Source organism: Mustelus asterias, unplaced genomic scaffold (genome assembly GCF_964213995.1).
Source record: "Mustelus asterias unplaced genomic scaffold, sMusAst1.hap1.1 HAP1_SCAFFOLD_738, whole genome shotgun sequence".
In the NCBI taxonomy this organism is placed as follows: Eukaryota; Metazoa; Chordata; class Chondrichthyes; order Carcharhiniformes; family Triakidae; genus Mustelus; species Mustelus asterias.
Window position 1 is genome coordinate 357 of NW_027590687.1, and position 144,179 is coordinate 144,535.

The 144,179-nt window shown below is 43.1% G+C and overlaps 1 protein-coding gene and 1 long non-coding RNA gene across 2 annotated transcripts; both read left to right on the top strand.

Moving 5' to 3' along the window:
* The first annotated feature begins 8,313 nt into the window (after positions 1-8,313).
* On the top strand, positions 8,314-21,220 carry LOC144487334 (uncharacterized). The gene is made up of 2 exons (XR_013496394.1): positions 8,314-8,541; positions 19,920-21,220. It is a non-coding gene; the product is annotated as an uncharacterized LOC144487334 (long non-coding RNA).
* A 39,347-nt stretch (positions 21,221-60,567) lies between these two features.
* Positions 60,568-115,338, top strand: kcnk9 (potassium channel, subfamily K, member 9). The gene is made up of 2 exons (XM_078205412.1): positions 60,568-61,189; positions 113,408-115,338. The coding sequence occupies exons 1-2, from the start codon at positions 60,640-60,642 to the stop codon at positions 114,247-114,249; spliced, it is 1,392 nt and encodes a 463-aa protein (XP_078061538.1). The 5' UTR covers positions 60,568-60,639; the 3' UTR covers positions 114,250-115,338.
* Positions 115,339-144,179: the final 28,841 nt, after the last annotated feature.

Consider the following 144,179-nt stretch of genomic DNA (forward strand, 5'->3'; position numbering starts at 1 on the left):
TGTCAGCAGAAACCTAACAACTAGCTGCAAAGTGACATTGCTATTCCTTGCTAGAATGGAGATGATTGGACATTCCCTCCGTCAATCTTGGCTCCAGATATCATTCTTGTCAGTGATTGTGATGACGTTACGAACATAATTTCTGCGTAATTATCTACCAATATTTTGCTGGCGAAAACGCCCTGCTTTTATCAGGAGATATGGTTGCAGTTTTAGTCAAGAGTACTGTTTGTTGTCATTTGTAAAGACTTCTTAAATAGGTTTGGTAAACTGCATTCTGTAATGCACTGTTGAAACGGACTTTTGTTTGCAGATCTAGACATTGGGGCCGATTTTACCAAATCGGCTCAAAGTGCCGGGTGCGGCCGTAAATCAGACCTGCGCCCGGCAGCCGCACTCCAGCGCCCCCATACGCCTTTTTTCGGCACGGGTCTAGTGGGCGGGGCCTAGCGCATTTGCATCAGTCGGAGTGCCGAACTGCGCGTGCGCAGTTCGGGAAGAATCTGACACAACATGCCCGGGCGCAAAACAAAAAGCAGAAAGCGGAGAGAGCCTCTCTGCCTTTCATCCTCTGGGCGGGGGGGGAGGAGGGGGTGTGACTTATCATTCCCTGAGGGGGGGCGGGGGGGAGAAGGGGTGTGACGATCATTCCCTGGGGGGGAGGAGTGGGGGTGTGACGTCTCATTCCCTGGGGGGGGGAGAGAGGGGGTGTGACGTCTCATTCCCGGGGGGGCAGGGGGGGAGGAGAGGGGATGTGACGTCTCATTCCCTCGGTGGGGTGGGGGGGAGGAGAGGAGAGGGGGTGTGATGTCTCATTCCCTCGGGGGGGGGGAGGAGGAGAGGAGAGGGGGTGTGATGTCTCATCCTCTTGTTTGGGGGGGGGGAGGGGGGGGGCGGTTCCGCTGCCTGTCTGTGGCCGATCCCTCCTGGCACCATCGCTGGGACACTGCCAGCCACAGATTACTCTTCCCTGCAGGTGTGAGAGAGCGGGAGAGATGGCTGTGGCTGGTAGTGTACCAGTGAATGATCCGTCACACCCCCCCCCCCTCCCCTCAGTGAATGATGCGTCACACCCCCTCTCCTCTCTCCCCCCCTCCCCCCACCCCCCTCAAGAGGGTGATGTGGGCCCACCCCCTCACCTCATTTCCCCCCCCCCCCCCATCAGAGTTCCAACTGGGCCTGTCCCCCCTGCTCCGGCAGATGCCAGTGGACCTGTGTGAAGCCCGGTCACTTCAGCCGTGGCTCGAAGTCAGTGTCCAGGAACGTGCTGCAGGCTGTCGAAGGACTGAAGGTGAGCGGGAAGGATGGTGGAGGGCGACCACGAACGAGGTAGGTTAGGGGTGTGCTCTTGCAGGGGGGCCTGCCTCCCAGAGGGGTCTGATCCCGGGGAGAGGGGGGGGTGCAGTGCTACCTCCCAGAGGGGTCCGATGGGGTGGGGGGCCTGCCTCCCAGAGAGTTTCGATCCCGGGATGGGGGGGCCTGCCTCCCAGAGGGGCCCGATCCCGGTGGGGGGGGTCTGCCGGGGTGGTTAGATGGGGGTGTCCGTGAAGGGTGGGCCTCGGCGATTCCCCTGCCGAATAAAAGTACAAGTTGGACTTTTATTTATCAGGTCGGTAAAGGCGTGGACGCGAATTGGGCCGAACGCTGGTAAAGGGGGAATTGATGGTAAAGTTGGGCGTGTGCTTCATTATGCCGATTTAAATCCATTTAAATCGGCCCGCTGGCCGATTCGGGCGCGCACCGGAACGGCGCCCGAATCGGCCATTGGTAAAGACGCGATTGGCCTTGGGTCGGGTCTGGACCGCGTTTTAGGCCCAACGCCCAACTTTACCACGATTTCGTGCCCGAAAACGGGCGCGAAATTTTGGTAAAATTGGGCCCATTGTCTGCTGTAAAATGCACTTGGTTGAGAGTCCTGTCATAAGTCTTGAGTCAACAAAAAACAATACAGCACAGGAACAGGCCCTTCGGCCCTCCAAGCCCGCACCGCTCCCCGGTCCAGGATTGAATCCTGAATCCAGGATCCCCGCCCAATTTTCCAGCCTATCTACATCCTAATATCCTATCCACCGAGCTGTCCCTCACAGCTACGATGCTTTGTTCATCACAACCTATTAACTCACCCCCACCCCCCCATTCCAGACCATGTGATCTCCAGGGAGAGGCGAAAACCCAGAGTGAAAACCCCAGGGCCAATATGGGGAAAAAAAAATCTGGGAAATTCCTCTCCGACCCCCTGAGGCGATCGAAACGAGTCCAGGAGATCACACTGGCCCTGATCGGAAAATGCTTCCCAACCCTATTCATTTCCACTTCTGCTTTACGAACACCATCTGAATTCCCTGCCCCCGAGACAGGTTCCCAACTATCCGCAGTCTCGCTCTGTACTGGCACCAGCAAGATGATCATAGAATGAAGCCTTGAAACGAGAAACAAAGGACAATTAGCCCGTGCCGCTCCCTGGTCCAAACTAGACCACTCTTTTGTATCCCTCCATTCCCACTCCGCTCATATAGCTGTCTAGATAAGTCTTAAACGTTTCCAGTGTGTCCGCCTCCACCACCTTGCCCGGCAACACATTCCAGGCCCCCACGACCCTCTGTGTAAAATATGTCCTTCTGATATCTGTGTTAAACCTCCCCCCCTTCACCTTGAACCTATGACCCCTCGTGAACGTCACCACCGACCCGGGGAAAAGCTTCCCACCGTTCACCCTATCTATGCCTTTCATAATTTTATACACCTCTATTAAGTCTCCCCTCATCCTCCGTCTTTCCAAGGAGAACAACCCCAGTTTCCCCAATCTCTCCTCATAACCAAGCCCCTCCATACCAGGCAACATCCTGGTAAACCTCCTCTGTACTCTCTCCAAAGCCTCCACGTCCTTCTGGTAGTGTGGCGACCAGAACTGGACGCAGTACTCCAAATGCGGCATCTCCAACTCACTGACTGACGCAGTGGCATCAGTAGTCACTCTGTTGGTTAACTGGAGGTCAATCAATAAATTGCACGTACCCCTCCAAGCCACACACCATCCTGAATTGGATCTATATCACTGTTTCCTCACTTTCGCTGGGTCAAAATCCTGCAGTGGGTCAAGAAGGCTGCTCACCACTACCTTCTCAAGGGCAATTCAAGATGGACAGTAAATGCTGGCCCTGCCAGCAAAGCCCACATCCTGTGAAAGAATATGAAAAAATATATTTAAGTTGTCATGTCTCTCTCTTTATAAGAATTATATTGATGATATTTAGTTTCAATGAACAGTGAGTCAATCAACAGGCCACACTAAAAAAGTGCCAACTTTCAAAAAGATGAGTAACGATATTGCTACATCAAAAACAAATTGGCAGTAACTTTCCATGGCGGTCTCTCACTTATCTGCCATAGTTTTGGGGAAAGAGCTACAGAAACCCTGGGAACACAATGTAAACATGTTTCTGCATTTTTTCCATTGAAGGTTAAACAGAAAAGTGGACGGACAGCCATTGAAATGCAGCCTGATGTTTAAAGAGAAAGTGAATTACACTATTCTTTTATATATTTAGTATTGTGGTCAAGTATATATTTCAGAGTATACTGCTTGCATACATAAATAAAGCCACTTGTTGGTCCAAAGCATATGCCTCAATTTGGTAAGATTGCATTCAGTTTGTTTTTGGAAAGTGAAAAAAGAATTCAAGTGTTGTTGTCAGTACACAGACAAAGGTTCTCTGTTACGGTTCTTGTGGTTTGCCTATGTTGGGCAGAGAGATCATATAAAGCAAGGTCTGTTAGCAACAGTAACTGGTGACACTGAATCCAGGAACATGCATAGCATCAACTTTGGTTCAGTAGTAGTGCTCCCATCGCTGAGACAGAATGTTTTGAATCTAAGTTCTACTCCAGAGACCCGAGCACATAATCTGGGCAAACACTTCACTGCCATACTGATGGGTTCCTACAAGGACAGAGGTGTCATCCTCTGGATGAGAAATTATACCAAGGCCAGGTCTGCCTTCTCTGGTGGTATTAGATCCCATGGCACTATTCAAAGAGCAACAGGGCTGATCTCCTTCTGTTCTAATCAATACTTATAGGTCTCAACCAGCATCACAAAAACAGTTTGATCATTTTCTCACTGCTGTTTGTAAGATCTTGCTGTGCACAAATTCCACTGTAATGTTTCTCTATCTTAGATGGGAAGATTCAGGAAAGGGTAAATTCAGAAGCCGTCGGCGAAATGTCAAGGCTGCAGAGCTAAGTACTGATTTAGATAAAGATAAGCAGAGTGGCTTATAAAGGCATTAAAAGTGATTAAGGTGACATCAGGGAAAAAGTTAAAGCTAAAAGCACTATTTCTGAACATGAGAAATATTCGTAACAAAATGGATTAATTAATAACACAGATAGAAAATGGGTTTGATAATGTAGAAAAATGCTATAATCTATTTTTAGGACTGTGATAACAGGGTACTCAGAAAATCATTATATCATTAAGCAGAGTCTTTTAAAACCCTGGGGTGTAAACCTTCTGCTGCTGGCGATCTGTCACTTGTTTGTGCCATCAATTTCTCCATTACAGTACTTCTATCTTTCTTTAATTTTGTGGCGTGTTTGTCCTGATTCAATGGAGTGTCTGGCCTGCTGGCCACTTCCTTTGCTATAAATTCTCATGTAAAATAGTTATTGATTAATTGATTAATAAGAGGTGAAAGGTTATCGGGGGTAGGTAGGAATATGGGATGAAGATTGCAATCAGGTCAGCCATAATTTTATTGAATGGCGGAGCAGGTTCAAGGGGCCAAGTGGCCTTATTCCTGCTTCTAGTTCGTATTCAACATGTCCAATTTCCTTATTTTTATTTTGCGCTTCACAATTATCAGTTTTCAAGTCCCCATATCGCTTCAAGCCACCCTCTTCTCCCTACCGTAATTGTAGAAGTTGATTTTGATGTCTCTTGTCGGTTTCTTTTCATGCTACCTTTTGGTAGCTCTGCTTTGTCATCCTTTGAGGGGATTTAAGAAACATTTTTTCATTCAGAGGGTGGTGGGAATCTGGAATGCACTGCCTAGTATTTGGATGAGAGCTTGAAACATCATAACATTTAAGGATATGAGACAAGTGCTGGAAAATGGTATTGGTGCGACTTTAGTGGTTGTTATTATCAACACAGTAAGAAGTCTCACAACACCAGGTTAAAGTCCAACAGGTTTATTTGGTAGCAAAAGCCACTAGCTTTCGGAGCGCTGCCCCTTCGTCAGGTAAGTGTTACTGTCAATGCAGACCTGATGGGCCGAAGAGCCTTTTTTGCGCTATATGGCTCTATGGGTGGAATTTTACCATCCCACCCACCACGGGAATCGTAGTAAGCTGGGGGCGGACCATGCAAAGGTCCATTTACGTAGGGCAGGATTTTCCGGTCTTGGGGCGAGTGTGGCCGGAAAATCCCCATGACTCTAAGTTATTAATTCCTGAAGTGGAACTTAAACCTGCAGCTTTTGGCTTAGAGGCAGGCGACGACATCACTGCACCACAAGATCTCTTGGAATAGTACAGGAAGGGCAAACTATCAATGGAATTTCATGATGTCAGTGGCCAGCTGCTTAACAATTGAGCTGCTTATTTATTTTTGAATGCCAACAAGGTGATTTGTGCCAGATGATGGAAATCTCTAATTCTGATTTAGTAGCAGTCTTTTTTAACAGTGTGCTATATGGATTTGTATTGAGCTACTCTATAAGTAAAGGTATTCATTGTTTTTATTTTTATTTTATCCTAGTAATTTTTGTATTGCATGCTTCTGAAACACCCAGGATTATTACTGGGTGGAATATTCTGCAGCTGTAATGTGGGTATGCAGAAAATCTTGAACTATGATCTGGGAGCTTCAGTCTCTAAGTAAATCAATAATTAATTATGTACAAAACAATTTATTTCCCTTTGCAGTAATTTTATGTGGACATGTGTGTTCTTTAATGTGAATGATATCAGTGCAAGAGTTTCATTTTAAACTTTGACATCTAATGTAAAATGTAACATTCATAAGTGATGGACAGAAGAGGGTGCTTGTAGGTAAAGCTCCCTTGCACTTAGAAATATACCTTAAAAATCTTAGGAAACCTACAATAAGAATAAAATACTACAAGAGACAATCAGAAGTGTGGTGGAATATTCTCTACTTGTCTGGATGAGTGCAATTCCAACAACACTCAAGAAGCTTAACTCCATCCAGAACAAAGCAGCACATTTGACTGGCACCCCATTCAACATATTAAATTTCACTATGTCCACTTCCAATGCATGGTGGCAACCCTGTGTACAATCTGCAAGATGCATTGCAACCACTTGCCAAAGCTTCATTGACAGCATCTTCCAAATCCACAACCTCTATCACCTGGAAGGATTAGGGTAGCAAATGAATGGGAACACCATCACCTGCAAGTTTCCTTCTGAGCCACTCACCCTCCTAACTTGGAGCTATATCACCGTTCCTTCACTGTCATTGGATCAAAATCCTTGAACTCCCTTCTTAACAGCACTTCAGGTGTACATACAAGTATACAGTTCTAGAAGGCCTCACCACTGTCCAAATTCATGGGCAATAAACAGAGGCCCAACCAGTGATGCCCATACCCCGTGAAAGAAGAAAGCTACTGCATTGATCCTATCAGTTCATTTGAAGGTGCCTCTGTGATATTGCCAATTTTTTGTGACTTGGATTCAACTTTGTACTATGCGACCTTGGTTACCAAAAAGAATATTGAGTTTGCTAATTGTTTACATAGATTTTCATCCACCAGCCCTAGCTAGATTCAAAATCAGGTCCTAGAGGTGAATGGAACATTTCACTTGGTCTACTTCATCACCAATAACTCTAATTATTAATATTATTATTAATATATTGCTCTAGAAAAATTTCTATGGGGGGAATCCTTACCATATTTTTTTCAGTACAAATGTCAGGCTCAGACTGAAAACCGGTGTGGAGAATCAGGAAATGCGATCTCCCCGGAAAGAATCACATTTCCCGATTCTCTCTGGTGGTGGACACAGGCTGAAAATGTGTCTCCTCTAAATGTGTCATAAATGACGTGTCACTTAATTTGCACCTCCAGACTTCGTTTTAATTATGAAAGAGAAGCTATTACAGTGATAACTTCTGAAGAAAGGATTTACACAACTCTTTACCTCAGACCATAGTTGCTGGAGATAGAGCATTTTCTAAAGAATAATTGTGTATTAGCTTCTCAGCATTGACTGTGGCAAATACTGAGCCTCCTCACATATCTATTGTCCAAGACAATCCATCCAATCCACTGGGTTTATTTTCTCTTTCTAAGCCATGCTAAATAGAAGTCTTTTTCAACCTAAAAATGCTAGTTTTGTAGATCTACCTTATTCTGGCAAAATATTTAGATGATCACAAAGTGAAATTAAGTAGATGGATCTGATTGGGACTTTATCTCAGTTATACAATGTAGTCTTGATTATCCCTTCTTCAGCAATGGAGTTAGAAGTTAAGAATGTTGCAGTGATTTTGGTCTCTGTCTCTTTAAGACAGCATAGCAAAAAATGGTTACTTGGCTTGAGGGATCAAAGGGAACGGTAAGTGAGTGAGGATGGAGCCCTTCTCATGCAGAATCATCGAGCAGCCATGTAGTAAGCACGTAAGAACAGGGGCCCTGCACCAAGGCAACCATGGGCTGCAATCCCCTGTAATTGATTTCTGTTCATCAATAAATATCTTTTGTTCCTAACGAAACCTGAAGTGTCTTGACGTCATCCGAGGAGTGCCACGCTATTACAGATGTTGACAGAGGGACATCATATGGCGTGCTTATATATTCTGTTTATTTCCACTTAAGATTAAACAAATATCCATCCTGTAAAACAGCTGGCGGTGTATATTGTGGGTACATGCATAGCATATAGTTTGTGATTCATCCATTGAGCTTTAAGCATAGATCGTGAGGCACTGATATATACTATAGTCTCAGTCTGTGGATAGGTTGCTGATTTTATGATCACAGCGAAGATACTCCAGTTGAGTTCAATATCCGTGAGCTCGAAAGAGAGAGAGAGAGAGAAGAAAAGTCAATTTGTGATTCTGCTCCAGAGTGTCAACTGTATGTATGTAGTGAGAGGGAATGATGCCTCACAGTGATAGCTGCTGAATGTTGCACCAGAGGAACACTTTCAGCACCTATGAAACTGCATTCCAAGTATGCCTTCAGAATGCAGGCAAGAAAGGAGAGAATTAGAACAATAGGGACACACTCAAAGCTTCTTGAGGATTCTTTATAAATCTTGGCCTCTCTTTTTCTCTTTTTTACAGATGTTTTTGTAGCTGGGAAGCCCTGCGATTGTGATGTTGTGGTGGAATGTCAGGCTGGTGACCCGACATCCCTGGAAGTGAAGCTCACTAATCAGAGCAAGCGCACAGTCGGTCCTTTTGCCCTCACTGTCATCCCATACCAGGACTATCAAAACGGGGTGCACAACAACAACCTTGGCAATGCTGTTACTTTAATTGGATCCAATACATTCTATATAAATGCAGTAAGTAAACCATCTGGAAATAAAAATGCACTGTCTGTATTTTGTTCAGTTGCTATAAAGAATATATTTTGTTAATAACAAAATAAATTTATATAACTTAATGAAACATCCCAAGGTGTTTCACAGCTGCATTTTAAACAAAGAATGGCACCAAGCTATATAAGGAGTTAATAATAAGTCAGATGATCAAAAGCTTGGCCAAAGAGGTAGTGTCTCAGAGATGGTCAGTAAATTTTAGCAAGTAATTCCTATAGACATGACAGGATAAAGATTAACATTGTCAAGCAAAGTTTTCCACAAGAAGCAGGCCAGGGTTGTATCTCTTATCTGAGTGTCTTATCTGACATTCAGAAGGGTTGAAATTTATCTGGAGCTGTTGGGCAAATTGGGTGATGGCAGATGAACAGTTCACTTTACACTCCTCAGGATTTTGTTTCTCCATGAAAAAGAAACTCATGTAAAATGGACTATCGATCTGCTAGTGCCATTTTGATGCTGCCACTTTAGGTGGATTTCACCTCCAGAATCTCTGATACTATTTGACCAAAGGTGATAGCCTAAAACAGTTATTTTCTGCTCCACATCATTACAGAATATAACTAATCAGAGCAAGCCCACAATTGGTCCCTTTGCCCTCGCCATTATTCCATTTCCAGGACTATCAAAACAGGGTCCACAACAACGATCTTGGAAAACTTGAGAAAAGAACAATTAAAATTACCTTTTGTACAACTTGGAAAAAGTAATTGAAAATCTTCAATCTGGAATGTTGTATAGCATCAGTGAAAAGGGGTAAGCTGGTTCTGAAAGATAAAGAGGATCGAACTTTGATTAAGGCCTGGCCTTGGCCCTTAAAACAAAATACTCTTTCACAATGGTTGAATTTTTTTTTAATCCTTACTGAGGGTGCAAAAGGGTTTGTGTCAAAGTAGAGTATGGTAGCTCTGTGCCAACGTGGTTTCAGGAGGATATACCAGAGTTGTGATATAGCATTCCATATTTTGATTAAACTTTCTGTCCCCTCGTCATCTCTTGTCCAAGTGGCTACTGACAATTCTCACCCGATCAAAACGGCGGCTCTAAATTCATGGGTGCAATGCTTACCAAATTCCTATTTATTTATTTATTTTAAAAATTAATTTTTACAGGATGTGAGCATTGCTGATTGGGCCAGCATTTATTGCCCATCCCTAACTGCCCTCCATTTCTGAAGGCATTTGAGAGTCAACCACATTACGATTTCCTCAAGAATTCTAATGAATTAGTTCTGACTTTTACAAAACTACAGTAAATTACTGCCTTTCTGAAGCTTGCTTTGACAAACTCATCTACAGTTATGGCTCTTTCGCATCTTCCTTAGCTGCTCTTTCAGTTCTATTTTCATCTTTTCCTGTAAAAGCTGATTTGAATATTTCTACACCATTGCATCACGCTCAACAGAAAACTGGCTGTTTAATTTTAAAGTGTTCCCATCACTTCATGGATGATCCATTAAAATATGGGTAATTCACTTCATTTTGACCACCAGTCTTGTTTTGTTCTTCCATGTACTGGGTCTTAACTGCCCTTTCTGCTTTATGATTTTCTGAGTTGTATTCTCAACTGTATTATATCCTTACGTTTAATATACACTTATTTTTAATTAGATTTTTACTCTTAATATGCATGATATCCTTACCTTTATTTGTCAGAAAGCTGGTTTAGACTTTTTTTGCTTTTTGTTTAACTAGGTGCATTGGCCATGCTAAATTCTCCCTCAGTGTACCCGACCAGGCACCAGATTATGGCAACTAGGGGATTTTCACAGTAACTTCATTACAGTGTTAATGTAAGCCCACTTGTGACTAATAAATAAACTTTAAATGGTAGATCCCCACTCATCTAACTGGAATTAGGTCATTTCAGCTAAGTATCTTTATGTTAGATTCTTCCTTTTTCTTGCATTATATTGAGAAATTATTTTTTTAGATTACAATGAGATAAATCATTTTGAAATGCATCCTTACATCACTTGCGATTTTGATATCATAAAATCTTTGCATGCTGCTTGCTCTTCTCCTTTCTTAAACAAATATTATTTATTATAAACAACTAAAAGCTAAAGCTTTTGCCATAATAGACTAACAGAAATTTGCTATCACGAGCAAGGGTAGGAAGTTTTAGTTCAGACAGGCAGCATGGTTGGTGCAGGCTTGGAGGGTCAAAGGACCTGTTCCTGTGCTGTAATTTTCTTTGTTCTTTGTAGTTTATGAGATAAATATATATTTTTAAAAGCACACTTGGATGGTGGCAGTTCATGCACCAACTGCTTTTCCTACTGTGTCGATAGCATTTTGATGGCTGGTCATAACTTTCAACTTGTACATTAGTCTGTCGTTATCTGTCAAAATAATGGAGAGGTTAATGACACTCAATTATTTATGTGCAAATGTTACAGCAACTTCAAGCAAAGGCAGATGTGCCATTAATGCCATTAGCTGTGCAAAATTGGGCAGAATCCTAGGGTGGATTTTGTGGCAGGTGGGAACGGAGAATCTAACAGGAGGCAAAAAGTCGGAAACTGCTAGCAGAAGAACAGTTTGCAATTGTCCCAATGTCATGTTAATAGTGACTCAGTTATCAAGTGGCATGAACACCATTTGCATTTATTTACATATCATGAATACTAATTAAAGCAGCTGCTCGCCAGAATCTCCTCCTACCTTCCCATCTAGCGCCACCCAGCTGGAAATTACGTCAGTCTCAAACCCATTTAAAAATGAGTGGTGTGCACAAGTTGGACCTTAGTTCCCTTGTGACATCAAGCCTATCTGCCATAGCTCTTGTTGCATTCAATGACACACTACTGAGGCTGTAGGGTTGATGGTCTCCTGCACTTTGCCGATGTTGTCGGCAAGGGCACCACTATGCTGATGATTCCACTTTTAGACACTAACCAGTATTGTGTCTGGGGTTGGCGAGTATAGGGATCTTCAATCTTTTCCTGGTGGCTGACACCATAGTCCACAAGGACACCACTGTGCTGCAGAACTTTTACAGATTAGAATTTTGACTGGTGGTGGGGTGCAAGGGGGAGTAGGGATGATGAAGACAAGGGAAGGCACTGGGGAAGGAAATCTGTATAAGGACAGTGAGGGGGAAAGGCAAACACAAATGGGGCATTGGGGAAGGAAGACTGTGCAAGGGCAGTGGGAGTGGAAGGGCAAGGGGGCACGATGGCAGGCAGAGGAGTGAGGAGGATGATGAACAATGGAAGGCAGAAGGAAGACTAAGGGGTGGGAAGCTGGAGCCGAACACGGGGGTATGAAATGCTGACAAACAAGGCAGTCAAAGGGATAACACGTCTTTCAGTGGAAGGCAGTACACACAGATTCCAGAATAGGAGGCGAGGAATGGGATGTTGTTAGTGTGGCACCCAGGGATGGTTCGCATGAAGACTCAGAAGTTGGGGGTGCGTGGTTTGGAAGGGCTGTTGTCTTTAGTTCTCATAGCATGGGAAATGGGTACCTCTGAAGGTTGAAGGCTTTGGTTTGGGGCTTGCAGACTGCAGTCATAGAGTGCAGACACTCCTGTTGTGAAGTTTAAAGGAGTCACAGAATACAGATAATCCAGGGGCTAGGTTGACCTCGCAGTCTGAAGTCCAAGATAGGAGATAGTGCAGAAGTGCTGCATGAACAATCATTGAAAACATGGTGTACTCCAGCTGCAGGGAGGGGCAAGAGCTGTGTCTTCCACAGGAATAACGCACAGCTTGTTTGGCAGGGCTCTCTTATGGTCCTGTCCCTGGGCTTGGCAAGCTCTGTATTGGGTTGCAGAGGGAATGGTGATGCTGACTGGAGGCATCTACAACTGTAGATTGGGAAGACATAATTAAATTGGGGTTCATACAGTCTCGAGATGGGGTGGATAGAGATCCACATGAGTAATGGGCATTTTGCAGGTGATAAGCTCAACGGGGGAGGGTAGGAATGTCTAGCACAATAACAATGGATCCAGTATTACTGGAGGAGGCTGGAGAACAGCAGAAGGAAACTCTACCTTCATGTGAGGCTCAAGGCTCATCTCGGGCACACAGTGAGGGAGAGAGCGTTGAATTCTTTCCTAAAGTAGACATGCAGAAGCAGCATTTGGTAGTCATGTAGTACTGGCGTTCACTGAAGAAGAAAGTACCAGTGATTCTGTCTAGGCAGGGTATGAGGAGACTGGGAGGACTGCTGTGCTGGGCTATGGGGCTCCTTCTTGGGAAATACTCTCACTACTTGGTGCAGCAAGAGTGGACACAATTCAGGATAGTTACAAATGAAGAAGACCTCTTTGGTCAGGAAGCAACTGGAAGCCAATCCTTTCATTAGTGCTGTTAAGGGATACATCTAATTCAATGGCATAACAGCACAGTCGCATCATCGCAAAAGGTAGTCGGGAACGAGTTTCCAACTCTATTTTCAAGATAAAACAGAATATCACATAACCCTAAGGATGGATGTTATGCCTAAATGTTTCTTCACAGTGAAAAAGTTCCCTCACCCACTCAAAGACAAAGTCAAGAACGCTATTGAGCATATGTTACAGCAACAGACAAATGGTGTCTAATGATTCAGTTAGAATCTGAGTGGCCTTGTCTAAATTCACTAATTCACTAGAACGCCAGATCCACCTGATGGCATCAGTGGATGAAAGTCACATAAGAACATAAGAAATAGGAGCAGGAGTAGGCCATCTAGCCCCTCGAGCCTGCCCCGCTATTCAATAAAATCATGGCTGATCTGAAGTGGATCAGTTCCACTTACCCGCCTGATCCCTATAACCCCTAATTCCCTTACCGATCAGGAAACCATCTATCCGTGATTTAAATATATTCAACGAGGTAGCCTCCACCACTTCAGTGGGCAGAGAATTCCAGAGATTCACCACCCTCTGAGAGAAGAAGTTCCTCCTCAACTCTGTCCTAAACTGACCCCCCTTTATTTTGAGGCTGGGCCCTCTAGTTCTAGTTTCCTTTCTAAGTGGAAAGAATCTCTCCACCTCTACTCTATCCAGCCCCTTCATTATCTTATAGGTCTCTATAAGATCCCCCCTCAGCCTTCTAAATTCCAATGAGTACAAACCCAATCTGCTCAGTTTCTCCTCATAATCAACGCCCCTCATCTCCGGTATCAACCTGGTGAACCTTCTCTGCACTCCCTCCAAGGCCAATATATCCTTCCGCAAATAAGGGGACCAATACTGCACACAGTATTCCAGCTGCGGCCTCACCAATGTACAGATGCAGCAAGACACCCTGTACAGATGCAGCAAGACATCTCTGCTTTCATATTCTATCCCCCTTGCGATATAGGCCAACATCCCATTTGCCTTCTTGATCACCTGTTGCACCTGCAGACTGGGCTTTTGCGTCTCATGCACAAGGACCCCCAGGTCCCTTTGCACAGTAGCATGTTGTAATTTATTTCCATTTAGATAATAATCCAATTTGCTATTATTTCCTCCAAAGTGAATAACCTCGCATTTGTTAACGTTATACTCCATCTGCCAGATCCTCGCCCACTCACTCAGCCTGTCCAAATCTCTCTGCAGACCTTCTACGCCCTCCACACGATTCACTTTTCCACTTATCTTTGTGTCGTCTGCAAACTTTGTTACCCTACACTCAGTCCCCTCCTCCAGATCGTCTATATAAATGGTAAATAGTTGAGGCCCCAGTACCGATCCCTGCGGCACGCCACTAGTTACCATCTGCCAACCAGAAAAGCACCCATTTATTCCGACTCTCTGCTTCCTGTCAGATAGCCAATCCCCAATCCACGCTAACACCCTACCCCCAACTCCGTGTGACCCAATCTTCTTCAGCAACCTTTTGTGAGGCACCTTATCAAACGCCTTTTGGAAATCCAAAAACACCGGTTCCCCTCCGTCAACCGCACTAGTCACATCTTCATAAAAATCCAACAAGTTCGTCAAGCACGACTTTCCCCTCACCAAATTAGCACAAAGCAGCCTCTTCACAAAATTAGATACTAACAGCAGCTTTTGGTAGTTGCCTCTGGACAAAGAATCCAGATTGGTAACTGCTTTTATCACCCCATTTAGACATTATTGCTTTAACAGTTTACCAATTGAAATTGCTTCTGCATCCAAGATATTCCAAAGAACAATGTCTCCAACCCTGGAAGGCATTAAAGAAGCAATATGCCATATGGACGACGTTCTCATACAACATTCACTGAGGGAAAAACATGACAGCTGAGTGAGAGCAGTCTGTGAAGTACTATAAGAAGCAGGTTTGACATTAGACGACAAATGTGAATTTCCAAAACATATGCATTGTGGAAGCTTCAGAAATTACAGCCAACCCACAGAAATCCAAGGTGATCAGAGAGATCCCACAGCCTAAAAACATCACAGAACTACAAAGATTCCTTGGGATGGTCAACCAAATAGGCAAGTTCCTACCAAACATGGTGGAAATGAATGATTTGTCATAATTGTTATCAAGCCATTATGACAGATATTGAGGTAAGGTCAACAGTGGTGCTGAAAAGTTGACCAGTAAAACACTTTTGACAAAATCAAAAATTTCCTAATTTCACCAGAAATTAGTTCTAAATCTACTTCACTGCCCTCTGGAGTTGCCAATAATTGTAGTAGTGGATTCATCATCTACAGGCTTGGGCACAGTGTTGATACAAGTTCAAAGAAGACCAGTGTATTATGCCTCTCAATCTCTTATGGATACAGAGAAGCGGTATACAACCATTGCATGCTGGACCCAGGTGGAAGTCACTTCTATCGAGTGACATGAAAATACACTTTGTCCTCAACCTCAAGAAGAAATCAGGACTAGATCAGGGATATTGGTGGAGGCACGACCGAGACTAACCCTGTGAAGTCTGAGACTTTGGGAGGCAATGTAGTGTAAAGGCTTAACATCAGGAGCACCTGACTCTGATGTAACTACAATGCTATATTCCATGACTAAGAGATTGGGATCTGGTGGGAAGCAGAAGGACAACTCCGTGTAAAGTACTGAGATATACACATCTGTCAATAAAGAAGATTTTTTAATATGAATAACAGTACATACAGTATTACAGTAGCATTCTTAGGATAACAAACAAACCCTAAAAATCTAGACCCCAAACCCAAGGTGAAACATTTGATGCTACTCTTGGGGTAGAGTTTATGCTTTGGGTGCAATCAGAACATTGCACCTAAAATGCACTTGAAATTAGATTAATTAATCTGTTAAAATTAATCCACATCATTACAATTATAAAATCTTCTATGGGGCAATACAACCAATTTCTTATTTCATTATTTCTCTAGCTATTATGAAAGCATTCCTTGAGGTATTTAAGAGTGGCATCATTTGTAGTTTTATAGGCATAGCTTGATTGGGTTGAATCAAATCTTGAGCAAGCATTAAAGATCATGGAAAACACTAGTGTATGTAGTTTTGGATAATTTATCGGATATTTAAAATTCCCCAATGGTTTTTTATGCTGTTTGGCCAATTGTGCCATAATCTGGGTGCAAATCAAGTGAAAATAAGAAGAAAATCAGCCCCATGGTTTTATTATTTCTACTGCTTTATTTAATTAAATATGTACATATTTAATCATTGATAGTCACGGGTGAGGTGCCTGAAGATTGGAGAGTGGGAAATGTTGTGCCTTTGTTCAAAAAGGGCTGCAGGGAAAAGCCTGGGAACTACAGGCCAATGAGCCTCACATCTGTGGTGGGTAAGTTGTTGGAAGGTATTTTGAGAGACAGGATCTACAGGCATTTAGAGACGCAAGGATTGATTAGGGACAGTCAGCGTGGCTTTGTGAGTGGAAAATCATGTCTCACAAATTTGACTGAGTTTTTTGAAGGGGTAACCAAGATAGTAGATGAGGGCAGTGCAGTTGATATTGTCTACATGGACTTTAGAAAGGCCTTTGAAAAGGCACCACATGGTAGGTTGTTGCATAAGGTTGAATCTCACGGGATCCAGGGGAAATGGATACAAAATTGGCTTCTTGACAGAAGCCAGAGGGTGGTTGTAGAGGGTTGTTTTTCAAACTGGGGGCCTGTGATCAGCGGTGTGCCTCAGGGATCAGTGCTGGGTCCGCTGTTATTTGTCATTTATATTAATGATTTGGATGAGAATATAGGAGGCACGGTTAGTAAGTTTGCAGATGACACCAAGATTGGTGGCATAGTGGGCAGTGAAGAAAGTTACCTCCGATTGCAGTGGGATCTTGATCAATTGGGCCAGTGGGCTGATGGATGGCAGATGGAGTTTAATTTAGATAAATGCGAGGTGATGCATTTTGGTAGATTGAACCAGGGCAGGACTTACTCAGTTAATGGTAGGGCATTGGGGAGATTTACAGAACAAAGAGATCTAGGGGTACATGTTCATAGCTCCTTGAAAGTGGAGGCACAGGTGGACAGTGAGGTGAAAAGGGCATTCGGCATGCTTGGTTTCATCGGTCAGAACATTGAATACAGAAGTTGGAACGTCTTGTTGAAGTTGTACAAGACATTGGTAAGGTCACACTTGGAATACTGTGTACAGTTCTGTCACCCTATTATAGAAAGGATATTATTAAACTAGAAAGAGTGCAGAAGAGATTTACTAGGATGCTACCGGGACTTGATGGATTGGGTTATAAGGAGAGGCTGGATAGACTGGGACTTTTTTCTCTGGAGCGTAGAAGGCTGAGGGGTGATCTTATAGAGGTCTATAAAATAATGAGGGGCACAGATCAGCTAGGTAGTCAATATCTTTTCCCAAAGGTACGGGAGTCTAAAACTAGAGGGCATAGGTTTAAGGTGAGAGGGGAGAGATACAAAAGTGTCCAGAGGGGCAATATTTTCACACAGAGGGTGGCGAGTGTCTGGAACAAGCTGCCAGAGGTAGTAGTAGAGGCGGGTACAATTTTGTCTTTTAAAAAGCATTTAGACAGTTACATGGGTAGGGTGGGCATAGAGGGATGTGGGCAATTGGGATTAGCTTAGGGGTTTAAAAAAAAGGGTGACATGGACAAGTTGGGCCGAAGGGCTGTTTCCAAGCTGTAAACCTCTGAGTCTATGACTCTCTATGAACATATGAATTAGGAGCAGGGGTAGACCATTCGGCCTTTTGAGCCTGTTTTGCCATTCAGTAAGATCATGTGGATCCAATTGTGGCATCAACTCCAATTTCCACCTATCCCTTGTTGATTCCCTTGTTAGTCAAGAATCGATCTATCTCTGCTTTAAAAATATTCAATAACACTGCCTCCACTGCTTTCTGGGATGAGTTCCAAGACTCATGACCTTCTGAAGAAAAAAATCTTCTAATCTCTGTCTTGCGTGGGAGACCCTTTATTTTTAAACTGCCTCTCTCCAACAAGGGGAAACATCCTTTCAGCTTCCACCCTGTCAAGTCCCCTCAGGATGTTATATTTCAGTTAGATCATCTCTCAGTCTTCTAAACTCCAATGGATCCAGGCCCGCCTGCCAAACATTTCTTCATAGACTAAACCCGCCATCCCAGGTGAAAGTTGATTGAACCTTCTCTGAATTGTTTCTAATGCATTTATATCTTTTCTCAAATAAGAAGACCAAAACTGTACACGGTACTCTAGATGGAGCTCTGTATAGCTGAAGCAAAACATCACTACTTTTATATTTCATTCCCCTGGCATAAGTGCCAACATTCCATTTGACTGCCTAATCATTTGTTGGACCTGCATGCTAACTTCTTGTGATTCATGTATGATGAAGTGTTGAAAATTGTGTTGAAAAGGGTGCCAAAGTATTATTGGTGCTTCAGTCTTTCCCTTTTATTTCTCACCTTTTTCAGCCATGTTTGAAGGTTTTTTGTGACATTTTCTTTGGAAAGTGAATGTCTGCCTCTATTTGAACCATGTACAGCCATATACAGTAAATTTCCACCAGGTTGGTTATTAAGCTAGTTCTATTGCTAAGAGCCACTGAGTCCCCAGAGCCACTGCACCTAACATTTAACTCAATTAAATGTTGTCAAATAGGTTAACAAGGTATTGTCGGACTGGTATCAGATTTTAACATTTAATTTTAAGTGACAGTATGTCCTCTTTTGTTTCCAAAGTATTTCACGTGTTTTTGTTTGCAATCTTCACAAACAGGACACCCTTACATTAAAATTACATGTCTAAGAGGACATTCTTCTGACAATTGAACTTTTTTTTGGCTTCTCTCTAAAAAATAAAAGCATGGTCACATGACATTCAATGGTAATATCATAACTGAACCTCCCACTATCAACATCCTGGGGGTTACTGTTGACCAGAAACTCAACTGCTGTGGCTACAAGAGTAGGTCAGAGATGCGGAATCCTGTAGCAAGTAACTCACCTCCTGACTCCCCAAAGCCTGTCCGCCATCTGTAACACGCAAGTCAGAAGTGTAATGGAATACTCTTCCTTCGTCTCAATGTGTGCAGCTCCAACAACATTCAAGAAGCTTGACATTTTCTAGGACAAAGCAGCCTGCTTGATTGGCAACCTTTCCACAAATATTTACTCCCTCCACCAAGAACACACAGTAGCAGCAGTGTGTACCATCTACAAGATGCACTGCAGGAACTTACGAAAGCTCCTTAGACAGCACCTTCCAAACCCCTACCATTACTATTTAAATGAACAAGGGCAGTAAATATATGAGAACACCAACACCTGGAAGTACCTCTCCAAGCCACTCACCATCCTGACTTCACTGTCACTGAGTGCAAACCCTGGAACCCCCTTCCTAATAGCACACTGAGTGTACCTACACCACATGAACTGTAGCAGTTCAAGAAGCAGCCCATCACCACGTTCTCAAGGGCAATTAGAAATGGCAATGAACGTTGGTCTAGTCAGTGAAGTCCACATCCCTTGAATGAATAAGAAAAAACTAGACATCTAATATTAAAATGTAAAAATGTATTAGAAACCTTGTATTGTGGTTTAAAGTGCAACTGAAACACTCAGACAGAGAACCTCTAGATCTGCTCGACTCACTTCTTACAAATAAGTAAAAACACTCAAGTACCAAACACTGACAAATAAAGCACAGATTAATGCACAACACACAGCTTCTAAAATGTAAACCTATTTTATATTGTGCCATTTTTAAAGATTCCTGCGTAATACAGCACCAACAGGAATCGAGAGATCGATAAGATAAGTGTTAATCATTGATTTTGTGCCCTTGTGGTAAATGGCTTGCTTTATCCTATGGTGTCTGTTGGTTGGATTCACAAGAAAGATAGTTTTCAGCCCACATTCTATCTATGTAGGTCTGTCCCTGGTCTGCTAATAAAGAGTTCCTATTTTGTGCTATATGCATTTCTGCTAAATGGTATTTTATTTTTATTTTATTTTTCAGGTGAAATCCACTGAAGATTTTGTTTGCAGTGGAGCTCTCCTATTCCTGTATGCTGGTGATTATTACCTGAATATAAAATTTCATGATGACAACTCAAGCAGGGAGCTGCCCCTTTCTTGGTTCTGCTTGCCAAGTGTTCATGTGCGTGCCATGGATCCAGCTCAACACACAATGTTCTAAATTTATCTTAGAAAATAGAGGTTGTAAGATGTAGTGAGTTAGATCATGTAAATACTGACTAACTAGTCATACATGCCAACAGGATCTTACTGAATATTCTGGTTTAAGATTACGCTGACACTGTCCCAAAAATAAAATGCTTCTAGATTTTTCTGTAAAGCTTGCTTGGCCAAATTTTTAAATATCTGAGGGACTGACAATTACTTTCAGTAAAATTATTCAAGTTAGTAATAAATCTATATCATAGAGGAGACTGGTTGCACCTTTGAACAAAAGACACTTGATTAGTAGTTTCGTGTCATGTTAGATCTCTAATCAGAACCTTGTTAAAATCTAAAAGGTAAATTTACATTTTTTGGCATGGTTAAGTAAAAACTGGTGTAAAATGAAGATTAGGTGTTAAAAATGTTTCATGGATCTTGGCTGTCAGAATAATGGGGAATGGAAGGAAGGTTGACAAATAACATCAGTGTTGTGATTATGAAGGCATGTATTCTTTACAAGTCTGATATGACAATGCTGTTAAGCTCAGTCTTAATGCTTAGTTAATTCCTTATCCTCCCATTTTGAAATACGTTGTGTTCTGTTCAAATATATGGGCACAACATTTTGATGGTCTATTATTGCTGTGAGGTACCTGCAGTTGTTTGTGAGAGTAAGACAAGGTGCCCCATTCACACTGCAATGAAGTGGCCATAGCCCTTCAGAGGGGTTACTTGATAGTTATTTCCCTAAGGTGTTATAACCATTTTCAGTGATACCAATAAACAATTTAAAAAAAACTGGAAAGCCAGTTACAAACTCAGGGTTTTTTTACATTTAAAAGTTGCTACAATTTAGGTCTATCTAATCTTATGAATAATGCACCTTCATGGTTAATTTGCAGCTCAACATCTGCAATTATTATAAAGTAATTAGAATGATAACCATTATGGAATTATGCCACTATTTCAGCTGCAGTGTGAACAAGGCTATTTGTCTGTCTTTTTGCTTCAAACAAAATTCAGGAACTACTGTAACTAGCATCTCTGTACACTAACTCAACTGATATTCTCAAGATAATTTTCTTTCCTGTACCTGCAAAAAGTTGTATCTTTGGAAATAAATTTGGCTTGCATGTTCTTCTGTAATCAAAAACTTCCTTCTCAGCACTAGTTTTATACTTTTAGGTGAACATTTTGTTTCCTAGGCCAGCACTAATAGTTAAACGATTCCAAAGTTGCTCCAAATCTATAGAATATATTTTCATTCAAAAGTTTGGATGCCACATTAAGCCATAGATGGTAGATTAATTGGGTGCCTATATAATGGGAGATCACAGTTTTCAAGAAATGTATTGTTTACGGGGTATAGAAGCACAAGCATTTTTGATAAGATGAGGGAGATGATCTGAAAAATGCTTTAAAAATGTTGATAGCTTAATGTGGTTACATGATCTGTAAAAACAAAATAATGTATATTATTTAAGTATTAAAAAATGTAGCATATTTCCTTTTGACGAAAAACTCCAGGGGCAAATTTAATCTCTCACCCCTCCTCAAAAGCTAACACTCCCATCATTCTAACTTGCCTGATTTCAGGTACAGGAAAGCTGTCCACTGCATGAGTACACTTAAACAGCAAAGTCACACCTTGATATATATTGGAATGCTGAAGCCCTTTTAACCATGAGTCGACTAGAGGTTTTACAATCTTGAGTCGGCCAGCCCCACCGCCCCCACCAACCACAATCCGTCACCAGGGAACAAATTCATGGGTTTTCAGCACCTGAACCACTTGTCAGGAATCAGTGTCAACTAATGTTAATGAGGCCCGGGAGTTAAAATCATTCAACCTCGTGTTTTGAGGGAACCAGATGGTTTGTCATCTCATTCAGCTCCATAAACCCAATATCCACCCCAAATTAACATCAAGGTTTATATGACTTTCTTGTCTTAATTCCTGGCTTCTTGCAATCAGGAAGGCCACTTTCAATGTTGTTGTAAACTAGTTACTTTCAGTAATGAGAATGGTTGTTGGAAATGTTTTATGAGAACTCTTTCTTTCCTATGTGAAGATAAGCTCTTTGTCACACATCACACAGAGATCGGGAACTCCTATGAAAGATATTAAAGTTTCACATAGAATATCACAGATTAATTGGGACGCTTCTTCTACTGAGGAAACATTTGTTTTTTTTATTAGAACAATACAGATTATGAAATCACATATTTAAGTGCATAAAGCTCTGAAAGAATACAGCAAGGCAAAGTAGATTTTCAATAAGGCCATAGATTAAGTAAAAAAGTTTATTTATTAGTCACAAGTGAGGCTTACATGAACCCTGCAATGAAGTTACTGTGAAATTCCCTTGTCGCCACAGTCCGGTGCCTGTTCGGGTCAATGCACCTAACCAGTACATCTTTCAGAATGTGGGAGGAAACTGGAGCACATGGAGGAAACCCACGCAGACACGGGGAGAACGTGCGAACTCCACACAGACAGTGACCCAAGCCGGGAATCAAACCCGGATCCCTGGCACTGTGAAGCAGCAGTGCTAACCACCGTGCTACCATGCTGCCCAGATAGGAACTTAAATGCAAGATTTAGAACCAGATCTAGATTTAGGTAGAAGCTTCTTCACAGAAAGAGAATTGTTTGGATGTGGAATTCACTTCCAACATCAGTGATTGAGGCAGAAATCATGTCAAGGTTCAACATAAAATTGGATGGAATAGTGAAACAAACAGATTGAAGAGATAAGGGAACAGGGTAGTTAAATGTGACAAGAACTAATTGTTTGCATGGAGGGTAAACATCAATAATGCTTGGTTGGGCCAAATGGCCTATTCAGGTGTTATAATATTTATCTATTTCTGTGTAATGCACATCTGCATTTCTCTTCGTCAATTTTGCCAGTGATTAGCAATTGATGTGCACTAGAAAAATAGTAATGCTAATGTTGAAGACAATGGCTCAAATCATAGGATGTACCACTGGAACAAAGGTTTAAATTGTCACAGTCACTTTAGATTTTTTTTCTCTGCGATTCAAAATGAGACTCATCATCAGACCATTAAATGTTTGCACCCACTGTCAACATTAGTCTTGGGGAGTTATAAATTTAGAATGAAACCTCTGCCTAATTAACTCAGTCCCAGAAGAGCACTGTTGGGAATCTTTCATTTTCAGCATCTATAAATCCTCTCAAAATGAGATGATTAATTCACGCCAAATTCACGGAACCTGTGCTCACTACTGAGTTCAAACCATTTTACATAGGGATTTGGAGATAGAAGATGGGTCATTTTATATATAAGTAATAAAAGATTTTTAATTATACACATATTACATACAATCTTAGCAAAGACTATTTGAAAGCCCTGAACATGCAACAGTTGTAAAGGGATCTTTTTGTAAACCTGTTCACGAATTACAGAAAATAATAGAGAAACCACTGTTACCAGGATAGATTGAGTTCTGCTGAGATATTTTACATTGGAGCTTTTTGATTTCTATTAAAATCTGATCTAATTGATTGACCTTTTTGTGTTTGATCAAGTTTTCTACATAATAAGAGTGAATGTGAGCTGTGCATTGGAAACTTATCCATGGATCTGGTGTGTGCCAATTTTGACTTTAAACAGATGGAAGGTGTTGGCACCCACATTGGTTGTTCAGTTCATGGCTATGAAAAATCTTGATTATAATTGAATATAATTAATTGAAGATTGGAGTGTATGACAAGCCAGTAACTATCTAGATTTTCAGATAAAATGCGATGAACCAACAAATTCTACTGCTCTTTGTAACGGCAGGTGCATTTTCTTGGGTCAGTTTAATTTACTCTACACATACGTATGCTGTTTCTTTCTTGGTGAAGAGATGTTTAAAGTGTAAAATATTCTGTTTCTGAAGCAGGGCAGTCCTCAATTTGATGTGCACAGATTCATTGGGTGATGTATATCATTTTAATTGATTACTATTTGAGACAATATTACAGAGACGCTGTTGCAAAATCTATAAACAATGCCAACGTGCAGTAACACATCCCAAGGAGCTTTAACAGGAGAGTTATTGAACCATTTGTCACTAAGCCATGTAAGAGAGATATTAGGATAGATGACCAGAAGAAGGGGTAGGTTTTAAGCAGCACCTTAAGAAGAAAGCGGTAGAGGTGGTGGAAGATTTAGGAAAAGAATTCCAGTGTTTAGAACGGGATGGACGAACTTTTAGGCCGGAGCTAAGTATGGAAATCGTTTGACGAGCCAGTCATAAATACTAAAGAAATGATAAATTATAATCCAGATAAATGTTGGTACACTAAACATAAAACCTTTATTCTGATAATTATATCATCATAACGATGATTTGCATGCAGTAATGAAATTAAACACACCCTCCTTTTCATGCCCTATTGGCTTAATGTGAACAATGTAGTTAGTCATCTTTCTTTACAATGGCATCAAAGTCCATGCTCATTTTTCTCTCTCCAAGATGCTGCCTAATCTGCTGAGTGCTTTTAGCATTTTCTGTTCTTATTTCAAATTTCCAACAACTGCCTAGAGGTAGGGATATGATCAGCGCAACTTGTGGGCCGAAGGGCCTGTTTGTGCTGTGGCTTTCTATGTTCTATGTTCTAACTGCATTGTTTTATTTTCGTCATACAATATAAATGTTGCTTTACTGTGATCTACAAGATATTTAGTGGAGGCGGTGGCATAGTGGTAGTAAAAGTAGACTAATCTAGAGACCCAGGCTGATACTCCAAGGACACGGGTTCAAATCCCACCAAGTCATCTAGTGGAATTTAAATTCAATTGATAAAAAAATCTGGAAGTGAAAGTTAATCTATATAATATAGTGACCATAAAGCTAGCATCCCTTGTCGTAAAAACCGATCTGGCTCACCGCCATCTTTATCTGGTCTGAAGACTCCAGGCCCATGGCAATGTGGTTTACTCTTAACTCCCCTATGAAAGGCGATTAGTAAGCATTCAGTTGAAGGGCTTTCGGGGGTGGGCAACAGACATTGGACTTGCCAGCTATACCCACATCCCATGAAAGAATAAATAGAATAAATTGTGTTACAAGAACCAAAAGTCTGAGATCACGTACCAACCGACTCAAGAACAGCTTCTTCCTTGCTGCCATCAGAATTTTGAATGGATCTATCTTATATGAAGTTGATCTTTCTCTACACCCTAGCTATGACTGTAACAGTATATCCTGCATTATCTCCTTCCCCTCTCTCCTATGTACTCTCTGAACTGTATGCTTTGTCTATATTGCATAAGAAACAATACTTTTCACTGTATACCAATACATGTGACAATAAATCAAATATTCCCGAACAGAAAACTCTAACCTAAAATCACTCTCTTTACTTTCTATTATATTCATCATCCTCCTTCTTACAAATGCAAATCTTAGCTGCATTTCAGCAGGAACAGAAGATGCTCTTTCAATTGGTATTTTCAGAAGTGCATAAGCAACTAATAACTGAGATGCCAATCTGAAAATGTTAAATTGAGATTGCTTCAGTCATACATTTCTTGGGACTCCTGGCAGGTATCAGTATTTATATGTCAATATTTCAATCACTTGAAGATCAAGTTTATGCTGTGTCTACAAATCTTCCTCACTCTGGTTCTTTTGCCAATTACCTTAAATCTAAGTCCTCTTATTACTGATTCTTCTGTCAGAAACAGTTACTTCTTATATACCTTATCCATACCCTTCAAGATTTTGAACATCTCCATGAAATCTACCTATAACTTACTCTGCTCTAAGGAAAACTCCAAGAAGATCGTGCATATCGATACAGACATCAAGTTTCAACAAAGATGCAAGAAAGCAGACAAGATACCGGAAGGACTACAGATCACGAACCCACTCAGGTCAACCTATAACACAGACTACGCTGAGAGACTTTGCCATCGCACCTCTCTCTCACTCTTCAACCACCTCATACACCAACAGCGAACACAATGAGACAGCCAATGAACCGGAACAGCCGACAGAGAGATCCGTGGTGCAGCAACCAAAGAGGAAAGAGTCGAATTAGACTCCTCCGGAAGGCCGCTGACCTCGAGTCAACATGTATGCCTCTACAGCAAACGCTGCAACCTGGAAACCAAGATAGAGTCCATATTCTCAACTTGCGCTCGGGACGCAGACCAGCTGCAAAGCACTGCCAAGCAGACGAGACAATGGAACTACGCCATCTACATGCACACCAAGAACAGGAAACGTGAGAAATTTGGCATCATCACCAGCAACAACCAAGCCTACCCCTGTACCACAGTAGAAAACAGTACCACTGCAGGGAAGTCCATTGTCAACTTGTTGGACTACACACTTCAACCAGACGAAATCGAAGTTCTTAGCCGAGGGCTCAATTTCTGCCCCATCACCACCCCATCAGTGTCGCAGCGGACACAGAGGAATTCATCAGGCGAATGAGGTTGTGGGAGTTCTTCCACAAACCTCAAGAGCCAACAGCGAACATAATGAGACAGCCAATGTACCGGAACAGCCGACAGAGGGATCCGCGGTGCAGCAACCAAAGAGGAAGAGTTGAATTGGACTCCTCTGGAAGGCCACTGACCTTGAGTCGACATGTATGCTCAAGCCGTCAGGAGGTGCGTCAATGCCAGATTCACCAGCCGCACTCACAAGACAGCCCTGAACGTCACCCAAGCACAACGCAATGCCATCCGCGCTTTCAAGAACAACATTGTCATCAAACCAGCAGACATAGGAGGGGCCACTGTCATACTGAATAGAACGGATTACTGCAAAGTGTACCAGCAACTGAACAACGAGGAACACTACAGACAGTTACCCGCAGATCCGGCCAAAGAACACACGCGTCAACTCAACAGACTGATCAAGACCTTTGATCCGGATGTTCAGAGCACCCCCTGTGCTCTCATCCCACATACTCCCCATGTTGGGAGATCTCTACTGCCTCCCAAAGATGCACAAGGCCAACACACCCGGCTGTCCCATCGTATCAGGCAATGGGACCCTGTGTGAGGAGAACCTCTCTGGCTACGTTGAGGGCATCCTGAAACCCATCTTACAAAGAACCCCCAGCTTCAGTTGCAACACTACGGACTTCCTACCAAAACTCAGCATACATGGAGCAGTTGAACCAGGAGCACTCCTCGTCACAATGGATGTCTCGGCACTCTGCACCAGCATCCCCCACGATGACGGCATTGCTGCAACTGCCTCAGTACTCAACGCTGACAACTGCCAATCTTCAGATGCAATTCTACAACTCATCCGCTTCATCCTGGACCACAACGTGTCTTCATCTTCAACAACCAGTTCTTCATCCAAACACATGGAACCGCCATGGGGACCAAATTCGCACCTCAATATGCCACCATCTTTATGCACAAGTTCGAACAAGACCTCTTCAACCGATGCTATATACTAGATACATTGATGACATTTTCTTCCTTTGGACTCGTGGCGAACAATCATTGAAACAACTATCTGATGACATCAACAGGTTCCATCCCACCATCAGACTCACCATGGACTACTCCCTGGAATCGGTTGCATTCTTGGACACATGCATCTCCATCAAGGACGGTCACCTCAGCACTTCACTGTACCGCAAGCCCACGGATAACCTCACGATGCTCCACTTCTCCAGCTTCCAGCCTAAATACGTTAAAGAAGCCATCCCCTATGGACAAGCCCTCCGTGTACACAGGATCTGCTCAGATGAGGAGGACCGCAGCAGACACCCTCATAAGAACAGGATATGGTGCTCGACTCATCGATCGACAGTTCTGATGTGCCACAGCGAAAAACCGCACCAACCTCTTCAGAAGACAAACACGGGACACGGTGGACAGAGTTCCCTTTGTTGTCCAGTACTTCCCCGGAGCGGAGAAGCTATGACAACTTCTCCGGAGCCTTCAACATGTCATCAATGAAGACGACATCTCGCCAAGGCCATCCCCACAACCCCACTTCTTGCCTTCAAACAACCGCACAACCTCAAACAGACCATTGTCCGCAACAAACTACCCAGCCTTCAGGAGAACAGTGACCACGACACCACACAACCCTGTCACAGCAACCTCTGCAATACATGCTGGATCATCGACATGGATGCCATCATCTCATGTGAGAACACCATCCACCAGGTACGTGGTACATACTCTTGCGACTCGGCCAGCGTTGTCTACCTGATATGCTGCAGGAAAGGATGTCCCGAGGCATGGTACATTGGGGAGACCATGCAGATGCTACGACAACGGATGAATGAACACCACTCGACAATCACCAGGCAGGAGTGTTCCCTTCCTGTCAGGGAACACTTTAGCAGTCACGGGCATTCAGCCTCTGATCTTCGGATAAGCGTTCTCCAAGGCGGCCTTCACGACACACAACGCAGAGTCGCTGAGCAGAAACTGATAGCCAAGTTCTGCACACATGAGGGATTCATGTCACACTATCTGTAACCCCCACGACTTGCCTGGGCTTGCAAAATCTCACTAACTGTCTGGCTGGAGACAATACACACCTCTTTAATCTGTGCTTGGCTCTCTCTCCACTCACATTGTCTGTACCTTTAAGACTTAATTACCTGTAAAGACTCACATTCCAACCATTATCTTGTAAATTGAGTTTGTGTCTGTATATGCCCTGTTTGTGAACACAACTCCTCTCTCAGATGAAGAAGGAACCTGAGACTCCAAAAGCTTGTGCTGCCAAATAAACCTGTTGGACTTTAACGTGGTGCTGTGAGACTTCTTACTAAGGAAAACAACCACAGCTTTTCACATCTCCCCATTTAACTGAAGTTCCACATTCCTGGTACCGTTATAAAGATGGCTAGAGGAATTTATATTGTAAAAAATTGACAGAATATACATTCAGATGCAAGATTATTTATATATCCATTCTAGTGGGTGAGGCACTTCTCCAGTGAATGACTATGCCAATGCAAACCTGAAGGTCCCAGGTTCAAATCCTGGACTGCCAGCACCCATGACACCAGAAGTAAAAAGTGCTGGAATCAGCCCCTTAAGTGAGGGAATGAGAACAATGGAGGATACAAAAAATTTAGTTGACTTCACTTTTCATGAAGAGTATTAAAAGCTAAGTGTAAAATAAATAGAAATTTTGATATTACAGTGCATAGAGACTCTAGTCATAGAGATTTACAGCATGGAAACAGGCCCTTCAGCCCAACTTGTCCATATCGCCCAGTTTTTACCACTAAGCTAGTCCCAATTGCCTGCATTTGGCCCATATCCCTCTATACCCACCTTACACATGTAACTGTCTAAATGCTTTTTAAAAGACAAAATTGTACCTACCTCTACTACTGCCTCTGGCAGTTCATTCCAGACACTCACCACCCTCCTGAGTGAAAGAAAATGGCCCTCTGGACCCTTTTGCATCTTTCCCCTCTAAGCATATACTTAAAAAATTAAAAAGCAAATCAAAACTGCAGCAATCTAATAAGTGATATTGTTCACTTATCTTGTGTATTTTCTATTTAAACTAAGTTCCGAAGTCTTAATTTCTAACAATGGAGTTCTCAATTGTGCCTGACTCAACAAGGTATCAATAACTCATTTATGAATCAAGTAGAATTTATCAAGCCGGAGTTTCCTTATACTTAACAAAAAACAGTGAGGACAACATCTCTCGAGATCCTTTTTTCTTCTGTCCCTGAAATGACGATGTGTTGATTGGTATCTCAGAAGAATTATACCACAGAAGCCATGGTAAATTGTGTCAACAAAGACTGGGTGGCACAGTGGTTAGCAATGCTGCCTCACAGCGCCAGGGACCCAGGTTTGATTCCCGAATTGGGTCACTGTCTGTGTGGAGTCTGCACATTCCCCCCGTGTCTGCGTGGGTTTCTTCCGGGTGCTCCAGTTTCCTCCCACAGTCCAAAGACATGCTGGTTAGGTGGATTGGCCTTGCTAAATTCTCCCTCAGTGTACCGAACAGACGCCGAAGTGTGGTGAATAGGGGATTTTCACAGTAATTTCATTGCAGTGTTAATGTAAGTCTACTTGTGACTAATAAATAATAAAATAAATAAAAATTACTTTTATCCCTGGCTCTAATTGTTCCTTTTCCCTTTGGGAAATAACCAATTTCAGTGGTTGAGTGTCTTCTGGTGTCACCCCTTGCCCATAACTAGAGTCATCTCGACTGAAGACAAATATCCACCTTTTATTCTCGGGGCCCCTTGAGGTACATTCCATTATGAACAAATAATACATCCATGTAGATAACAGAGTTGTGCAAACCTTATTACATATCACCAATAATACAACCTATTATAAACAATTCACATCAACATAATTTAACTCAAATCCCATGGATACTAATGCCATTAAGAGCAACACTTCCCACCATAATGTCAGGAAAGAAATGTTTCCCACTAATATAGATGTTCTGACCTACAGATATGGTTAAGCAATTAAACCTAATGATACATGGTTTTATTTAAAGACAAGTTATCATCCTAAGTTTAAGCTGCTGAGTTCAAACCTTTTGATCATTTCTTCAAAACTAGCAAAGAAGCCCTCGATTGCACAGTGTAGTTAAAACAAGTACCAGACTTTACGATACCTTTAAAGTAATTAAATCATCAACACCAGTTCCTCGCAAATAGTGTAAATTGTTCCACTAGCAGAAATTCAAACAGAACTGTTTAAAAAGTGGTCAAGATAAAATCCATAAATGTTACTTCAAACCAACATACAACCCAAAGAATTAGTAGATTTAGATTCAAGAATTCATCGACACATCGTGGTCTGGTACAAGCATAAGTTTATTAGGAGTTCCTTCTTGCCTCCTACAAGATGTTCACAGACTGCTCTATTGTTCCCTTACATTATTATACATCAGTGTAGAGAACACCCATTCACATTCATTGGATAATTAAACACATCTTCAAAAATGGTTAACACTAATTGGTTCTGACCTCTGATCATGCCCTGTTCACGAGATAGTGGTTTCTACCAAGGTTAATTGATCACGGCTGGAGATGTGCACAATTTATCTCAGCATGTTGAAACCTTGTAACATGCCCCATCTACAAGTGAAACCTGAAACCTCAGCAGGCTCTATCCCGCGAGAAAGTGTTAATACAAATACATTGTAGAAACTGTTAGAAAAAGTATAAAGAAAAAATAAAATAAAACAGTACCTCCCCCACCCCCCCCCCCCAACCCGACCCTTTAATTCTTCTGACACTCACGAAAGAAGAATTAAGCAAGCAAGGGCATATATTACAAAATCGTTTCCATCAATCTTTGATGTCCCCAGGACTTGTGGAGCAGCATTCAATAGAAGGAAAGGTCCAACCTAGCTAGCACGCGTACTGGGCCAGATTATATATGTAAGCACCGACACAGGTGTCGATATGAGGGGAACCAATGTAACAGGGAGAAGCTGAGTGGTTTCTGAAGCATTACCAATCATTTGCTTACGATAGCATCTGATAACCAAAAAGACAAAATATAAAACTAATAAGATCACCAAGAAAAACACAATTCCTTGCACTATGGATGTTCCTCGGGAGCCCAACCATCCTGAAGCCCACCTCCATAGGGTAGATGATGGAGGTTGTTTGAGTTTCTCAATTTCCTTTTTGATATGCTCGGCCAAATCAGTGATGGATTCTGAGTTATCCAGTATATAGGTGCAACATTCCAAGCCAATTAAGGTGCACGTTCCCACCCCCCCCCCCCCACTCCCCAGCCATTAAGTCAAAGTCTAGTGCCATACAGTTCTGGAGGGCTACTGTGTGAATTGCTATCATCTCATCATTAATGTTAGTCAGAGCCGCAGATGTGTCATTGGCTACCTTCTCCAGTCATGACTACGATCGACACCGCAAACTACCGACTCCAAGTGGGGAGGATCGCCAAAAAGATCGCGCATATCGACACAGACATCAAGTTTCTACAAAGATGCAAGAAAGCAGACAAGATACCTTCTCCAGAACAGAGGCCATATTGATACTTTCCCTGGACAACTTGACTGCAACATACCAGGGAAGCAGGATTGGGAAGAAGAGCTGAGTTTCTGTGAAAGCCGTTTTCCTTGCAGGAGAGGGGAGATTTGATTTATTATTGTCACATGTATTAACATACAGTGAAAAGTATTGTTTCTTGTGCGCTATACAGACAGAGCATACCGTTCATAGAGAAGAAAACGAGAGAGTGCAGAATGTAGTGTTGCAGTCAAAGCTAGGGTGTAGAGAAAGATCAACTTAATGCAAGGCAAGTCCATTCAAAAGTCTGACAGCAGCAGGGAAGAAACTGTTCTTGAGTTGGTTGGTACATGACCTCAGATTTTTGTATCTTTTTCCCCGGTGGAAGAATGTCTGGGGTGCGTGGAGTCCTTAATTATGCTGGCTGCTTTGCCAAGGCAGTGGGAAGTGTAGACAGAGTCAATGGATGGGAGGCTGGATTGCGTGATGGATTGGGCTACATTCACGACCTTTTGTAGTTCCTTGCAGTCTTGGGCAGAGCAGGAGACATATCAAGCTGTGATACAACCAGAAAGAATGTTTCCTATGGTGCATCTGTAAAAGTTGGTGAGAGTCGTAGCTGACATGCCAAATTTCCTTAGTCTTCTGAGAAAGTAGAGGCATTGGTGGGCTTTCTTAACTATAGTGTCGGCATGGGGGGAACCAGGACAGGTTGTTGGTGATCTGAACGTCTAAAAACTTGAAGCTCTCAACCCTTTCTATTTCATCCCCGTTGATGTAGACAGGGGCATGTTCTCCTTTACGCATCCTGAAGTCGATGACAATCTCCTTAGTTTTGTTGACATTGAGGGAGAGACTATTATTGCCGCACCAGTTCACCAGATTCTCTATCTCATTCCTGTACTCTATCTCATTATTGTTTGAGATCCGACCCACTACGGTGGTGTCGTCAGCAAACTTGAAAATCGAATTGGAGGGTAATTTGGCTGCACAGTCATAGGTGTACAAGGAGTATAGTAGGAGGCTGAGAACACATCCTTATAGGGCACCGGTGTTGAGGATGATCGTGGAGGAGGTGTTGTTGCTTATCCTTACTGATTGTGGTCTGTGAGTTAGGAAGTTCAGGATCCAGTCGCAGAGGGAGGTGCCGAGGCCCAGGCCACGGCGTGTGGAGATGAGTTTCGTGGGAATAACAGTGTTGAAGGCTGAGCTATAGTCAATAAATAGGAGTCTGACATAGGTGTCCTTGTTATCTAGGTGTTCCAGGGTTGAGTGCAGGGCCAGGGAGATGGCATCTGCTGTGGACCTGTTGTGGCGGTAGGCAAACTGCAGTGGATCCAGGTAATCCGGGAAGCTGGAATTGATTCATGCCATGACTAACCTTTCGAAGCACTTCATAATGATGGATGTCAGAGCCACCGGCCGATAGTCATTAAGGCACGCTGCTTGGTTTTTCTTAGGTACCAGGATGATGGTCGTCTTCTTGAAGCAGATAGGGACCTCAGATTTTTGTAGAGGTTGAAGATGTCTGCGAAAACTTACGCCAACAGATCCGCAAACGATCTGAGTGCTCGTCCAGGTACCCCAACCGGGCCAGTCGCTTTCCGTGGGTTGACCTTCGAGAAAGCTGCTCTGACATCTGCAATAGTGACCCCAGATACAGGTTCTTCCAGGGTGGAGGGCATGCTCTTGCTGACGGGTGTAGAATGCATTGAGCTCATCAGAGAAGAGTGCGTTGGAGCCGGCGATTTTACATGCCTTCATCTTGTAGCCTGGAATGTCTTGCAGACCTTGCTATAGTTGGCGGGGGTCGGTGTGGCTATCCTGGGAGTCTAGCTTTGTCCGGTATTGTCTTTTGGTATCTTTGGGATATCTTTAGATCGTATCTGGCTTTCTTGTATAGGTCAGTGTCGCCTGACTTGAATGTCTCAGATCTGGACTTCAGCAAACAGTGAATATCCTTGTTCATCCATGGTTTCCGGTTGGGGAACACACGGATTTGCCTCTTTGGCACACAGTCTTCTACAGACTTACTAATGAAGTCAGTTATTGTAGTGGTGTACTCATTCAGAGGGGGTGAAGAAGGAGAGTGATAGATGTAAGGGATAACATAGACCAGGTAGCATGATCCACGCCATTGTGCATATACACCACAGATCCAATTGGTTCCATTGAGAGGGTTTGGTAACGAGACCAACTGTGTGTGCCATTAGGAGCACAAACTATGATGTTAACACAATAGGCAGTAGAGCTCCCCAGCATGGTGCCATTATTGCCATCACACTGGAAGCACCATGGGGCTTATGGTAGACTTTATTATGAAGTTCACGCAAGGGTGGTTCGCAGGATATATTAAAGGAAAGTTGATACTAACCTGTGTAGCAATCCATCTCAGAGGATGAGCAATTGATAGTGTCACCCAAGGGTGAGAGGGAATGGGTTCCATTATTGAAACACCATCAAGATACGTGTTCAGGGGCATTGAGTGGGAAGCCTCTTATTGGCACCCCACCTTGTCCATGGAGGGGACTGTGTGAACAGATCCACCAACATTTAGAGAGATTAAGGTTTTTAGCATAGATATAGGACATGTAAAGATAAGTGTTACCTCAGACGGTGGACTCACTAGATTCAAAAATAGTCAAATTAACAACATGAAGATGGATATAGAAAAACATGATATTGACAAACACACTGGCTTAATCATTTCAGCAACCTATTAACAGTCTCTAGACTTAGTCTCTCTCTAGCAGAGCTCTTTTGATGTGTGATGCATGGATCCAAGTTTTCTTGCCTTTGACTTTCACTGCGAAATGTGTGACAAGCAAACTTGGTAGGGACTTTCCCACTTGGCGTCAAGTGGTTTACGTTGAGGTTTCTTAATGTACACCCACTTTCCTGGAATGATGTCATGTCCACCTTCATAGCAACCTGTTGGGAAACAGAATTTACAGCTTTGGTTGGTGCTAAATAATATGTCATGATGGAATCATTCATTGTGTGACAGTTAGCCTTGCGAAGGTCAATAGTTCCTGGCAAGGACACTGGTCTACCAGTCATAACCTCAAAAGGACTCAGCCCAGTGGTTTTATTCAGGGCTACTCGAATAATATTATAGAAAGTGCTTGGGGCCATTTCAGATCCTCCTGATGGTATTTGGAAAGGCAACTCTTAACGTGTGGTTTGTCCTCTCCACTTATCCTGATGATTCTGGGTGATAAGGACAGTGCAAGTTCCAGATAATGTTCAGCAAGCAACAAACCTTCTAGCAGAAAGTCCCTGTAAAGCGTGTGTCCTGATCCGAGTCTATACTGACAGACGCCACCGAGGTATATAGTCTTTACAGAGTACCTTCGCTGTGTGTGTGGCTGTGACTTGACATGTAGGAGTTGCCTTCACCCATCTAGAGAATTTGTCCACTATAACCAAAACATCTGCATACCCTAGGCACGGTGGCAGTAAAATATAGGTGTTGGAATGGTTCCGGAAGTGCGGGTGTTTTTAACTGTGGTACCTGCACCTTGATCCCAGCATTATTCCCTTGACAGATTAAGCAGTGATCCAGCTAATGTAACATTGCTGTTTAAGAAGGGAGGGAGGCAGCAGACGGGAAGTTATAGGCCGGTTAGCCTGACTTCGGTCATTAGCAAGATATTAGAGTCCATTATTAAAGATGAGATCGCAGAGTATTGGAAGTGCATGATAAAGTAGGACTGAGTCAGCACGGCTTTGTCAAGGGGAGATCACGTCTGACAAATCTGTTAGAGTTCTTTGAGGAGGTAACAAGGAAGTGAGATAAAGGAGATCTAGTGGACGTGATTTATTTAGATTTCCAGAAGGCCTTTGACAAGGTGCCGCATAGGAGACTGTTAAATAAGTTAAGCGCCCATGGTGTTAAGGGTAAGATCCTGGCATGGATAGAGGGTTGGTTGACTGGCAGAAGGCAGAGAGTGGGGATAAAGGGTCTTTTTCAGGATGGCTGCCGATGACTAGTGGTGTGCCTTAGGGGTCAGTGCTGGGACCACAACTTTTCACAATATACAGAAATGATTTGGAGGAAGGAACTGAAGGCACTGTTGCTAAGTTTGCAGATGATACAAAGATATGTAGAGGGACAGTTGGTATTGAGGAAGCAGGGGGGCTGCAGAGGGACTTGGACAGGTTAGGAGAGTGGGCAAAGAAGTGGCAGATGGAATACAATGTGGAAAAGTGTGACGTTATGCACTTTGGAAAGAGGAATTGAGGCATAGACTATTTTCTAAATGGGAGAATGCTTAGGAAATCAGGAACACAAAGGGACTTGAGAATGATTGTTCAAGATTCTCTTAAGGTTAACATGCAGGTTCAGTCAACAGTTAGGAAGGCACATGCAATGTTAGCATTCATGTTGAGATGGCTAGAATACAAGAGCAGGGATGTACTTCTGAGGCTGCATAAGGCTCTGGTCAGACCCCATTTGGAGTATTGTGAGCAGCTTTGAACCCCATATCTAAGGAAGGATGTGCTGCCTTTTAGAGGGTCCAGAGGAGGTTCACAAAAATGATCCCTGGAATGAAGAGCTTGTCGGATGAGGAACGATTGAGGACTCTGGGTCTGTACTCGTTGGAGTTTAGAAGGATGAGGGGGGATCTTATTGAAACTTACAGGATACTGCGAGGCCTGGAGAGAGTGGATGTGGAGAGGATGTTTCCACCAGTAGGAAAAATTAGAACCAGAGGGCACAACCTCAGGCTAAAGGGACGATCCTTTAAAACAGAGATGAGGAGGAATTTCTTCAGCCAGAGACTGGTGAATCTGTGGAATTCTTTTCCACAGAAGGAGGCCAGGGCATTGAGTGTCTTTAAGACAGAGATAGATAGGTTCTTGATTAATAAGGGGGTCAAGGGTTATGGGGAAAAGGCAGGAGAATGGGGATGAGCAAAATAGCAGCCACGATTGAATGGCGGAGCAGATCCTTGCCGAATAATCTCTTGGCTTTCCCCCACATCCACCTAATATCATCCAAGGTCCATTGTCCCTTGGTGGCTCCGTACTTTTGTTCAATTTTGGCAAACATTTTTGGTAAATTAAACTGCTACAAACTCTTTTAATTGTCACATCATTTCTGGTTCTGTTACATCCAGAGGGGTCATTCCACCCTTCTCTGTGGTAGGTAAATAACTTTTAATATTCTTTCCTGCCATCCTTAATTCCAAGTAAGGGAGTCTCGAGCTGATTAGGGTCAACTATGACCATGGGCTAACCTTTAGCTGAAAGAGTGCACTCAGTTGGGGGCCTCGAGCTGAAATCTCTGAATGAGGTGTTTCAGAATATGGAATCACATGAACAGCCAACTTGGAGTCGTGTAACGGAGAATCGTGACTAAGAGGGGTTCTTCCCTCTCGGCGTTGATGGGTCCATCAGTGCTCCTCCAGTTGAGATCCAATCGGTGATCCTGCTGACTACGCCAGAATTGTTAGATTCAAGAATTCATCAACACCTCATGGCCTGGTACAAGTATAAGATAATTAGGAGTTCCTTCTTGTCTCTTACAAGATGTTCACAGACTGCTCTATTATTCTCTATCTTATAAGTATTATTGTACATCATCGTAGAGAACACCCATTCACATTCATTAGATAATTAAACACCTCTTCAAAGGTGGTTAACAATAATTGGTTCTGACCTCTGATCATGCCTTGTTCACAAGATAGTGGTTTCTACCAAGGTTAACTGATCATGAGCTGGGGATGTGCACAATACATGTCAGCATGTTGTAACGTTGTAACATGCCTGGGCTCCAAGTGAAACCTGAAATCTCAGCAGGCTCTATCCCACGAGAAAGTGTTAACACAAATACATTGTAGAAATTGTTATAAAAATTATGAAGGAAAAATAAAATAAAACAGTTAGTTTCCCACAGAAGTATTATCAAAATCTTATACTTGCTGCTTTCACCACTGCTCCCCAAGCAATTGCTCCTTTAACATGTTGGTCACATTCTCCAAGGAAAACCTGTTTCTGGTCTCCAAAGATGGGCCAACTTCAAATTATCCAGAGGTACTTTGGTTGGCCTTTCCACAATCTGAACGATACTTTAATGGCTCCCAATGTTGATCCACTAGGCATCAGACACAGTTTCAGATGTATGTTTGGCATGCACAGTGTTTGCCAGCATACCTTGCAGCCTAAACAGGCCAAATTGAGAGCTCCCCTGGACCAGTTGTGGCTCGTGGGTCATAGTTTATCTTGGTCTGGTATCGGACCTAGGCAGCTGAAGGGATGGATGTCAACGATGGAAGAATAGATATCAGGGATAAGAGGCCAGAATAGTCAAAAGCAGCCTTGATGTCAAGGGCAATCACTCTCAGTTCACCTCTGGAGTTCAACTCTTTTCCCCATTTTTGAACCAAGGCCGTAATGAGGCCATATGAGTGGCCCTGCCAGTACCCAAACTGAGTATCAGTGAGCTGGTTACTGCTGTGTAAATGCTGCTTGATAGCACTGTTAATGACACCTTCCATCACTTTGCTGATGATTGAGAACAGACTGATAGGGCACTAATTGGCCATTATGGATTTGTCTTGTTTTTTTGTGTACAATTGTGGGCAATTTTTCGCAATGCTGGATAGATGCCAGTGGTGTAGCTGTACTAGAACAGCTTGGTTGAAGAAATTTGTCTTTATCCCAGTTCCAAATGAACCTGAAACTGTGCCTCAGTCCGGGGAAAACAATGTCTCAGTATCTACTTTGTATCTATGCCCCTTCGTAATCTTGAATTTGTCAACTGAGACAACCTCTCATTCTCCACAAGTACAGAGTTTTTTTTATCCTTTCATGGGATGTGAGCATTGCCGGCAAGGCTAACATTTATTGCCAATCCTAATTGTCCTTGAGAAGATAGTGGTGAGCTACCTTGTTGAACCAGTGCAGGCCATGTGGTGTAGGTACACCATGTGACATGTAATGTAGGTACAGTAAACTTGTACCAGTTTGTACAGGTCCCACCTTCACCAGATCAGTGCCTCAGGAGTCTGAAAGCCATTCTTATACACCACTCCTCTGGCCACGCATTCATCCTACCTATCTTCCAACTTTTGTTCTCAGTAGTGCATGGCACTGGGAGTAATCCTGAGATCAATACCTTGGAGGTCCTGCTTCTTAATTTATCACCTACCCCCAACAGTATCTAAAGCATATCTGTTTGAGAGGGATATGACTCCAGGGTCTCCTACACTACCTGCCTACCTCTATTCCTCCTTACAGTCACCCATTCCCATTCTACCTGTGCAGACTTGGCCTAAACATGCTGTCCATGAACATCTCAGCTTCATGGGTGTTCCAGGTGCCTCTCTAGCTCTGATACATGATTTCCATTAGCTGTGGTTGGAGACACTTCCTGAACACATGTTTATCCTGGACACTGGAAGTGTCCCTGGTTTCCCACATAACATTGGCCATTGTTACTGAACTCAGACTTTTTGGGGGAATAAGCTGAGAAGGGAGGCTTTCTGAACTGGCTCTGTTCCTGCTTTGCATGAAATTCCATATGTGGTTATCAACCAATAGCCAGAAGATCCTCATCTGAAATGTGCCTTACAACCAGCATCGCCATGAAGCAGACTGGAAAGAGTGTCCTGCAGTCAGCATTGCTGTGAAGCAGACTGGGAACCTGCTGATTGGTAAGTAGGAACTGGTGAGTATCTATTCTACTGTTAGTTTCGTAAGAATACAGATAAGGTCTGTTGTTGTAGAGTCAGCATTTGGAATATAAGAATGTCCTTGGTGTTATTAATATTCTCAAACTTCTAAGTAGAAAGGGAGTGATCTAAGGGCATGTCATGGCAGGACAGCTTGGCCAAGTGCTGCGAAATTAAGAAATTACCTAGTGTACGTTTCAAGATAATGGAAGGTTTTGATAGAGACCCACTTCCACTGTTTACATTGATTTTTGTCGGGCGTTTATCTCATGTGTTATGGTATACTTATGAAGTTTTTAAAGTTTATTAGTCACAAGTAAGGCTTACATTAACACTGCAATGAAGTTATTGTGAAATTCCCCTAGTTGCCACACTCCGGCACCTGTTTGGGTCAATGCACCTTTCAGACAGTGGGAGGAGACCGGGGCACCCGGAGGAAACCCACGGAGGCACAGGGAGAATGTGTAAACTCCACACTGACAGTGACTCAAGCCGGGAATTGAACCCAGGTCCCTGGCGCTTTGAGGCAGCGGTGCTAACCACTGTGCTACCATACCCGCCCAAAAGCTGCAGGTTATGGAAGCACATATCCAAATTGTAGATTTTATACAGGATATAGACACGAACTATTAAGACTGGAAGCTTATTAAAACTATTCCACTCAGGCGATGAATGAAACAAAGTTGTCCAGGGTTACTCATCATATTAAAAGTCCTCATTAATGATGTATTGACTGGCATGATAAAGGATGGTTATAGTGTGTCTTTTCTGAAGGAATTGTGATGTTATTTTATGCAAATAATATTGTGTCATCGTGGATACATTTAAAAAGGATACTCTTCCTTCATTTAATCAATGACTTAATCATTTTAATACAGCAATGCCAGCTTTAACCTCGATAAATCACAAAAGAGGAGCATTAAACAATGCAGCCATTGAGCCTACTCTACCATGCTTTATCTCTTGTCTGAATTCTACTTTCCTGCCTGCTCCTCATACCATTGGATTCACTGAGAAAACAAAAATCTAAGTATCTCAGACTTAATTACATTCAACAATGGAGTATTCACCACACACTGGAGTAGAGGATTCCAAAGATTCACAACCCTTTGAGTGAAGAAATTTCTCCTCAAAATATCCTGCGATTGTGCTCCAATGTTCTAATTCCTCAGCGATGGGAAACAATATTCAATGTCTCCTCTGTCAATCCCCATCAGATTCCTGTAAGTTTCAGTGGGATCACCTCTCATTGTTCTGAATTACAGTGAACATAGGCCCTATTTACTCAGTCTCTCACCGTAGGACAACCTTCTCATTTCAAGGGCCAATCTAGTGAACCCTTGCTTCACAGCCTTCGAGACAAACATGTCCTCTCTTAAAAATGCAGAGCAAAAGTGCACACAGTGCTCCAGGTGCAGTCTCACCAAAGCCCTACTCAATTGTAGCAAGTCTTCCTTATTGTTGTACCCAATTCCCTTGCAATAAATGGGAAAAGGCCATTGCCTTCTTAATTGCTTGTGGTACCAGCATGTTAGCTTTCTATGTTCCTTATATGAACAGCACACTTTCTCTGAACATCAATATTGAGAAGTTACATGCATTTTTAAAAAATTCTACTTTTCTATTCTTATTACCTGATGCGCGATAAATCACACGGGAGGCAGGATGTACTCGGGAAATAAAGGCTTTTATTGCCAACAATAACAGAGCTACTATATACAATATACAATCCCAGACTAAAGGGTCACCAGGCAGAGCAGTGACCTTTATACCTCTCCCAGGAGGTGGAGCTAACTGGGGTGTACCATAGGACTATATTAACAGGTAGAACAGCCCAACCCTAACCCCAACAGTAACATATCTACAGACTCATAGTACTGGCCAGACCATGGCTCAGCACTACCTGGTGGGAACCAACAATGGTTCACCACATTACCTAAGTAAATAACCTCACAATTTCTCACTTTGTGCTCCATTTGCCACCTTGTTGCCCATTCACTTATCTAGAACTCTTTGCAACCTCTTTGTGCCCTCCTCAAAGCTTCCATTCCCACCTAATGTTTTACTGTCAGCAATCCTAGATACATTATTCTCAGTCTCTTTAACTGACTCATTAATGTAGATTGTAAACAGCTAAGGCCATAGCAGTGCTACTTACAGTACTCTACCAATCACAGCTTGCACACTTGAAAATGCCCTGCTTATCCTTACTCTCTCCTACTGGTCTGTTAACCAATCTTTCATCCATGCTAATATATTACTTCAAACTCCATGAGCCCTTATCTTTCATATTAACCTATTGTATTACACATTTATTGAATGCCTTTTGGATTTCTGAGTGTACCACAATCACAGGCTCCCCTTTGTCAAACATCACTATTTACATCCTCAGAAAGCTGTAATAATTTTACAAACACAATTTATCTTTCATAAAACCATATTGTGATTGTCTGATCATACTTTTATTTTCTAAGTGTATTATTCAGACTTCATTAATAAAAGATTCCAGTTTTCTGATCACTGATGTCAGGCTGGTCTGTAGTTCCCTGTTTTCCTTCTCCCTCATTTCTTGAATAGAGGTTTGTAAAACACAGGACCATTCTAGAATCTAGGAAGCTTTGGAACGTCATAACCTGTGCACCCACTATCTCTGTAGCAACTTCATTTAGAACCAGGGGATTTGTCAGCTTTTGTCCCTTAAGTTTCTCCAATACTTTTTCTTTGCTGATATTAATTACCATAAGTTGTTTCTTTCTTATTAGCCCCTTGGTTACCCTCAATTTCTGATACATAACTTGTATCTTCTCTTGTGACGATCAACAGAAAATATTTGTAATTTGTCCTGAAATAGAAACAGCAGATGCTGGAAGTGTTCAGAAGGCCTGGCAGCATCTGTGGAGAAAAAAATAGAATGAACGTTTCAGGGCTATAATCTTCCATTCAGAGCTACAGATAGGGGGCCGGATTCTCTGACCAAGCCTGCAGCTGGGATTCTCCGGTTCCACTGCAGTGAAAAGAGATTTGACTGAGTGTCAAATTCTCTGTTCTCGTTGTCAGCAGTGATGGGGCGTAAATAGAAACATAGAAAAACTACAGCACAATACAGGCCCTTTAGCCCACAAAGTTGTGCCGAACATGTCCCTACCTTAGCGATTACTAGGCTTACCTATAACCCTCTATCTTACTAAGTTCCATGTACTTATCTAAAAGTCTCTTAAAATACCCTATCGTGGTCCCTATGGTGGGAGAATTCTGCCCATGGTTTTCTCAAGCAATATCACTAAACCAAACTATATGCTCATTTATCCCGTTACTGTTTGTGGGACTTCACAGCGTATAAATTGTCTATTGCGTTTGTCTGCATTATAAAAGTAACTATGCTTCAAAAGTAATTTGTTGGCTGTAAGTGCTTTGACAGTTACTGAGAGTGCGAAGGACAGTACATAAACATGAATGCTTTCAATACTTATGTTTCCAGATCATATGCAAGATGTAGTCCCAAGGTGTGAATATGAATTGTGACAAAACTGTTTCCAGAAAAATAAGACATCAGTCTACACCAGCCCAACACTGAACATCAAGGTTGCTGCACAAACTGTCCTAAATAGCTTCTTCCCCCCACACTGAAAGTGGCTATTCATCATGTAAGCTGATGATGAAATAATACATCTTGGAAGGCTATGCATGGCTTACAAGGTCACACATCAAGTGTTTGGTACCAATCCTGATTGTGTTGTAGAAAGCTAAGCAGCCTCAATCCCTACAATTGGTGTAACCACCAGTCAATGGAATATGTTATGTGTCTGTGCTGTGATGAGGTGGAAGGAAATAATACTCATGCGCTTTGTGGTAACTTACGAACTTCATCTTGCCATATGAGGGATTCCTGGTACATGCTGCATATGTCAGAAGTCTCAACGCTGCTCAAGAGCTGACCAGAAATAGTCATTATTTTCCTTGGAAAGAGCTAAATAAAATAACATGAGTGGTGATAGAAGATTGAAATCAGGTTCGACCGAGTGTGGCATCAAGGAGCCCTGGCGAAACTGGAATCAATGGGTATCAGGGGGCAAACTCTCCACTGGTTGAAATCATACCTGGCACTTAGGAAAATGGTTGTGGTTGTGGAGGATCAGTCAACTCAGCTCCAGGACATCTCTGCAGGAGTCCCTCAGGGTAGGGTCTTAGGCCCAACAATCTTCAGCTGCTTCATCAATGACCTTCCCTCCATCATAAGGTCAGAAGTGGGGATGTTCGCCGATGTTTGCACAATGTTCAGCACCATTCGTGAGTCCTCAGATACAGAAGCAATCCATCTTCAAATGCAACAAGATCTGGACAATATCCAGGCTTGGGCTGACAAGTGGTAACATTCACGCCACACAAATGCAAGGCAATGACCATCACCAATAAGGGACACTCCAACCACCGCCCCTTGACATTCAATGGTGTAACCATCATTGAATACCCCACTGTCAACATCCTTGGGTTACCATTGACCAGAAACTCAACTGGACTCACCACATAAACACAGTGGCTATAAGAGCACGTCTGAGGCTAGGAATACTGCGGCGAGTAACTCACCTCCTGTCTCCCCAGAGCCTATCCACCATCTCCAAGGCATGAGTCAGGAGTGTGAAGGAATACTCCCCACTTGCCTGGATGGGTGCAGCTCCAACAACACTCAAGAAGCTTGACACCATGCAGGACAAAGCAGCCCGCTTGATTGGCACCACATCTACAAACATTCAATCCCTCCACCACTGATGCTCAGTAGCAGCTGTGTGTACTATCAGCAAGATGCACTGCAGCAATTCACCAAAGGTCCGTAGACAGCACCTTCCAAACCCACAACCACTTCCATCTAGAAGGACAAGGGCAGCGGATAGATAGGAACACCACCACTTGCAAGTTCCCCTCCAAGCCACTCACCATCCTGACTTGGAAATATATCATCATTCCTTCACACTCACTGGGTCAAAATTCTGGAATTCCCTCCCTAACGGCATTGTGGGTCAAGCCACAGCATGTGGACTGCAGTGATTCAAGAAGGCAGCTCACCACCACCTTCTCAAGGGCAACTAGGGATGGGCAATAAATGCAGGCCAGCCAGCGACGCCCATATCCCACGAATGAATAAAAAAAAGGTCCATAATGCGGTATTCAAGCCACATAAGTCTGCAATGTTGCAGAGTACAGCTGTTTGAGTTATCCATGAGCCTTGGTTCTTTGCAACTTATAATTAAAACATAAGTAAGTGGAGTGGGAAGACAAGTTTCAGCAAACAGGAACTTTATCCATATGAAATGTTTATTAACTTGATTTGGAGCAACTTAAATAGGTTGATGGACTTCCACATATTTAAAGTACCCAACTCATTGAAACAAATTTTAAGAACATATCGGACATTTTAGATTATCATCCTGGTTGTTTGCTTCCTGTTTTGAGGGCAATCACAGGTAGAAGACCATGATAGCAAACACTTTAAAATATTTCAGCATATTTCATCTGGAACTCACTGCCTGAAAGGTTGGTAGAGGCGGCAACCCTCACAAAATCTAAGAAGCATTTAGATTAGTACTTGAAATGCCATTGCATGCAAGGCTATGGACCAAGTGCTGGAAAATGGGATTAAAATAGATAGGTTAGTGATGGCTGATGCAGATAGGATGGACACAGTAAGAAGTCTCACAACACCAGGTTAAAGTCCAACAGGTTTATTTGGTAGCAAATACCATAAGCTTTCGGAGTGCTGCTCCTTCGTCAGATGGAATGGAAATGTGCTCTCAAACAGTGCACAGAGACACAAAATCAAGTTACAGAATACTAATTAGAATGCGAATCCCTACAACCAGCCAGGTCTTAAAGGTACAGACAATGTGGGTGGAGGGAGCATTAAACACAGGTTAAAGAGATGTGCATTGTCTCCAGACAGAACAGCTAGTGAGATTCTGCAAGTCCAGGGGGCAAGCTGTGGGGGTTACTGATAATGCGACATAAATCCAACATCCAGTTTAGGCCGTCCTCATGTGTGCGGAACTTGGCTATCAGTTTCTGCTCAGCGACTCTGCACTGTCGTGTGTCGTGAAGGCCGCCTTGGAGAACGCTTACCTGAAAATCCAAGGCTGAATGCCCGTGACTGCTGAAGTGCTCCCCAACAGGAAGAGAACAGTCTTGCCTGGTGATTGTTGAGCGGTGTTCATTCATCCGTTGTCGTAGCGTCTGCATGGTTTCCCCAATGTACCGTGCCTCAGGACATCCTTTCCTGCAGCGTATCAGGTAGAGAATGTTGGCCGAGTTGCAAGAGTAGGTACCGTGTACCTGGTAGATGGTGTTCTCACGTGAGATGATGGCATCCGTGTCGATGATCCGGCATGTCTTGCAGAGGTTGCTGTGGCAGGGTTGTGTGGTGTCGTGGTCACTGTTCTCCTGAAGGCTGGGTAGTTTGCTGCGGACAATGGTCTGTTTGAGGTTGGTGGGCCAAGGCTCTATGATTCTATGTTGAATTTACCAGTCACGAATTTACCAGTGACAGCCACGTCCCATTAAAAGAATAATAAAAAAAAGATAGAGCAGACAGAAAGTGATTGTGGAGTGGGCAATTTATGTCAGAAAATCTATATACAAAATAGATTACTCTGTGTAGACATGTCTATCATGAAAACCTCTAATTAAACTAGAGGTTTTCCACAGACTTCCAATTGAGTAGAAGAAGGAAAATAGTTAGCTTTGTGAATAAATTGGATAAAAACAGGAAAGATATTTTTCAAAGATTACTTAACCACCTCCAACAAATTGAGAGGCATTAATCTTTCTAGAGTCAGCTGGTAAATGCACAACCATTTCATGGTTTCTACTGCCTCAGGCTATTAGAAAAATGAGTGGTTGTGCTTATCAGGACCTGGTATTTCTAAATGATCCAAAGTACAAGCCCACACTGATAAAGTTTAAGATGTTCTTGGATTCAGAAATATCAAAGATCAGAATGAGGTACATAACATTAGAAGAACTAATTTCAAACAAATTAACCAAATTGATTAGGGGGGCAAGTTGTTCAACGACACTTACTAGGAGACATGGAACTCACAATATGTACCCAGGAAACTCATGATATTACACTTAATGGCTCAATGAGTCTGCCATAGGGTTGGCAGACTCAGTGCTCCCAACACCAAACCAATGAAGAGCAATCATCAACAAAACCGATAGAATATTGAAGCAAAAACACAACTTCGAGGAAATTGGAATTAAATTGTGAAGTATTTTGGTTAGACAATGCCCATTTCTGGGTGTCAAGACAAAGGAGTTGATCACTGCCTGGAAAGAGCGCAAAGGCGAACGGGAAATTGGTTTACTGCCTGAGAGGTATCAGGGATAAGAAAACGCAGGGAACCTTGGGCTCTTTCGACTTGAAAGATAGGACTTCAGTGAAATGATGAGATGTGATGTTAGACACAAAAAAGGCAATAAACAGCGTGGAAAAGGTAAAACCGGAAAATTATTATCGATGAAACGGCCAAGATAGATCAAGGAGTGGTAGGTAGGTTTTAACTAACAATGGACAAAGCGTGATCACCGCGGAATACACTATCAGAGTGGTGGAATTCAACATCTTGGATTTATTTACGGATCATGGGCTGAACTAATGAGTGAATGTAATGGTCCTTCTTGGTAGATGAATTGAGATGGGCTGAATCATCTCCTTCACCTGTAATTATCGTGTATCACTGGATAGATACCCTTTTGCTATTGGCTGGCGTCTAAATGTTCCCCTTTGAAGTTAATGGATTGGCAGCGTCTTGCAGGCAAAGTGACATTTAATAAAGAGAAAGCAAAATAATTGTTTTCCCTTCCTGGGTGGAGTGGGACATTGTTTCGATGCCGTTCTCTTCTTTGAGGGTAGACCAGCTGAACCAGAGCACCTTCCGGCTTCTCGCCAAAGCGCACAGTGGCTTCAAGCAAATAGTCTATAGTGGAACGTTTACTTTGTCTCAAAAGGCTCTTGTCTCACTTTGTGTCAAACTGTGCAACACCTCACCAATTCCACACACAACAACGTATGATGTATACAGCCCCGCGACATTCCTTATCTTCCGGACGTGAGTTTTGAGGGTGACTTCATATCAGACCGCAGAATTTGAAGACAATACTTAGGTGTGCCTGTTGGTTACATTCTGAAAATGTCATTGATCCATATTGAGGTGATTAAAGGCAGAATGTGTCAGGTGGCTTGACTGTTGCAAGAACTGGGATAGGAGTGCTCACCTGTGCTTCTCCCCGCCAAGAAGCAAGCTGAATATAAAGCAACATAAGAGCAAAACACTGCAAATCTGAAATATACAAAAAAGAAGCTGCTGGCAATACTCAGATCAGGTGGCATCAATAAAGATGGAAATGGTTAACTTTTTAAATGGTTAACCTTTCGTCAGAACTTGGAAAAGTTTGGACGGATTTTTAGCAAGTGTAGAATCAGGGGAAGGTGGAGGGAGGGGAAGGAGAAGGGGGTGTTGAAGAGTGGAAGGTAGATGAGATGATGGTGCAAAGAAAAAAGAGATAAAACTGGGACAAATTCTGATGAAAGGTCATATCTCTGGAATGTTAACTCTTTCTCTACCTATCATGCATTAAATTGATCTTTCTCTACACCCTAGCTATGACTATAACACTACATTCTGCACTCTCTCCTTTCCTTCCCTATGTATGGTATGCGTTGTCTGCGTAGCGCACAAGAAACAGTACTTTTCACTGTGTACTAATACATGCGACAATAATAAATCAAATCAAATGAAATCAAATCTCTCTCCACAGATGCTGCCAAACCTGCTGAGCATCTCTCCAACATTTTCTGTTTTATTTCCGATTTCCAGCATCCACAACACTTGGTTTTTGTAAAGAAACAAAAGATGGGTCCGGAGGAGGCGTAACTAAGAATAAAAGGGATTATTAGCATGAATCGGACAACGAGTAATCATCTTTACAGTTTAAATAATAAGCCCACAGTTGAAGTGTGCCTTTATCTTTGTTGATTTTGCATAGACCTCTGGAATAAAGACAACATTAAATAATTGTGTGAATATATTTCACTAGGTCCTTTTGGGAGATAAGTACTCTCATTTTCTCTGAAATAAGCATGGTATCCTCCCACCTTGATACTTTCCCAGGGCACGTCTGTCAAAATGAGTATCTGGGAGAAAACTAGTTACCCAAGAAGATATCTTTCTACTGACTGGAGTTACTGGTCACAAACTGGTTTAGAAATAGGAAGGCAGAAACAATTCTTGTCTGGTGTGGTCTATCATTCCACAGGAAGCCGAGTCATTGGATGGAGGAAATAAGCAGAATAAGATGCAAATTCCAAGTTTATTGAATTCACAAGATATGATAAGGGAAAGAGTAATGGTTTTTAACTTTTAGAATTAAGGCTGGATTAAGGGAGCAGGAACAGGGAGAACCAGTGGATGTGGTTTATTTAGACTTTCAGAAGGCTTTCAACAAGGTCTCACAGGGCAGATTACTATGTAAAGTTAAAACGTATGGGATTGCAGGCAATGTCCTGAGATGGATAGAGAGCTGGTTGGCAGACAAGAAGCAAAGAAGTGGAATAAATGGGTGTTTTTTTGATTGGCAGTCAGTGACTAGTGGAGTTCCACAGGTATCTGTACTAGGACACCAACAGTTCACATTATATATATATATATATAATATGGATGAAGAAATTAAATGTATTATCTCCAGATTTGCAGATGATACCAAGTTGGATGGGAGGGTGAGCTATGAATAGGATGCAGAGATGTTTCAGCATGATTTAGACTGGCTGAGTGAGTGGGTATATGCATGGCAGATGCAGTATAATGTGGATAAATGTGAGGTTATCCACTTTGGCAGCAAAAATAGGAAGACATATCATTATTTGAATGTGTGTACATTGACAGAGATGGATACTCAGAGAGACCTCGGTGTCCCTGTGCATCAGTCGCTGAAAGTAAGTGCACAGGTAAAGCAGGCAGTAAAGAAGGCAAATGGTATGTGAGTGTAGGCATAGGGATGTTTCCCTGCAATTATATAGGGTGTTGGTGAGTCCATACCTGGTGTATTGTGTGCAGTTTCGGTGTCCTTATCTGCGGAAGGAATATCTTGCTATAGAGGCAGTACAGCAAAGGTTTACCAGGCTGATTCCTGGGATGGCAGGTGTGTCATATGAGAAGAGGCTAAATCAGTTATGATTATATTCTTTGGAGTTGAGAAGAGTGAGAGGAAATCACATAATAACGTATAAAATTCTAACAGGGTTAAACAGGGTAGATTCTGAAAGAATGTTCCCAATGGTGGGGGAGTCCATGGGTCATAGTTTGAGGATAAGGGATAAACCTTTTAGGACTGAGATGTGGAGAAATTTCTTCATCCAGAGAGTGGTGAATGTGTGGAATTCACTACCACAGAAAGTAGCTGAGGCCAAAATGGGAAGGCGGGATCAGGATATCATCATGATTTGATGATCAGCCATGATCATAATGAATGGCAGAGCAGGCTCCAAGGGCTTCTATTTTCTATGGTTTAATGTATGAAGGTGTCATCCTGATATTCCAAGTTTCAAGACTGACCTTATCTACAGGATGTGTATTTGCAACTATATTTAAGGAAATAAATTGTTCACGCAGGAACCCTACTATCCCGTCCGCCAGGTCCAACAACGGAAATTTCCGTCGACCTCGGGCGGGAATTTCCGGTCTCGCCCGAGCGAGGCCGTAAAATCCCGCCCCACTCAGAAATCTCTTTGTTCGAACCCCTACCCGTTAGTGCATGAGCAAAGATTTTAAACGTAAATATTCGAACTAGGCGTTATTTTAAAAAAAATGATGATTGAATATTGGCCACTAACATGTTGTATAACTTGTCTTATCAGAAGGAATGCTTCTCCACACCATCCACTAATTATATTTCCAGTGCATTTACGATTGATTATAGGCTAACTTCTCTAACACAGAAAAGTCTGTATTTACCGCATGCTGTCCAATCGGAAATCGGTTCCCCTCTAAGGAACTCATCCGGTGTTATGCCGTTTAACTATCAACATGATATTTGGTCTCATGCATTTTCTTAAACCACATAACGTACACCGAATTACGTAGGAGTTTAATTAATATGCTAATTGTTGTTTTTGGACAAATATCCTCAAGGAAAATATTATCCTACAAAGCTGCTCCAAGTTGTACCGAAATACATTCCTCCGAATATCTTTATCAATTCCGAAAAGAGACTTTCTCTCTAATTAATTGGCTAGATAGAGCCAGAGAGGACATGGTGCATCAACTTTATACAATTTAAGATTGCTTCCTAAATGTCCTGGGCTTCAAAGGACACAAACATTTCACAACTGCCTTCATCCTCTCATTGGTCAATATATCTGAACAACAGTTCATTGCACTCACCTAATAGCAAAACACGTTAACAATATGGATAATTATTAAATCGCTTTTTCAGATCTTGTCGAGTATGCGACCATTAATTGACACAATTGTATTACAAAGGGATTCCGATCGGTTCTTCTTTAGAACGATCTTCTCTGCCTCCCTCCTCCCCCCCCCCCCGCCCTTCCATGAATTGCTGAGCCCAGCTTGAGTCTTTGCTCTGTGTCTATGTGAGTCGATATATAACAGGACAGTGTGGGAGCCATCTAAGTAACCTCGATGTCTCCTGTTGAGAGAGGAAGATTTACTCAGATTTCTGCACCTGATTCTGATACAGTGACTCCTGCTGGAAGTATCTGAACATCTGTTGGGGAAGAGGGTTGAACGTGGCTGTGGTGTTCCTCATGAGCAAAGAACCCCTTGACTTTGTCTAAAGCAACGTATTAAGAATGGCTGTGTGCAAGATCCTGGAGGATGGCTAACACTAATGAAATCATATTCCAGTAATTGATGACAGAAACAGTTGTTGCTAACCTTGTTTCATTTAACTCCCAATCCATACAATATCTGATTATTTGTAAAAGTAAAACTCCCGAACTCAAGAAAAGCAGAGATCCTACCAATCCATAACTGTTCTATCTATGTGTTTGAAGGAAGTTTTTAAAAATCAATTTTAAAATGCTGTGCAGTTTCTGAAATGATGCATAAATCGAATCAAAAGTAATTGTTGTGAGACTGCGTGTCATGTTTAAGAACCTCTGTAAGGACAGCAGGTTAGAATCGAACAGCATATCCTCAGTCGACTCTACTTTAGCAGCCCGTTTCCATCAATTACTGTATGCATTGTCACTGGTTATTGGAGCTAAAACATCACCTCAAGAAGGGGCGGAATGAACGTACGTATAGTTCAAAGACACAAAAATCAAGCGAGCGGGTGATTGGAAAACAAAAGTAATACAGACAAAGGCAGTGATTGTGAAAAGTAAAAATGGTTAACTTGAAAATAAGTAGAGGAACAAGTAAGTTTTAAGTATTTAATTTTACTAGTGTCACAAGTAGGCTTACAGTAACACTGCAATAAAGTTACTGTGAAAATATTTTAGTTCCCACACTCTGGCACCTGTTCGGGTACACTGAGGGAGAATTTTGCATGGCCAATGCACCTAACCAGCATGCCTTTCGGACTGTGGGAGGAAACCCACACAAGGAGAATATGCAGACTCTGCACGGACAGTGACCCAAGCCAAGAATTGAACCTGGGTCCCTGGCGTTGTGAGGCAGCAGTGCTAGCCACAGTGCCACTGTGCTGCCCTTAACAAAATAAGGTTTGAGTGGGGACAGGAAGGGTGGGGTGGGATGAGGTGGGATAGGTGAGGCGGGGGAAATCCAGACTTTGCTCAACTGAAGATAAAATGGGAGCACGAGATAGATGGCAAAAACAGTGATAAAGACAGGGAGGACCAAAATAATACTGGTGTGCATTAGAGAAGCTGTGAGTGTGAGTACAGGAGTGCGAGAAAGGGTGGACAAGGTTTATCATTGTTAACCTGAACTTTTTTTCAATTCATTCATGGGACATGGGCATCACAGGCTGACCAGCATTTATTGTCCAGCCCTAGTTGCCCTTGAGAAAGTGGTGGTGAGCTGCCTTCTTGAATTGCTGCAGTCCATGTGCTGTGGGTTGACCCACAATGCCGTTAGGGAGGGAATTCAAAGACTTTGACCCAGTGACTGTGAAGGAACGGCAATATATTTCCAAGTCAGAACATTGAGTGGCTTGGAGGGGAACTTGCAGGTGGTTGTGTTCCCCTGTATCTGCTGCCCTGGTCCTTCTAGATGGAAGTGGTCATGGGTTTGAAAGGTGCTGTCTAAGGATCTTTGGTGAATTGCTGCAATGCATCTTGTAGATAGTTCACACTGCTGCTACTGAGCATTAGTGGTGGAGGGATTGAATGTTTGTAGATGGGGTGCCAATCAAGTGGGTTGCTTTGTCCTGGGTGGTGAAAAGCTTCTTGAGTGTTGTTGGAGCTGCACTCATCCAGGCAAGTGGGGAATATTCCATCACACTCCTGACTTGTGTCTTGTAGGTGGTGGATAGGCTTTGGGGAGTCAGGAGGTGAGTTACTCGCCGCAGTATTCCTAGCCTCTGACCCCAAAACAGCTTTGGGGAGTGTATCAAGAGAGATTTTGCACGAAGTGTGAGCTGACAGCAGGGGTAGATGCATTTAAAGAACTGTATATCACAAATGTTAGATTATATATTCAGCTCAATAATTTTGATCAAACCTTTCAACAGGTTACTTGATAATAAACAAAAGAGAATTCGGGGAGTGGGTCTGTGAGGTTCTTGAACAGTTTGGCCTAAGAAGTGAAGAGGTATTGTAGGTTTTAGTGGGCTTTAAAGTGGGAAAATCCCCATGTCTATCCCAGGCTGCTGTGGGAGGCAAGGGAAGAAGTTACAAGGGCTCTGATTTTTTAATTCCACTCTGGCCGCAGGGGAGGTGCCAGTGAACTGGAGGAGAGCTAATGAGGTTTTAGTTTTAAAGAAGAGTCTCACATCAGTGGTTGGGAAACTATTGGAGAAAGTTTTGAAGGATAGAATTAATCTCCACTTGGAGAGGTAAGGTTTGATCAGAGATAGATAGCATGGCTTTGTCAGAGGGAGGTCATGCCAAACAAATTTGATGGAATTTTTTGAGGAGGTGATTAGGGTGTAGATGAGAATAGTGCAGTTGATGTAGTTTATATTGATTGTAGCAAAGCCTTTGACAAGGTCCCACATGGGAGACTGATAACAAGTGTAAAAGCACATGGGATCCAGGGTAACTTGGCAAGTTGGATCCAAAACTGGCTTAGTGGTAGGAGACAGGTGATGGTGGTAGAAGGCTGTTTATGTGACTGGGGTGAATGTCCCAGTGGCGTTCCCAGGGATCAGTGCTAGATCCCTTATTGTTCATGATATATACATGAACAATATAGATGAGAGTAAGTTAGTTTGTGGATGACACAAAGATTGGCGGGGTGGTTAATAGTGAGGAAGAAGATCTTAGGTTGCAGGAATATATAGATGGGTTGGTCAGATGGGCAGATCAGTAGAAGATGGGATTTAACTCTGAAAATTACGAGGTAATGCACTTTATATGGAGTAACAAGGCAAGGGAATACTCAATGAATGGTAAGACACTCAGAAATTCAGAGGAACAGAGGGATCTTGAGGTGCCTGTTCACAGATCCTGAAGGTGCCTGAAGGTGGCTGGACAGGTTAATAGGGTAGTTAAGATCATATGGGTCATATGGGACACTTGCTTTCATCAGTCATGGCATAGATTATGAGTAAGAAGTTTAACAACACCAGGTTAAAGTCCAACAGGTTTATGTGGACTTTAACCTGATGTTGTTAAACTTCTTACTGTGTTTACCCCAGTCCAACACCGGCATCTCCACATCATAGATTACGAGAGCAGGGAGATTATATGGAGCTGTACCAAACTTTGGTTGGGTCACGTTCCCTTTAAGTTGAAGGGTCAATAAGGAGGGGGCATAATTTTAAGGTGAGGGACAGGAGATTTAGAGGGGATCTGAGGAAACATCTTTTCACCCAGAAGGCGGTGGCGACTGGAATAAACTGCCTGAGAAGATAGTAGAGGCGGGAAATGTCACAACCTTTAACAAGTACGTCAGTGATCACTTGGGATGTCATAACTTTCAAGGCAATGGGCCAAATGCTGGAACGTGAAATTAGTGTAGATTTAGTGCAGATGCAGACTCGGTGGGCCGAAGGGCCTCTTCTATACTGTATGACACTATGACACAATGACTATGCGAGCAGTCAGTAAAATTGGAAAATCCGTAATACCTCTCTCTGCCGCGTCCACGTTGTCTGAGGGCTGTTAAATCTTGTCTCATGCCGTGTTCGTACTTTGTGGCAAGACATGGAGGGTGGTCCCAAGACATGCTTCAGCCGGTACGGACAGTGAACCCGCACTGAAATTTATGTACCTCAATGCCTGTGGTCACTGACCTGGTTATAAAAATCGCAGACGAGGTAGAGGAAGAGATTGGTGAAGCAGGTACATGTACTTGAGTGCCAGCTGTCCCAGAACGCCGCATACCCAGCTCAAAGTTGGTTTGTGAGGAAAACGTCATCTAGCCAACTGCGCTAACGAACTAACCCATCTTAATCCATAACCTAGAAGACATCAAATAAAGTATTGGCGCACTAGTTTCATTCGCATTTCTAGCCCCACAGAATATTTTGTAACTAAAATGTGTATGTTTGTAAATAATATGCTTAATATGCAAAATGCAATCTCTAGGAAACCCAATTTTGAAAACTGATCTTCGGGGAGGGAACTAGTGGTCAGCCCATTTAATCTTTAACTTTAACAGAATGAAAGAGCATTCCTCAGATTAGGTAACTCTTGCCTTAAAAAATCATAACCCAGTCTGCGATATTTCTGACGACATCTAGGGCAACAGTTGCTTGGGTACATGTACCAATTGAAACACTCTCCTTGCAGCCAAGGTTGAGCTGGGTCTAAGGCGATCAGGGGCAACTGGTACTCGGGTACATGTCCCACCTCAACTAGTCCCTCCCCTTACCCCTGGGGTATTTATCAGGGGAGCCATGACGACAGGTACATAAATCTCCTCAACTAATCTATTCTGTCACCGAATCTGGTACATGTTTAAGGGGAGCTGAGGTTTCATTTTGGTAGGACTAATTTAAATGTGGATTACAGGGTCAAAGGTAGGGTTCTGAAGACTGTGGAGAAACAGAGAGATCTTGGGGTCCATATCCACAGATCTCTAAAGGTTGTCACTCAAGTGGATAGAGCTGTGAAGAAGGCCTATAGTGTGTTAACTTTTATTAACAGGGGGTTGGAGTTTAAGAGCCGTGGGGTTATGCTGCAACTGTACAGGACCTTGGTGAGACCACATTTGGAATATTGTGTGCAGTTCTGGTCACCTCACTATAAGAAGGATGTGGAAGCGCTGGAAAGAGTGCAGAGGAGATTTACCAGGATGCTGCCTGGTTTGGAGGGTAGGTCTTATGAGGAAAAGTTGAGGGAGCTAGGGCTGTTCTCTCTGGAGCGGAGGAGGCTGAGGGGAGACTTAATCGAGGTTTATAAAATGATGAAGGGGATAGATAGAGTGAACGTTCAAAGACTATTTCCTCGGGTGGATGGAGCTATTACAAGGGGGCATAACTATAGGGTTCATGGTGGGAGATATAGGAAGGATATCAGAGGTAGGTTCTTTATGCAGAGAGTGGTTGGGGTGTGGAATGGACTGCCTGCAGTGATAGTAGAGTCAGACACTTTAGGAACATTTAAGCGGTTATTGGATAGGCACATGGAGCACACCAGGATGATAGGGAGTGGGATAGCTTGATCTTGGTTTCAGATAAAGCTCGGCACAACATCGTGGGCCGAAGGGCCTGTTCTGTGCTGTACTGTTCTATGTTCTATGTTCTAAATGTACCTTCTTTAACTAACCTCTTTCCCAACCAATTCTGAGAAAATGTAAGCGGGCACCTGATATTTGGGGTAAAAGGAGACGCATCAAAAGAACCATAGATAAATGCAAAACTTCCAACCCCTGCTGTGAATTTACTGATTACCGTCACCGCACTAATCAATTCATTGCTTCAAACGCTAGGATCTGCACCATGGTAATCCAATAAGGTATATAATCAGACTGTACTGTGAAATGATATGCAGCGCTGTAGAAAGTTAAAATACAGCCCATTCTTTACGAAAGAAAATAACTTGTCAGTCATGATTTTTTTACAAAGATCCAGGATTGTTTGTCCTGAACACTCTCGCCGTGTTTACTCTCTTTAGTCAGCCTCTTAATGTTCTTCAGTGATGTCGTGATGTGCTCCACTTCACTTCCGAGATGTTTTGTTTGGAGACGCTTCCCTAAAATCACAAAGTGCTGGAGGTATACTTTCTCGCAGACTCAATAACGTATTCAACTTCATAATAACACCCAGAATAAAGCACTTTATAAAAGTGAGTGAGACTAAGTGACGTCCTTAAGCCTCATTTATTCTCTTGCACCTCTTTTACACTTACCCATAACCACACACACCCTTAACCACACACACCCAAAATAACTTCTTGTGTTCAATTGTCCTCATCGTGTACCTCCAACAGTCTAAACCCTGCAAAGATTATTCCCAGTCAATGTGCTTTTTGCATTGCGGCGTTACAAGCTGAATCCAAGTTGCAGGCTTTTTCATTCGCATTTATAGACTGTTTCACAGCAACTGTCCAGTGACGCGTAAATTTCACATCCGTTGTATTGTAGATTGCAATATCCTTAGGTCAAGCCCTTCATAGAAAATATAATAATAACAACGATGCTAACTGCAAGCTGTTTCGCCTACTCGGGTCAATATGAGAAAAAAAGTGCGTGCCTCTAAAAGTACAAACAGCCGCTCTCCCACTCCAGTGTGTGCTCCTCACAATAATATTCAGCATTATAATTTCAACACCTTCCTCCAATTTAAATGTTACTGGAATAAAAAAGGGGCATGTTTTTAAAATCCTGCCTGTTATTAGGATGCTGATGAAATGGATCAAATGATTGCAAAACTATCCGAGGAATACGAGATTTTTCTCATCCAGGTATAATATTTTTCCAGCCTTGGCCAAAACAAAAGCAGCCTAACCTCACTGTTCTCTCGGGTATTGGCAAGCCGAGTCTTAAAAAGTCAGAGGCGAAACAGTGTCAGCGAGCATTGTTTAGTGAACATATACAAAGCGGGGTCTTAAAGCTTCACCCGTGAGAAGGGCAGAAAAATGTATTTAATCCTTCGGCATCGACTGTTCCTGCACACAGTCCAAGGGCAATATTTTAGCTTGAAGTAATATGGTTATATTTACAGTAATCTTGGTCACCCTTGTTAATGTACCATATCTATTTTCTGAGGACTCTGCTTAAAAGATGTGCAGGGCGATATGGGAATAACAGTCATGCTGGTGTTGGTACGCGGTAGGGTCCTGTTGGTGGATCAGATTATGCGGAGCAATTTACTTTCCAGCTTGAATGGGCTGTTGCGTCGAACTCAGGAGAACGGCGCATTTGACACTGGACGATTCCTTACAACACAAGTTGCACTTTTAACACACTTAGCCCTGTGGTTTGAATAGATGGTCATGTAATGACTTTTAAGAAAAAAAATGCATATTCTGGTCGGTGGAGAAGGTAATATGTTAATCTATAATGCGCCTCCTCAACTAATTCGCCCTGAAGAAGCTGTTTAAGGCTGGCTGGCTGAAGTTTCAGCGGCTAACAGCATTTTGTGTAACCGCTGACTCAGCAGAGAGAAGTCTGACTCGGCCACACCATTTCACGTCCCTCCTCCTGTATCTTTTGATTTTCCATGTAACTCACCCATGATGTCAATTTCTTCTGCTGCTGGTGACGCACAGAAGGAAAACCCCGCCCTGGAGTTTGTGCCTTACGCTGCATTTCAGGACCACGGACAGTGCAGGAACAACAAAGACACAACGTGGCTTCTTCGCCATGAGGCTGCTGTTTATTATTAGACTAAGTTGCTTTATCACAACGATGACTCCAGATAACCAACGCCATTTTGGGACAACAATTTCATCTTGCATGAATCATGACTCCTTTAATGCACCATCAAACACACAAAAAGATCCCTATTTACAACAGATGCTTTTCTCCAAGCTCCCATTGTCTAATCCTAACAGGTGCGATTAGTTGGCCAAATAATGTCACGCTTGAATCGAGATTATACTTAAATTGGGATAACATGGATTTAATTATCCATTATGTAACAGGATCTTGAGGGGATTTACTTCCCCACAAAGGAAAATATCAAACTTTTAAAATATTTTGTAGTTTTAGATTAAGTTGACTACACAATCCCTTTCCCGTGCGGTTAAATGGAACAAGGGACTTTGGACACGGGATTGAATGTAGCAATGGGAATGGGCTGGTAGTACACTGAAGCTAGATTGTGAGTACGGCACGGTGGCACAATGGTTAGCACTGCTGACTTACAGCACCAGGAACCCGAGTTCGATTCCGGCCTGGGGTCACTATCTGCATGGAGTTTGCACATTCTCTCCGTTATCTGTGCGGGTTTCCTCCAACGGTGTACGGGTAACCCTAGTGTCAGGGGGATCAGCAGGGTAAATATGAGGGGCCTGGGTGGGATTGTGGTCGGTGCAGACTCGATGGGCCGAATGGCCTCCCTCTGCCCTGTAGGGATTCTACGACTCTGTGTGGAATATCTTCGGGACCATTCCCGAGAATTCTTCAACCACTCCAGGATGTTTCTCTTGTTTTACTTGCTGGATTCTTTTCTATACTTTCACAGCGCTAACTTCACCAGGTTATTCGGGCGTGTGAGCCAAATCTGGGTTGCAGCAATTCCCTGTAGTTATACTCCATTTAATGAGGTAAACATTTGTATAGCGCCGCTCTGGGGCTCCGTTTCACTGCTGTACCCATCCGTGTTTGTCTTTCAGTCGAAATGACATGCCAGGGAATAAAAAGCACATAGTTGGAGAAATCATGCGGTAGATTGGTGCAGCTACGGAGAATCACCATGTACTTGCATTCAGGGCGCTTTAATAGCGCAGGGACGGGGACGTCCGTTTGTACCCGGTAATCAGGACCAGTGGTCATTGTAACAAACTATCTGTCCTGGTTGGCCACACATTTATAAAGAAAAATATACTTTAGGACAAGTATAGCCCCAAACAATCAAAGTAGAAGTGATACAACACAGAGCACACATCAAAACACACACAACATAAAATGCAAAACAAACAAACATCTATTATTATCGTGTTAAATGTCAAGCTACCCTAGGCACCTAATCCAGGCAGCCCCTGCGGGGATCGATGTGAAATCAGGAATGGGTGGTGGGAGAAGGGAAGGTTATAGAAGTTTATGCACAGCACGGTTTGATATCTTTGTAAGAAAGTTCCCGCTGATGACCTTCCGCTTGGCTTGTCCCCGCCCTCTCTCCTTCAGACTCACCCGACTTAATTCCTCCCCCCCCCCCTTCCTTTAACAGGTTGTTTCATTCCCGCCTTTCATAGTACAAATATGGAGATGACATCAGCTTGCTGGCTGGGAGCGGCACTTTCTTATAAAAACCATCTGGAGATACCTGCCCTGTAAATTAATAAATAAACAGGAACACCCAGATGTGAGATGGCTGGGATCCCACTGGGTGCAGTTAGAAAGGGCAGAGAGGACCCAGGGGAGGCAAAGCTCTCCAGCAATCACACCCAACCCAACTTGGTGGCTATCCCACCCAGATCTCTCCGGAATCCACCAAACCCACTCAGTCCAACCCCGTCAGCATCTCTCCGCTGTCAGCAGCGGGTTTTGACGCAGATTACACAGCTTTTGGGCACCCGATCGCACCCTCTGTGAACGGATCGCTCAGCGAAAAGCATTATTCCCCCCACCCAGAGCGTGCTGTTTTCATGGCCCTGCGCACTGGGACCACTTGGTTTGGTCAGGTCTTGCGCAGAGTTAGGTTGCAGGGATCCTGGTCCCGGCGATCCAGCAGCTTGCTTTGCCTGTCCGCCTCCGACAAAGCCATCGACGAGGACCAGTACGTCTCGGATAACTTGAGCAGCCGCTGCCGGGATCCTGGCTGCTGCACCCGGGCTTTCTCTGTGGACCTCGGCCGTTTGGAGAATAGGAGGGAGAGCGGACATGAGCCGCTCACAAGCCGCTTTTTGGAGGCCATGAAGCGGCAGAACGTGCGAACTCTATCCTTGATCATCTGCACGTTCACGTACCTGCTGGTGGGAGCCGCTGTTTTCGATGCCCTCGAGTCCGAGTTTGAAATGGAACAGGGTGGAAAGCTCAAGGAGCAGCAGATCGGGCTCAAGGGCAAGTATAACATCAGCGATGAAGACTACAAGCAACTGGAGGTGATCATCATGCAAGCGGAGCCCCATAGAGCTGGAGTTCAGTGGAAATTCGCCGGCTCTTTTTATTTTGCTATTACAGTGATCACAACTATAGGTAAGGTTCTGCTTTGTGATTCCACTTTGAACACACACACACACACACACACACACAGCTGTTTCGGTGCTGACCTTAGTGCTGAAAGAACAGCGACAAAGCCAGAAACGTTTGCTGGGCTAGTCACTTTCCACATTAGCGAGATAAGTCTGAAAGCGGGAAATGAGGCTTTTGTTTACTTCATGTTTGGCAGATACACAAATCTGGCAATGGAACCGATTTATAAACGCGATCATTCTTCTAAGTCTGAACTCCAAGTCTAGTTTAAACCCTTTCTCTGGGCAACAGTGCACCAAATACGGTTACAAAGGGAACTCATTGTGCGTTTTGTACAGATACATTGCTGCCCGTGAGTACAGTTCCACGGGCTGAAACTGCTGGACAGACTCACTACTTCAGTTGTGTAGCCAGACACCCTGGCTCTCATCATGACTTGCAACTTCTCGGCTACTGTACGTGGTCTGTTTGAAATAGGATCAAGTCTATTTGTTTTGTCATTGTAATGTTTAAACCTATTGAGAACACGGGCACCGTCGTGGTTTTGAAAGAAAATGAACAGGGATGGTTTCCTTGTGATGTCCAGGAAATCCTGACCGCATCGCAACTGCACACGCGACTGTTTCAGTCTTTTCACTGAACTTATGTCCTGTTGCATGCGAAGTACTTAAACACCTGGCAGAACGTACAGCCACAGCGGTCATGTTGCCTACCGAATAGGATTTGCAAGAGTATGTGGAAAGTGGAAAGGGGAGGCGATGGCGGTGAGGGGTGTGGGGAGGGGGGGGGGGGAGAGGCGGATGAGGGAGAAGGTGGGGAGCTTCTCTAAAGCTTGTTCCACTCACAGTGGGACGTGTTGCTTCGTAAAGTCCGAAATAACCAGGAGGAGTGAATTTGAAGCGCTTTCAAGAAAGCCGCAATATGGACAAATTACAATAAAACTGCTTCCCATGTGTGTGTGTGCAGTGCAGCAAGCGCGAAATATGACGTGCTGTGTAAGAACAGGGAGATATAAAGATATGGGATTCAATGAGGTGCGCAACATAGTTTTCAGTGAAGATGCATGTGGCAGTTTGGAGATAGGAGCTAAAGATTTAATTTCTATTCGTCGTTGACAGGACCGTAAGATAATAAAGATATTAAATATTTAAAGGTTTTTGTTAGACCGAGACACTTTCAGATATTAAAAGAGTATAGTCAATATTGGTGGCGTTTTTTAATAACAGGCGCTACAAGGTGGGAAACCAACCTCCCACTGCACCAAAGACAGATGAGTGTTTGAAACAAAGCACTGCAGTAAGTGATACCCAGTACCTGGGATACACCAGCTGTCCCCACCCCCTTCTGAAATTGCATTAATAACCAATAATAATGTCACTTAGCTGAAATGCGCAAGAGTGGATGTGGGGGGCGGGTGGGGGGTGGGGAGAGGAGTTGGGTGGGTGGGTCGTGGCCGTGAATGACGATAGGGGGAGGTGAATCACTACCATATCATCCATACTCCCACACTAAACATGAAGGGGAACGTCACTTCTGTGGAGTCGTCACGGGATTGCAATAAAAAGATGTGACTCCCACATCATGGTTTCCTCATGTTGCATGGATTTAACCTGACCACACCAATATTGGATCTGAATACAGCCCACCCCAGGCACATTGCGATATCTCTATATTTAACTTTCCCCATAACTTTCAGGCCATTACATTATAAGGGCCTTGCGCAATTGAAGGCGCTTCTTAAATGCAAGTTGTTGTTTTTACACATTTAGTTTTCTTGGGCAGAGTCAAAAGGTGGGATCCCAGCTACCAGTGGAATGAAAAGTCTTCTTGTAATTCACGCTTTAAGTCTTCGGCTCTGACAACCGCTCCTCTTTGCTCATCCCCAAGTTAAGAATTGACATTTCCACCGCCTTCTAGTCACTTCATCCAGCGCACTTTTCCTGATTAATTGCTTTAAATGTTTCCACCAACGCTGCTTATTTAATTACCGACAACAAGCGCTGGCTTGGAGATGCATTTAAGTTAGAATCACAACAGAGTGTCAGGTCTCGGCGGGGGGACCCACGCACATTCAGGTGCAGATCATTTGGCTCCTGGTACCTTGAATACCTTGTGGATCCAGGTGTAGGATCATTGGGCCTGAGGAGTCCATCCGCCGTGCCAAAAGCATGCACATACAATGTATACATTATTTCCACTTTTTTGTATGTCAGGAAGAAGATGCACATTACTTGAATCTATTCTATACATATAAATAGATTGCGAGAAGATGAGTGTTTCAGTGATTCTGTAATACATCATAGTTCAACATATGGGAATGATTCAGTTGTTGAGGTTAGAAACTATCTTGTGCTTTAAAACTCACAGCTATCAACAAACATATTTAGCTATTCGAATTAGGTTAGGATATAAATAAACTGCCATCACCTAGATTGTATTCTGGTGCATGCTTTTATGTGTTTGCGAACGCAAGCGGTCCAGTAATGGATTACAGGACAGTCTTTTCGTGTCAAGGTTAATGGTACAGGAACTGTAGCGCCCCCAGAGGAGAACATGTCGCATTTGGAATATCACATCCAACCCCGACAACCTCCCGGCCCCCATGGCCACCAACCCTCACCCCAGCCCTATAGTTAATCTGCTCCTTGAAAGATGGTATCAATTAGAACTTGACTAAACTTCAGGAAACTTTGTTTCATTTCGACGTTGACAAAAAATTGCTTTTCTTTAATCTCACAATTGACGAGCAATTTTTAAAATTATTTCACAGGACGTGGCCGCCCCTGACCAGCGTTTATTGTCCATCCCTAATTGCCGTTGAGAAGGTGGTGGTGAGCCGCCTTCATGAAATGGTGCAGTCCATTGGTGCAGGTATGCTCACAGTGCTGTCCGGGAGGACGCTCCGGGATTTTGACCCAGCGACAGTGCAGTAAGGCTGGCATAGCCCCACGTCAAGATGGCGTGTGGCTTGGGGGAACTTGTAGGCAGTGATGTTCCCATGCAACTGTTGCCCTCGTCCTTCCAGGTCATAAAGGCCAAGGCTTTGGAAGGTGCTGATGAAGGAACCTCGGTGAGTTGCTGCAATGCATCTTGTAGATAGAAACATAGAAAAACTACAGCACAAAACAGGCCCTTCGGCCCCACAAGTTGTACCAAACATATCCCTACCTTTTAGGCTTACCTATAACCCTCCATCCTATTCAGTCCCATGTACTCATCCAGGAATCTCTTAAAAGACCCGATTGAGTTTGCCTCCACTACCACTGACGGCAGCCGATTCCACTTGCCCACCACCCTCTGTGTGAAAAACTTCCCCCTAACATCTCCCCTGCCCACCATCCTCTGTGTGAAAAACTTCCCCCTAACATCTCCCCTGTACCTACCCCCCAGCACCTTAAACCTGTGTCCTCTCATAGCAGACATTTCCACCCTGGGAAAAAGCCTCTGAGAGTCTACCCGATCTATGCCTCTCAACGTCTTATATACCTCTATTAGGTCTCCTCTCATCCTACATCTCTCCAAGGAGAAAAGACCGAGCTCCCTCAGCCTATCCTCATAAGGCATGCCACTCAATCCAGGCAACATCCTTGTAAATCTACTCTGCACTGTTTCAATCTTTTCCACATCCTTCCTGTAATGAGGCGACCAAAACTGAGCACAGTACTCCAAGTGGGGTCTGATGAGGGTCTTATATAGCTGCATCATTATCCCCGGACTCCTAAACTCAATCCCTCGATTGATAAAGGCCAGCACACCATACGCATTCTTAACCACCTTCTCCACCTGCGGGGCCGATTTTAGAGTCCTATGGACCCGGACCCCAAGATCCTTCTGATCCTCTACAGTACTAAGAGTCTTTCCCTTTATATTGTACTTCTTCATCCCATTTGACCTGCCAAAATGGACCACTACGCATTTATCTGGGTTGAAGTCCATCTGCCACTTCTCCGCCCAGTCTTGTATCCTATCTATGTCCCTCTGTAACTTCTGACATCCCTCCAGACTATCCACAACCCCACCAACCTTCGTGTCGTCGGCAAACTTACCAACCCATCCCTCCACTTCCTCATCCAGGTCATTTATGAAAATGGCAAACAGCAAGGGTCCCAGAACAGATCCCTGGGGCACACCACTGGTGACCGACCTCCATTTAGAAAAAGACCCATCTATACCCACTCTCTGCCTCCTTTGGGCAAGCCAGTTCTGGATCCACAGGGCAGCAGCCCCTTGGATCCCATGCCCTCTCACCTTTTCTAGAAGCCTTGTATAGAGGACTTTATCGAACACCTTGCTAAAATCCATATAAACCACATTGCTAAATCCATATACACCACATCTACCGCTTTCCCTTTGTCAATGTGGTTTAGTCACATTTTCGAAGAACTCCAGCAGGCTCGTAAGGCACGATCTGCCTTTGACAAAGCCACGCTGAGTATTCTTGAGCACACTAAACCTCTTTAAATGCTCATAAATCTTGTCCCTCAGGATCTTCTCCATCAGCTTACCAACCACTGAGGTTAGACTCACCGGTCGGTAATTTCCTGGGCTATCCCTATTCCCCTTCTTGAAAATAGGAACCACATCCGCAATCCTCAAATCCTCCGGCACTACTGCCATTGCTCGTCCTTGGTGGGGAGAGTCAATTTTAAGGTGGCAAATGGGGTGCCAATCAAGCAGCTGCTTTTTCCTGGATGGTGTTGAGCTTCTTGAGTGTTGGTAATTATTTGGGGCGTTGTTAAGTCAACTTTGTTCTCCGATCCAAAGCTGATTCAACATAATTTGCATTCTCCATAATAATTCTTGAAAATTAATATTGCCTGGGCAAGAAATAACCAAAACAGGTAACAGAGAAATAGATGATGGATGATACATCTGTGAAATGATGTATTACATTATTTTGTTCAGCAATGTCTGATACTGATCTAATTAACAGGCGAGAAAAGGGGCAAGGCGCAGGGGTAACTTTGGTAGGAGAGACGGTGAGAATGACCACTGCAGATTTTGAAAAGGCCCAATCTTTTCGATCTTCTAACAATCAGTTGTTTCCCATTTAACACCACCTTCTATATTATTTGCAGCAGGTAAAATCGGAGGAAATAGAAGAAATTAACAAATATACGGAGTCGCCTCCTAGTAGTATACGCTTTTGATGCTTTAGCTGTTGACAGTTTTCTTAAAGAGATAGATAAATATCTCTTCAAGAAGGGAACTGGAGGTTATAAGGGTAGACAGATGATTAAAGACAGTGGGGAGTAGGATGATTCCCTCCTGAACGTGGAAATTCTGCCTATGGCCAGCCTTGAATAATGTAGACTGCAATGTTAGATTATTGGAGCTCAGAGTGATTATTCTGGAGGTTACAGCAGCATTTCACAAATCTCTGAATTCACATCGTCAGTGGGCAGCAATGAACAATTTGATTTGATTAAACAAACTGAGGAACAGAAGAGAACAAAAGGTTGGAATTTAGAGATAATGGCATTAAAGTGAAAGGCGCATTTCCACTTAGAGCCACCACTGAGTACAAAGAGGAGGGATGCACCCCTTATTGTTTTATCCCTTTAGGTCTTTTAATCCCTTTCGAGGTTCATGGTCAATCTAGTACCGAAACTAGCTCCTGCCTCATCCGGGGATTGGAGAGAGGGGCAGAGTAGATCCTTGCTTCTCCCAGTTTTTTTAAAAAAACAACACAACTCAGAATTTGCGACAGAATCATGGAGTGGTTGTAGCACAAGTGGTGACCCTTCGGCCTGTCGGGTCCCTGCCAGCTCTCTACTCGTCCATTCCCCCGCCCTCTCCACTGAAGCCCTGCGTTAGTTTTTAATCTTCGGGTGCTTATCCAATACAAATCCCTTTTCAGTTTCAACTTCACAAAATCGCTTCTCCAGATGTTGACAATCCAAGAACAGACTGCAGTCATAGTTAGTGCTTTGCATTTTGTCTTATCTCTCTGTACTTTACTACTAACTGACTTTGGAAAAAATCTTTAGCCAGACAGGTCGGTTCTCATAGTTAAATTGAACGAGGTCAAAATCGTTTAAATCCATTGTCTCCATTAGCTTACCCCAATCAACTCGGGGATAGCAAAGACAGTTACTTATTTGAAGATAAATTGAAGATACAGCGTGATGTGCTCAAATGATCTGTCTACCCGGATATGATTTTGAATCCCCACTGGTTTTAGGATGAGGGTCACGGATGTACTGGAGTTAATTTGGGTACTGCAAACTGGGGGAGTGACTGTCCCCAGTCACCCTCACCTGGGTTCTGAGCTTGCTCTTTATTACTTGGGGATGGTGATGGGTAGCGGGGTGAATTACAACTTAGTGTTTTGTGGGTTTTTTCCATAAACTTGGTCAGGATGGGGTTAAACAATGTCGCGCGTCACGACCCTTTTTTGCATCATGCTTTCCTGGAGTTTTGTCTATTGCTTTTTGCTCGGTTGCTGTTTCCCTGCGGATTCGACTCCAGAACATGGGCTAACAGCCAGAACTTTGCACTTTCACTATCTGCCTTTTCTTATTGTCCTTCACATATCTTCCCAGTTCTGTTCCAGTCTTTATTTTCGGTCATATTGTTCTATCTTTGTAATCTTATACACCTCACCTCCTCCCTATCCACTCTCTTCCTCTCTCCCGCCCTTTCCTATCGGGTCTTCCTCCCCTCTGTGCGCTCCTCCTAAAGTTTATCATCATTCTGTTTTACAGTCTGATTTACCCCACCCGTCGATTGTTTAGTGTTGTCACAAACTTGCTCTTTTCCATTTCTCGCAGAAATAAAAATCCAAAGTGTTTGAAAATGTATCAAAACTTATAATCGCTATTCTCCGAACAAAATTACGCAGAATGAGAGGAACGCTGAATTAAATGATCGAAGCATCGCTGAACAGTTTTAACACTGAGCAAGCTGCGGATCCTTCTGCAAATCCTAATGAAAAGTCCATTCCTTGCCTGGCCCGATGTTCTACCTGGTTCCTTTGAACCTTCCTCAGGCTGCCCAGGCTATAGACTGTGCGTAAATCCCATTTCATACCCTCATGGGATAATGCTATAGATGTACAATTGCTTCACTCGCAAGGTTAACTTTTGGACGCCTCCACCAAGCGTCGAATCTCAGCGGTTTCTCTTGGAGCTCGGAACTTACTGCTGTGTGGTCTGGTATCCTCCCGTCGCTCCCGGGAGTCCCCCTGCTGTTCACAGTTTAAACGTTAGAAAAGGGAAGCATTTTTGCACCGTAGGTTTAACGAGTTCATAAATGCACAGTTCATGCAACGACATGGCCACCGATTCGTGTGGAAGCTGTAAAAACATGCACAGACGCACACAGCTGTATCACATTTCACACACCTGTACACAGCCATTTCGCAGGCCAGACACACACACACTTCCATCTCACACGCATGCACACGATTGTTTCATCTCTCTCTCACTCACATACACATTAACACAATTCAACATTACACGCAGATTGTGCCACCTTTCACACATGCACACATTCATCTCTGCCATATTATAGGCGCCCTCAGTAGACACATTCTCCACTGGCTCGCAGTAATGTTGGTGAAACTCGATGCTTATGGTAATTATTCCTTAACAACTAAAAACAGCTTCTGGAGCCTGCACACGAATAATAAAACACGTGAATCCGGAAACTATTGTTACCGATTCCAGGGTGTGCTGTTGAAGTCACCCCAGATTGCAAAAAATAATTTAATGAACCAAAGAGAACTTGCCCATCTGCAATTGACCTTTGTGGGTGGCACGGTGGCTGGCACTGCAGCCTCACAACACCAGGGACCTGAATTCAATTCTGGCCTTGGGTCACTGTCTGTGTGGAGTTTGCACGTTCTCCCCGTGTCTGTGTGGGTTTTCTCCGGGTGCTCCGGTTTCCTCCCACACTCCAAAGATGTGTGGGTTAGGTTGATTGGCCATGCTAAATTGCTCCTTTGGGTCAGGGGGATTAGCAGGGTAAATACATGCAGTTATGGGTATAGGGCCTGGGGTGGGATTGTTTAAGCGCAGGCTCATGGGTCAAATGGCTTCCTTCTGCACTGCAGGGATTCTACAATTCTAAAAACCATTGAAAATGTTACATCATATTGAATGAGTTGTAATTGGGTTTTTAAGGGCATGTATAATCACTGCAGAACAACCTCAATGGCCTGAATAATCTATTTATATATTTATGAAAGGTCCAAATTTTCCATTATGATGAAAAAAAGTCGCATTTTAAAATAATATTTTAAGATTGATAATATGAAGATATTTCAGCTTCTATCTATTGCCTCATTTCGCTTTTTGCAAAATTTGCAAATTAAAACAATTTATTAATAATAAAACCCTCCAGGCGGCACAGTGGCCCAGTGGTTAGCACTGCTGCCTCACAGCACCAGGGACCTGGGTTTGATTCCCAGCTTGTGTCACTGTGCGGAATTTGCATGTTCTCCCCATGTCTGCGTGGGTTTCCTCCGGGTGCTCTGGTTTCCTCCCATGGTCCAAAAGACGTGCTGGTTAGGTGCATTGGCCATGCTAAATTCTCCCTCAGTGTAACCAGACAGGCACCAAGTGTGGCGTCTAGGGAATTTTCACAGTAACTTCATTGCAGTGTTAATGTAAGCTTACTTATGACACTAATAAATAAACTTTAAAAAGTTTAAACAGATTTGCTGAACTGAATTTTGCATTCCCCCAGTGAGTATGTTTCCCTGGAGGGGGGGAAGGGAAACGCACAATGGTGTTGGCGCATATCCCACCACCTTCCTTTCCACTTCCGAGCTCACCCAGGGAGGGTGGGTGGGCACTGAAATTGGCAGCCCAACTGCCATGTTAAAATTATCATTTCAGAGTCAATTGGGCTTGCTATTAAGCCTATTAACCTAAATGATATGCTATCCACACAATAATACTTTTGGCATGGGCAGCAGTGTGGGAGCAGGAAGCCCAAAGTTTAACCTCAAATGATTAAACAATGGAAAAAAAGGGCGAGGTTCTTTAGGGCCTATCTTTTGCCAATGGGGGGGAGACGGGGTGGGGGGGGGGGGAGAGATGGCGGCACCCCTTGGTTTGATCCCTCCTTTCCTTTCAACTCACTTCTTCTCCACACCATTGTGCGTTTCCCCTCCCCGCTCCAGGGAAACATACTCACTGGGGGAATGCAAAATTCAGTTCAGCAAACCTGTTTAAACTTTTTAAAGTTTATTTATTAGTGCCATAATTAGGCTTACATTAACACTGCAATTAAGTTACTGTGAAAATCCCCTAGTCGCCACACTTGGTGCCTGTTTGGTTACACTGAGGGAGAATTTAGCATGGCCAATGCACCTAACCAGTGAGTGAGGGGGCACTCACCCTCTGCCCCCCCCCCCCCCCAACTCACCCCCCCACCCTTGACTGCCCCTGTCTGTAACATACCCAAACCTTCCCAAACAAAGATCCTAGACTTACTCCAAGAATTTGAAGCATTGGGCTCCTCTCTTCAGCTGCAATCCTGAAAGCTACCACTCACACCCTCCTGATAGTGCCAAGACTGATGGAGCTGCCAGTCAATTCCAATGAGAAGCAGTAGGCCCACTTGGCCCATGTTAATGCTTTATTGCTGCGGTGCTGCTGTGTGAGGTGTATTTTGGCTTCATGCTGACGTATCTTCAGGAGTGGGCATGCCGCCACCCGCCCCCCTCCCCAATCAGCTCCACCACCACCTCCCCCACTGCCTCTTCCTCCTGCCATATTATTCAGCCCACTGTCTGTGAGAATACTTCATGGTGGGTTGCTTAACCTGCTTGATCACATCTGTGTTGCTGGGTGCCTGGTGCTAGATTCAAACTGATGTTGGGAAAGAAGCAATCAATTCCACAAAGATAACTGAATCTTTGTGGGCAGTCTTCCTCAAGCTCTGTATGAGCGCTATCATTTCACTGTTAATTGTGAAATCCTGGCTGCTGATTTCTCAATAGTAGCACCTATTTGTTTTATACTGGATCAGCAGGTCTGGGTAGGTAGCTGATTATATACGTATCCACATGAAATGTCCACCAATCAAGTACCTTTGAGAAAGATAATGATAGACCAATTAATCAAAGATTAGGGGTTGAGCAATGAATTCCTATTATTGAACCTGCTGTTCCATTGCTTACAATGATGATATGTAATTGCTGGACTATACCAATTGCACTCAGGGATGGTGCTACTAATTCTTCACTGGCATATCCCATAAATGATCTTATTTCAATGAGAACTGGACTCACCTATTTCAATTTCTGTTCCAAAAATGATAATTTTGGTGCTACAATTTTCTAAATATGCTTCATATTTTTGAAGTTCTTCAAGGAACATTTTCTACCATTCTTACCGTGACTTCACTATGGTGAATTTAGCAATGTAACCAGTCATTGGTATAGGAGAGTAACTGGGGGACTGACACTGTCTGATTTTCTGCCTATCTGGAATATTATGAACCGTTTTGGTCCCTTTATCTAAGGAAAGATAAACTGGCATTGGGGGCAGTCCAGAGAAGGTTAATTAGGTTGATTCAGGATATAGAGGGATTTTCTTATGAGGAGAGGTTAAGTTTAGAAGAATGAGAGGCAACCATATTTAGACATATACAATTCATAGAGCACTTGATAGGTTGATGCTGAGAGGCTGTTTCCCCTTGCGGGAAAGTCTAAGACCAGAGGGCATAATCTCAGAGTAAAGGGTCACTCAGTTAAGGTCTCTCAGAGGGTAGTGAACCTGTGGAATTGAATGGCCGAGCAGACTCAATGGGCCAAATAGGCTACTTCTGCTCCTGTGTCATCTGGTCTTATTATTTCAGAGAAATCCCAGCCATAATTTTACGTCGAGGTGCTGGCCCTGCGTTCCAGCCAGAGAGTTAGGAGCAAGCCAACCTTGAGTTGATATTCTGGCTCAAAGTGAGACTTCCACTTCAATAAAATGGCCAGGTGTGACGGTCACTGCTGATACTGCAGCTAGTCATCAAGGAAAACTGTCACTGGGGGCTAGACACTGAAGTAACTGGGGTGGTTTTGTCAGGACTAATCAGGTAGAACCCAGCAAGGGGCAGATGAAAGGGCTGCCATGACGAGGAATAAGTGAAGGTGGAAAGCACTGTGTTTGTGGGGCTTATTTTGGGCACAAGATGCTCAAACAGGAGCGACCCCATCTCCAAACTGCAACAAGGTGTGGGCTTGCCTTGCTGCTAGTAAACTACCAGTGGCGGTAGGCAGAGACCTTAAGTGGTGATTAATTGTCCACCTAAGGGCCTCAATTGGCCTCAGGGTGAGTGGGCTACCTGATTCCTCACCACCACTGGTAAAATAGCAATAGAGGCAGGCAGGTGACGGGCACAGTGTTCCCTAACAAGGCCTGATTTTACATCTCCCTTTCCTGCTAGCCTGCTTCCTGGGAGAGGAATAAGATTCCAGCCCGTGTATCTGTTTGATACTTTCTCTAAGGTATATTTCCACATTGTATATAAAAAAACCTCACCATTAGGTAAACTCCTGATGAAAAAATCATAGAATTAACATACAGCTTACCAAATCATTTTATTTATTAAACATTTGAACTTATCACCTTTAAAAATATCAAAATGAATCTTAATTTTGTCAAACAGTAAAGAGAACACATACTTAATTTAATGATCCTGTATGCTCTACTTTTTAAAATTATTGTGTCTTTGGGCTGGATTTTGCAGGCATTAATACAGGTCCCTACCCCCACGCAGTCCAGCCCCCCCCCCCCCCCCCCCCCCCCCCATCAATGATGGGAGCCCACCTAAGATCTGAACAGCTGCCCCTCAGCAATTGAACACTGGGAGCAATGTTAATTCCTTCAAGGCAGAATGCTTCCCCTTTTTCAGGAGCAAATCCTCTTTAGCAGTTCCAGCAGCACCAGCCAGGAGTGGCGGCTGTTGCTGGGACTACAGGCAATGCCACCACACCAAGGAGCCCAGGTGAGCCCAAGATCAGGGTCTGTGTGTTGGGTGAGGGGTCTGTTTCAAGACACCAGGGGGCAGGGTTAAAGGGGAGCATGACCTTTGGGAGAGCCTCTGATAGGCACAAGGGGTCTGCAAAGCAGATTCCCCCCACACTTTCCGATCATCAGCCAGTGAAACCTAAGCTGCTGGGCCTCCCGAGTAGCATGGCCTGCAGTGGGTAAATTCTAGAGGTGGTGGATGATGTCCATTAACTGGCCACTTAAGAGCCTCAATAGGGCCTAGGTCATTGAGCTACCTGTGCCTCTTTGACCTCCTCATAAAGTTTCAGACCAGTGGGGGGCCAGCAGGGAAGTGGCAAGAAGGTCACCTGCTGGATTCAATGTGCCCACTCCTACCTTTATACCTACTGGTGGGGCAGTAGAAATCCAACCCCTTGATCTGTTTCAGTTGTCTGATATCTCCAAAACATGCAGTAGTTATGAAAAGAGGGTGGTTCCCTGATATCGAGTCTGTAAATGGTAATACGTAGTGCCTCAAAGGCGTTACATGTTGATGTATGTGCATAATTCATCATGACCTGATCTCAGCTGTACTACTATCCTCTAATTTATGTTCACAACAACATAGGAGGATGCTTAGAAGGCTATGATGTCATGAACAGTGCACAATAGTGCATGATCTCCTGACAGTCGTGAGGCAAGATCAGGAACTCACCAGTCTTCGTGAATCTCACACGTGATGTAAGATGTATGTTGCCATGCACTGGTAAACCTAAACTCCAACATCAGTGGGCCATGCAAATTTATTTAAAAAAATTAATGATCTCTCTGCGCGCAACATTATTATATGTCATAGAATTTTTCAAGTGTCAGGCTTTGACATATGCCTTGCAGTGATGGATTCTGTGGTTATTAAGTCTCAGTGTTAGTTTAAAGACATTCAATTTATTGCTTGTGTTTAATACATGGGATGAATGAATGACTTTTCATTTCCAAGTTATATTAATGTAAAATAGCAATCATTTGTGAAGCATTTGTCTTTACGAAAACAAAGGGTAGGTGTAAGAATGTGGTGTGCAGATATTAATTGTTCCTTTGCTCATGCAAAATAAGAACATGGAAGACCTGTGTGTGTAAAGAATAGTTAAGGGGCTCGCTAAGAAAAAGCAAAGTTTATCATAATTTTGCAAAAACAACAGCAGATTGATGGTGCATAATTCTTGTACTTTCTAATCAAGATAATGCTTGGAAACAACCTTTTAAAGTATTTAGAAGTTGGATATAAACCCTTGGATATTTTCTACGAATGTCACATTATATTTCAACATTATTTAGTGTGATTTAAGATAAATATGTAAGTTTTTTAAGTTTAAGTTGATTTATTAGTGTCACAAGGAGGCTTACATTAACACTGCAATGAAGTTACCGTGAAAATCCCCTAGTTGCTACAACATGAAGACACTTTCTACCTCCCTTGCATTCTGTTTATTGGTGGCAAGAACAAAGAACAAAGAACAATACAGCACAGGAACAGGCCCTTCGGCCCTCCAAGCCCGCGCCGCTCCCCGGTCCAGGATTGAATCCTGAATCCAGGATCCCCGCCCAATTTTCCAGCCTATCTACATACTAATATCCTATCCCCGAGCTGTCCCTCACAGCTATGATGCTTTGTTCATCACAACCTATTAACTCACCCCTACCCCCCCATTCCAGACCATGTGATCTCCAGGGAGAGGCGAAAACCCAGAGTGAAAACCCCAGGGCCAATATGGGGAAAAAAAAATCTGGGAAATTCCTCTCCGACCCCCTGAGGCGATCGAAACGAGTCCAGGAGATCACACTGGCCCTGATCGAAAAATGCTTCCCAACCCTATTCATTTCCACTTCCACGAACACCATCTGAATTCCCTGCCCCCGAGACAGGTTCCCAACTATCCGCAGTCTCGCTCTGTACTGGCACCAGCAAGATGATCATAGAATGAAGCCTTGAAACGAGAAACAAAGAACAATTAGCCCGCGCCGCTCCCTGGTCCAAACTAGACCACTCTTTTGTATCCCTCCATTCCCACTCCGTTCATATAGCTGTCTAGATAAGTCTTAAATGTTCCCAGTGTGTCCGCCTCCACCACCTTGCCCGGCAACCCATTCCAGGCCCCCACGACCCTCTGTGTAAAATATGTCCTTCTGATATCTGTGTTAAACCTCCCCCCCTTCACCTTGAACCTATGACCCCTCGTGAACGTCACCACCAACCCGGGGAAAAGCTTCCCACCGTTCACCCTATCTATGCCTTTCATAATTTTATACACCTCTATTAAGTCTCCCCTCATCCTTCGTCTTTCTAAGGAGAACAACCCCAGTTTCCCCAATCTCTCCTCATAACCAAGCCCCTCCATACCAGGCAACATCCTGGTAAACCTCCTCTGTACTCTCTCCAAAGCCTCCACGTCCTTCTGGTAGTGTGGCGACCAGAACTGGACGCAGTATTCCAAATGCGGCCGAACCAACGTTCTATACATCTGCAACATCAGACCCCAACTTTTATACTCTATGCCCCGTCCTATAAAGGCAAGCATGCCATATGCCTTCTTCACCACCTTCTCCACCTGTGACGTCACCTTCAAAGATCTGTGGACTTGCACACCCAGGTCCCTCTGAGTCTCTACACCCTTTATGGTTCTCCCATTTATCGTGTAGCTCCTCCCTACATTATTCCCACCAAAATGCATCACTTCGCATTTATCAGGATTGAACTCCATCTGCCATTTCTTTGCCCAAATTTCCAGCCTATCTATATCCTTCTGTAGCCTCTGACAATGTTCCTCACTATCTGCAAGTCCTGCCAGTTTTGTGTCGTCCGCAAACTTACTGATCACCCCAGTTACTCCTTCTTCCAGAACATTTATATAAATCACAAACAGCAGAGGTCCCAATACAGAGCCCTGCGGTACACCACTAGTCACAGGCCTCCAGCCGGAAAAAGACCCTTCCACTACCACCCTCTGTCTTCTATGACCAAGATGTGGAGATGCCGGCGTTGGACTGGGGTAAACACAGTAAGAAGTTTAACAACACCAGGTTAAAGTCCAACAGGTTTGGACCAAACCTGTTGGACTTTAACCTGGTGTTGTTAAACTTCTTTCTATGACCAAGCCAGTTCTCCACCCATCTAGCCACCTCCCCCTTTATCCCATGAGATCCAACCTTTTTCACTAGCCTACCATGAGGGACTTTGTCAAACGCTTTACTAAAGTCCATATAGACAACATCCACGGCCCTTCCTTCGTCAACCATTTTGGTCACTTCTTCAAAAAACACCACCAGGTTAGTGAGGCATGACCTCCCTCTCACAAAACCATGCTGACTATCGTTAATGAGTTTATTCCTTTCTAAATGCGCATACATCCTATCTCTAAGAATCTTCTCCAACAACTTCCCCACCACAGACGTCAAGCTCACCGGCCTATAATTACCCGGGTTATCCTTCCTACCCTTCTTAAATAACGGGACCACATTGGCTATCCTCCAATCCTCTGGGACCTCACCTGCGTCCAGTGACGAGACAAAGATTTGCGTCAGAGGCCCAACGATTTCACCTCTCGTCTCCCTGAGCAGCCTTGGATAGATTCCATCAGGCCCTGGGGATTTGTCAGTCTTTATATTCTCTAACAAACCTAACACTTCCTCCTTTGTAATGGAGATTTTCTCCAACGGTTCAACACTCCCCTCAGAGACACTCCCAGTCAACACATCCCTCTCCTTTGTGAATACCGACGCAAAGTATTCATTTAGGATCTCCCCTACTTCTTTGGGCTCCAAGCATAAGTCCCCACTATTGTCCCTGAGAGGTCCGATTTTTTCCCTAACAACCCTTTTGTTCCTAACGTATGAATAAAATGCCTTGGGATTCTCCTTAATCCTGTCTGCCAAGAACATTTCGTGACCCCTTTTTGCTCTTCTAATTCCCCGTTTGAGTACTTTCCTACTTTCTTTGTACTCCTCCAGAGCTCCCTCCGTTTTTAGCTGCTTGGACCTAACATACGCCTCTCTTTTCTTTTTGACCAGTCCCTCAATTTCCCTGGTTATCCACGGTTCTCTAATCCTACCCTTCCTATCCTTCTTTTTTACAGGCACATGCTTGTCCTGTAGCCCTAACAGCCGTTCCTTAAAAGACTGCCACATACCAGATGTGGATACTGCCACATACCAGATGTGGATCTGCTGGGCTGCTGCGCTATGGGATCTCTGATTGTCCTAGATGTGGGCCACCATCCTCAATTAGATGGCAATCCTGGCAGCAACACTTAATTGGCCACCACCAGTAAAATCCCTCCCCAGATCCCGGCAGTGGGACAACCACTGTTCGGGTACACTAAGGGAGAATTTATCATGGCCTATGCACCTAACCAGCACATCTTTCGGACTTGTGGAGGAAACTGGAGCAAACCCATGCAGACAAGTCGTGGTGCACATTGGTACCAATGACATAGGTAAGAGAAGGGACGGGGATTTAAAGCAGGAATTTCGGGAGCTGGGCTGGAAGCTGAGAAACATGTGGTCATCTCTGGTACGTTGCCGGTACCACGTGATAGCGAGTTGAGGAACAGGGAGAGAGTGCAGTTAAATATGTGGTTGCAGGGATGGTGTAGGAGGGAGGGTTTCAGATACGTGGATAATTGGAACACGTTCTGGGGAAGGTGGGACCTGTACAAACAGGACGGGGTGCACCTGAACCAGAGGGGCACCAATATCCTCGGAGGGAAATTTGTTACGGCTCTTCAGGGGGGTTTAAACTAATTTGTCAGGGGAGTGGGAAAGGGAGTTGTAGTCCAGAAGTCAGTGAGGGTGGTGAGGTATTGGGGAAGGTATCAGGGTCAAGGATGGGTACTGGTAGACAGGAAGGTGGGTTGAAGTGTGTCTACTTCAATGTAAGGAGCATCCGGAACAAGGTAGATGAACTTGGGGCGTGGATTGGTACTTGGGACTACGATGTTGTGGCCATTACGGAGACGTGGGTAGAACAAGGACAGGAATGGTTGTTGGACGTTCTGGGGTATAGATGTTTCACTAGGTGTAGGGAAGCTGGTAAAAGAGGTGGAGGAGTGGCATTGTTAATCAAGGATAGTTTAACGGCTGCGGAAAGGCAATTCGTGGGGGATCTGCACACTGAGGTAATATGGGCTGAAGTTAGAAATAGGAAAGGAGCGGTCACGTTGCTAGGAGTTTACTATAGGCCCCCAAATAGTAATAGAGATGTGGAGGAAGAAATTGCTAAGCAGATTATGGATATGTGTGGGGGTCACAGGGTAGTTGTCATGGGGGACTTTAACTTTCCAAATATTGATTGGAACCTTTGTAGGTCAAATAGTTTGGATGGGGCAGTTTTTGTGCAGTGTGTGCGGGAGGGTTTCCTGACACAATATGTGGATGGGCCGACTAGAGGTGAGGTCACATTGGATTTGGTACTGGGAAATGAACCGGGCCAAGTGTTAGATTTGGTTGTGGGAGAGCAATTTGGAGATAGTGACCACAATTCGGTGTCTTTTGTTATTGCAATGGAGAGGGATAGGGCCGTACGGCAGGGCAAGGTTTACAATTGGGGGAGGGGTAATTATGATGCGATTAGGCAAGAATTAGGGGGCATAAGTTGGGAACAGAAACTGTCAGAGAAAGGAACTAATGAAAAGTGGAATTTTTTCAAGGAACAAATACTGGATGTCCTTGATAGCTTTGTTCCTGTCAGGCAGGGAGGAAATGGCCGAGTGAGGGAACCATGGTTCACAAAAGAGGTGGAATGTCTTGTGAAAAGGAAGAGGGAAGCTTATGTAGGGATGAGGAAACAAGGTTCAGATGGCTCGATTGAGGGTTACAAGTTAGCAAGGAATGAGCTGAAAAAGGGGCTTAGGAGAGCTAGGAGGGGACATGAGAAGTCCTTGGCGGGTCGGATCAAGGAAAACCCCAAGGCTTTTTACTCTTATGTGAGGAATAAAAGAATGACCAGGGTGAGGTTAGGGCCGGTCAAGGACAGTAGTGGGAACTTGTGTATGGAGTCAGTAGAGATAGGCGAGGTGATGAATGAATACTTTTCTTCAGTGTTCACCAAGGAGAGGGGCCATGTTTTTGAGGAAGAGAAGGTGTTACAGGCTAATAGGCTGGAGGAAATAGATGTTCGGAGGGAGGATGTCTTGGCAGTTTTGAATAAACTGAAGGTCGATAAGTCCCCTGGGCCTGATGAAATGTATCCTAGGATTCTTTGGGAGGCAAGGGATGAGATTGCAGAGCCTTTGGCGTTGATCTTTGGGTCCTCGCTGTCCACGGGGATGGTGCCAGAGGACTGGAGAATGGCGAATGTTGTTCCTCTGTTTAAGAAAGGGAATAGAAATGACCCTGGTAATTATAGACCGGTTAGTCTTACTTCGGTGGTTGGTAAATTGATGGAAAGGGTCCTTAGGGATGGGATTTACGACCATTTAGAAAGATGCGGATTAATCCGAGATAGTCAGCACGGATTCGTGAAGGGCAAGTCGTGCCTCACAAATTTGATAGAATTTTTTGAGGAGGTAACTAAGTGTGTTGATGAAGGTAGGGCAGTTGATGTCATATACGTGGATTTTAGTAAGGCCTTTGATAAGGTCCCCCATGGTCGGCTTATGATGAAAGTGAGGAGGTGTGGGATAGAGGGAAAGTTGGCCGATTGGATAGGCAACTGGCTGTCTGACCGAAGACAGAGGGTGGTGGTCGATGGAAAATTTTCGGATTGGAGGCAGGTTGCTAGCGATGTGCCGCAGGGATCAGTGCTTGGTCCTCTGCTCTTTGTGATTTTTATTAATGACTTAGAGGAGGGGGCTGAAGGGTGGATCAGTAAATTTGCTGATGACACCAAGATTGGTGGAGTAGTGGATGAGGTGGAGGGCTGTTGTAGGCTGCAAAGAGACATAGATAGGATGCAAAGCTGGGCTGAAAAATGGCAAATGGAGTTTAACCCTGATAAATGTGAGGTGATTCATTTTGGTAGGACAAATTTAAATGTGGATTACAGGGTCAAAGGTAGGGTTCTGAAGACTGTGGAGGAACAGAGAGATCTTGGGGTCCATATCCACAGATCTCTAAAGGTTGCCACTCAAGTGGATAGAGCTGTGAAGAAGGCCTATAGTGTGTTAGCTTTTATTAACAGGGGGTTGGAGTTTAAGAGCCGTGGGGTTATGCTGCAACTGTACAGGACCTTGGTGAGACCACATTTGGAATATTGTGTACAGTTCTGGTCACCTCACTATAGGAAGGATGTGGAAGCGCTGGAAGGAGTGCAGAGGAGATTTACCAGGATGCTGCCTGGTTTGGAGGGTAGGTCATATGAGGAAAGGTTGAGGGAGCTAGGGCTGTTCTCTCTGGAGCGGAGGAGGCTGAGGGGAGACTTAATAGAGGTGTATAAAATGATGAAGGGGATAGATCGAGTGAACGTTCAAAGACTATTTCCTCGGGTGGATGGAGCTATTACAAGGGGGCATAACTATAGGGTTCGTGGTGGGAGATACAGGACGGATATCAGAGGTAGGTTCTTTACGCAGAGAGTGGTTGGGGTGTGGAATGGACTGCCTGCAGTGATAGTGGAGTCAGACACTTTAGAAACATTTAAGCGGTTATTGGATAGGCACATGGAGCACACCAGGATGATAGGGAGTGGGATAGCTTGATCTTGGTTTCAGATAAAGCTCGGCACAACATCGTGGGCCGAAGGGCCTGTTCTGTGCTGTACTGTTCTATGTTCTATGTTCTATTCCACACAAACAGTGACCCAAGCCTGGAATCAAACCCAAGACCCTGGCACTGTGAGGCAGTAGTGCTAACCACTGTGCTACTGTGCCACCTGTAGTAGTGATCTATGGATGAATCACCCCAGAAACTTGCAAATTGTCAGTCACCAAATGCTCTTGTCTTTGGTAAAACTCTAAACAAGTCGCTAGAATCTTACCAAATCCTTGGTTGCCCCACTGCCGGGATCTGGGGAGGGATTTTACTGGTGGTGGCCAATTAAGTGTTGCTGCCAGGATTGCCATCTAATTGAGGATGGTGGCCCACATCTAGGACAATCAGATATCCCATAGCGCAGCAGCCCAGCAGTGCCACCAATAAACAGAATGCAAGGGAGGTAGAAAGTGTCTTCATGTTGAGGTATCCTCAAAGGTCAGGTAAGATTTATTTTACTGTGCAGAAAGACAGGCCTGTGTGATTGGAGGGGTGATGCTAAGAGTTGGAGTTGGAGCTGTGGTGGTGGCTATGCCAGTGGGGGCTCCTCTGCAGAGCATGGATTGGCCATTAAGGAGGGTCCCCTGGATAATCTTCTGGGAGGCCACCATGGTTTGCCTGATGGTTTCCACAGTGACCACTCATCCTGACACTGGCAGCAGGTGCATGAAGTTGGCTGTTAATTGGCCAATTAATAGTTTAATTGGTTGCATGGTTCCAGTTTGTGGGAGGCCATGCAGCCGAAGTTCCCACCATTGAAAATGGTATGGCAACGGGAAGATGTCAGGCTTCTCTTGCAATGCCTTCCTCCACCATTTTATGAGCCTCCCACCAGGCTGGTAAAATTCAACCCAGTGTTTCTAAATACTGATATGATGAGTTGGTGCAAGATTGTACCCCTGTTTAAGGCTGGTTGTTGTGCATTTTGTTTAAAAGATAACTGCAATGCTGCTTGGCATTGCAGTAAACCAGAGTGAACCTGGCGCAGAAATACTCACTGCCAAATGTTCTCCCATATCATTGTGGGTTATCACCACAGGCAAAGCCTTCAACAAATGTTAATAAACTAAAATTTGAAAAATTAAAATATAACACATATTAAATTAAGTTAATTAAGTTGTAGCAAGTGTGATTTTGTTTTGAAACTTCAGAAGTATTTTAGGAAGCTCAACATGAGGAGAAAACAATAATGCGAGGCACCTGCTTGGCACAAATTTTGCTTTCACTGGGGGAGCAAAAAAATCATTCCATTATCCAGCACTGTCAGCCCGCACCATTGTAACTAACCACTGGGACTGAAAAAAATCCTCCTTAAAGCTAAGCATACAAAAATGCCTTTTCTGAATAATTGACTTGATGATCGAATTTGAGTTCACTAATAACAATTCAGAACATTTATCAAATGCCTTGTGCCTTGTATTTAAATGAAATCAGAACAGTTCTTTGCTTTTGTCATTTTATCATATTTGAAGTATAAATTATGAGAACATTTATTTATTTTTATAATAGATATGCACATATTTAATTTGTACAAATATAGTCAGTATATTCCCAGGTGCCTGATGAAAATATGATGCCATTAAAAAATGTATTATTCTTTTATGATATGTTGAATTTCCACTCTTCTGCAAATTCTTTTTTACTTATGTATAAATAGTGTTAGAAATAGACAAGAGTGTCTAAACATCCAAAAGATCTTTGTAGTTTCAGTATATCCCGTTTGCATTTGAGGAGGGTTCACGAGCAGTACTATCATGAAATACACAAAAAAATGAATTGTTTTTGTGTTGGGACATTATAAAAAGCAAAATGCAATGCATCGGTGCAGTTGCCTAAGTATTTTTTTTTTAATTTCCCTAACTTTCTGCCAATGTCTTCTGGTCCCATTGATCTGTCTACAGCCTTTGACACACCATCCATTTCAAATAACTCTCAGCTGTAGTCTAACTGAATAGAATCGTTCTAGTGTGGTTTCATTCTTATTTATCTAATTGTAGCCAGGGAAGAACCTGCAATGGCATCTCTATCCTAATCCTGCACCGGTACCTCTGCTGTTCCTTTAGGATCTAGCCTTGGTTTCCTACTACCTCTCATCCACATGCTATCTCTCGGTGAAATCACAGCATTAATTTTCACATCCATGCTGTCAACGCCCAGTTGTATTTCTTCACCAGCCTCCCATCCATTGACACTGTCTACACTTCCCGCTGCCTCGGAAAAGCAGCCAGCATAATTAAGGACCCCACGCACCCCGGACATTCTCTCTTCCATCATCTTCAGTCAGAAAAAGATACAAAAATCTGATGTCACGTACCAACCGACTCAAGAACAGTTTCATCCCTGCTGCCATCAGACTTTTGAATGGACCTACCTCACACTAAGTTGATCTTTCTCTACACCCTAGCTATGACTGTAACCTTACATTCTGCATTGTCTCCTTTCCTTCTCTATGAACGGTATGCTGTGTCTGTATAGCGTGCAAGAAACAATACTTTTTACTGTATGCTAATACATGTGACAATAATAAATCAAATCAAACTCAAAATCAAATCAAATCAAATCAAATCACCATCTCTCTTGATTCCTCTACTGTTACTAAATTATCTGACTGCTTACCTGACATCAGTACTGGATAACCTGAAATTTCCTTAATTAAATAATGGGAAAACTGAAGCCATTGTTTTTAATTCCTACTTCAAACTCTTATCCCTAGCTATTGACTCCATCCTTCTCCTTGTTAAAAGTCTGAGATTCAGCCAGTCTGTTCATAACCTTGGTATCATATTCATCCCAAGATGAGCTTCCAGTGTCATATCTGCCCCATCACTAAGATGTCCTATTTCCGCTTGCATAATCTTGCCCAATCCTGTCTCAGCTTCTCTGCTTTTGAAATCCTCATTCATGCCTTTGCTCAAGACTAGATAATTCTCGCACACTTTTGGCTGGTCTCTCATATTCCATCCTCTGTAAATTTGAGGCCAAAATCAGTTGCCTGTATGTTAACTTGCAGCAAGTCCTGTTCACCTATCATCCCTGTGTTCGCTGACCTACATTCACGCCTGGTCAAACAACTGGTCTTGATTTTAAAATTCTCATCCTTTTTTGCAAATTCTTCCAAAGCCTCGCCCCTCCTTATCTCTGTAATCTCATTCAACCCCACAGCCCTCCAAAGATAATTGCGTTCCTCTAATTCTGTACTTCCTGATTTTTAATCACTTTGCCATTGGTGACAATGCCTTCAGTTGTCTAACTCCAAGTTCTGCAATTCGCTTTGCCTCTCTAACTCACTTTCCACCTTCAAGAAACTCTTTAAAACCTACTCTATAATCAAGTTTTTGGTCATCTGACCTAATATCTCCTTTATGTGGCTAGGCGTCAAACTTTATTTTATAATGCAGCTGCGAAGCAACTTGGGATGATTCATTATATTAAAGGTGCTATATAAATATAATTTGTAATTATTGTTTTAGATGAATTACCTGAGGCTATTAATCATAGAATCCCTACAGTACAGAAGGAGGCCATTCGTCCATCGAGTCTGTACCAACCACAGTCCCACCAAGCCCCTATTCCCAGAACCCCACACATTAACCCTGCTAATCCCCCTGACACTAAGGCCAATTTAGCCTGGCCAATCAACCTAACCTGCACATCTTTGGACTGTGGGAGGAAACCGGAGCACCCGGAGGAAACCCACACAAACAATGGGGAGAATGTGCAAACTCCACACAGACAGTGATCCAAGGCCGGAATTGAACCTGGGACCCTGGCGCTGTGATGCAGTAGTGCTCACCATTATGCCACCGTGCTGCTCTAACGTGATTAATGTGAATGGTACATCTTTTTTCCTCAACTAATGTGTAAATACTGGCCCAGAATTTGTTGAAAAATTAATATGTGCGTGATGCACATGTTATTGGTAATCAAATCAGCCAACGTATAGTGAGGAAGAGCTATCATGTACATCAGGAATCACTAAATTGCTGCACAATTTAAGACAACTTACCATTGCTTGCAAGCGATAATATTAGTTAGGGTAATTGTCCTTGCCTGTCCAAGGGTCGATACCTTGTATTGGTCTATATTCTTCTCCTGTGAAGTAGTTTGAGTATTTTGAAGGTGGGCTATTGGGGTAGAAATCTAAGAGGGTCCCTTTCTGCAGTCCCGGATGGAGGTGAAAATCACCTGCTTAATTTGGCATTTGTTGCAAAGTGCCTCAGCTTTATGTTTGAGTGCAGAATTTTAGAAATGAGGATATATTTCACCATCGTGGGAAGTTGCACCTTTTTAGAATTTACTACTGAAAACAATGCTAACCTGCATAGTCCTTCAAGCTCTGATTTAGATCCTGGGGGGGAAAAGAAATTCACCAAATAACATCAACTTTTTCAAAAGAGCCATATTATACTTTAATACCAATTACTTTTACCTTGACTAGTAAAACTTAAGATGCTACCTTCAATTTCATACTTCTCCAAAATTCAGAGATATTTCATGAACTTTATCATGAGATGACCCCTGGAACCCTTTCTCAATCCCACCAACATCAACCTCTGGTCACATCTGTATCCTGTGCTCTATGTTCACTGTCATGGTCGAGAAAGCGGACTAAACTTGAAGAGATGCTTTGGAACAAAAGTCTTTGGTTAATATAGAAGGATTGGATGGAACTTTGGACGCAGACCCTCAATATCATCGGATGCAGAAAAATGCAAAGATCCTTTTCAGGATCATACATCCCAAGGCCTATACACCATTCAACCGTCACAAATATTACTCCATCATACTAGACAATTTCAGCATAGTATTACACTGAATAATTGCTATCTCAAGTATTTGGCCAATCTAAAGAGTGTAAATTCAGAACTATTTAAAAAAGGCATTCAGCACATCATTTCAATTTGCATGCAATCCCTATTGGCAGCTAAGATCTGCATTGCCCATTAATGTGAGCTGGATTAATGTGAAACCAACATTCCAAACCATGCTGCACCAAATTCCTTCCTGGCAATTGGTCAAAAAATCTGATGAGAGCTTAGTTGAGACCTGAGCCACTTAATGTCGGTCTCAGAGATGGATGTAAGTTACTAACGACTTAGTAAATTAAATTAGGATAAACAGCTGTCTTTCTATACTAAAGTTTCCCTTTCTTGGATACTGCAAATGTCTTTGCTGAAAGATGTAACATTGAATTTTTGGTAAATCATAAACACTCCACATTATAATTACAGCACAAACTGCAACTGATAGTTATGTGCAATATTGCATGTGAATTTTTTTTCGGTAATGATGTCTCAACCTCAAAAACAAATTATATTAATAAATAACCTTGAAGTTGTAACACATGAAGAAAATATTGGTAGTAAAATAATTTATGGTTTTTCATGTCATAGCTTACTGTTAGTCTCTTCTGTGCAGTTTCATATTTTTCCTCTCCACCGGTCTTATATATTTCTCTATTCAGTCATTTATTTTTCAATAGCTGAAAATGCTCCCCAGTATCGCAGTACCATTTCATCATGATAGAAAGACCAGATTAATTTTGGCCTTGTGGATTCTTAGGCAAAATTAAATGAAACAATATGTCATTGAGCAAACCAATGAAATAAAAACTTTACTAATAACTCCAAGGGCTAGATTTATTACAAAATTAATTAAAGAGACAAAGGAGATAATGGTCCCATTAATAATGTTATTTCATACCATCACTCTGATCATTATTATCCCCTGGAAGCCATTACTGAACTATACATTTGCTTGGTAGCAGAATGGCTACTTAGGGGCCAATAAAACTGCAGTCCCTTGAAAAGTAATGTTACAGATTGTCTCTCTATGGATTACATGGCAAGAAATGTATGAGACAGTTTCTAAAATTGGTAGAGCCTTACTAGAACATTTTCTGATACAGTCTGACTACAGGTTGTTATAAGGAGATATTTCATACTCATAATGAAAGGCACATTGACATAATTAATCTTTCAAAATTTTCAAAAAGCAAAAAGGAAACATTTTCAGGGTTATGCGCGAGTAGGAGAGTGTGACAATTGGATAGCTCTTTTCAAGTGCCAGCACTAAAATGGGCTGAATGGCCTCCTTGTGTGTTGTAAGATGCTATGCTATCTTCAAAACATGCTTGGGTCATAATACTGTAGGACAAGAATGCTATTTGTAATTTGTTACATTCCATCATTGATTTTTCCTCATGTTAGATCAACCAATGTGGCCTCCAGTGCTGATTTGATTTCTCTGACTAGAGCAACAGGATTGGTCTGTCTGTTGACCACCTTCAATGCAATTCTGTAAGAGACCAAATGAGTGGCATGCTTCATGTAGGGGTGGAAGTTAGAGGAAGGAAAGAGAAATGTACTGCAATTTTTGATTCAAAGATGAAACAAAGATTATTTTCCTGCAAATTGTGTTTATTGGCTCAGCAAAGAGCTGGGAAGACTTTCTTAATTCAGGAAAACTTTCAATCTTGTACTGCTTGGGCTGTCGATCTTTATCCAATTTTAGATTAGAAAACTCTAACTGTACATAAATTAAAAAGCTATTAAAATTCACATATTTCTTTAACAGATTTTTTAATAAAAGCATGCTTGGTGAAAATAAGCTCAGGCAATTTTTCTAACATTAAAAATCAATTAGAATATTAATATTAGAATCCCAAATCAATAAGGCAACTGATCTGGTGTTAAAATTAGATAGTACAAATTTAACACATATTAATTTATAGGTTTATTTCTTGGCTACAAATTTCCTGCTTCATAAAAACTAAAAATAACAAAACATAGAATCTTCTATACAAAAGGCGCAGTAAATATAAGCTGTAGCATAATAGTTTCAATTCTGTACTGTGAGGCTGTGTACCCTTACACTACATTACTCTCAGCGGTATTGCCTCAGGTTCTATGTCACACAATGGAAATTCTCATTTGGATATGGGAAACAGAATATTTTTCATATTGAAGTAATAAATCGGTGTCCTTTAGATTTGTCATAAAATATTTACTGTATTCTTCACCTCAAAATAAAAAGGTGGAAACAGAAAAATGTTGATATTTTCATTCTCTCTATTCTTCAGATTGTACACTCTTTCTGTCTTTCTCTCTCAAGCACAGTCACAACTAAACACATCCACAGACACACAAACACATGCATGGTAATGGTGAACATGCCTGCTCGTAAATACATTCATAACTAGTAACATGTATGCGCATTCACTGATAGACAAAGGCAATTCATAGTTGCTGACATTCATTCACTAACAGGTATACAAACACACTTGTAATTACTGACATGCGTGCATACCAATATGCACAAACACATTTATAGTTCTTGACTCCAAGGGCATGAAGTTGCCCACTAGTTAATCACTAAACGTAGCAGAAAAAGTAGGTTGTTGCATTCAGGTGTCTCGTTCCTTCAGAATTTACTTTGTATCAGAGATTTTCTTTCAATTTTGCCTCTCTATCTATTTTGTCTCGCTTCCTCTTTTAATCCCAATTTTCACTCCCTTTCTTTATTTCACTTTCTGTCTCATTTATAATCCCTAGTTTAGATGCATTAGGTCTGATTTTAAGGCCCTTTTGGGGCTGCGAGCCAAAGTGGGTAGATGTTGAAAATGCTGCTGCTGGCCTAAGGGCCTGTTCCCTGGCTTCATCCCCCCTCCCAGGCTATTTTCCTAGGGGTGCAATGGTGTGGCAGGGCTATCTGCCTGTAAGTGTTGTGTAGCTGGTTAAGCTCATTAAGAGCATCTAAGGCTAATTGAAGGAGGTTAACTAGGATTTTCTGGTCATCCTCCAGGTTTCTGCAGGCGGTGGGGGCCAATTTAACTGCCTGGAGACAGCATCCTGGTGGAATCACAGGGGCAAGGATTCATGCAGGCCTAGAAACCCTTCTTTCTTGCCTAGATGGCAGTTGCAGTTGCAAGCCACTCTTTATGAGGGAGTCAGTTCCCCCTCCAAACAGTGGAGATCTGTTGCAAACGTAATTAATTATTAAATACCTTGGCATCTTGCTTTCAAGCTAGAAGGCCTCTCATTGGTTCTCCAGCTTTCAGAGCTTGCCCACTGTCTATAATTGGATGGTAAGCTCATCCTCTGGCTATTAATTGGCCAGTTTGGGGAAAAACACTAGTGGTGACTGTTCCCACAGAGTGTGAGCTTCTGACTCCAATTTGGGCCTGAAAAAGGGTTCAGAACGCCTCAGGGAAAATCAGCCCTGCATGCCCCAGTGAGGATTTTTCAACCTGATTGGTTGAAAAGCCAAATTGCTCTTGCCCTGGCCACACATGCTACTAATCCTCGCTTGAGAGTCCCATGCTGGTTCAGACTCTCTCCAAATGTCTGAAAAAACTGTATGGGTGCCTGTCAGCGAGCACCATTCCACAGATCAGCACACAGATCAGCGAGCACCATTCCTTGCCACTGATTTTAAAATCTCGGCAATACTCGTTTTAAGAAATGATTGGCTGAATTGTGGCTTCAGATCAGTTATGAGTTTTGCATGGATTTTATTTAAAGACATCTAGCTAACACAGATGAATAAACACAAAAACTTTTAAATAACTTTTAAATTATGCACCAGGTAAATGTAATAAAGCGCTAATTTATCTGTCTGAGAAGTAGGAAAGACGAAATTAAGCAGATAGAACGTTTATTTAAAGTAGTCTTCCTTTGAAATAAGGTTAACATTAATTCAGAAATAATGCACTTGTGAACATCACATGAGCACAAAACATTACTGTGACATTCACCACATCAAATTTCTAACCTCTAATCTAATCTAGATATTTCTCATCTCGTTGTAGGCTTCACATGATGTGCAGTTGAATTCCTTGACTGAATAATATAGTCAGATAGTTTTTACCACTCTCTACGTAACATAGGAACATAGGAACATCAATAGCTCTTTTCAATGATACCATGGTCGATTTGTGACCTAACTCCATATAATTGCCTTGGTCCCATTTCCCTTAATACCTTTAATATGCTGCAAACTGAAATGCAGGAGAGTGCATGAGGGCTGTAGTCCCATTATCTCAGCAACACACCAAGTTTTGAAATGAGAATGAAATAGAAAAAATAGTGAAGACACGGGAGAATTGGCAAAAATGCAATACTTCTTTGTTTTTGGATATAAAATCTGCTCTTCTCTTGTTGAAAGGAAAGAAAACAATCCCTTGAATTTAATTATTCACCAGCTCTAGTACTCTATTGTTCCCCAGTCAATGTACAACATATATAGGAGCACCAGGATTTGTGTGTAAGAGTAACCTATGATCTTAATCACTAATGGGCACACAAGATGAATCATCTTAGTGCTTATTGTTGACATTTCAATCACTATATATCAGCAAATGTAAAAGGATATTCCTCTTGGATTCCTCCGTATTAAGATATTGATTGTAGATTAATATTTAGAAATACCAAGACTCTAAGGATAGAATATGTGCAGTGAATCTGATCTAATCTCTTATGTGGCCAGGGACTTGGTACGTTCTGTTGAGTAGTGCCCTCAAAATAATTTCATGGCAGCTTTTAATGCAATTAATCTGATCCCAGTAATTAAGAAGAAAATTAATGAAACAAACAAAAGACATTCAGGATATGTCAGTGGCTTTGAATAGGATTTCTGCTGGATTTTGCCTCAATTTCAGAAAGTTGAATCACTGATCAACAAAAGTCTGTTTGTGAATTCAGTTTTTGATTTTCCCCACCTTTCAAATTGCACTAAAACTGAAAGTAGCTCTTAAAAAGTTCAACTGAATGTAAATTGCACATTCTGCTTTTTAATTTGCTTCCTGATATTTGGGGTAGGGTAGAGTTGGGCTGACCAGTTGTTCTGAACACTTTTAGATCATTTAGTAGAATATGCTATAATTTCTCTAGTCTCCTCTCTCATTTTCCTTAATTTCTAATAATCCTTGTTAATAGATTTTAGTTTAAACAAAGTACACCAATGTACAAATTGAATTCCAATCCTAGGAATTGGAGAAAGATTGGGAATATGTTACTCTAAGGTCAATGCTGGGATCATTTTGGTTTGCAATTTCCTTAGATGATGTACGTTTTGGACTAGGAAGCACAACATTGAAGTCTGCTAACAGTACAAAAGTTGTTGGGAAACTGTGAGGAGGATTGTAGCAAATTTTAGGAAGACATAGATGAGTTAGCATAATGAACAGTCAGATGGTGGATACTATCTAATACAGCAAGGCAATGTATTTTGAGAGGAATAAGCAAAGATGGAAGTCAATCCCAAGGTGTTGAAGTATTTGGAGGAGCAGACACCTTGGGATGCAAATCCGTAATTCCCGAAAAAAATCTGACCAGGTAGGAAAAACATAAACATCATTTAGGTTTTATGAAAAGTGTCAGTGAGTACAAGAGTTTGTGATGTATTTGTACAAGGCTTCTTCTACTCTAAGAAAAAATTGTCACTTCACTCAAATCAATGGGTGGAATTTTCCTGTCCCGCCCTTTGCAGGAATTCTAGTGGGCGGGATAGAAGATTTGGCAGACCACGTAGAGTCTGTTGACCTCGGGTGGTAATTTCAGGTTTTGGGGCCTGCGTGACTGAAAAATCCTGCTCAGTGATTGGTGTGGAAGTTAAAAAAAGATGCTGATACCACCTAGACTCTAATGCAGTGTTACCTAGCAACAATGGCCAGAATTTTCCAGCGGTTCATGACCCACCACCGCTGCAAATGAAGATGGAGAATTTGGTGCTCAGCCAAATGTCCGTTCACTGCAGTGGGACCAGTGAATCCTGTTGGCATGAACGGCAGGAAGATTCCGACCAATGTATTTGAAGTTTGAAGAGTCCTACAGAGCAGAAGGAGGACATTCGGCCCATTGAGCCTGCACCGAAAACAATCCCACTCAGGCCTTATCCCCATGTATTTACCCTACTAGTCCCCCTGACACTAAGGGACAATTTGACAAGGCCAATCAACTTAACCTGCACATCTTTGGAGTTTTGGAGGAAACCGGAGCACCCAGAAAAATCGCACGCAGACACGGGGAGAAAGTGCAGACTCCACACAGACAGTGACCTCAGGCCGCAATTGAACCCAGGTCCCTAGTGCTGTGAGGCAGTAGTGCTAACCACCCAATGAATATGAGTATTTCACTCCATCAGGGTTTAGTGTAGCTCCCCACTTGCGGGGAGCTGGCAGCCCGATCATGCTGGAGTGAAGGGGGGGAAATCGGGCCCCTCAGAGGGTTGGGCATCTGGGCCATGGGCATTGGCACCTTGGCAATGCCCGGGCCCCCTGGCACTCTCCAAGGGGCAAAGTGCCAATGCACAGGGGGCACCTTGGCACTGCCCATTGGACATCAGGCAGTGCTGAGGGGGCGGCGCCGAATGGGACAGGGCCTGTTTGGGGCAGGGCCTTCAGGGACGATGGGTGGAGTGGGGGGTCCCGCTGCCATTCTGCACTTGGGCTGAGTGACAGAGGGAGAGAGGCCAGCAATCGGGGCTGACATTTGTGGGGGGGAGGGGGTGTCAGCCTGCTTGAGGGTGGGGGTTTCGAGGCTGCAGGACGGTGTCGGGGCTGCAGGGGGGTCTGCACTGCCAGGGGGCTGACACTGCGGGGGGTGTTGGCACTGTGGGAGGAGAGTCAGGACTATGGGTGGGGGGGGGGGGGGGGTGATCGGGGGTGATCGAATATTGAGGCTGCGGGGAGGAGATGGGGGGAGTCGAGGCTGGGCCTAGGCATGCTTGGGGGGCCAGTGTTCGGGCCCTGGAGGTAGCGGGGAGGGGGGGCGGTGGAGGGCTGGCGACGTGGGGATTGTGGGGCTGGCCAGCAATTGGGAGGCTGGCAGACAGGGGCCACTGTGCATGTGCCGATCTCAATGCTGACAGATTGGTGCATTTACACTGGCCCGCTCAGTGCTATGCTGCCAGCCTCTCCAGTGGGAATAGATCCCGCTCATAGATTTTTAACGTGATTCACGCTAGTGCACTTAGCAATGCATAGAGTGTGGAAGATACTTCTCTGAACTCCCACTGAAAAAAACAGCATGAATTGCTCCAGTTTTCATGTGAAATCAACACTTTGGGAGAATCGCCCCCCTCATCTAGAATATTGTGTGCAGTTTTGGGCACAGGGTAGATGCAGAAAGAATGTTCCCAATGGTGGGAGTGCCCAGAACCAAGGGTCATAGTCTAAGGATATGGGATAAACCTTTTAGGGCTGAGATAAGGAGAAATTTCTTCACCCAGAGAGTGAGTGGTGAGCTTGTGGATTTCACTACCATGGAAAGCAGTTGAGGCCAAAACATTGTAGGTTTTCAAGAAGGAGTTAGATATAGCCCTTGGGTGAAGGGGATCAAAGGATACGGGTGGAGGGTGGGATCAGGCTATTGAGTTGGGTGATCAGCCATGATCATGATGAATGGTGGAACAGGCTTGAAGGGCTAAATGGCCTCCTCCTGCTCCCATTTTCTATGTTTCTATCCATAATTATGGTTCGCAAACAATGTTATCATCTGTGTTTATTTAGAAATGCAGTTTAATTTAAACTGTCCAAGTTAAATGGGACGCTGATGGTGGAGCAAACTTATTCCAAATAATTAGGTTATCCCCTAGTGAGCAAAGCTCATCTGTAGTGTGTAAAATAGTTCAGGAACTTTTGAGTCCTTGCATTAATGTTTGTCCTTCCCTCAACTTTGAAAAGATAAGTGAAGTAACCTGTATTTGAAGCTAGACTCTCAGTTTATTAATAGTCCACTATTCAGTTCAAAATGAGTTAAAGTTGGCGGTTGCATATAATTACCTTTCGAAATTCCAGTCACATTAACATCCATTGAATTGATGGAAACAATCACTCTGGCAGACAGTCTCAATTACAATATACTCCAGATATTGTATAAGTTTGTTTATTTTAAATTCTTTTTATGATATATATTTGTTCTAAATTCATGGTTATATAAACGTATGTATATAACAATATAGGAATGTAATTTTAAGTATAGACTAATATGGGCACTTTCATTTAATTATGTGGTGATAAGGATTGTGTCATTTTAAGTACAGACAGTCCTCGACTTTATGATGTTTGAGTAATGACGAACAGCACTCATGACATTCATAAGTTTGCACCCGGTTTCAGCTTTAGAATGCAGGTTTCAATGTTACAATGTTCTATGCCGCCCATATTTTATATTTTTGGGTCTTTGACCTCAAATGTGCCCAGGGAAGCAGAGAAATCTCCCTTGAATTTTTCGGTAAAAATGTGACTTTACAGTATGGAGACATGGAGACAGAGACAGACAGGATGATAGATGGACGGGAGCAGTGGAGTGGCAGAGGCAGTGCTATCTGCCTTGGTTCTTTTGTGCCTTGTTTAGACTGACACTTACACTGAGAACATGAGAGCTCAGTAAATATGCCAGCACCATGCTAGGTTCATCTCCTAGCGTTTCCGTGTGGTTTCATCTCCTACAGTGACTTGTTGGCTGACAAATAGCTTCAGACAAATGGCTTACTGCCACCTGGAATCACCAAGCTGATGCACAAAAAATCCTGAAGGACATGTGTTCATTCATGAAATAATCACCCATTTTTAACATTGTATCTATGGGAAACTTGGTTCTGATATTGGTCTACTAACTTGCAGCTTACTATCAGGGGCCAGTTGCGTCGTAAGTCTGAGAACTGCCTGTAAATGGTCATCTAAGTAATGTTATTTTAAATTATGGTCTAAGAGTTGTGGTGGGAAATTCTTAACTGCCTGGTTTCCAGACAGTTAAAGTAGAGGAGGAATATTACCTAGGCCCTTCCCGCCTGGATCCTGCTGACTGTAATTTAAATTGTAGCTACGAAGGGCACACAACAGAAGCCAACAGGGTGCTTGTTTAAATATGCAGATTGGATTCCAATTATACTAATATTAACCCCAGACCTGCATGAGGAAACCCATATGACTTCCCTGTCAGACCAAACCTGCCAGAAACAGGAGTTAGGGTTGGAAGTGACACAGCAAAGTAAGTTTTTAAAACAGATTATTTCCTTTTGGTCCAGGAAAAGGAGACGTGCTTCTCCAGGTGTCAGAATGAAATCATGATCCTTCTTCTCTCTCCACGTCATCGCCTCTGGCCCACTAAGGGGAGCTGGTGATGTAGTGATATTGTTGCTGGGCTAATAATCCAGAGACCCAGGGTAATGCTCTGGGTTCACAGATTTGAATCGGGCAACAGTAGATGGTGAAATTTGAGTTCAATAAAAAGTTGGAATTGAAACCATTGTCAACTGTTGTAAAAACCCATCTGGTTCACCAATGTCCTTTAAAATAATATTAAAAAGTACAGCACAGGAACAGGCAATTTGGCCCACCAAACCTGTACCGATCATGATGCCCTAACTAAACTAAAAAAAATCTCTGCCCTTACTCAGTCCATCTCCCTCGATTCCCTCTCTATTCGTGTACCCATCCAGATGCCTCTTAAATGTTGCTAACGTGCCTGTTTCCATCACCTCCTCTGGCAGAGTGTTCCAGGCACCCACCACTCTGTGTGAAAAACTTCCCCCGCACATTTCCCTTAAACTTTCCCCCTCTCACCTTGAGCCTGTGCCCCCTTGTAATTGACACTTCCACCCTGGGAAAAAGCCGCTGACTATCCACACTATCTATGCCTCTCATAATTTTGTAGACCTCTATCAGGTCTCCCCTCAGCCTTTGTCTTTCCAGTGAAAACAATCCTAGTTTATTTAACCTCTCCTCACAGCCAACACCCTCGAGATCAGGCAACATCCTTGTGAACCTTCCTTGTACTCCCTCCAAAGTTTTCATGTCCTTCTGGTAGTGTGGTGACCAGAACTGCATGCCATACTCCAAATATGGCCTAACCAAGATTTTATATAGCTGCAACATGATTTCCCAACTTTTGTACTCAATGCCCCAGCTGATAGAATCATAGAATTCCTACAGTGCAGAAAGAGGCCACTCAGCCCATCGAGTCTGCATCAACAACAATCCTATCCAGGCCCTATCCCGTAGCCCCACATATTTACCCCATTAATCCCTCTAGCCTAGAAATCCCGGGACACTAATGGGCAATTTAGCATGGTCAATGTACCTAACCCGCACATCTTTGGACTGTGGGAGGAAACCGGAGCACCTGGAGGAATCCCGTGCAGACACGGGGAGAACGTGCAAACTCCACACAGTGACCTAAGCTGGGAATCGAACTCGGGTCCCTGGTGCTGTAAGGCAACAGTGCCAACCACTATGCCACTTTGCTGCCCATGATGAAGGCAGGCATGCCATATGCCTTCTTAATCACCTTGGTCACCTGTGTTGCCACTTTTAGGGAACTGTGGAACTGTGGACTTGCACGCCCAGACCCTTCTGTATGTTAATGCTCCTAAAGGTTGTCATTTACAGTATAATTTGCACCTAAAATTGATCCTCCAAAATGCATCATCTTGCATACATCCAGATTAAACTCCTTCTGCCATTTGGGTCCTTGGTGTTGATCTCCTACTCCTGCCTATCTGCCAGACTCTTCATCATTTTCATTCACTTTGGGTGAGAAATCACCCCACATAATGTAAATATGACCTGGTCATTAAAGCTGACAAGGCTTCCATGGTATCCCTCCAGCCTGAGGGTTAAATCAACTTTCATTCCAAACTCTCATTGCCACCATAGTAAATACTCAGTCACTATTTGTCTGTCTATTTATTGCATTCTACCACATTCATTGTGACACAATTATGCTGTTATTGATACTTCAATGTTTATTGGTGTTTGTTACAGGAGTTTCATCTATAAGAGATACTCTATAATTAGTGTTAAACATTGATAATTTGTTGTACCTGGGAGGTCAGTTACAAGCAGAACTCTCACAATCAGTCAGCTCAAGTAACATAGATATATCTTTATGTTTGAAATGTAGGGAGGACACTAATCACCTCTTAGTGGATAACAAGACAGATGATCCAATTCAGCTGTTAAGATGATGCAATAAACTTAAACAGTTTACATGTCATTTAAACCCCTTGACTAGATTGGTGTCTTAAATTAATTGATGGCTACCTAATAGTATTTATAATAGGAACATGATGTTGAATTAATAATTGAAAACAGGTGATCTGGCTTCATTAAGAGTGTCATGTGATAATCAGTCTTACAATATACTTCAGTGAAGAAAATGTTTTCTGTGCTGCTAAACCATGAGATGGAGAATATTGTTCAGAATGCAGCAGGCCAATGTTGGGCAGAGTGGGTTGATGAATATTCTGGAGTTCTTTGGGGATCAGTGAGGTTCTATGCAGAACTTTCTGTGAAATGATTGAATTAGTGAGGTATTGTCCATGACAGGTAGATTACACAGGATCTAGGCTAGGAACAGGCTTGATCAACTAATCTGTATGCATGCTTTCCCTCTTAAGAAAATGGCATTCACAACATAGGCATCAAAAGATATGACACATGTGATTACAGGCCACAAAGCGTTTGGATAACAGACAATTTAATTTAAATGCTGTATAAATTAAGCAAACATTCAATAAGGAACTCAGAAGCAACCTCGCTATTCATAGAGAGTGAGAATGTGGAACTCACTACAACGTTGAGGCAAATAATACAGATGTATTTCAGGAGAAGTCTGATAAGTACATGAGGTAAAAAGGAAATACTGGAAGGTTGAGATGAAGTGAGGCAGGAGGAGTCTTGTGTGGAGCATAAACACCTGGAGGCCGAATGGCTTCTTTCTGTGCTGCAAATTTTATTTAAATAGTCCAGAGATATCACAAAGGATGTGATCAACACATCAAAACAGAGATGAGGAGGAATTTCTTCAGCCAGAGAGTGGTGAATCTGTGGAATTCTTTGCCGCAGAAGCCTGTGGAGGCCAGGTCATTGAGTGTCTTTAAGACAGAGATAGATTGGTTCTTGGTTAATAAGGGGATCGGGGGTTATGGGGAAAAGGCAGGAGAATGGGGATGAGAAAAAAATCAGCCATGATTGAATGGCGGAGCAGACTCGATGGGCCGAGTGGCCTAATTCTGCTATGGTGTTATGGTCTAATACCAGTTGTGTATGATGGTGAAAGTTTATGTTGAAGCAATTTTTTACCTGGCCTCACATGCAAAATGCACTGTGGTCTGCGTTTGCATTCATAAACACGTGAACAGAGCCTTTGAAGTTATGGGATGATAAGATCATTTTTGTTTTTAAAGTGAACAGATTTAAAAATCAAAATTTTCACTGAAATATCATGAAGTTTGATGGAGGGAAAAACAATCTCATGCATATTAATTGGTTGAATTGAACTTTATCTGGCCTTCAGTTTTTATCATATAGAAATCCTGTATACTGTTTGGATTTTGCTTCTTTTTCAATATTTGATTGTTCGACATTTCTACTGAAAAAGTCGTTTTTGGGCTTTAGTTTGGCTCAAACAGCCTGTAAATCCAAACTAATAGGAAGCAATGTGCCCGATTTTACCATCAAGTTGCGCATGTTTTCAGGCGCGAAAACTTGGTAAAGTCGGGTGTGAGGCAAGTAGTTCGATCCGCCCCCGCCACTGCGCCGGTTCCCCCTTTACCAAGGCCCGAAAATGGCTGTGATCTTGACCACGCCCAAAACAGGCGCGACGGCCATTTAACTGTATTTAAATTGACTTAATGGGCTGCATGCCCAACCTTACCAGCACTTCCCCCTTTACCACTGCGTTCGCCCATCCAGATTGGGCACAAAACAGACATGCTCCACAAAAGTCCGATTCAGGCACTCCAGCTAGTGAGGAGGTAGGTGCCGAGCATCTGATGGCTCTCTGCTTGAGATCAATGGGGGGTGGGGAAGGGGGTTCCGCTGTCACTCTGCCTGTGATCAGTGAGGGGGAAGGGGGGGTCTGCTGCCACTCTGCCTGTGATCAGCGAAGAAGCCCTTCGGCCCATCAAGTCGAGAAACACCTGAATCCCACCTAGTCCCAACTACCAGCACTTGGCCCATAGCCTTGAATGTAATGATGTGCCAAGTGCTCATCCAGGTACTTTTTAAAGAATATGAAGCAACCTGCCTCCACCATCCTTCCAGGCAGTGCATTCCAGACCATCACCACTCTCTGGGTAAAAACGTTTTTCCTCACATCCCCCCTTACCTTGAACCCATGTCCTCTCGTGACTGATCCTTCAACTAAGGAGAACAGCTGATCGCTATCTATTCTGTCCATGCCCCTCACAATCTTGAACACTCAATCAGGTCACTCCTCCGTCTTCTCTGCTCCAAGAAAAAGAACCCAAGCCTATCAAACCTCTCTTCATAACTTAAATGTTTCATCCCAGGCAGCATCTTGGTGAATCTCCTCTGGACCCTGTCCAGTGCAATCGCATCCTTCCTATGATGTGGCAACCAAAACTGCACACAATATTCTAACTGTGGCCTCACCAAAGTTCTAAACAACTCCAACATGGGACGTGGGTGTCACTGGCTGTGCCAGCATTTATTGCCCATCCCTAGTTGCCCTTGTTCAGAAGGCAGTTGAGAGTCAACCACATTGCTGTGGCTCTGGAGTTGCATGTAGGTCAGACCAGGTAAAGATGGCAGATTTCCTTCCTTAAAGGACATTAGTGAGCCAGATGAGTTTTTCCAACAATCGACAATAGTTTCATGGTAATCAGTAGATTTTTCTTTCCAGACTCTGTTTTATTGAATTCAAATTCCACCATCTGCCATGGGATTCGAACCTCAGTCCCCAGAGCATCAGCTGAGTTTCTGGATTAATTGTTTTAGCAATAATACCACTAGGCCATCGCCTCCCCTATTTCTATACCTCGATTAATAAAGGCAAGTGTCCTGTATGCCTTTTTCACCACTCTACTAACATGCCCTTTCGCCTTCAGAGAAAGTAGAAAGAGACCAAAGCCAGAATTTTACATTGATCAGATGGACGGATGCCTGACCTGGAAGAGTGTGACGTTGTGGGAGAAGACATTCTGACATCATCATGCACTTGTTCAATATTTTGGTCAGCAGGCGGGCACGAGAGTTGGACGTGCAGCCACTGATAATCTGGAAGGCAATTTAACCCATTAAGGGGCCAATTGAAAACAATTTTAAGTGGTCCATTTGCATTTATGGTTGGTGGGCAGGTTGATAGGCTAGGCAGCATTTACATTTCAGCTGCAACCATAATCCAGGGCAGGATGAACTGTCAGGGGTGAAATAAAATGAAAAAGGTGTCTGGGGACTGAGGTCTGTGTATGATTTAGCTGCCCAGATGCTCGTGGCATAATTTTAACATCAATATTTATATTTCACGGGTCAGTTGCTCCGTGATGTGCCTCCGCAGTTGCTGTCGACCTGGGGAAGCACAGTAGAAGCGGCAGCCTGTACCCTCCCTTTTCTTGATGCCAGCCCTCTTCTCGCCCACCCCGGCAGCGCTCAGTCTTTCACAGAGCATGTTTCACAATGGATGGTCATTAATTGGCCAGCTGGCATGAACTTGTGCTCCGGGGCTGACTACGGCTGGGAACGTGTTTCGAGTCTGCTTCCAGGCCTGTCAAGTGTGCGTGTCTGACCGGTGAAAAATTCAGGCCATAGGGAGATTGTAGACTTAAATGTGTTAACACTACTGCGACCAATTCAGAACATCTCAGAACCTGTAACGTGTATCACTTTATTTTCATCACGATTCCAAAACTTTCACATTGCACTGATGACTTACATCTGGGAAATGGGGGAGGCAATTTTTAGAAGAGCTGAGAGCACATCAGCTGGTTCTTCTATTCCAATCTGCAATGTACTGAACCTAAGTTGCACTGAGTGAAACCAAGCCCAGGTTTCCCGATCAGGATCAGAAACCCATTTTGGACCCTGAGCAAACAGAACATTGCATACTTGCCTTCTTCTGATTTTACTGAGCATTCTTCCAATGGAGGGAGGATCCTTCATATTTGACCCAGTGTAGCATCACAGAGAATTTGTAGGGAGCATCACAGAGAATTTGTGCAAAAGCCATGCCCCCTTTGTACAGCACGAGCTGCCATAATCCACTAAAATGAAGTTTAAATGTCCCAAAGCTGGTTGGAAAACAGCTATGGAGAGAAAGTAAATGGTATGAGGGTAGGGTGGCAGGGAGGTGAGTGAGGTGGGTAGGTTGACAGATGGGTTAGGTGGAGATCAAAGTGGGTCAAGTGATAGATGGGTAGGGTGACAGCTGGATAAGTGGATAGGTGGGTTGGGATGTAGTCAGGTGGGGTCAGGGACTAGTCAGGTCCGGATGGGAGAGGGTCGGAGTGTTAGGGAGAGTAGCCGAGAGGAGTGGGGCGTTGTTGGCGGGGGTGGGTGGGTGGGTGGGTGGGGGGGGGGGGGGGGGGGGGGGTGGTTGTCGGGAGCGTGGTTGGGGTTCAAGGAGGTAAACTGGGTGTTTGGGGGGAGGGAATCAGTGGTATCTGTTGTAGGTTTTTCCTGGGTAACTATCCAGGTAAACAAGTTGGAATAAACAGAAGTATTGGACTCGAACTCACAATTTTGGACCAAGATCTTCCAATCAGGATCAGAACCCCTTTTTCTGGCTTTGATTAGACAAATAAGCACCTACTTACCTTCCCATGGAAGGTCCTTCACATTCAACCCAGGAAACCTCATAGGAAATAGCGCAGAGGATCCATGTAAAAGCCAAACTTCTTTTCTTATAGCACTAGCTGCTGTATTCTTGTAAGTAAAGAACACAAGTGTTCCAAAGCTGCTTTGAAAATGGCAATGGAGAGAAGGTGTGTAAGGGTAGGGTGGTAGGTTGGTGAGGTAGGTAAGGTGGCAGGTGGGTGAATGGATAGGTAAGTCAGGATAATTGGATAGTATGGCTGGTCAGGTCAAGTTGGGAAAATCATGGGGTATTTGGGCATGTGTGTGTGTGTGTGTGTGGGGGGGGGGGGGGCGGTTAGTGTGAGTGATTATGGGAGGGGTCATTTGTGATAATTGCCCAGGAGTTAGACTAAAATTTTTCCTGTCTAATATTTCCTGGGTAACTATCCAGGTGAGTACTGCAGAACTGTCAAAAATCTCCACCCCTAACTCAGAGCTGGAGATATTTTCAAAGAGTCCTGGGAAACAGGCTTGAAGTCCTTGCATTGGGATTTCCAAAGGGTCCCATAGCATATCTACTGGGGTTCATCCAGTCTCTGACTAACTGGAGACTGGAAGGTCTGAGCCCACTGACATAAAATGGCAGGGCATATATCGGCACTGAAAGCAATCAAAAGGACTAAAGAGAAGCAATCTTCTTGTTTTCCATGAATTGATGAGAGTTTTTTTTCTAAGTGCCAATACAGCAGGTTATGGTCCTTGTGGTATTTCTCCTAATATGTGCATTCCTATTCAATGATATTAAGTCTGTATCAATTCCCTTTTACTTCTGTGTTGTTTTCATGCAGTGTCCTATGTGATCCAGCACAGTGGTTAGCACTGCTGCTTCACAGCTCCAGGGACCTGGGTTCGATTCCCGGCTTGGGTCACTATCTGTGTGGAGTTTGCACATTCTCCTCGTGTCTGCGTGGGTTTCCTCCGGGTGCTCCGGTTTCCTCCCACAGTCCAAAGATGTGCGGGTTAGGTTGATTGGCCAAGCTAAAATTGCCCTTAGTGTTCTGGGATGCATAGGTTAGAGGGATTAGTGGGTAAATATGTAGGGATATGGGGGTAGGGCCTGGGTGGGATTGTGGTCGGTGCAGACTCGATGGGCCGAATGGCCTCTTTCTGTACTGTAGAGTTTCTATGATTTCTATGAAAGATAAATGCAATTACATCAGTTACCTTTTTGGACATGGGACAGAACACTGGCAGTCAGGAAGATTTCTAAAATTAGATTTATTGTAGCAAAATTCATTGATATCTTCAGCATGTAATGCCTTCACATAATATGACACAGGGGAAGTAAGTACAGCTGCTTCTTTAAAAAAGTTATTTGCTATCTAGTTTACATTTTACACATTTCTGGAGCATTCACTCTGGAAACACATAATTTGGTTCAATACTGATCAATAACAAATTTGATTTTCTTAATTCCATCAGTTTCCTTCCTGCCCAGAAGGCACTGACTTTTACTAAGATATATTTTCATGATCAACTGCTGCCCTTATAAGTATTGATCAATATATCGTTAATTTTCTATGTGTGAGTTAAGCTTTGACTGTTAGCACGATATTTACTTCCTGTGGGCTATATTTGATAAACCCCAAAAATAGGTGTGAAATGCTGATGGCTTATTAATTCACACCTGTTGGTTGCAACCCCAGCTTTTTGCTGCCTCTTCATTTCAAAGATTTCAGCATTTAGCCAGCACTAATCAGGCTGTTGGTTGGCTGGTTGTATCAATAGGGATGATGCATTGCGGTTGGAGCAGGTGCTGAAAATCATGCAGGAAGTGAACCTGATCTGGGAAACATTGAAGACTGGCACAACATGGGCTCCAAGGTTCTTGGATGCTACACTGGAGGCCTTGAGTGGAGGAGATGGAAAGAAGGACTGATGTCCTATATCCACAAAGGGACAGAAAGCCCTCTGGACGCAATTTAACATAGAGCAGATAACCATGGAGCCTAATGTCAAGAGTCAAGCCTCAAGGACCTGAATGCAGTGCTGCAAGAAATTCAAAGACTGCACATGAGTGGTCAAGGTCAATGAATGCATCCTCAAATGTTATATCCCACCAAGCGCACTATAAGCCCCACACACTGTTCAGTTCACCACACCTCCAACACCCACCTGCAAAAAATTTCCATTAGTCAGGACACATATCTACCTTGTATCGTGCAAGCCTCACACCCACATCTCACAGGTTCCTGCACTTCCAGCTATTCTCTATGATAACCATAGCACTCAAGCAGATTGCATGGCACTCACTGATGCCCTTCCCTGTCTCTTGCAGGACAACAAGCATACGTCCAGAAGCAACAAGAGCTAACTAGAAGCTTAACAGGCCCATTTGCATGACTTATTATCTATGGACGTGATGGTGCTGGCAAATATTAGAATGGCCGTTGTTGAAGCTGTGGCCAACGCCGAAGCTGAAACCATCAGATATGATGGCATTCTCAAAACAAATCCTCCTTCATACATCACTTCACCCTCACCTCACACTTTCTTCTGATTTTCAAGATACAGACGCTGTAAGCATGTACCTTTAACTTTACATTCCTACTCACACCACAATCTTACCCTCGTGTTATTTTCCATTCAGATACCCAAGAATTACAAACTGGCCAGGTAGTGGAGGAACAACAAGTGCACAATGATGATGAAGATATGTGGTTACTTGATTTTATTCCATCAGCGACTAGCTCAGATTGATTCTAACATTGTGTTGAATTTAGAGGATAGCATATGGGTAGTATCAGAACATGCTGAGACACCAGGTTCTGCTACAAGGGGCAACCTACACAAGAACACTGATAGGTGTGCACAACAAATGTGTAGTGCATTGGGGAGCTGATTGAAAACTTGCAGTCAACGTTAGGAAGTATGGAAGGGTTAAGTACAAAGTAAGAACATAAGAACATAAGAAATAGGAGCAGGAGTAGGCCATCTAGCCCCTCGAGCCTGCCCCGCCATTCAATAAGATCATGGCTGATCTGACGTGGATCAGTACCACTTACCCGCCTGATCCCCATAACCCTTAATTCCCTTACCGATCAGGAATCCATCCATCTGCGCTTTAAACATATTCAGCGAGGTAGCCTCCACCACCTCAGTGGGCAGAGAATTCCAGAGATTCACCACCCTCTGGGAGAAGAAGTTCCTCCTCAACTCTGTCTTAAACCGACCCCCCTTTATTTTGAGGCTGTGTCCTCTAGTTTTAACTTCCTTACTAAGTGGAAAGAATCTCTCCGCCTCCAAAGTACAAAGGGTCAAGGGCTTTGCACAGAGCTTGGAGCACACCCTTACCAGAAATGATGATGAACTCCATTCACATAGTGTGAACCCAACCATGATGCCCCAACTGATGGCAATATTGCAGCACCAATTGCCATAGACGTAGCAGACATCTAATGTCTGAATGTGAAAGCTAAAACTGTTGCCATGTAAAGTTACCTTGAAGCCATGCAAGCTCATACTGTCCCCATCATTGCTGTGGAATGCAGTTTGCAAAGGAGCTTCATGGCGATCCATTAATTTGCACTCCCTTATATTACTAAGATTGCTGAGGTGTTGTCCCAAGGGAGTAGCAGTGATTTCATGGGACATAAGCTGGCTGTCCTCACTCAGGAGGACATCATTCATCCTTCAAAACTGCAGCCAGGCCATCTAGATATGGAACTGCTTGAGGTTGTCCTCCAAGTTCTTCTGCACTCTTTCCACCATTGAAAGTCAGCAACCTTTTCCAGCCAGGCTGCAGCTACAGGTGTAGCATGGCAGGCACACTCGAACCGGCAAAAGCAAAAAGAAAACAGGCACAAAGGAAGAGCAGATAAGTGATTTGTTAAATTCTGCAAGCAATATGTAATGATTTCATTCATAAATTTTGTTTGGAATGTTTATTTTGTGTTGGTTTTTATTTTTGTATTGTGGTCAAGTGACAAGGGAAAGCTAATATGTGGGTCAATGGTAACCCCGAGGATGTTGATAAGGGGAGAATTCATTGATGGTAATGCCATTGAAAGTCGAGGGGAGATGATTTGATACCCTCTTGCTTGAGATGGTCAATGCCTGGCAATTGTGTGTTGCAACAAGTCTCAATGTTGTCCAGGACTTCATATGGTCATGGACCGCTCAGAGTCACAAATGTTGCTGGGCATTGTCCAATCATCAGTGAAACTTCCCAATTCTGAACCCTAATGATGGAGGGAAGGTAATGGATAAATAACTGGAGATGGTTGGGCCTAGGACAGTACCCTGAGGAACTCCTGCAGTGATATCCTGGGACTGAGATGACTGCCCTCCAACCACAACAATCTTCCTTTATGCTAGATATGACTAACCAGCAGATGTTTCTTATCCTGATTCCCATTGACTCCAGTTTTGCTAGGACATGGCACAAATGGTTAAATGCTACCTTGATGTCGAGGGCAATCAATTGCACCTCACCTCTGGCATTCAGCTCTTTTGTCTACATTTGGATCAAGGCTGCAATGAGGTCAGGACTTGAGTAACCTTGGCAAAATCCAAACTGAGTGTCACTTAGCAGGTTATTGCAGTGTAAGTACTGCTTGATAGCACTGTTAATGACCCCTTCTATCACTTTGCTGGTGATTGAGGGTAGACTGATGGTGAGGTAATTGGTATGAGAAAAAGCTAGCTACCGATAGAAAAACAGATAGTAAGAGTGTCTATAGATATTTGAACAAGGAAAGAAGTAACAAAGTGAGTGTACATTCAATAGAAAGTGAGTCTGTGAGTTAGTAATGGAAAATAAGAAGATTGCAAATAAATTGAAGAAGTATTTTACCTCAGTCTTCATAGTTTATCGAAAGTAAGTTGTGAAAAGGACATTGGGAGGCTACAAAAGGATAGAGATGGATTAGGTGAGTGGACAAATATCTCACAAGTGGAATATAATACAGGAATATTAATGTGAGTTTAGTCCCAACAATAAGACATAAAGAAGGGACTGCTAATGAAACTGACATACAATATTTAGCATTCCATATTCTGCTACACCCTTGTCAAAATACCCTCATACTTTCAAAATCCTCTTCAAAACCTAGCTGTTTAATTCACCCATGGTTTCCTCTCAAGTTCCCTTCAATTTCTGTTTGGTAACAGCTTCTTTTTGTGAAGCATTTTGTTTTTTTTATTAAATGAAAAGAGGTATGTAAGTGCAAGTTGTTGTTCACAAAGTTCTGTACTCAACCAAGTGTATGCCTAAAAGCCTTAAACATTTAGTCAACAAATGGGCTTAATCTTATTAACATTAGTAACTTACGTTGCCTTTATTGTTGGTCAATAGTTATTTTCTCTGTGCTTTCTCCCATTTCTCAAAGTCATGTCTCCTTCCTAACATTTAAACTTCCATGTAGGTGTGAATCAGTCTGTGCTGGAACCTGGGCGGCATGGTGTTGGCACAGTGGTTAGCACTTCTGTCTCACAGTTCCAGGGACCTGGGTTTGATTCCCGGCTTGGGTCATAAGAACATAAGAACTAAGAGCAGGAGTAGGCCAACTGGCCCCTCGAGCCTGCTTTGCCATTCAATAAGATCATGGCTGATCTTTTTGTGGACTCAGTTGCACTTACCCGCCCGCTCACCATAACCCTTAATTCCTTTACTGTTCAAAAATTTATCTATCCTTGCCTTAAAAACATTCAATGAGGTAGCGTCAACTGCTTCACTGGGCAGGGAATTCCACAGATTCACAATCCTTTGTGTGAAGAAGTTCCTCCTCAACTCAGTCCTAAATCTGCTTCCCCTTATTTTGAGGCTGTGCCCCCTAGTTCTAATTTCACCCGCCAGTGGAAACAACTTCCCTTCTTCTATCTTATATGTTTCAATAAGATCTCCCCTCATTCTTCTGAATTCCAAAGAGTATAGCCCCAGTCTACTCAGTCTCTCCTCATAAGCCAACCCTCTCAACTCTGGAATCAACCTAGTGAATCTCCTCTGCACCCTCTCCAGTGCCAGTATATCCTTTCTCAAGTAAGAAGACCAAAACTGTACACAGTACTCCAGGTGTGGCCTCACCAGCACCTTATACAGCTGCAACATAATCTCGCTGTTTTTAAACTCCATCCCTCTAGCAATGAAGGACAAAATTCCATTTGCCTTCTTAATTATCTGCTGCACCGCAAACCAACTCCTTGAGATTCCTGCACATGGACAACCAGGTCCCTCTGCACAGCAGCATGCTGCAATTTTTTACCATTTAAATAATAGTCCATTTTGCTGTTATTCCTACCAAAATGAATGACCACACATTTACCAACATTGTACTCCATCTGCCAGACCCTCACCCACTCACTTCGATTATCTATATCCCTTTGCAGACTTTCAGCATCTTCTGCACACTTTGCTCTTCCACCCATCTTAGTGTCATCTGCGAATTTTGACACACTACACTTGGTCCCCAACTCCAAATCATCTATGTAAATCGTAAACAATTGCGGTCCCAACACTGATCCCTGGGGCACACTGCTAGTCACTGATTGCCAACTAGAAAAACACCCATTTACCCCCACTCTTTGTTTTCTGTTAGTTAACCAATCCTCTATCCATGCTAATACATTACCCGTAACACTGTTCACCTTTATCTTATGCAGCAGTCTTTGGTGCGGCACCTTGTCAAATGCCTTCTGGAAATCCAGATACACCACATCCACAGGGTCACTGTCTGTGTGGAGTTTGCATGTTCTACCCGTGTCTGCTTGGGTTTACTCCGGGTGCTCTGGTTTCTTCCCACAGTCCAAAGATGTGCAGGTTAGGTTGATTGGCCATGCTGAATTGCCCCTTAGTGTCCCAGGATCCATAGGTTAGAGGGAGTAACAGGTAAATATGTGGGGTTATGGGGATAGGGCCTGGGTGGGATTGTTGTCGGTGCAGGCTCAATGGGCAAAATGGCCTCCTTCTGCACTGTAGGAATTCTTTGATTCTGTCACAACCTGGGTCTCCCAGGTGAAAGGTGGATGCTCCAAACTTGTGAGAGGTTGGCCACTTTCTAACAATTGGCAATTTTCCATTATTTCATGACTTTTGCATCATATATGATTATAGAACCTTACAAGACATATAGAGGTTACTTGACCCATCACATCCATTTTCAGCTTGCTTAGAGAGCTACGCAATTAATCTGTTAGCCCAACACTTTCACCAAATCCCTTAAAATTTTATTTTTCTGCTTTTTATTTACTTCTCTTAAAAACTGCTATGGAATCTGCCTCTATCAATGTTTATGATAAGGTACTTTGTATCTTAACACACCAATGCATGAAAAATACCTAACTGCTCCATCTGTTCTTAATGATCTTAAATTCATAACTTCTGTTTACTGACTCACCAGCCCCATTGACCTTATTAAAGTCCCTTATAATTTAAAAATCCCTATTATATCTCTCCTTGACCTTTTTTTTTGTTCTAACAAGAATCCCTGTGTCTGCAGTACATCATCATATTTAAAATCTACCATCCCTGGTAGGCATTTTAATGAATTTGTTCTGTACCCTTTTCGTTGCGTCCAAAGCTGGAAATATTCCGACATTTTAATACAATAATAACCAGTGAGTTGTACAGATCCAGCATTACCACTCTGTTTATGTACTTGATGCCCAGTTCAAAAAACTCCAAAGATCCTGTTTATCAACATTTCTTTCCACTTTTAAGGATTTGCATCTCTGTCTCTCTGCTATGACACCTGTTTTAAGGTTTTACCATTTAGTACATAATACATCATTTTCCTTCCAAAAATATATCACTTCAAATTTCCTCCACATTTCATCTGACGTGTATGTGTCCTATCTATTAACTTATTTCCTCCCAAAGTCCTCCTTATCACAGAATTGTTACAATATAGAAGGAGGCCATTTGGTCCTTTGTGTATGCACTATCTCTCTGAATGGACAACTCACTTAGTGCCATTCTCACCTGCTTTCTCCCCATAATCCTACATATTCTTCTTTTTCAGATTGCAGTCTAATTCCCTTTCGAATGTATCAATTGAACATACCTCCACCACACTCAGGCAGTGCATTCCAAACCTTAACTACTGTGTGAAAAAGTTTTATTTCTCATATCACTTTTGCTTTTAAAGTCACTTAAATTTGACTTGAGCAATATTCACGCATAAATAATGAACAGTTAGGAGGTACTGAAGGTTGGCTAACATCAGTGGAATAATACTTCTATATGGAATTAAATTCTTCAGGAGATAAAAAGTGCAAAAGAAAAAGAAAGTAGATTGCTGTAATCATGCAGTGCACTCATTTTATCTTCAAAGAAGTCTATTAAATTTGTCAGATACAACTCGTCTATTCACGTTGGCTGTCTGTAATAAACCATGCTTTTCTAAATATTCATTTTCACCTGTATATTGGCCCCTAGAAATTATTCACTACCAATGCTGGGCTGGCCTAAAGCTACACAATTTCTTTCTTCTTTCTTGAACAGCAGTGTTACGTTGGCAACCCTCCCTTCCTCTGGCGTCAGTTCCATATTAAAGGGAGCTTGAAGGATCGTTGCCTGGAGCCCCTGACAATTCTTTTTGTGACATCTTCCACCCTTCTAAGATGCATGCAACTTCACTATTGTGAGTTCATAAAAATTAAGACAAATAACTTAGTTAGCATCTTTGCCGTTCCTTCATCTTCTGTGAGAATTCTTTTTCCACTTCTGATCAGTGTCACATTTTCCTCAATTGGTCATTTTGCTTTAAAATAAAATAAAATCCTTCATTATAGCCTGCGTTGCTTCTAATCACCATGCTCACATCAGAGCAATTTGCCTGCCACGTCTGATGGTTTGTAAAACATGGTGACATTAATAACATTAAAATTCATTCCAGTTAATTGCTTCTGAGTAGATAGTGAATAGAATTTGTGAGTAGAAACAAATTTTAGAACAAAGAGTGTCTTGGAGGAAGGGCCGGGGGGTGGGGGGATGGGGGACGTGGTTGGTGGTTAAAAACCGGCACGGTAGCACAGTGGTTAGCACTGCTGCTTCACAGCTCCAGGGTCCCGGGTTCGATTCCCGGCTCGGGTCACTGTCTGTGTGGAGTTTGCACGTTCTCCTCGTGTCTGCGTGGGTTTCCTCCGGGTGCTCCGGTTTCCTCCCACAGTCCAAAGATGTGCGGGTTAGGTTGATTGGCCAGGTTAAAAATTGTCCCTTAGAGTCCTGGGATGCATAGGTTAGAGGGATTAGCGGGTAAAATATGTGGGGGGAGGGCCTGGGTGGGATTGTGGTCGGTGCAGACTCGATGGGCCGAATGGCCTCCTTCTGCACTGTAGGGTTTCTAATCTTCTAATCTTTCTAATCTTCTAATACAGTTTTAGGTTGGATCAATGTGTAAAGTCCAATACTGTAATGCCCAATGTGCTGGGAACACCTATCCTTTCTCTTGTGCACTGTCCCTTTGAGACCAACATGGGCTGGAGAGAATTCTGAAAGAGGGTTAATTGGTTTCCTGATGATGACATCATTAGCTTCTAATAATTGCCCATGGGACCCGAGGTTGCTATGGGAATGAACAGCTAAGAAACAAAGGGTAAATAGAAAGTGAATTGCAATGGAATTGGATCAGCCTGTGTTTTCTGTTTGGCAGTTCAGTTCACACTGAGAGTTCATGTAAAGAGGAAACAAATAAGGTTCTAGCTGACTGGAACAGTTTTCTGTTTGCCAGTCTTCAGGGTCCTGGTGTTGAATCAGGCCACTGAGAACAGAACACAGACTGTGTTTTATTATACAGATGGAAAAGGAGTGAGCTGAAGACAGGAAGGGCAATGGAATGTAGATCGGACAACACCCATTGCAGCTGTTCCGGTTTTGCCACCGGCCACTAGACCATCTAAGTGGGTCAGTGAAGGAAATCTCTGGGCATACTGTGCTATCAGGATGCCTGAGTGAGAGAGGATTCCGATGCCTTTGCCTTGTTGGCAGTAACCATGTTCTGGGACTTTGGACGGAATACAGCTACTGGTGAATGTGACTCAAGGAGCAAAATGATTAAATGAGACATCCTGCATAACAAAGATGAGTTGGGAAGACTGTGAGATTGCACATGGTCCTACATTTGTGTAGGAAATAATGTGAGTGCTTGTAACTATGTCAGATATATCTTTGTTATATTGACTTTTTAAAGTGAAATTTACCTTTTTCTTCTGGGAGAAATTTATGCTTTTTCAGAATAACTGCAAGAAACCTGCATTCTCTGGACTTTTGAACAGAATTAGCTGTATAAATGAGTTAAGTTGGATTTTGGCAGATGTAACTAAGGAGATGAAACTAGTAGTAGAGGAAAACTGCCGCAAATCAAAAACCTGCAAATTTGGTACAACGCAGTATAATTCTACTTTCATGGTATAGTTACCCAAATCTTTCCAGGAAACTTCTGCCCACTGTGTTACTTTGTGCTAACTGATTAAAGAATCTTGCAAGTTTGTGTGTAGATGTGAAGGAATTGAACTGATCTGAATATTTAAATGCAATTTTGCCTTCATTTTACGAATTGTTAATACAGTGATTTAACTGTGTGTCCCCTCCATGACAGTCATACTTTCCTCTTCAATCTGAAGAGTGGGACAAGCTTACCTTGGACACTGCAGTGCGTCCTGAGATGGTTGTTGTCATAGTTTATCAGAACTTCTCTAACTGTTGTTCACTCTGGGGGGATTTAATCTTCAAAATTTAATTATACCAAAAATTTTTCAATATTTTGCCATTGTTTAGAATAACCACACAAGTCAAAGAACGGAAATAAATTGCCCTTTTTTTTAACAAGTCTACAGGATACTTGATAATATCACAGGCAAGATTTTCCAGACCCAACCCCAGCAGCGTATTTTCCAGCAGTGGAGGTGGTCCGCCATTGGCTGGCGATGGGATCTTCTGGTCCCGCTGATGTCTATGGGGGAGTGCGCCCCGCACCTCCCACCTCTGGGGAATGTGCCACGGAGTGGATGGCGGGGGAGGGGGGGGGGGTGCAATCGCTATCAGTGGGACCGGAAGATTTCCACCGGCAGGAAGGGCTAGACAGCTATTGCTACATTCAGCCTGGAAATAACACCACATTTTAAAAGCCAAACTACTCTTTCTTCAATATTTTCTGTCACGTCTATTTCTGAATTACTGACTGAAGGAAAGAATCACTGGAGGCAATTTTTGTCTATAGCATATGGGAATCCCAATTCAAATCTTGGCAATCCAGTTATGTATTTATTAAAATTGAAGAGTACATTGCCGAAATCCATCAACCTCACCCGCGGCCAGGATTAACCAGTTCCACCGCTGAGCGCCAAATTCTCCGTTCTCGCTGGCAGTGGTAGTGAGGCATGCAAGAGCGGAGAATTCCACCCATATTTAGAAGTTGAGTGGTATTGTGAATTGAAACCTCTGGAAACATGAATCCATGTATGTTCTGGTAATGAGCATTGTTTTTACCTGTGTCACATGCTAAATGAATTTGGTTGATCTCAATCAAGTCCCCAGTACCCAAGTCAACATAAATCCACAGTATAACAATTGTATCAGTTTTCTTCTTAAAACATGACAATTTAGATTTGTCACACCGCAGACTGATTTTGAATTGCTGTGTTTACTTAAGTTTATAATATCTCCATGTTTTCTTATTACCATAATTGTATGCAATCATGTAAAAAATAAAGACATTTGTTATTTCATGCGTCATTGACAGATACGTTCGAGAAACTTCCAGCCCTCTGTTCCTATGTGCTGGTGATGGGCATATTCTAAATATTTCAAAGATAAACAAGTTGCAATGCTGAGGGAGCACAGCACCTGTTTCAGGTGTCAAAGGTCAAGAAGAAATAAAACGGAATATTTTCCCGTCAGAAGTGGCTGAGATTAATTCATTTTGTATGATTTAAAGATTAAATTCTCAAACACCCAAAGATTCTGTGTGCAATTTGACTAATGACTATTTTTTTTTTGCTTTGCAGGATATGGCCACGCTGCTCCAGACACTGATGCAGGTAAAGCTTTTTGCATGTTTTATGCCGTGCTGGGAATACCACTGACCCTAGTCATGTTCCAGAGTCTGGGAGAACGGATGAACACATTTGTCAAATACCTTTTGAAACGAATAAAGAAATGCCTTGGCATGAAAAGCACAGATGTGTCTATGGAGAACATGGTGACCGTGGGTTTCTTCTCTTGCATGGGGACCCTGTGCATCGGAGCTGCCGCCTTTGCACATTACGAAGACTGGAACTTTTTTCATGCATATTACTACTGCTTCATCACATTGACTACAATAGGGTTCGGGGACTTTGTGGCCCTCCAGAAGGATAAGGCACTGCAGAAAAGGCCGCTCTATGTGGCCTTTAGCTTTATGTATATTTTAGTGGGTTTAACAGTTATTGGAGCTTTCCTCAACCTTGTGGTTCTCAGGTTTTTGACCATGAACAGTGAAGATGAGCGGCGGGATGCCGAAGAGCGAGCTTCTTTGGCGGGAAATAGGAACAGCATGATCATCCACATCCAGGAAGATCCCCAACAGGGCCGGCAGAGGTATAAAACTGAGGTGACAGACCTGCAGTCCGTTTGCTCCTGCATGTGCTACAGGTCCCACGAGTATACCAATCAGGTGGTATCTCACCAGAATTCGTTCAGTTCCCAACTCAATCCTCAGTACTTTCACTCAGTATCTTACAAGATAGAAGAGATTTCACCGAGCACACTGAAAAACAGTCTGTTCCCCTCCCCTGTGAGTTCTGTGTCGCCAGGTTTACACAGCTTCAATGAGAATCACAGGCTCATGAGAAGGAGAAAGTCCATTTGAAACACTTTTTACCTTGATTTGTTTTTGAGCGTGCTGGAGAAGATGAGGAAAATAAAGCAACCTTTCTCTGGGACTCAGAAACCAAGCATGAAGCATGGTTAATAAAGCTCTACAGTAGCGACAATATGCCTTACAGGTGGCAGTTGGAATGTTAGGAACAAGCAACACGTTGGCCATCCACTGAAACTACAAGCTAGAGAGGACTCGTTAGATTGGCATTATTCTGCTTGGGAAGGACAGTAAACTGTTAGAATGAAAGAGTGTTATTATGGAAGTGGGATGTGTGGAAACAATGCATCAGGTATTAATTTTGTAAAACAGTTTAAATACTGAGTTTCAGATTTGACTAACAGAACAGAAGAACCTAAATCCTGTTGCCAAAACAGCATGCGCGTGAACACATGAAGCAGTCGGTACACTGGATGTGTTTTCAACAGCTGGCTCTTTATTACTGGATTGTAAAGTGCAGAAAGATCATTTTAGCATGCCAGTTAAAATGCATGCGCTTTGTACAACTGGTATGCATTGTAACTTACCTGAAAACACAAGTTAACTAGCAATGAAATTAATAAAAACCATTAATATTTATTGATTTATGATGAGTATTTATGCTTTTGTGGCAATTCCAGCCATTTGTTCTTTCTCATCTCTTGTGGAGATTTAACGGAGAATGGGACGAGTAAAAATGAATGGCTGGGGTTGCATTTAGTTATTTAGTGCAGTTATGACTGGCATGACCTGGAATTAGTTTTTGAATGCCTGGGTATAAACAATAAGACTAGAAAATCAACAACAAAAAAGATTTTTCTCTTTAGAAGTTCTAACAGTTTAAGTGATTTTAACTGTTATTTCCAAAATTGATTTTTTCTTTTGCTGTTCTATGAAATAGTTCAAATGATAGGAAGCTGTAACAAAATGTTTACAACTCAAGGTAGCTCTCAGACTTATGTACAAAATGTAATTATTGGGATTGCTTCTTTTTTGTAATGATTGCACTAACATGTATATATTTTACATTGTCTTTACAATTACTGCAGTGTTGTAAAATAATGCACTTTTCTAATTTTTTCATTAAAATATGGCACGTTTCAAAATGTACATTGTTGCTTTTATAACGAATGTACATGGTTAAGGGAAATCATGTAAATTTGCACCACAGAAGCTAACTTCAGTGGTAATATTTTGTACAAAAGAACAGACATCATAGAGATTTATGAATATATATATATAATATATTCAGATTTGAATGAAAATGTACAGAGAAGATTTAACTGATGAATTTAAGTATAAAGAGATGTTATAAATGACAAATATTTTGCATGCAATAAAAATTAAATTTTTGACTACTCTTATGTGCAACGTGACATTCACAAACTTTCCCAAATCAGATCTATAGTCAATTCAATTTTACAGTTGATTACAGTCATTGTTTATAATGACTGGATGAATGAACACACAGGTAAAAGGTAATCCTCCCCCCATACTGTACCCTCCCTTCTATGGAACATTATGGCAGCACCTGTGTCACCAAATGTGACCAGTCTAGAGAGTTTGATTTTTTTCATTAATGGACTAAAGAACTTTCTGGTTTAATTGTTTAACTACAGGTGATAGTGACTACTGGTTCCAACGAAATGCCTGCACCTTTTTCCTAATCCGAGTGCTGTAACAGCACAAATGATTGATCTTTATCAGACTGCACTGTACAAGCTTATTATGATGTACTATGCTAGACACTATCATGCAGTTGTACAAAGAAATGCCTGCAGATATCAAGTCACCTTTCCCAGCCTAATCAGCCATTGTAAGAAACAAACCTTTGATGTAATACAAATGACCCAAAATGACCAACTTTAGATAGTACAAAAAAGCTTTCTTATCCATCATTTACTGCTGTCTGAACTTCAATAAATGACCTTTGTATCATTCCTTTGATGGCTCGGTGTGCAGTTGAGCCATACAGACAGGAAATAGAAAGCACTGGAATGGTTCTTTAGACCATTCTGAGAAGTTAGAAACTATTGTACACAACTCTATCTCTTTTCCCCATCACCCATTTGCTTCACCAAAGAACTAGTTAGCTTCCTATAAATGTACCAGTTTTCCATTGCAGTTTATTTCATACCATCCCGATCGTGTGTAAAACAACATCATTTATAATGTCTCTGTATCCTTCCCCTTTTAAGTTAAAGATTTTTGCATGAATAGAATGTGTGACTAGATATTATTGTTGACGATGTTAGTGGTTGAATGCTTAGCGTGCACTATTTTAATGGAGGTATTAAGAATTTAAAATAAATAGGTTAACATTTTAACTCTCTGTTAAAACATTCTGATAGCTAACATTATTAACACTAGTCAATGTCCCATGGAGGAGATGGGGTGGGTAATGAGAGGAGGGTCAGACCAAAAGTGCAGCCTGGAGTGCAGTGAAGATACTGGGGTGGGTGGGGGGAAGGGGGATATTGGGATTAGACCAGCATATGCTGGTGTGAGATTTTTAATGGGATATATTCGCTTGAATTCCCTCTGACTTTTTGTTGCTGCATTCCCATAAATTCAGATGTGTTTGCTGAAGCTGGGTTTCCATCAAATTACCAATGAGGTTGCCTCTATACAGTGAGTGAATATTATACTTTGATATATTTAAATATTAAAAAAGACAGTTTGGGAAGTAGAGATGCAGAGTAGTTGGAGTTCATGTATTTCTCTGCAATACTGATTGAGGAGCTAGGAGACACATAGGGGCACACTGCAGCACCACCCCTGGCGGAATGTGACAATTTTGCATAGTTGGTCTCCATAACAGGGACTCACAATGAGTATATAGGGATCAGTGGATTCCATGACTCGCTGTCCATCATATCTGCTCAGTGGTGGAGGTTGCTTTCTAGGTTTTAAGGAAAGGTGCAGATATAGGGTGGGAGGTTTTTAAGCTGCTCATTTTAATCAAATACAGGCAATTACTGTTCCTTCAAAGTCAGTATCTAACATAATTGCTGCATCTCTTGACTCTCAATCTTCAAGATATTCCAATTTGGCCAAGAACTCAAAATCTTTCTTGATAGGGGATTGGAAGTAGGTTGAAAACGTGCTGGGTGGGTGTAGTTGTGGGATGGAGGCCAGAAACCTGCCTTGAAGGGCAAAATTTGACTTAATAGGCAAGGTGGGATGGAGTGGGTGTGAGGGAGCTGAAATGTTGTATAGTCTGGCAGAGGGGTTGGAGGTTGTGACGGAGGATGATAATTTTCTGGGGGAGACACCAGGAGTGGGTAGGGGGAATTCGAAGGAGGCCAGTGACTGGGCCATTTACAGTGCTTCCGCAGCATCTACCTTGGATGAGAGGGAGGGCAATCACTATAGCATCTTGCAAAATGGCATGCTGGCCTTGGGTCTCTGAACAATTAAAAAAACATTTTTACTATTTGAAATATGGTTACTTCCCTGATGCAATTGATAAATTTGCCTCTCATCATCCATCATAATGAAGCGCTTCAAAAGGTTACCCATTACACAAACTAATTCCTGCCTCCCAGACTGCCTGGACCTACTACAGTTCACCTATCACCGCAACAGGTCCACAACAGACGCCATCTCCCTGGCCCTACACTCAACCGTGGAATACCTAGATAATAAAGACACCTATGTCAGACTCCTAGTTATCGACTACAGCTCAGCCATTAATACAATTATTCCAATGAGACTCATCTCCAAACTTAGTGGTCTGGGGTTCGGCTCCTCCCTCTGCATCTGGATCCTAGACTTCCTAACCCATAGTCCGCAATCAGTAAAGATAGGCAACAATGCCTCCTCCACAATCATCCTCAACACCGATGCTTCACAAGGCTGTGTCCTCAGCCCCTTACTATACTCCTTATACACCTATGACTGTATGGCCAAATTCCCCTCCAACTCTATTTTCAAGTTTGCTGATGACACCACCATTATGGGTCAGATCTCAAATAATGATGAGACACAGTATAGGAAAAAGATAGTGAATCTGGTGAACTTGTGCAACGACAATGATCATTCCCTCAATGTCAACAAACCAAAGGAGATAGTCATCGACTTCAGGAAGCGTAGTGGAGGCATGCCTCTGTCTACATCAATGGGAACAAAGTAGAAATGGTCGAGAGCTTCAAGGTTTTGTCCAGATCACCAACAACCTGTCCTGGTCCCTCCATGTGGACACTATAGTTAAGAAGCCCACCAATGCCTCTACTTTCTGAGGAGACTAGGGAAATTTGGCATGTCCACTACAACTCTCACCAACTTCTAAAGATGTACCATAGAAAGCTTTCCTTCTGGTTGTACCACAGCTTGGTATGGCTCCTGCTCTGCCCAAGATCGCAGTAAACTACAAAGTGTCGTGAAAAAAGCCCCGTCCATCACTCAAACCAGCCTCCCATCCATTGACACTGTCTACACTTCCCGCTGCCTCAGAAAAACAGCCAGCATAATCAAGGACCCCACACACCCCGGATAAACTCTCTTCCACCATCTTCCTCGGGAAAAAGATAAAGAAGTCAGAGGACACGTACCAACTAACTCAAAAACAGCTTCTTCCCTGTTGTCATCAGACTTTTGAATGGACCTACCTCTCATTAAGTTGATCTTTCTCTACACCCTCGCTATGACTGTAACACTACATTCTACACTCTTTCCTTTTCTTCCCTATGTACGGTATGTTTTGTCTGTTTAGCATGCAAGAAAGAATACATTTCACTGTATACCAACATTTGTGATAATAATAAATCAGATTAAATATTTGAGGGATAAGGACCACGTAGAGGCAAGAAAATGTGAGATTAGAGAGGCATCTGTGTCAGCACAGACCTGGTGGGCCAAAGGGCCTGTTCCTATGCTGTACTGTTCTTTGTTGTTCTAAAAACAGTTTGGATTCCAGACCTGATACCAATTCCAGCTGGCTGTCCCCATGTGTGTATGTTAGTTGAGGGGAAATCAGGCTCAGTTTAGCTGCCTTGGACATGTGCTGCTTCCACATTTATTTTTATAACTATGTAGAACATATAAATATACTTCAAGCAGGGCATAGATTCATATTCTCTAGTTTTTTTTAAAGTACATTGTGGGTGGATGGAATGAAGATGCAGATCAGCCAAGATCTAATTGAATAGGAAGACAGACTCAATGGGTGGCATAATTGTGTTTCTATATTGCTATGTATTGCTTTCCTGCTACAGTGCATGTTTTAGTGAAATTATAGTAATGCCCTTAACATTGTAGTCATTACAATAATTTATTGGTCTTCAAAGGTCTGTCTTTAATAGGAAGTTAACTTAATTGAAGCATTTAGGCAGAACCTGAGCCTATGCAAGTCGTTGTTTTGCCTAGTCAGCCGAAATGTATAATTTAAGTGGCTGTTGTATTGAAATAGATTATGTTCGTGACTTTTAGGCTGGGTTTTCATAGAGGTTCATAGAGTCATAGAGGCTTACAGCATGGAAATAGGCCCTTCAGCCCAACTTGTCCATGCCGCCTTTTTTTTAAAACCCCTAAGCTAATCCCAATTGCCCGCATTTGGCCCATATCCCTCTATACGCATCTTACTCATGTAACTGTCTAAATGCTTTTCAAAAGATAAAATTGCACCCGCCTCTACTACTACCTCGGGCAGCTTGTTCCAGATATTCACCACCCTCTGTGTGAAAAAATTGCACCTCTGGACACTTTTGTATCTCTCCCCTCTCACCTTAAACCTATGTCCTCTCGTTTTAGACTCCCCTATAACTCAAACCATCAAGTCCGGGTAGCATCCTAGTAAATCTTTTCTGCACCCTTTCTAGTTTAATAATATCCTTTCTATAATAGGATGACCAGAACTGTACACAGTATTCCAACTGTGGCCTTACTAATGTCTTGTACAACTTCAACAAGACATTCCAACTCCTGTATTCAAAGTTCTGACCGATGAAACCAAGCATGCTGAATGCCTTCTTCACCACTCTGTCCACCTGTGACTCCACTTTCAAAGAGCTATGAATATGTACACCTAGATCTCTTTGTTCTGTAACTCTCCCCAACGCCCTACCATTAACTGAGTAAGTCCTGCCCTGGTTCAATCTACCAAAATGCATCACCTCGCATTTATCTAAATTAAACTCCATCTGCCATTTGTCAGCCCACTGGCCCAATTGATCAAGATCCTGTTGCAATCGGAGATAACTTTCTTCACTGTCCACTATGCCACCAATCTTGGTATCATCTGCAAACTTACTAACCATGCCTCCTATATTCTCATCCAAATCATTCATATAAATGACAAAAAACAGTGGACACAGCACTGATCCCTGAGGCACACCGCTGGTCACGGACCTCCAGTTTGAAAAACAACCCTCTACAACCACCTTCTGGCAAGAAACTAATTTTGTATCCATTTAGATACCTCACCCTGGATCCCGTGAGATTTAACCTTATGCAACAACCTACCATGCGGTACCTTGTCAAAGGCCTTGCTAAAGTCCATGTAGACAATATCAATGCACTGCCCTCATCTACCTTCTTGGTTACCCCTTCAAAAAACTCAGTCAAATTTATGAGACATGATTTTCCACTCACAAAGCCACGCTGACTGTTCCTAATCAGTCCTTGCCTCTCTAAATGCCTGTAAATCCTGTCTCTCAAAATATCTTCCCACAACTTACCCACCACAGATGTGAGGCTCACTGGCCTGTAGTTCCCAGGCTTTTCCCTGCAGCCCTTTTTAAACAAAGGCACAACATTTGCCACTCTCCAATCTTCAGGCACCTCACCCGTGACTATCGATGATTCAAATATCCCGGCTAGGGGACCTGCAATTTCCTCCCTAGCCTCCCACAATGTCCTGGGATATACTTCATCAGGTCCCGGGGATTTATCTACCTTGATGCGCTTAAAGACTTTCAGCACTTCTTTCTCTGTAATATGTACATTCCTCAAGACATCACTATTTATTTCCTCAAGTTCCCCAACATCCATGCTTTTCTCAACAGTAAATACAGATGAGAAATATTCATTTATGATCTCACCCATCCCTTGTGGATCCGCACATAGATGACCTTGTTGATCCTTATTAATGACAAATAACAGTGGACACAGCACTGATCACTGAGGCACACCGCTGGTCACAGACCTTAAGAGGCCCTACTCTTTCCCTTGTTACTCTTTTGCCCTTTATGCCCTTTTCCCAATGGATTTTGAGACCGCACTGCAATCTTTCAGGAGGCAGCCTTCTCATTAGCCTTCTTCAAGCTCATCATCCAATGAAAAGTGGCTGATGGGCACTTGATATGGCAAGCCCAGTCAGAAGGCCAGCAGCTCTAGGGTCCTGGCAGGCCCCATTGGGAAAGATGGGTACTGCTGAGCCAGGACAAGGGCAGCTAGGAACCTTTGCTGGCTTCCACTGCAGTGCAGCAATGAACAGGACTGAGGCTGACAGGTCCATCTGAATGGTGGGGGAGTCCCTCCACAGGATCTGGATTGGCTGTGATTGCTGAGTACATGCTTGAGGCTGTCAATGGGGTATGGAGCCCCTGGCTCTGATGGTTCCCCAGTCTGTTGCAGGGAAACCATCTCTATTGAGCAGGCAGATTCTGCATGTGATAGGTGACCATTCTGCCAGCGGCAGGATGTTTGAAAGGCTGCAAAATCGCCCTTAATTGGAGTCTCAATCAGCTTAAGTGGCTACCTGCCTCCAAGGTAAATGGTTCTTCCTAACCTACCCCTGCAAAACTTCCCCAGTTGCAGTAATGTATTGAGGAACCATCCCATCCACTATTTTCCCAGCCCCTTTGCTTCCATTCCTGCTTCATGATGCCCTAGGGTTGAACTGCAGCATGCAATAAGTTATAGTTTCACAAAGCCTATCTATCTAATGGATGGGTCCAAGCAATCTATATAAGGGATTTTAAATTGTAGCAGTATTTAAATATGATTCTTAGTCTAATTAGGTAAAGCTTCACTTGCTGAATTAAGGAAAATAATGAAATTGGAAATCGCAGCATCTGAGCATGTTTCAAAAATCAAATAGTTGCAACAAAATTGTAATTAACTGTGATATGCAATGTTTCTGACTATTTCTGTCAGCTTTTTTTTACTTAAACTATTTGTGTTCAGCTATAACTGGTAATGATATCACCGTAGAGTACTGACTTGAAGCATTTACTGACTCTAATTGTAAGGAAGCTAAATAACCTGAATAGAGGTACAATCATAAACTCAGGAATGACTCAGTGCCAATTACATACGTGCCAAACCGGTAGCTACAATTAAATCATCGCGTTTAACCAAAAATCTTCTTCAAGTAAACAGAGGATTGAAAATGTTATAATTCATTAGAACTGATCTGTCAATTGATGTCTGATGATGAGATCCTCAGTCAGTCTTCATTAATTCCTTAATGACTCTGGGAGTGCTGTACATCTGCTCCTACCTCTTCTATTATCTTTATGTGTGTTGTTAAATTAGGAATGCAAGAGCATTTCACAATTAAGGAAGCTCACCTTCAAATTTAATTATGCTTTTAAACAGTAACACTACCCGTCAATAACTGAAAGCTATTATGGGCCATGTTTTATTGTCAAACTAATGGTGATGCTAATGATACAGTATGGCAAGGAGCAGATGCCCACTTATATGCGAATATCCCAAAGTTGCTGTTTGTGGTGTTCCACTGTCTGCCGCAGGATTGACAAACATTGAATGCCATGAAGTTGTTACATTTGGGTGGACCAAATTGGCCACAGATATTTCGGGCTAATAATGACCAGGATGCCCTTTTAATGACATGATAAGTATTAATGACTGCCAATCGCCTCTCTGACACCAAACACGAACATTTATAACTGTGGAGTCTCATTCCTCCATGATGTGAATTGTTCTGGTAAATTTTAAAATGAGAAAGTTTAATTTTTAGCATTTTAAAATGTAAACTGAAGGGTGCATGGGCAAGTTTGACTCTTGAGAGACACTATGAGATGACCTGCTATAGAAAAATCAGTTTATATTTTATACAAGCAAAACAATCTATTTATGCCAAAGCTGACAAGATTTTTGAATTAAGTGTGTCTGTCAGAGGTGAGTAGCAAATATTGTTGGACTTTAAAAATCATGGTACATTTTCCTTTGATTGTTGAAGTTCATAAAAAAGTAGATGTGACTAAATTAATGAGCAAAAAGTGGTAAAGAAGTATTTCCTATTGATGCAGCCTAATTTCTGCTCTCGGCCTGAAATAGATGTAAGGAGAAAAGTGAAGAAATCTAAAGTAGGTTAAAGGCTTGTTAATTCACCTGATAGCACTGCCAAAGACTATGTTAAGAAAGATATACAGTTTTGCTTACTGGAAAGATACTGATACACATAAAATAATCTCCTGTCGTTAACACCTATGCAGAATGGAACCTAAGTATGTAAGAAATAGGAGAAGAGTAAATCATACATCCTCTTGAGCCTGCTCCATCATTCAGCATGATCATGGTTCAAATCCTGTACATAAACTCCACTTTCCTGCTGGATCCTCATATTCCTTGATTTCCTTCGTGCCCAACAATCTCTCAGCCTCACTCTTGAATATATTCAATGACTGAACATTCACTGCCTCCTGGGATAGAGAATTCTGAAGATTCACAACCCTCTCAGTGAAAGAATTTCTCTTCATTTCAGTGTTAATTGGCCAACTTCCTATCCTGAGGCTATGATCCCTAGTTCTAGGTTCTGCAATCAGGAAAAAAAAAGCTTCTAAGCATCTATCCCTTGAAGCCTTCTAAGAATTTTGTGTCTTTCAACGAAATCACCTCTCATTCTCCTAAACTCTAGAGGATAGTAACCCTTTCTGTTCAATCTCTCCTCATAGAAGAACCCTCTCACTCCAGAAATCAATACAATGAACCTTTGTTTCAACCCCTTCCAAGGTAAGTATATCTTTCCCCAGTTAAAGAGACCATAACTATACACAGTACAGTATGGTTTCTCCAATGTGTGTTCACACACCACTTCTGGTGCAAGTCATGCCAGATGCCAAATTGGTCAGGACATTGGAGTGTAAGCATTGTGTTTATGCTGTAAGTAGTCAGACCATGACATCATTCATTGCTTTGATCTCGGAGCTCCACACTCCAGCTAAGGTCCTCTCATAAAAACATATGGTTGAATGTGGGTTCAACAGCCAGAAGGATCCTCACCAATGCTATTGAATGGCATCACAACTTTCGGGTTAGTTGCTGATTGATTTCTTCTGCCTGTTGCTTTGATTGGAGAAAGTGTTTGGTGCCTTCTAGAGTTCTTCGAAGTGTCTAAAATCTAGAGGGAGTGAAGTGGCTGGTGCTGAAAGATTTGACCCTGGCTTTAAAATATCTGCACAGACTAGCTGCTCCCAGACATGGTTACAGTAGCAGGCATTACTTGTGAGATTTAGCATGACTGGGTGAATGAGCTGGGGGCATGGTGGCACAGTGGTTAGTATTGCTGCCTCACAGTGCCAGGGACCCGGATTTGATTCTGGTCTTGGGTGACTATCTGTGTGAGGTTTGCACATTCTCCGCTTCTTTGTGTGGGTTTCCTCCAAGTGCTCTGGTTTCCTCCCACAGTCCAAAAATGTGCATGTTGGGTGGATTGGCCTCCTACTGCACTGTAGGGTTTCTATGATTCTTTGATACGATGTAGCGCAGGACAAGCTGCTGGGAGAGGGAGGAGGAGAGGAAGAAGGCATCTCAGGAGATAGTCATATCCATCGATTATGTCCAAGGAACAATTCTCCGAGCTGAACCTCATAAAGAACAGTGTGTGAGATTGTATGTCTTCACTGAAGTCTGCCACCTGTTGTAGTCCAAACTGCAACCTCAGAACACAACAAGGACTGCATTGCTGGTGTTTTTGTAGCAATAAACCTGCATGTGTCTGGATCCTTCTAGTCTGGAGCTGGATGTATTTGCAGCTCACCATTTCCCAGACACTGTTGTGTGAAGGACGTCACTGTGGGTCTTTGTTCAAAGAGAGATGACTACTTTTCGTTTTGTCTTGCCAGGGATCAGTAGATGGAGTGAGGGCTTTGTGAGGAATACAGAGATCCCCATGTTGCAGAGTAACCAACTACATGCATGTTGATTTACAGGTGCCACAGGCTAGCTATGAGATGTACTGCAAACAAAAAGAATTCTGATCCCACAATGTCCAACTGATGTGTGACTGTAGGCAGCAAGTTTTGAAGGTGAATGCCTGATATCCCAGTAGCAGTCATGATGACTTCATTCCATAGTAATCTGCTGTGCCATCTGTGTTTGAGCCACCACAGCAAACCAAAGGGTGGTTACAGGGTGACAAGGACTAACCACTGATTACATAGTTCGTGACTCTCGTGTGCTGACCACACGTGGGCAGCATCCATATATAAAAGCCATTATTTGCCACATGAGATATGATAGAGTTGTGGTGTTCCCAAAAAATTGCTTCAACTGTCTGGGTCACTCTGGCATTGGGAAGGCTGTAATACTGCAGAGTGAGTGTCAGGGTTTGTTGTGGTCTGCTGCTTGACGTACAACCTCACCATCATGAGGAAACCACCCTAACCTCAGATATATGGAAAACAGCTAAGGAGCAGTAGGAGGAGCAAGGGACAAACTAGACAGCCTCTTTCTGGTCAGGCTGTTTGTAAACAACATATCCCCATTCACCAAAAGTCCCACACCATACATTTTCTTTATCACTGGCCATCAATATTCCTCTTGGCCACAATGCAAAGATAAAAGTCAACCAAAACTAAACTTCTCCAACAAAATATATAAATCAAACGATGCCAAGTTGCATACAAATGTAAACAAATCCCTGTCTGTCTTCCCTGTATCTAGGCTTGTCCTAGTGCTCCTGCGTAGTTTTATCCCAATGTCTGCAGTATAGCATTTGGAAGGCTGCTGACTTTCAGTGGTGGGTGGACTACAGATGGTTTCGGAGGAGGACTTTAGACAGCTCTGGGTCTAAAAGGCCTGGTTTTCAACTGCACTACTTCAGCATGGATGACAGCAGACTGGGCTGGCTGGCTGGCAGGCAACAGTAGAGGCACCACTGGTGGGATACTGGTGGGAAGATGCCTTCCTGAACATAGCAGCAAGCTGAATTTGCATGACTTCAGTCTGGTCTTCCACTGCAGCACCTTGACATTGGGTGACTTCTGCATGCTGCAATGGATCCTGAAACATTGGCCATCAGACTCTGCATCATGGTTGGTTCCGCAAATTTACTAATGGATTTGTCTATCACTTCCATGCTGGAAGGAAGGGACCCCCAGCTGTGTAAAACTGATGCTGGACTCCTTCACATTCTTTGCCATTGCTTGAAGATTTTTGGCAGGCTCTTCAATGTCGCTTTCTTTTGTAGTCACCCCATTAAAAGTACTGTTCAGAGTCCACTGCTGAAAACTCATGTGTGATCTCTTGCCCCATGGCCTGGCTGCAGCTCACATACACGGTGCCTCACCACCTGCAGATCCTCCCACTGTTTGGGTGCCCCCCTTGTCTTTGAGAGAGAGGGAAATGTATCAGTGTGATGTATTCTGTTTCAGTGATTTGATCATAATGTTTGAAGCTGACAGTGTGTGTAATCTGTAGAAAGTAGGTGTGGGGCTTTCAACACCATTAAGTGTGTGGGAATGAGGTGCAAATATGGATGTTGGGTAAGAGTCCTGATTGATAGAAATTGCTGGCAGGAGAATGATAGGGTTATAGGGAAGGTAAAGTCACCGTAGCCCCAGATGACCGTGGGCTGATCTCCCCTTTGCAGGAAGCTTTCATATATAGATGAAGTACTGGCAAAAATAGAGATAAATAGGTTTGTTCTCAGAGCTATTACTGAAATGTGATTGCAGGGTAACTGAGGTTGATAACTAAATATTCCAAGGTTCTTGACTTTTAGAAGAAAGAGGAAAAATGGAAAAGGAGATGGCGTCGCCCTGATAATAAAAGATGAGATAAGATGTGATGGTGCAAAGGATGCTAGCACAGAAAACCAGGATGTAGAATCAGTGGGGGTGGAGATTAAAAAAAACAAAGAGCATAAAACATGAGTGGAAATTAATTTATAGACTTCCTATTAGTAATCATGGTGTAGAGCAGAGTATGAATTAGAAAATTAGGGGAGAATGTATTAAGGGTCAGGCAATAATCCTCAGTAACATTAATCTTCACATAGATTGGGTAAACCAAATTGGCAAAAGTAGTTTGCAAGCTAAGTTCATGGAATGTATTGGAAATGGGCTATTTAGATCTAGAAATGCCTAATATGATATGGTTCACTGCAAAGGCTCTTCTGGGGAGGAGTGATTATAATATGAATGAAATTTCATATCAAGTTTGAGAGTGATGCGGTTAGGTCTGAAATTAGGTCCTTAAGTTTAAACAGTTATGAAGACTTGAGGAGCAAGTTGGCTGAGGTTGATGGTAAAATTAGACTAAAAGATATGGCAGTGGATAAGCAATGGCAAACATTTAATAAATCTTAATTCTCAATGAATATCCTTACCTTTGAAGAATAAAAACTCCACTGGAAGCCTGTGTTACCATGGTTGCAATGTACAGCTAGCGCCAACTATGCTGTTGATTGGCTGCATGCCTCAGCTGGGGGCTCAAAATCATGAGAGGTTAACACAAGCTAGAACTAGACTGCGCTGCTTAATGAATAGCTGCACCTCTTAAAGAGGATTTGCACTGTGTCTGGGACAGTTGGTAGAAGTCCTTGTATAATTCACTCTGACATAGAAGAACATTAAGTAATAACACAACTAAGCAGAGAACATGCTCCAAGGTTTTCTAATGCTGCATTGGAAGTTTAATGGAGGTTGTGCAAAGGTGGAGAGAATGCTATATCCACAAGACTAGGAGGGCCTCCAGACTCTATACTCAGAAGCCAATACGAGTAGATTGCCACAGGTCAATGCTGGTTGAGTTAGAGCTCAGTGTGAGTGTTGTTATTGCAGAAAGTGAAGTTATATTCCAGTGTTAATGGGGGTCAAAAACTACACATTTCTCCTCACTATGTGAAGAGACCAGATCAGACTTACAAGGGAATCTAGGTGCAGCAGAAGGCTCAATGATCTCATACAAGTAGTCAAAGTCAGTGAATTCTCTTCAAATATCATATCATTTGCCTCATAAACCTCAAACACTGACCAATGCACCATAACTCTATCAGGGAATCGGTTAGCTTAGTTGGCTAAACAGCTGGTTCATGATGTAGAATAATGCACGGGTTCAATTCCCATACCGGCTGAGGTTATTCATGAAGGCCCATCTTCTCAACCTTGCCTCTTGCTTGAGGTATGGTGATCCAAAGGTTAATTTTACACTTCTTAATATCTTTCCCTGATGTCGACCTTAGTCATGAATGCTTTATTGTCATGAATGCTTTATTGTCATTTTTCTGTTCCTTCCTGATCACTACTGTTCTTTACATACCTCATTTTTCTTTTAATTCTTATAGATTTACTCTTATCTCAGCCCTTCCACTCTATTCATTAGTTTAAAATCCTATCACATGGGGTTAGCTGACTTACAGGAACATTAATACCAGCCTAGTTTAAGCGATCTCCATCCCATGGTACCAGCACCCTCTTTCCTCAACGATGATGCCTGTGCCCTGTGAATTGTCACCCCCACCTTCCACATCACTCTTTCAGCCTTGCATTTAAACTTCTAATTTTTTGTCACTTTGCCAATTTATGTGTGGCTCATTATTGCCTCAGAGGACCTGCTTTCCAATTTGTACCCTAGCTCCTCAAACTCTCTCAGCAGAACACCATTCCTATCTCTACCTATATCATTGATTTCTACGTGAACCATGACATTGGGAGCCTTCCCCCCTTCGAGGGTTTTCCCATTGTTTGCACCCTCCACCATCTAGGAATGCATGGTGGGGGCTCACCATTGATGGGACCAGGCAACACTGTCAGTAAGAACAGCCAGAAAATCCCATGTCTGTGACCTTTCATCAGAAAGCAGCCCATGTTTATTTGGAGAAATCTCATCAGACTATGTTCCACTGATATAAATTGTGTGGAGGCAAGCGAGTTTTCAACATGATGAATAGTATCCAGTAGCTTATTTCCAGACTTCATGCTCTGAAATTGCCTAAACCCATCAACCTCTACCTCTCCTCCTGTTTGGTGTTTCTTAAAAGCTACCTCTTTGGTCAAGCTTTTGGTCACCTGTTGTAATATCTCCTTATGTGTTTTGGTATCATATTTTGTTTTAGAATGCTCTCGTGAAGAACTGTGGGATGTTTAATCACTATATAGATTCAAATTGCTGATTAAGCTGTTGCCTTATCTCAAAAACAGGTCTATAGGGTCTGTACTTAGAGACAATAGAAAAAGGTTGAGCAATCTGCAAGACATTTGCCCCACAAATGCTTGATTATTATCCTGCACTTCTTCGCATTCATCTTTAGTGCCCTGTTTCCCGAGCAGTGTTTCTCGATACACATTACTATCTATATTTTATGAGGTGCTTGGCTGAGTTAGAGCTCAGTGTGAGTGTTGTTATTGCAGAAAGTGAACTTATATTCCAGTGTTAATGAGGGTCGAAAACTACACATTTCTCCCCACAAGGTGAAGAGACCAGATCAGATTTACAAGGGAGATTTTCCCAGCTCCTTGGAAGCAGCTTTGGAGGTGGGATTGCTTGTAAAAATGGGAAACAAAATGCACTGGGAGGTGTGCTCCTGCTTCTCTGTGCTTTTCCCAGGTTGGGCTGTAACTGATCCCGACATGCCCACCTCTCCATCAGCAGTGCGGGGGAACCCAAACAAGGTAATTATGGAGGCAATTAGTGGGTGTTTTTGGAAGGAATATTTTCACGTAGCACCCCTGCTGTGCCTGCAGCCTATTTATTCACAGGAGGCGAGGGCAGAGCAGGAGTATGGAGTGCTATGAAATGGTTACTTCAAAGGATTGAAATGGCAAACCTCAGGACGTCCACAGAAAAATTATTGCGATTGTTTCTTGTCACCTGCAGTCAGATCCACGGAACAGTGTCGAGTTTGAGGATTTGGCTGCCATTCCCATCAGTGATGACATCTAGACCCCCTCTTTCTCCATTCACCTCAGTAACACACAACATTCCCAAAAGGTCTGCAGGCTGTCCTTCACTTTGGGCACTCTGATTGGCCCTCCAGCATCCTCAGGCTTCCCACTATCTTTTCCTCTATGGAATGCCTGAGGCAGCTTCTTAATTGGCCTCCTCCAGGAAGAACCTACCAGATGCTTTACCATACGCACATCAGGGTTTGCGACTGAGAACTGAGCCCATGTTGGGCTCATAGCTCGAATGGGAAAACGCAACCCTATTAATGCAAAAACACGCATCGATTTGGATATTGTCATAGAATCTTAGAATCTCTACAGTGCAGTATTCAGCCCATCTAGTCTGCACCAGATCTCTGACAGCATATCTCACCCAAGCCCTCTCCCCACCCCTGTAACCCCACACATTTACCATGGCCAATCCACCTAACCTGCACATCTTTGGACTGTGGGAGGAAACCAGAGCATCCAGGGGAAACCCATGCAGACATGGGGAGAATGTGCAAACTCCATACAGTCACCCGAAGCTGGAATTGAACCCGGGTCCCTTGCACTGTGAGGCAGCAGTGCTAACCACTGAACCACCGTGCTGCCTATAACTACACAGATAAAAAAAAGGAATAATTTTAATGTTTATCACTAGGTACAAAATGGGCGATTGCACATTTGCTGCCCATTTGGCATCCTGACTAATTTTCTTTTCAAATGGGCCTAGTGATCAATAATATTTTGTTCGGTGATAAAAGGTAAGAACTCATCTTGATGTGTGAAATCAGCATGATGCAGGGTCATTATTTCCTTCAGTTTATGTTGCTACTCCTCAGGTTGCAGCAGTAACTGCCATGACTAATGGCTCAATGACAGGTAGTGATTAGATCACTGCTGAATCAATAAAAATGCTTTGGTTGGTTACCACATTGCAAAACTCCTGGCATATCCACTTAACTATTCATTTTGACTTTCAGATGTTTCTGCACGCCTGTTCAAGTTCTAATGTGATTCCCATTTTTGGACATATATCATTTCCTTAAAAAAACCAAATTATTTTTAAAAGCTTCTTAAAATAACAGCAATAAAAAGTTTCAAGGCAAGAATGTATAAAGGTTTCTATCATGCAAGAGATAATTTCACATTTTTGTCACGTAAGAGATGAAACCGATCAAATTATCAAAACACTTCAATATGTATTTCAGGGACACCAAGTCATAAGAACATAAGAAATAGGAGCAGGAGTAGGCCATCTAGCCCCTCAAGCCTGCCCCGCCATTCAATAAGATCATGGCTGATCTGAAGTGGATCAGTTCCACTTACCCGCCTGATCCCCATAACCCCTAATTCCCTCACCGATCAGGAATCCATCTATCCGTGATTTAAACATATTCAACGAGGTAGCCTCCACCACTTCAGTGGGCAGAGAATTCCAGAGATTCACCACCCTCTGAGAGAAGAAGTCTCTCCTCAACTCTGTCCTAAACTGACCCCACTTTATTTTGAGGCTGTGCCCTCTAGTTCTAGTTTCCTTTCTAAGTGGAAAGAATCTCTCCATCGCTACCCTATCCAGCCCCTTCATTATCTTATAGGATCTCTATAAGATCCCCCCCTCAGCCTTCTAAATTCCAACGAATACAAACCCAATCTGCTCAGTCTCTCCTCATAATCAACACCCCTCATCTCTGGTATCAACCTGGTGAACCTTCTCTGCACTCCCTCCAAGGCCAATATATCCTTCCGCAAATATGGGGACCAATACTGCACACAGTATTCCAGCTGCGGCCTCACCAATGCCCTGTACAGATGCAGCAAGACATCTCTGCTTTTACATTCTATCCCCCTTGCGATATAGGCCACCATCCCATTTGCCTTCTTGATCACCTGTTGCACCTGCAGACTGGGTTTTTGCGTCTCATGCACAAGGACCCCAGGTCCCTCTGCACAGCAGCATGATGTAATTTATTTCCATTTAGATAATAATCCAGTTTGCTATTATTTCTTCCGAAGTGAATAACCTCGCATTTGTTAACGTTATACTCCATCTGCCAGATCCTCGCCCACTCACTCAGCCTGTCCAAATCTCTCTGCAGACCTTCTATGCCCTCCACACGATTCACTTTTCCACTTATCTTTGTGTCGTCTGCAAACTTTGTTATACTACACTCAGTCCCCTCCTCCAGATTGTCTATATAAATGGTAAATAGTTGAGGCCCCAGTACCGATCCCTGCGGCACGCCACTAGTTACCATCTGCCAACCAGAAAAGCACCCATTTATTCCGACTCTCTGCTTCCTGTCGGATAGCCAATCCCCAATTCACGCTAACACCCTACCCCCAACTCCGTGTGACCCAATCTTCTTCAGCAACCTTTTGTGAGGCACCTTATCAAACGCCTTTTGGAAATCCAAAAACACTGCATCCACCGGTTCCCCTTCGTCAACCGCACTAGTCACATCTTCATAAAAATCCAACAAGTTCGTCAAGCACGACTTTCCCCTCATGAATCCATGCTGCGTCTGCTTAATTGAACCATTCTTATCCAGATGGCCTGCTATTTCTTCTTTAATGATGGATTCCAGCATTTTCCCAACTACAGACGTTAAGCTAACCGGCCTGTAGTTACCCGCCTTTTGTCTATTTCCTTTTTTAAACAGAGGCGTAACATTAGCCGTTTTCCAATCCGCCGGCACTACCCCAGAATCCAACGAATTTTGATAAATCACCACTAACGCATCCGCTATTACCTCTGACATTTCTTTCAGCACCCTGGGATGCATTCCATCCGGGCCCGGGGACTTGTCCACCTTCAGTCCCGTTAGTCTACCAAGCACTGCCTCCCTGGTAACATTAATTGTATTGAGTACCTCTCCTCCTGCCAACTCTCTATCGTTAATATTCTTAAGTCCTCTTAAGTCCTATTATCTTTATTATTTAACTTTTCCCTGAACCTCCTAATTATTAATTAAGGAAGCAATTTAATAATCCAGCACAATTAAATAATGTAGAAAATCATTTGTCACACTGACATCTTGGGAGTTTTACCCTGGAGGAGAACCTGCGTTTGAATACAAGTGTGGCTTAAAATGGACATAAATGCAAGTGTGTCAGGAAGCCAGCTCCAGCCCACCATCTTCCTCATCTAACTCAATTAACTCAATTACAACAGCATTTGAACTTAGCTTTACATTTAACATCACAGCCAGAGATTTCCTATGCTTCCTGACACGCACCAGTAAAAGTAGAGAAAGAACACAATAGCAGTTGAAGGGACTGAATCAAACACATGGGAATATGACAAAAATTCTCAATGCTCATAGCTGCTTTCTTACCTACTAGTGAGGGAAGATTTCTTCACAGTACTTTTGCTGAGAGCTTACTTTCTACACGTCAGAGGTTTTTCTGAATCACAGCAGAATGGGGTGGTCCCTTGGCTGCCAAAGATTAGAATTTGGACAGGAGCAAAATTAACAGCACCTGCATCATGTTGGGATAGCAGTCCTTCAGGAGTCTCATGTTGTCACGACATGTGTTAGCTATGAGGAGAGATTGTCTTAGCTATGAGGAGAGATTGGGTAAACTGGGGTTGTTCTCCCTGGAAAGACGGAGAATGAGGGGAGATCTAATAGAGGTGTACAAGATTATGAAGGGTATAGATAGGGTGAACAGTGGGAAGCTTTTTCCCAGGTCGGAAGTGACATTCACGAGGGGTCATGGGCTCAAGGTGAGAGGGGCGAAGTATAACTCAGATATTAGAGGGATGTTTTTTACACAGAGGGTGGTGGGGGCCTGGAATGTGCTGCCAAGTAGGGTGGTGGAGGCAGGCACGCTGACATCGTTTAAGACTTACCTGGATAGTCACATGAGCAGCCTGGGAATGGAGGGATACAAACGATTGGTCTAGTTGGACCAAGGAGCAGCACAGGCTTGGAGGGCTGAAGGGCCTGTTTCCTGTGCTGTACTGTTCTTTGTTCTTTGTTCTATGTGGTGGCAGACACCAGCAGCCTCCTTGAACAGGATGTGATTTCTGATACACCTGGGCCCATACATTTACAATGGTTGCCAAAGTCACCATCGCTCTCAATGTTTAACCACAGGTCATAGAAATCATAGAATCATAGAATCACAGGTGCGCAATCACAGGTGAATAATCACAGGTGAATAATCACAGGTGCGCAATCACAGGTGCGCAATCACAGGTGCGCAATCACAGGTGAATAATCACAGGTATATATTCACAAGTGTGCAATCACAGTTATGCAATCACAAGTGTGTAATCATGTGTATAACTACAGGTGTGCAATCACAGGTGTTTGCAAGATTCATGGAGAGTTCCCATTATTATTTTGTCCTTGGGCATGTCAAATTCCCTGATGACTTTAGGCCAGCAAGCACTCTTAAGGACTGCGAGGGAAAAAGGATATCCGCTTCAAAATTTGTGAGGAGACCAGTCAGAAACCTGAATAGTGAAATGCACCAGCACTGAATAAATGCCATATGATCACCAGATGTGTAATGGAACAAGCTGTTGGCATCTCAGGTTCCTAGACAGACAGGAGTGTGCCCTACAATTTAGACTATTCAAAATCCCCAGAATGGTCATAGTGTGCTGCACTCTGCACAACATTGTGCAGAAGTGAAGTTTGGACCCACACGAGGAATAAGGCGAATAGCTCAGATGCTCTTGAACAATTCAAAGGGGGAAGAGGAGAAGAAATAAGATGATGAGGCAGAACAGCTGCTAACCTTGCTGCCCAGGATGCCAGGTTTAATGCAAGATTCACTTGTGTTGCATCAGCTAGACCAATGTTAGAGACACATGCAAAGGCCAATCTTCCCACCGCATGCCTAATATTAGTCATACTAAGCAGTTTTTGAAACAATCAATCAACCCTTGCACATCTGCCCATTGGTCACCATCAATTAATGTCTTCCCATTCATCATTAAAATAATTAAAAGGCAACTTCCAGCCGGTAACCAAAAATTGGCACAACAGGAAATTGGTGCAAAATCATTAAATTTATGTAAGTTAACTAATTAATAGTAACTCAATAAAATCACATTTTTTAATACATCCACATGCATAACCTTGTATAACTGCAAAGCTTTCCTCTTCCTCGCCCTTCTGCTTGCAACCTGCAACCTGCTGCCGGAGGAGACGCAGAAGCATCCCTCATCCCATGGCGAGAAGCAGGTTGCTCACATCCCTGCTCTGACATTCTCTCAGCTAATTACTCTTGAGCTTTTGAACATATAAGGGCCAGTCAAAGTCTGCTGCACATGCTCCTGTGCAATGCAGGCTTGGTGATGTTACAGCATGTCATGTATTGATTGAATGGGAGATTCATGGGTAAGGTGTGGACACACTTTGAGAGGAATCCCCATTTCCACATCACCTTTCACTGACACCCCTCCCATGGTCCAGCTGCATTTCACTGCTATCACTCTGCTGGAGAGCACTACGGTGCAGATTTGTACAGCATTACAAGGCCAAGGCTATCTGCCAGTGGGGAGAGCATTGGCCTCTTGATCGCTGGCCTCCCGAATTCATTTGCAGGCTCCCCCACCACAATCGCCGGCCTACCCAACCATCCCCCAATCGCTGGCCCACCTGAACCACACCCCCCCCCCACCCCTACCCAGCCCCAATCGTCAGCGCTCCATGGCTAACACTGAACTCCCCCACCATGGCCAGCTCCGAGATCCTCCCATGGCCAGCCCCGACCCTCCCCCATGGCCAGCCCTGACCCTCCCCCATGGCCAGCCCCGACCCTCCCCAAAGGCCAGCTCTGACACCCCCTCTGGCAGGACCCAACCCCCCACGATGGCATGTCCTGATCAGCCCCTCCCTCTCTCTCCCACCAATCCCTAATGCAGATTGTGCAGCGGGTCCCCCCCACCATCAATCCCCCCCCTCTGGCTCTGCCCCCTTGGCACTGCTAGGGTGCTTGGTTGATAGTGCCAGGGTGCCAGGCTGGCACTGCCCAAAAGGCACTCCCCCTGCCCCCCACCTTTCGAGGGAACCTCAATGGCCTCTATCCCCAGCAGCGGGATGAGCATTCCTGGTCCCCATTGGTGGGGAACCATTGTAAACCGCGCTGATGGGATCCTCTTCCGGCACAGGGGAGATACTAGCGGGCCTGGAGACTACCGTCCCAGGCTCACTAATCAAATGGAAATAGTGATTTCCATATGGTAATCAGCCCCATGCTAATTTCTGGTGCGGGACTGAGTATGTGGGAAGAAAGGGCCTGGGATTTGATTTGATTTGATTTAATTTATTATTGTCACATGTATTAACATACAGTGAAAAGTATTGTTTCTTGCGCTATACAGACAAAACACACCGTTCATAGAGAAGGAAATGAGAGAGTGCAGAACGTAGTGAGACTTGTGATCGACCGGACGCTGGTCTTGACTCCCGCTACAGACATCAGTCTGTAGCGGGACTCCCACTACAGACAGACCCCCGCTGATGTCTGCCGGCACACTGCACTACTTGAGCAGCGCAGCGGGCTAGTAGAATCCTGGCCATCATCTCAATGTTCTGTGGCATGAACCTATTCATGTTAGAGGAGGACTCATCCATTCTCTCTGCAATCATATGAGGGGTGTTTAAAGGCCTGTCAATGTGTCCCATTTGTCTATTGTTGTTCAGTGATTATCCTTTCCATCAACAGCCCTGAGGTACAACATCCATGTCTAGCTAAGCAGAGCTTGGAGAGGGCTGGACTCTCCAACATGGATTCTCCACTTTTGTGTCTGCTACCACCATCTGCTCTTCTCATCTGTAACATGTGAGTCATCTGGCGAAAACCCAACCATCAGACTAACGGGTCCCACCGAAGCCTGAGTATATGAGCTGGTTGGTGCTATACGCAGGTCCTTTGAAATGTTAAAGCTGTGGTGTGGAACGACAATGCAGGCGGCAGCATTGCCCAGCAGGGGCTGCTGAATGCTTCAAATGAGGCAGGATGGGACATTTCCAGTGCTGCCGTTCAGTTGAAATCTTCAACAAATGGAGAAAACAATGGAATTGCTGCTACACACAAGAGATGAACCACAGATAAAGTCCATCTTACACTTCCTAGGATGGGTACAAGAGCATTCCCAAGAAATATGGATGGTCAATTTAGAGATGAAAGTGTTCCCAACCTGCTTCAAATTGACATGTTTACAGGGGTATCTCCAGACTGATCGCCTTGCATGGGTCAACATAATTCGTGTTCAGCTTTCAAATATTAAACTCCAAGGGTGTGGAGGAACTAGCTACACTTCAAGGGTCAAATTACATTCACACTATGGCACAAGGCATTTGTTGCAACAGATCATAGAAGACCCCAATATCCTACAACACCAAAGTACTTCTCTGTTGAACAGGAATACCTGTGCAGAGTTCAGCATCATACAGAAAGCTGATGAGATCCTTCTATTGAACACCAGGAACACATTCTGTTGGGATTTCCACAACTCTTTTAAGGGCAGGGTATGCTGGAAAATTAATATCACATTTCTCTGCTCCCAGATGTCATGCCCGTGTGCCTGTTCTCCTCCAGAAGGGTGCCACATCCCCTATTGCCAAAGGTTAAGGGAGAATTGACCGCTTGTTGCACAGTGGTGTAATTTCATTGGTCACACAACCAACTTGCTGGTATTCTGGTCTGGTTACAGTTCTCAAGCCCAATGATCACCTTTGACTCTGTATGATCTCACGCAACTTAAAAATGTTCCACAGAAGAATGTCCACCCTTTGGCACCTGGAGAGACAACAATCTGGCAAAGTTTGCCAGCATCATCCTTTTTACCAAGCTCAATGCCAACAATCGGTTTTGGCATTGATGAGGAGTCCAGGCTGCTGATAACCTCTATCATGCTGTTTGATTAGTTTTGCTTTAGTCATCTCCATTTCGACATCTTGGGCAATATTTTACGGTTTCACTCATCTCGAAACCATAAAATCCTGCCTGAGGTCAAGGGATCTTTCAATTGTCCGCCCCTCGCCTGCTCCGATTCCCGTGGTGGGCAGGGCGGTAAAATTCCGGCCCTTGTCCTCCCCTGAAATATTCCCATGCAGCATGTCCACAATACACGAGAACAGACAAGGTTGTGCCATATGAACAACATCCTCATACATGGCTCTACAAGAGAGGAACGTGACCATAGGGCAAAATAAGTCCTCAAGGCTCGCTAGGAAGCAGGCCTCATGTTGAGCGACAAGTGTGAATTCACTGAGACCACCATAGAATTTCTGGTCCATATATTCAAAAGACATGGAATTATCATGGACCAATGCAAAACAACGGCCATTACTGATATTCCCCAACAAATATGTCTCACAGACACCCATTCCTCGGGATGGTGAATCAAGTGGACAAGTTTATCCCTAACCTGGTCACACTTACCCCAACGAAGCTTCTTATGGAAATGACAGCAATGGTTCTGGGGTGTTGAACCATGCAATGCCTTTCAATCCAATAAAGACTGATTAATTTCCTCGGACATTCTGACACACTAGACACTGCAAAACCTGCCCACAGTTGTCGCTGCTGACACTTCCTCCACTAGCTCTGCCCTGTTCAGTTTCCAATATATTTTGAGTCCAAAGCCCTGACAGAAACTGAACAAAGGTATGCCACCACTAAGAAAGAGGCACTGGTAGTTACGTGGGCCATTGAGCAGTTCTTATATTATCTGATGGAGCTGTCCTTCTGTGTAGAAACAAACCACAAGCCCATTATAATCCTCCTGAATGCCACAGTAACTGTTAAAATGCTCATACACATTCAATGATTTCACCTCCATTTGAAATGGTACTAACATCTGGCCAGTTGTTTATGTCCCAGGGAAGTCACAAATCATGGCTGATGCTCTGTCCAGAGCCATGGTAGACCACACCATTGCCTTCGATTCTACTTTCATCTCATAAGTGGAAGCATTCTCCTCAGCTGTCATGAGCCTGCTCCCAAATCCAGGACAGCACTTCAAAATATCCAATGCATTCAAAATGAGGGTGCTAAATGCATTCAAGTGCATGAGTTCTGCCTCCAAGGGTGGCCTAAATACAACCCTGCTGATCACCTTGTCTGTAAATACCATGAGCATCTTGCCTACTTGAGTGTTCTGGATGACATCCCAGTTTATGAATACCATGGTCATTCTGTGGTCTTTGTAACAAGATGTCCTTCACCGGCTCCACAGAAGTCACCCAGGTGTTGCTGAGTTGCATGAGCTCAGCAATCTGTGTGGTGTCTAGGAATCACAAGATTTCATCCTACCTGCCCCACCTGCTGCATTAACATTCCAACAACCATGGAACCCATGGTGCCACCTACTTTCCAATACTGACTGTGGGTGAAATTGGGACATGACCTGTTTGGCTACTATAGCAAGATATACCTTGCGGCCATAGATTATTACTCTTGATGGCTGGAAATAGTCAGACTTCATACAATGAGTGGAATCCGTTTTCAGGGCATTACAGACCGTATTTTACACCCATAGCTTCTTGGACAAAATCATTTTGGATAATGTCCCTAATTTGCACATAACCACTTTTAGAATTTCACTGCTGATAATGGAATCACCCATATTACCAGTTCCCCTCTTCAACCTCAAGCTAACAGGGAGGCTAAGCAAGAAGACAGGACCAATAAGGATCTGATGGCACAATGGCATTGTGGTTAGCACTGCTACCTCACAGCACCCGGGTTCACATCTGGCCTTGGATGAATGTCTATATGGAGTTTGCATGTTTTCCCCATGCCCGCGTGGGTTTTCTCCGGGTGCTCCGGATTCTTCCCACAGATGTGCAGGTTAGGTGGAATGGCCATGCTAAATTGCCCTTTAGTGTCCAAAGATGTGTAGGCTAGGTGGATTAGCCATGGAAAATGCACGGGGTTACAGGGATAGGGTGGTTGGATGGGCCTGGGAAAGGTGCTCTTTCAGAGAGTTGGTGCAGACTCAATGGCCTCCTCCTGCACTCTTTGGATGCCATGGTTCAATGGTCCAATAATCCTGGCACAGTAAGAAGTCTCACAACACCAGGTTAAAGTCCAACAGGTTTATTTGGAATCACGAGCTTTCGGAGCACTGTCCTTCATCAGGTGAGGCGTCTCACCTGATGAAGGAGCAGCGTTCCGAAAGCTTATGACTCTAAAATCGGCCCCGCAGGTGGAGGAGGTGGTTAAGAAGGCGTATGGTGTGCTGGCCTTTATCAATCGAGGGATTGAGATTAGGAGTCCGGGGATAATGATGCAGCTATATAAGACCCTCGTCAGACCCCACTTGGACTACTGTGCTCAGTTCTGGTCGCCTCATTACAGGAAGGATGTAGAAAAGATTGAAAGGGTGCAGAGGAGATTTACAAGGATGTTGCCTGGATTGAGTGGCATGCCTTATGAGGATAGGCTGAGGGAGCTCGGTCTTTTCTCCTTGGAGAGACGTAGGATGAGAGGAGACCAAATAGAGGTATATAAGATTTTGAGAGGCATAGATCGGGTGGACTCTCAGAGGCTTTTTCCCAGGGTGGAAATGGCTGCTACGAGAGGACACAGGTTTAAGGTGCTGGGGGGTAGGTGCAGGGGAAATGTTAGGGGGAAGTTTTTCACACAGAGGGTGGTGGGCGAGTGGAATCGGCTGCCGTCAGTGGTGGTGGAGGCAAACTCAATAGGGTCTTTTAAGAGACTCAATAGGGTCTTTTAAGAGATGAGTACAAGGGACTTAATAGGATGGAGGGTTATAGGTAGGCCTAAAAGGTAGGGATATGTTCGGCACAACTTGTGGGGCCGAAGGGCCTGTTTTGTGCTGTAGTTTTTCTATGTTTCTTTCTTCAATAATTTTAAAAACAAATGTGATGTAAATAGTTGGACATAGCTGATGATGTTGTTAAAAAGACAGTATACTTGGTGGGTGGTGGGGGGGTGGAGTTAGTATAAAGAGTTAACAGAAAGGAATGTTAATCCATGATGTAGATGATGATGTATTACTGACCTCAGTCAGTCATGTGCTAAACAATTTGTAAAGCAGATGGGCAAATCTTGTGGGAGATGTGTCATTTCAGTAATCCATTGTGTCCATATTGTAAATAGTATAAATAAAGCAGTTTCAAGTAAATGCATTAGTCTTTCTACAATTCCTCTTCGTAAGAGCCAATACGTTCCTCAAACAATTATCATTATGGAGATCATATTTCACTCACTGTTGAAATAATACCAACATAAATGAATGCCCTATGACATGTCGGGCACTGATATTTACTTGTGTAACGGGTTTGTTCCGACAACCAGAGATGCTCCAACTGAATGTATTTTATGAGCTGAGAATTTGGTGGGCAACACATCTGCTTATCTCCCTGTCCTTCATGTTCAGTGCTCTTTTCTGAAACAAGCGAGAGGGCAGATCAGTAAGTGACTGTAATAGCACGGCTCACCAGATGGATGCAATGCATCTAGTGAGGGTGACTATCAAGGTCAGGCAACAAATTTCATAGTGATGAGCATGAGTGGCAGTCGTGGATGGATAGACGGGGATAGGGAAAGTGCAGGAGAAGGATAGTTGGGTTTGCATGGTAAGTGGGTGTGAGGAGTGATGGGATGGAGCAGGCTTGTTAAGGCAGAGTGAGGTGCTGAGGGTTTAATTCAGTCTCAAGTGAATGAAACTACATCCTTTGGCTCTTAACTTAGACAGGCTGTGTCTGTGGGAAATGAAAAGAAATATCAAACTGGCAGAGCAAGGTATGCTTTTGTGAAGTTGAGCCACATTAGGGCAGAAGGAAGGAATCTAATTTAGCTGTATTTGATGCTGAGTAACAACAAACCTGGAGGTTGAAATTAAGAGGAAAATAAACTATTTAAAGTTTTGTTTGACTTACAGACTTTCTTTCAAATAGTCCCTCCAGAGTGTTTCTGTAATTATTTCTTTACTTGAAGCTCTATTTCACAAAGTTACAGTCCATTAACTTCAATAAAGGTTCAATCAATCCATTTCTTGATTCTTTCTTCAATTTGATTTCATACAAACCAAGGAACTCAGCAAAAATTTGCCAACAGTTTGAAACAAGTTTGCATATTCCCCAAAACAAGGCTTTTAAAGAATGACCCTAACATCAAATAACATCATTTTATATTGTAAGCTGAAGGTGTACTTAACATTCCTTCACTGGTACTGGAGGGAGAAAGAACATCAGTATATGAATGCCTGAAAGGGTTGAGATCACAAAGTTGGCCGTATATTTTTAGGGATTTATAAAGAGGTCCAGAGACTTGTTCCAATGGAAAATCCTGAACTTTATTTCAAAAGTAAAAGGGTTGAATATGACCCTGCTCACCAGCAAAAACTGTGCAAATGGACAGTTAGAATTGTCCAACACTGATCCCACTGTTTTTCTGCTGGTTGCGATCTTAATATCCCTTTTGACCAGAGGAGAAGGGCACCAACCACAAACCTGTGGGGTCCTGCTTGAAATGTGCCAATCAAATTCCAATAAGGTCAAAAGGGCCCACCTGCAATTTTAGCTGGTATCTATATGAGGAAGACACAATGGCCAGGACAATTTTACAGCAGTCTTAGCTGGGGCCAGGTGTAGTAAGTAGTTTTTTATTAACTTTCATTGTGGGCCCTAGAAAAGCAGGAGTACCACTCTGAGCCCAACAAAGAAAACTAAGCTGTTCCCTGCCCCACACTTCCCTAGATTTTTTGGGGCTAAAGGGATCAAGGGATATGTGGGGAAGGGGGGGGGGGGGGAATCAGGATATTGAATTTGATGATCAGCTATGATCAAAATGAATGGTAGAGCAAGTTCAAAGGGTCGAATGGCCTACTTTTGCTTCTAGTTTCTATGTTTCTCTGCTACCTTTTCATGAGACCCATCCATTTGCAGCTATGGTAAGAAAAGTTGGGAGATTGTGCATTGTCTTTAGTGTGTGGGGCACATGCCTGATGTATAAGGCACCAGCTATTGAGTTTGATCACTGCATCTGTATTATACTGCTGGTCTGCATGGAAATTTATCTGCCATTGCTAAGCCATTTACATGCAATTTACATGGAACCAAGACATATGGTCCAACAGCTCTGTGCTACTGTTTATGCTCTTACACTTACATAGCTTATAATGTAATTTATGAACTCCCTATTCCAAGTCTGCCACCGTGCTCCACTCACCTCCCCCCCCCCCCCCCCCCCCGGCCACCCCCACCCATTGGCTTGATATCATACGTAAATTCAATCACTTTGCAAATGTTTCTGAACACAGATAATTTCTATACATTTTAAAACAATTGTGTTTCTTACATAGAGACCTTAAGCATCACAGTCAATAGTTACACCGAGCAGACAAAGCTGCTTTAAATAGACTTGATAGGGGTGATTTTGAGTTTGCACTCTCCATCTGCAGGAATGACGACATGTGGTCAAAATCCAGAGGGCGCAATTCGTGCTCGGGGGTTTCCGAGTTCTGATCTTCCTGGCACCTCACCAATGGAGTGGCGTGAAACAGGCTGCGGGACTGCAGAAAGCTCATGTTTTTACATTAGCCCGTCATTACCAAGTGGATATCGCTGGATATTGAGGCTGCACAGAATTTTCAGCCGGCGTGATGTCACGTCATCACCATTTACAACACTTCGTACCCAGTGCCGGATTTAGACTTGGTGAGGCCCTAAGCTATATAAAGCTTGGAGGCCCCGTGTTAAAAAGTTACACCAAAAGGTCTCTCAAAGGTGCGTACCAAAACAGGACCTTGGGTCGCCACAAAAAAACTGAAAACATAATTATGCCTTTTAATTATTTAATAGCAAGGTATTTAAAGTGAAAAATACAAATTATTTTCAAATGAATGCATTTAGTGATAACCAAGGAGTTCATCCTCGGTTAAGACAC

What these genes read in the sequence shown, in the direction of transcription:
- kcnk9 (XM_078205412.1), top strand. Translation starts at nt 60,640, where the DNA reads ATGGCCCTGCGCACTGGGACCACTTGGTTTGGTCAGGTCTTGCGCAGA. An exon ending in TACAGTGATCACAACTATAG is followed by an intron (nt 61,190 to 113,407) that starts GTAAGGTTCTGC and finishes TTTGCTTTGCAG; the next exon opens with GATATGGCCACGCTGCTCCA.